The sequence below is a fragment of the Hyperoodon ampullatus genome (assembly GCF_949752795.1).
Source record: "Hyperoodon ampullatus genome assembly, chromosome: 2".
Taxonomy (NCBI): domain Eukaryota; kingdom Metazoa; phylum Chordata; class Mammalia; order Artiodactyla; family Ziphiidae; genus Hyperoodon; species Hyperoodon ampullatus.
This window is the reverse complement of record NC_136915.1, coordinates 151131867-151275542: the sequence shown is the minus strand read 5'-3', so window position 1 is coordinate 151275542 and position 143676 is coordinate 151131867. Positions and strand designations below refer to the sequence as shown.

The following is a 143676-nucleotide window of genomic DNA, read 5'->3' as shown; positions in this document are numbered from 1 at the left end:
GTGTCCAACCTAAGCATTTGCCCAGGCCCCAGTGGGAACACTTCAGTTCACTCTGTGTTTGGATGGGGCCATGAAGATGGGGCCTAAGGAGCTGCCTAAATAAGGGGAGAGACTGAAGGGCCCTAGATCCTGGAGTAAAAAACCTGAGCCTCCCCTGCAGAGCAAATTCCACCCTGGGTTTCTGTGAGGGTCCATCTCCTGTGGTCTTTCCCAGGTGAAAATATGAAGGAAGGAGGATTTCTGGAATCCAGGATCCAGTGTCAGCTTGAGAACAAACCAGAGGGGCTAGAATTCATTTCCTGGGATGGAGGCAGAACTACTGCTGCCCCCGCTTTGCTGCAGCCCTTCCCAGCCAGGGCTGCTCTCCCCAGGTCTCCCTGGTACCACCCAAGCCTAGAAAGCCTGAAGCCTGAAGAACTGGCCCGAGGTGTGCAGGGTGAGAAAGCCTGTCACCTCAAGGTAGGGGACAAGAGCCTAGGTCAGCAGGCAGAGGACCTCGTTACAGTCCTGCCACATGAATTGTGTGATCTCATGCAATCCTGTCTGAGCCTCGGTTCCCCAACTGGAAAATGGGAATAATAGCTCACACCCTATTCTCCCTACCATATAGGACTACTGCAAAGATCCAATTATTCTATGCAGAAAAAGCGCTTTGTAAACTGCAAGTACTGTGCAAACACGGAAGAGCTATTAAAGGCTCTGGAACAGAGGACATGTGAGATGGGACAGATTGTAAATTCTTCCTGTCTGGCAGGGGGGCCAGAAAGAATCCTTCCAATTGGTTTTTCTTTGATCTTCATTTGAAATTTAATGAGCACTTAAGGCATTGCTGACACTCTAAGTTTAAAAATTAGGGACTTCCCTGGTGGCGCAGTGGTTAAGAATCCACCTGCCAATGAAGGGGACACGGGTTCGAGCCCTGGTCGGGGAAGATCCCACATGCCGCAGAGCAACTAAGCCCATGCGTCACAACTACTGAGCCCGCGTGTCACAACTACTGAAGCCCGCGTGCCTAGAGCCCGTGCTCCACAACAAGAGAAGCCACCGCAATGAGAAGCTTACGCACCGCAACGAAGAGTAGCCCCCACTCACTGCAACTAGAGAAAGCCCGCGCGCAGCAACAAAGACCCAACGCAGCCATAAATAAACAAACAAATTTATTTTAAAAAAATTAAATTTAAAAGTCATCACTTGTTCCCTTCTTTCCACGCTCACTTCCTCAGCTTTATTGAGCACAACCATTAACCCAAAACTATTTTTAACTGTCACTAATTTGATGTAGACTGAAACAAATGAAAGACAAATATTTTCTTAGAAAAACAGATTATGAACCAAACTTGAGCTTAAAAAAAAACAAAACAACCTAGCTAATGAGTTCAAAATGAAATTAAAACCAAGCCACTGCAGCTTCCAAAACAACTGAACCAGAATGAAATTGGAACAGCAAAATATGCTCCCAAGTAAATCAAACTGATTCTACATATCATCAAAGGCCCTGGATCCAAAAAGCGCTTCTGGCCCTCACCTCTGCTGGTCCACGCTTTCCCACATCAGATTCTGCACTCCTTCATTTAAGGGGATGCCCCAGACGTCCCAGATGTGCTAAGTCACCAAGGATGCGAAGATAAGGAAGAGACAATCCCTTCCCTCCAGGAGCCTATGGCCCAACACACAGGTTTTTCCTATTCAAACATGCTCCCACTGCCCATCTCAACTGCCTCCCCACTCTAAACCCTCTTCTGCCTGAGATCACAGAGCAAGATGGAACTCTCGGCACCTCCACAAAGCCTCATTATTGCCAGAATCAGAGCACGAAACCAGCCATAAAACAAAACACCAAAACCCCAACAAATAAAAGTTGAGCCCCAAAGGCCTCTGTGGTGAGGTGATCCTGAGACCAGCCCTTCCCAGCCAGCAGAGAAAGCATCCTTTGATTTAATTCTGCATCGTACCCTTGCAGCTCAGACATGCTTTCGAATGATCTCAGTAGAGATTGTCCCATCCAGTCCTCTCCACAGGAATCCCAGAAAGTGGAAAAAAAATGAAATTGTTGCTTGTCTAGGGTAGACGACCACCCACACTCAGCAAGGGGGTGAGCTGGAAGCCAGGCCTCCTGTGGAGGGCCCAGCAAGATTTCTGTGGTGGAAAAATAGCTCTGGCTTGCTGCTGCTACTGCTGCTGAGACAGCTGCTGTGATTTGCTTCTCTCTCATACTAACAGCCAGAGCTATCCATCCTTTTATCGTCCTTGGACCCTCCCAGCTGAAATCACTATTGCCTTCCAGGATAGAGTCCTCCCTATCTGGTTCCTGGAACAAACCTCACGACAGACTTGAGAGTTAGCTGTCTGAGTGCAGATGAGCTTGTCTTGGCTATCTGTGTTCTTATCTAGTTGCAGCCTTCTTTTATCTCCTGTCATCTTGGCCCAGGCTAATTCTGTGGACTTCTGTCTTGATATCTCTGCTTAGCACTCTGACCCCCAGGTGCTAGCAGGTACTCTTGTCCCCCAACCGTTGAGACCAGCCTGCGGCCAAATTAATTTCCTAAGTTCTGTCTTCCAGTTTCCTCCCCATCAGTAGCCTTGTCCTGGGTTATGTATAAGGACAAACAAAGGGCATGGAGGCAGATGTTGCTTGGATAAATGCCTCTGTCTATCCTGCCTTCAGCCATCACCAGAATTGTTCTGCAGGGTAGTGGGAGGAGAGGCACTGGGAAGAATTTCAAAGTCCAGCTGGTGTCCCACCAACTCTAAAAAGCCTTCCCCAAAGGCTCCAGCCCATCTTTAGCTTTCCCTTCACTAGACCTTCACTGGATTTTTCACCTGGATCCAAGTTTTACACTTAATCACACACTTTGTTTTGTGATCTGTTTTATGTCTCCACAACTGATCAGAAACTTCTAGAAAATATGGACTATGTTAAATATAACTACATTATATAAAATTGCCCAGCATTGCACTGGGCGGGGATTATCCCTGCCTGCCACCTAGGTTTCCAAGCTACCAGACACACTGCTGCCACAGCCAGCTTGCTAAACATAGACCTGAAGTGGCCACTCAGGGCTCTGGACAGTCCATTCCCAGCCCATCTCCCAGCCTCCACTCTCTACATTTTCTGCCTCTGGACCTTTGCTCACAGCTCCACCCCAACCCGCCCACCCCCGCCCCCCACCACGCCAAAAACAGGCTAAAGCTTACTCTTCAAGATTTTCCAGGTACCTCCAAATACCATCTCTTTTCTAGAGCCTTCTAATGTTTTTGTCAGAAGTAATCACTCCCTGGAATTTCCAGAGAAGTATTTTCGTACTCCATATTTCAACATATACTGTCTAGCACATAGTAAGCACTCAATAACTATGTTTAAGAGACTAACTAAACACCTATTGTGGTTATTTATGCTATGAATACCTCTTTTTCCTCCACTACACTATAAGCTTTATTATCTCTGTATGCCTCATCTGGGTCCAATAAATGTTGAAACAGTAGACATTCAATATATGTGTACTGAATTGAATAGTAGATATTCAGTAATGAATAAAATGAATGAATAAAATTCACTGAAATGAGTGTATCTAAGTAGTAGGTACCAGCATAAAAGGTTTCTATGTTATATTTCTATATTACTTAGTACAGCTGACTAAAAAACCCAGTTTAGTCTAGATTATACATTCATAATGAGTCATGTAACTAACTCATTTGTAGGAACAGCAAGGGTACAGTAGGATATGAGGTAGAGTTGATTCAAATGCTTCCAGAACTTGCTCTTTAGCTTTCTTCTCTGTCTCTCTCTGCAGGTAAGCTTATTCTTTCCTATGGCAGGCTTCTTTCATGTGGCAGGGAATATAGTCCCTCATACTTCCAGAGCTTCACTCCTCAGAGTGTCCACTGCTGGAGAGAATCAAGCCTCATTTTCTTTTTGGCCTTAAACTCAAAACTCTCAGGAAAGAATATAATTGGCTCACTTTGGGTCAGGTAGAGATGGGGCCTCTAATAAAATGACAGTTCCCATATTAACAATGAAGAGAAAGACCACCTTAAAGAAGACCTGGGTCTGGGCGTGGGGAGGATATTTGCTGTTCTAGACAGATAAAACAGTAGATATTCACAATAAGGAGAGGTATAGTCTGCATTCAAGAAAGCTGGGGAGAAATGACACAGGTAATTTGAGGAACTCAAAGTGGGACTCTCCAGAGGCCAGAGGAACATACTCTGTTAAACAGCTAAGGGAGAGACAAGGCTGACTGCATTTTCTTCAAGTAAGAGTCAGCTTGAGGACAGGGTCCACAGTGATGGAAGCCCACTAGACTGACCTGCTCTGGGGAGGCCATGACACCTGGATGAGGAGAGCGGGGCTAGAGCTCAGGAAGTAGAGAACATGCAAAGTCAAGGGCATGGCAGGGATAAGAAGGAAACGGGTCTAGTCAGAGCCTAGTCAGCCAGCCATACACAACAGCCCAACTAGGAACTTTCGATACTAGAGACAGTAACCCCCCTCTTGCCATGGTGGGAGAAGGGGCACAACTCTACTCCCCCACACTTGGAGGTTACTTTTATGTGTAGATTTATCTTTATTTATCTTTATCCATTCTAGATTTCAAGCCCGCTGCTAAAAGAAACAAGGCACCAAGGCTTCTGGGTTTCCAGAAAACACAGGCTTCAGGGGCTAGCTCTGCTGTAGAGATCAGGTAGGTGGCAGCCACCCCACTCCCACATTCTCCCTCCTGTCTACATGGGGGCTGGAGTTGGGATGGGATGGCGGGGTTCTTCCCTCATCCCACAAGCCCCCACCGGTGAAGGGGACACTGGGCAGATCTACCTGACACTGGCCCAGGGACTCCAGCCAGCCAGAGGTAGGACAGACTTCAGAGCCCCTTTTGGCAGCACCTGCCCTGCACAGCCTGCCTCCCTGGAACCCAAGGAGTTTGAGGAGAGGATCTAGCCTTTCAAATACTAACCAGGCATCATTTCCCGGGCCCCACATGCCAGGCAGCCAAAGCAGACTCTTCCTTTAATGGGCCCACACATCTGGCTTAAATTGTTACTCCCCCAAGACAAGTTTACCGAACAGTTAGGCAAGGCCTCCCCGCACAGCCACTGCAGACAAGCTTAAAATACACTTTAACACATTTAAAGCACCATTTCAGAGACTGTCTTTCTCATGATAAAGATGCAACTGACACTCACTGGGGACTAAAATGTCAAGTTGTTGCAATCCGGCAGGAAGCCTGACAAGCCATTAAATCTGAAGCTCTGTTCTGCTGATTCCTTTCCTTTCATTCCCCTGTCTTCCCCAACAATTGATCTGGGCTCCTGAAACTGACATTTTGGTAGGACCTTCCAAACTCTAACAAGGTACCATCTCTATCCCTGCCATCAGTTCTTCCACTGAAATGCCCTGGGGAGTGGAGTGGGATGGACCAGAGGAGTTGGGAGAGAGGTGGGGAGTGAATGAGAGCACACCTCACCTTTGGTGTCCTCTAACTGCCAAAGAGGAGGAGACTTTCAATCCCTAGGAAAAAAGGACTGCTTGGAAAACAATCCATGATGACTTCCGAAGAGGGTGACCCTAAACTCCCCTCCACACCCCTGGAACCTTCCATCTGCTGGGCTGGGCTGGAAAGGAGAAGTACAAGGATAGGCAGGGGCTTATTTTGGATTCAGCTCCCAAAATAGATGGCAGTAGGCAATCTCTAGCACCACATTAGGAAACTCTGAGTTCCGAGCCCAGCCCAACCACTCTAAAAAGTTTCTTTACTTTTGTCTCTTTAACTTTCCCTGGCTCAGAAATAGGACATAGACGAGTTATTGAGAAATATTAGGATAGAAAAATAAAGAGAGGAAAGAAAGGACCCCAATGTTAGGACACTGGGAAGGGTGTTAATAGGCAGAGGGAAACCAGTTGTGTCTAATCCACAACTCTGTTTCTCCATGTACACATGGTTCTTCATCCCAGGATAGGGAGGTCGGATGGCAAAGGAGGACAGGTGTGGTGTGAGGTATTGAGTTAGGATGGGAGGATCAAAGAGGTCTCTTCCCAAACCCTGAAGTTGTGGCCAGTCACCTTCTCTCAGCATAGTTTACAACTCTAACCTCTGAGATGTGTGTTAACCTGCCTTCCATTAGCATATGAATGTGTGTGTGTGTGTGTGTGTGTGTGTGTGTGTAAGGGCCTGCTGAGGTAGGTGTGGGAATATACCAGTCAATGAAGATATGCATCAAGAACCAGTTGATGGTGCATGTTTGCACCTGAAAGCCGGAATTTTTCAGGCAAAATCTAGGAGTGGCACTGTTGCACAATGCTGGTGGGTGTGTGGCTGCTGGGTGTGATTAACAGTTTATAGTTATGTATAAGTGTGCATGGATGTCTGAGTGTGTGCAAACTAAAATGGAAATGTGTGCGGGAACATGATACAAGTGCAGGAGAGTACACAGGCTTTGGAGTCAGTCTGACTTGGCCTTGCATCCTTGCTCTGTTATTTACCAGGTGTGTAATCTTGGGCGAGTCACTGATCCTCAATCTCAACTCTGAAATGAAGATAATAAGACCCTTCAAGATTGCCATGAGCATTAGAAACCATATATACAAAGCTTTTGGTGCCATAGCCCACACATAGTTGAACTCAAAAGTAGGCAGCTATCGGGACTTCCCTGGAGGTCCAGTGGTTAAGAATCCGCCTTCCAATGCAGGGTATGCGGGTTTGATCCCTGGTGGGGGAACTGTGGGGAACTATGATTCCACATGCCGCAGAGCAACTAAGCCCGTGCACCACAACTCCTGAGCCCACGCGCTCTGGGGCCTGCGCGCGGCAACTAGAGAGGCCCATCTGCCCCAACGAAGATCCCACGTGCCGCAACTAAGACCTGAAGCAGCCAAATAAATAAATATTAAATAAAAAAATAAAAGTAGGCAGCTATTTTCATGCACTGTGGATGTGGGTGCAGAGGCAAGAGAGAGCGAAATGTGACCTGGGAGTGTGTGTATGAAATCTGGGTGAGGAATGTGTACTAATGTGTGTGTATAAGCAAAGCGGTGTACGGGTGTGTGCACCCAAAGCAATACCTTCGCCTTCTCCAGTGGGCCCCCTACTCAGACAGGGGCAGGAGGGTGGCAGGGGGCGGGTCCAAGTTTTCGCAGACACCTTGGGTTCCTGGGTCCTGGGTCTAAGTGAGTAAGAGGTTGAGAGGAGCTGCAGGAAGCCAACCGCCTGCAGAAGCTTCCTTTTTTCCCTCCACCCAGCAACAGTTGAATACCGCCACCCACACCCACTCCCGCTCCACCCACACCCTACTTTGCTTTCAACAAGGGTGAGAAAGGGCGGGGAGGAAACCCCACAGGAAAGAGGATTCCTCCCCTTCTTTCCCCATTCCGCCTTAAAACAAACCAGGAAGCAGCCGCAGCTCGCAATGGAGCCACCTTAACAGCGGAGTAATGGTCTGGCTTCTCGCCAAGTCCCACCCCCGTTCCGTTTCTCGCTCCTCCCCTTTCTCCTCCCGCTCCGGCCGGGCTGGTGAGCCAGAGTCTGCCGGAGTTGGCTGGAGCTGTTGCCATGACAAGCATTTTCTCAAGAAAGCTCTGCTGTTGAAACCGTCTAAAGCTGGGGGTTGAAAGGGGGCACGAACTTCCTGGGGAACCATCCCTCCGAGGAGAGTAAGACCGGAGACACCCGCCCAGCTCCCCTGCACCCTTTCCTTCCAGAAACCTGAGAGGTCCTTCCCTTTGGGAGGGCCGGGGGAGGAGACCCAGCCCACTCCCTGGTCGTGGCTGGAAAGGCAGAAGAGACCAGCCAGCATCTCCCGGCGTGGTTGCCACATTGGACCGGTGGGTGGTCACCCCCACCCTACCCCTGTGCATGGACAGCCAGAGGGAGATTCCCGCGTGGAGAAGCCTGGATCTTTGCTAGAAAGAGAGGTAGGCTTGCAGAAAATGAATTGAATCTTGATTTGTAAACTTAGTTTCTTTCTTTCCTCTCAATGGCTTCTAAAACTCCCTGAATTTCCTCTGACTAGCATATTTCTTGCGACTGGGTTTAGGGTGTGTGTACGTGTGTGTGTGTGCACAGATTTGTCAAATACTGTATTTCCTTCCTAGATTCAGCTCTTAGAAACCATATAATCAAACAAGTGATTTCTCCTTCATTCCCCCCTAGTTTTTGTCATTCCTGGCCTGTGGGTGTAGGGAAGTGGAGGGCCTGTATTCTTCATACCCAAATTGAGCTTTTGGAAAAAGCATTTGTTTTCCCCCATTCGTTCCTGCCCTCCCCCTCCCCCTTGGCTTGGGAATGAGACGCAGAATGGAAAACTGTTGCAAAAATATTTTCCGGGTCTGTTCCCTTTCTTGAAAGCACCAAAGAAAAACGGAAAAAAAAATGAGTATGAAATCTTCAACAGGAAGGAGGGACACCAGTGGGGACTGAGGGAGGGGTTCACTGGGGGGATGGCTGTAGGAGCTAGGAGAAGCTGGGGGTAGGGAAGGGGAATGTACAAGTTAAATTTCCTTGGCTTTGTAGAGAAACCTCAACAATTTCTCTCTACCGCTTGCAAAACATCCTCAGACTTTCACGTCTATAATTAGTCGTGGAAAAAGCTGGGAGTTCCCTCGTACTGTTGTTGTTTGGTTGTTGTCTGAGTGTGTGCGGAGAGTCAAGAACCAACTGTATGAGTGTCTCTGAGGGCACTGCCCCATATATAGCTGTTCCCAAAGGGGAGAAGAGGTGAAGTTGGAAAGTTTGCAATTTCAAGGCTGGTGACTGTGGGGCTGGTGAGTGTTTGGTGGTTGGGGGTTGGCCACAGGCATCCTTGGGAGGGTCCCTGAGCATCCTGGGCCACTGCGCTGTCTTGCTGAAGAGCTATAAATTAAGGCTGGGATTGTCCCTCCTGCTTTCATCCACAAACATACTCACTCAAACACTTGGCTTGCTCTTGGTGTGGCAGAGGCAGGCTGGCATCCTTTCCAGACGAGTCCAGCCTCACACACTCTTCCATCTCACTGAAGGATCCACCACTCTTCTCTTGCTGGGTGTGGGGGATGCGAGAGTGGCTAACCACATCCTGGGAGAGAGTGGGCACTCTGCTGGCCAGAGACAGTACCCTCGTGGGCATTCCTGCCTTACTTACAATAACTTGCAGTCGGTGCCAGCCAGCCTGGTAGGGGGGAATCTCAGCTGAAGAAATAGGCGGGCACTCAACTGGCACCACTGGGGAGGGGAAGTAAAATCCCACTCTCCAAGGCTACCTCCACCTCTGGGTGGGGTGTCTGGCAGGCAGTCTTAAGATCCTCTTCCCCCTCCTTGAGACTCCCCCCAGAGCTGCCCCTTCTGGTCCTTCCTATTTCGAGCCCCTCCCCTTTCTGCTCCCTCAGCTCCAGGCCCTCTTTACGAGGAAGGAAGGGAAGGGAAGAGACCTGGGTCACCCTAGGCTGTGACAGGCCACCGAGACGGACCTAAGGGGTTAGGAGGAGCTGGGTGGGGGAAGGTTTAAGAGAAGGAGGAGGCCAGGAAGAGTTGTAGAGCTGGGTTTCCTCGCTGGTTGGCTGGGGGTGGTGGCCTGGGAAGCTGACTCTGGGAGGGGTTAAAGGGTGCTCTATGAGGTGGGTCCTGTACCGAAGCTGGGGGGGGGGGGGCGGTGTGCGTGGAAAAGAGGCACCTGCCCCCTGTCCCAGCTAGTTTGGCTGGAAGAGTGGTAAAAGCAAGAGGTTAGAAACTGGAAAGAAGGAAGCAAAAGAATTGGAGGATAGCAGAAATGGGGGCCGGGAAGCAACAGGAACCAGTTTTCATCCTGAGGTTTTGGATGACCGATCCGCCTCCACCCAAGGACAGACAGCTCCTCTCTCCCTAGATTCTGCTGGAGATGGGAATGAGGCCTTACCCAGTGGGCAGGGGACCCATGACAGGATCCATGCCTTGGTTCTGTAGAAAGTCAGGGAGGAGAACCCATTTCTTTGCTTCTGCCCAGGAGCCCCATCCTCCCTGCCACCATCTTGCAGAGGTACAAACCCCGAAATCACACCGCGCGCCTCCCCCCCTGCCTGCGCCCTCCCATTCTGGGAGCCCATAATCCCACCGTTCCTGCAGCCGACCTTCCCGTTTTCAGTGCTCTGACTAGGGGTAGATTCTGGTGGGCTCGGGAGGACTTCTTGAGAAGCAGGGCGCGCACCGAGGCGCCTGTCCCGTGGCCTTGAGTCGTGGGTGGGTGGGGCGGCGGGGGGGAACTCCCCGCAGCCCCCTCCCTTCCCGCCGGGGCCGCGGGGCGGGGTCGGTGCTACCTCACACCCTCGGCCCCCTCCCGTCGGCGCCTCTGCGGCCACGCCCGGTCGCAGCCACTCCTGCAGCGCCGCTCCACCCTCGGGCTCTGCGGGAATCTGAGTACTCCTTGCACCGGGCGCTCGGAGCTGGAGCGGAGGTTTCCTGCCTCTGGGGCCGTGCTGAGCCTCGGTTCCTTCCACTCCCAGTTACCATCTCCGTGTCCCTGGCTGGATTCAAGGTCAACTCGAAGGAACACAGCTCGTTTTTACCTCTGGGATTCCTAGCACCTAGGCGCTTGGTCAATGTTGGAAGAAGGAGGTGGCATTTTGGGGGAGTCTGGGAATCAGCAGATCTGGGGATCAACCTCATCCGGGCTGACTCCTAGCTTGCCCTGTGGTCTTCGGTTTCCCCCCTGCAAGGTGGAAAGCCTGCTCCCGCAGTAATGGTGGGAGGGAGTGCTGAGTCAGATTTGTGGGATTTCTACGGCTTTTGGTGTCAGAAGAAAGTCAAAATGGGAGGGCGCAGTTAGGGGCAGAACTGGCGCAGTTTGCCTGAGGTGTGAGCGCCAGAAGAAGTCAGGTGGTGTGGGGGAGGGGCGGAGGTCCCTGAGCAAGGGTAAGGGGGAGCCTTACTCTTTCCCACTCTGACCGCAGCCTCTTGAAAAGAAGAGGGGTCCTGGGCCACTCAGCCCAGCACTGACCCAGCAATTCAAATATTACACAGCAAACTGCCTCTTATTCAAGAATTTAGCTTCTCTCAGCAACCCCCATGAGCCCTTTTCTCTTTTTTTCTATTCTCCTGGCCTTGGACCCAGCACCCAGAGAGAGGGATAAGGCCTGCCCATCTAGGGCATTCCAGATCCATCAAAGCCTTGGAGGGAGGAAAGGAGGTTGTTCATTCTTGGTCCCAGGACCTTAAGAATCATGTTTGGCTTAGGTTGACACAGGTATGTGGTTTGACTTTGAAGAGGAATGCCCTACCCTAGGCCTCGCTGCCTTCCCAGAGTAATTCTTCCTGCCCTCTGACCTCTTCCCCCAGCCTACCCTGAGACAGGGCTCTCTTCCCAGCCAGTTCCTTGCTCCTCAGACATGCATGCATTGACTTCTGTCATCTCTGATTGGTATTTGGTGGGTAGAGGTGAGAAGGAGGGAGGGATGAGAGAGGCAAGGTCTCTGGGTCACAAGGAAGGAGAACATCTGGGCAGAGTCAACTGGGATGACATCCTTTCCCCACTCATTTCCCCCTTCTGTAGAATGGGTCAGAGGAATAAAGCTGGCTGGAGTCCAAAAGGCTTGTGTGGAATGTTTTGTACTCTGCTTCCTCTCCCAGCATCTCTCTTTGTCTCCTCTTTCCTCTTTCCCTTGTATGAGCCATTCTTGTTCCACTGACTTATTTCCTCTGCACGTGTTAAAACAGAAATGACAGGGACTTCTGCCTCCACCTTAAGCCAGTCCTCTGTGTTCAGCCCACATAAATGCGGGCTGAAGAGGGAAACCAGGCAGGACCTAGTTAGAACCAGAGCCAAGGACTCCCAGTCAGGGGAGGAGCTTTTGGAGGCAATTTGTGTTGGGAGAGGAGGTAGCAGAGAGGCCAAAGAAGAGAAGAGGGAGGTGAGAACATAGGTGTCAAGGGGTGAGGGTCCCTCCCTCTATTTGGACTCTCCTCACTCTAGTTCTTCTCTGGCTACAGCCTTCTGCCTCATCATTTCTCTCTGCTCTGTTTTCCCAAGTTAAGTAGAGACATCTTTGGGATAACTCAGGGAGATGGACTGCAATGAAATCAGTGAGATTCCTTTGCTTTTGCCTTCTTGCCGGATCGCTAGGGCAGAGGGAGCTGGGGGTAGTGTGTTTATTGGTGGCGAGGTTAAGGACTCTCAGGTAAGCTCAGGGTAACTCTCAGCTCAGAACACTTCCTAGCATCTTGCTATGATCTTCCACCTAGGTTGCAAAATCAATGTCAGGGGTACAAATTAGTACGGCCCCTATGGAGAGCAAGTTAGCAACACCTAACAAAACAACATATGCATTTACCCAGCAATCCTATTTCTAGAAATTTATCCAGAAAATGCACATTCACAAATACAAAAAGATGTGTGCACGAGGTGATTCTTTAAGACATATTTGTAAGAGCCTTACAATATTTTTCTTTAAATAACCTTCTAACAAATTTATTCACTTTTTAACCATTCCTGTGTGGTAAAAGTCACACTTTTTGGTGTCCAGTTCTGTGAGTTTGGACAAAAGTGATCATCATATAATCACCACCGCCATGAGATACTGAACCACGGTGTTTGCCTTTCCCGAACGTCCCATCGATGGAATTGCACAGGATGTGGTCTTTTGTGTCTGACTTGCACTCAGCATGACACAGTTCAGATCTTCCCACGTTCCTGTGTGTCTCAGGAGTGTGTTCCTTTTTATTACTGAGTAGTGGTCCATTGTTTCAGTTTGTTTATCCATTCACTAGTTGAAGGACATTTGGGTTGTGTCCAAATTTTTGGAGATAGTGAATAAATTCGCTATAAACATTGGATTCAGGTTTTTGGGAGCATCGTTCACTTCTTTAGGGTTATAATTTATAAGAAACTGCCAAACTGTTTTCCAAAGTGGCTGTACCATTTTGAACCAACACTGTATGAGAATTCCATTTGCTCCACATCCTTAAAAGCACTTAGTATGGTCACTTTTTTTTTTTTCTTTTTTTGGGTAGTGTTTTAGCTAATCTCATAGGTGTTCAGAGGTACAAAATTAGTTGGTAATTAGACTTATTTGATGTCATCAGCCTGAAACGCAATCACCTAGTAAGAAATAAAGCAGGCATCTCTGGATGTTATCAACCAAAAAGAAAAAAAAAGCAAAAAAAGCATCTGCTGGGGTAGAATGAGAGCCACCCTACATGACAACTGAGACTTCAAAAAAGTGAATTGATTAAAAAACACACATTAAAATTATGTGTTTGGGGAAAAGGGTGGGGACGCGGAAACCAGTCTAGATTTAAAGAAACTAAAGAGATATTATAGCCAAATGCAATGCAGAAACCTTAATTGGATCTTGGGTCAAAAAAAAAAAAAAAAGACCATAAAAGACATTCTGGGACAATTGGGGAATTTTTAATATAGATATTAGATGACATGTAATTTTTGTTAATCTTTAAAGGTGTGCTATTGGTCATGACAATGGTTTTATAGGAGAATATCTTTATGAAAAAGTATTCAAGGGCACAGTGTCTGCACGTGGTTTTCAAATGGTTCAGCAAAAAATGTGTATATATACCTCAAGAGAGGGCATACAAGATGCTAACAATTGGTGAATCTAAGTGAAGGGTCTGGAGTTGTTTATTGTACTAGTTTTTTCAATGTTTCAAATCTGAAATGTTTCCTAGTACCAAGGTGTGGAGAGAAGTACATGCTAGGAAGGACCCCAGATTCCTAGACCGCCCTCACTCATCGCCCTGACTCCAGACCAACCAACCAAACGGGACATCTTTTCTCAGCTCTCTAGCCCCCACTCGCCACCCTCTCCGGGGAGTCTTTGTTTTCACTCTCACTTCTGTCAACATCAGGCTTTTCTTTCTGGGTGGGAGCAGCTGGGGCACAATGGGCTGGGCAGCTGGGCGGGCCAGGAGCAACGGGTGGAAGCAGGCACTTCCCCACAGTGCCATGGGCCAGCTGAGGAAACCTGTGGATTGAGGGCTTCCAGAATCACCCACCTGCCTTTTGAGGAGGGTCCCCAATTGTAAGAGGAGGAATCCACCAACAGTCCAGAAGTGGTTTCTGACCAACCTTTCACATCCCTTCTGAATTCTATAATGAGGTGCTTCTGAGAGAAGCCAGCTGTGCCTGCCCTGAGCCTTCATGTGTGGGCTAAGCAAGGGCTCCTAGATCCTCCCTTGCTGGAGCCTGCATAGCGGCTGCACTGTCACTGACCCAAATTACTGTGCTGTCCACCACTGCCTTTTCAGCCTGGTCCTAGCTCTGGAGAGATATCAGGTTTCCAGGAGGCGTATCTCTCTCTCCCCCTCTCTTTTCTCCCTGAAAACCGTGGGACTAAGGCTCTGTGTGACTCAGGGTTTTTTTTCATGTAGGAGAGGGCTCTTGATCCTTTAGTCAATTCACCTTCTGTCTTGCTTAGGGAGGCTGAAAGAGCAGAAGCCAGGAAGTTGAAAGGGGGCAGACAGGGAGGAGTTTGTTCTCATGCGCTGCCAGGCCTGCCAGAAGAACATGGGACTGGGAGTCAGAAAACTAGTGATCGTGGGACTTCCTTGGTGGCTCAGTGGTTAAGAATCTGCCTGCCAATGCAGGGAACACAGGTTCGAGCCCTGGTCCGGGAAGATCCCACATGTCATGGAGCAACTAAGCCCTTGAGCCACAACTACTGAGCCTGCGCTCTAGAGCCTGCGAGCTACAACTACTGAGCCCACGTGCAATAACTACTGAAGCCCACGCGCCTAGAGCCTGTACTCCACAATAAGAGAAGCCACTGCAATGAGAAGCCCGCGTGCCACAACGAAGTGTAGCCCCCACTACTAGAGAAAGCCCGCGCGCAGCAATGAAGACCCAATGCAGCCAATAAATAAAATAAAATAAATAAATAAATAAATAAATTTGTTTTAAAAAAAAAAGAAAACTGGTGATCTGGGCTTTTGACTACTGTGTGACCTTGACAGAGGCAGGTGATGTCTCTGGGCCTTCGTCTCCCCGACTATAAATTGAAACCAAGCTTGGACAAATAGGCATTTCTTTTTTTTTTTTTTTTTTTTATTTCTTATTTTTTATGTTTTTGGCTGCGTTAAGTCTTTGTTGCTGCATGCATGCTTTCTCTCGTTGTGGTGAGCGGGGGCTACTCTTCGTTGTGGTGCGCGGGCTTCTCATCACCGTGGCTTCTCTTGTTGCGGAGCACGGGCTCTAGGCACGTGGGCTTCAGTAGTTGTGGCTCGAGGGCTCTAGAGCGCAGGCTCAGTAGTTGTGGCACACAGGCTTAGTTGCTCCGAGGCATGTGGGATCTTCCCGGACCAAGGGTCAAACCCGTGTCTCCTGCATTGGCAGGCGGATTCTTAACCACCGCACCACCAGGGAAGTCCCAAACAAACATTTCTGATTCAAGATTCTCTTTTTCTACAAAGAGGCAAAACTCTCAACACCCAAACCAAGCTCTTTATCGTAGTCTAGCACAATGTAACAGCCTGTAGCTAAGTTCCATCCTTCTTCCCAGGTTGACCAGACATAAGGAGACCTAAAAAGATCTGCCTTGTGGACAGCCACACCCTCACGTTTTGGGACTAGAACAGGTTCTTAGAGTCCCCATCTCCACCTGTCTGTAAGTTCAATTGAGTACCTACTCAACACCTTCTAAGGCCACCATTCTGCTATGTCCTAAGCTAGAGAAAGAAAGATTAGCTAGAGATACAGAAATCCAAGCCTTCAGATAGTTTACTATCTCCTAAGGAACATGGTCCCCCCAAAGAGTTATTAGGCCCAACCATATGAAATTGCCAGTTTGCAACTGCTTTTAACCTATAAAAGGCAATTTAATATGATTCAACATAATATTAATATTATTAGATATTGGAAATCAGGAACTACAGTCAGTACCGTGGGATGGAGAGATGAGATTTTCATCTGAACAATGGATTGGGTTTGGAGAAATTTGGGTAAAGCCACCAGTTGCTAGGCCAGCCTGTCCTACCTCTCAATCCAGACTTTTGGCCCTGAAGGTAGACACATTGGCCGAGCCCTTGTCCAGACTCTGGTTGAGATTTCAGCATTAGCATTTCTGGTAACTGGCCAGGGCAGCTGCCCATGGGTAGAGAGGAGAGTGCTGTCCATCTATAGTCCACTATTCCTGTGCCCTGAATGCCCTGCTTCATATCTTGGAAGCTGAGAATGGAGGAAACTAAGAAGGGAAGAAATAGGAAATATCCATCTAATTTTCCCCCCCTCTAGTGGCAGACAACAGCGGGGACACACACTTGAAGCCTCATCTGGCACAGTGATACGGGAGCTGAAGGGGTATTAGAGGGAATGTGGGGACCAGAATTTGGCAGGGCTCACCTGAAAATTATTCTTGGGGGAGGTGATTGCCAAACAGGATTTGAATGAGGAGAGAAAATAGCTTTGATGAAGGAGACGATGGGGGTGGGGGTAGATTGGGAGGAAGGATTGTGCTGCTGCATCTGGCTGAGGACACTCAGCATCGTGGAGAGTCAGATGCTCTGGCAGGTGAGGGAGGCTGTCTGCTGCCTCCTGCTGAAATGCCTCCAGCCCTCTGTCTGAGCCAGCACCTGGGTCTCAAGCAGGATGGCATCTGGCCTCAGCAGCAGCCTGCTGCCTGCCTGCTCTCCTGGTGCTCATGGACCATTAGGATGATTTTTTGATGTTTTCTCCCCACTGTCTGTACTACAACCTTCTTTGTGGGAAGCACTCATAGGACATCTATTAGGATGCTAGGATAGGCAGAGCCGGCATCCAAACTTCCAGGGGCTTTCTGACCTTGGTACAGGGGAAGTCAGTCACCAGGCTTTGGGCTGGGGGGTAGCTCATTTTATTGAGCCAGGCATTTGAGATGGATAGAGTTGGAGAAATGGTCCAATTTCCCTTTATCCCAAGTGAGAAAACTGAAAACTAGAGACTTGCCCAAGGACACCAGACTAGTTGGAGGCCAAGCCCAGTTCTCCCCACTCCAAGTCGGTGACTGGGCCCCTGAGCCCCTCAGTGCATCACTGCGTGAGCCAGATCAATACCAAACGTTGGTACCCGATTTCTCCACCCATGTAACTGGGAGAATTATTCCAGCCCCTCTTAGGACGATGTGTGACACGATGAGGTCATGTGCTAGAAGCTTTTTGGAAGAAAGATGCTAGAAACCATAAAAGTGCTGTGCTGTGATTGCTATTGTTGCTGCTATTATTAACAATTAAGGTCATCAGGACTAGAGAATATGCAAAGGAGAAGCACTTTTGGCACCACCCTTATCACTGTGTAGCTCCTGAGGGACCTGGTTTTCTTCCACAGCCCCTCCCAGGCAGCTGGGCCTTGAGCTGGGAGAGGCAGGATAATGGAGAGGGGAAGCAGAAGTCCTGGAAAAGGACCTCCTTCTGCCTGGGTGTCCCCAGCCCAGCCCTTTGCTCAGGATGTGGCCTCTCGGAAGGAGTGTGGAGGGGAAGTACTCTGACCTTCACTTCTTCCTTGGCAGCTGACTAACCCAGGTTGGCTGGGAGCTCTGATTTGGGGGCTAAGAATCAGCAGGGTTGAGACACTGTAATGGGACAGCACAGATCGATTTTACTGCCAGAGCCAATCTGTCATTCATTTGCTTGTTTATGTATTTATTTGTTCATTCAACAAACACAAAGTAAGCACGAACTGTGTGCCAGGCGCTGTGTTAGTATTTGGAGAGAAGTGGCGTCCAGAAGGCAGGGAAGGAGTAAAAATCACCTACTTTCAGCTCAAGGACAAGCATCCTGAGCCTGGGCGCCCACAGCAAACTCTGATTGTAGCAGTGTTCCAGAGAACTTGCATTTGTGTTTTTGGAGAATACCTTCAACCCCCGAACTCAGGAAGATAAGGCCTAGATTCCATGAAGGATTGAGCTGGGAGAGGCACCTCTGTGTTACCAATAAGACTGTGGCCTGATGATGAAGGACTTGCCCTTGTCCTTTGCCTTCTGGACCAGGGCCTGGTGCTGGAGCTGGGTGTTTGTCCAGCCTGGTATACCCAGTCCTTGGGCTGGCATCCCAGTGTCATCTGACTTTGTAACCCCCGGCTTATGTTCTCAGAATCTGATGGGGCAGAGACATTCTGTTGCCGGGATGTGCAGAGTTCCATCTGAATGGAACCTCGGAATGAAAAAATAAACTTCAAGAGAAACCCTCCAGTTTCTCCTCCAATCCTTACTTCTCATTTCAGCCCTTCCACCCTACTTGTGATATTGAAGGATAAAAGAGTGGATTTAGATTCAGTTGATACATGTTATACGCATCTTTATTGAACCTCAGTTTTCGCATCTATAACGTGTATATAATATCACCTTTCCTTATCTACCCTTTAGAGTGTTGTGATGGACAAATGAGATATGCTAGATGACAGCATTGGGTAAACGCTGAAGTGCTGGATGTATGTAAGGCTTACTATTCCAGTGGCCCCCTTCTCATTTTCCAGTTCGCATTTCGGTCCCCTCTACTGCCCAGTCGTTTGACGCCACTTGCCAGCACATCCTTCTCTGATCTCTCACTGTCCACTCCGGATTCTGCTCTTACCGTGTCTTCTCTCCTTGCCTAGATCAAGATCTAAAACAACACTTGTTGCATCTTAAATAATAACAACAGTAGAAGTAATAGTCTGAGCTAACATCCATTAATTATGTGCTAGATATTAAATTTGGGTTATCTCATTTAATATTCTTTTTTTAAATGAATTTATTTATTTATTTTGGCTGCATTGGGTCTTTGTTGCTGTGCACAGGCTTTCTCTAGTTGCGGCACGCAGGCTTCTCATTGTGGTGGCTACTCTTTGTTGCGGAGCACGGGCTCTAAGCACGTGGGCTTCAGTAGTTGTGGCACACGGGCTCAGTAGTTGTGGCTCACGGGCTCTAGAGTTCAGGCTCTGTAGTTGTGGCTCAGGCGCTTAGTTGCTCCGCGGCATGTGGGAGCTTCCTGACCCAGGGCTCGAACCCGTGTCCCCTGCATTGGCAGGCGGATTCTTAACCACTGCGCCACCAGGGAAGTCCCATCATTTAATATTCTTAGCAGACAATAAAGTAATACTAGTATTATCTTCATTCTACAGATTAGTAAAGATGTTCATAAAACACAGGCTGAGGTGCAACCCAAGTGTAGGCCATTTCTGAATTTCCTCTTTCCATCGCTGAACGACTGAGTGGTTGACAAGAACAGGGAGGGATTCGACAGCATTTATTGAATGTCGACTAAGTACGCTGATTTCAAATTATGTCACAATAACCATCTTCTGAGACAGCTACTGGATTTGTCTTAGACATCATCTGGTTGCAGAACAGAACCAACCCAAAGAAGCACAAGTAAAAGGGGGCTTTAGGAGGTTACAGAGAAATATCACAGGATTAGCAGCAGGCAGTGCAGCACCCGCTGGACCGCGTCTTTTCTCTGGAGCTGCTAGCATTCTCTTCTCTGCCTCCTGGTCCACATGTGCAGCACCCATTGTGGTTCACCAAGCAACAGGTTCGATCTCCAAATTGATATGACCTTCCTGCTTAGCTCTCAAAAGTAAATTAACTCAGTTTCTCCAATATGACCTTCCTGCCTCACTCTCCAAAGTAAATTAACTTAGTTTCTCCATCCAAATGTCAAGAGATGCTGATTTCCAGCTCAGGTCCAATGTCCACCCCTGCTAATTATCTGTGGCCTGCTTGAGGAGAGTGTGGACTAATCAAACCATGACCACCCAGGTCTATCCCTTCAACAGGGGCTATGAGTGCGAGCAGATGTTTCTAGAGGGGAAATCCTTGACCTTAGGTAGATGCAAACCCAAGTATGCTCTTTACCACACCGGACTGTCACTAAGGACATCATGGAGATGATGCCCTGCATGCAGCCCCTAAAGAAGAGAGCATGTGAGTTGTCCCAGAATCTGCATGTTCAGGTGGGCCTGGAGAAATAAGAATACCATTTTTGAACTCTGCTATATGCCAGGCATTTTATGTACGTTATCTTTTATCCTTACAACATCCCTACGATGTGTCATTGTTTCATTTTATAGATAAGAAAGCTAACACTCAGCAAGCTAAGTTAGGGCTAGGCTGATATTTGACCCAGGCCTGTCTGACACTAAGACCCTTTCTATTAACCAAGACTCACCAAAAAAAAGATATTTTACGTTGATCCTGCTGTAATGTATGCTCCATGAGGGCAAAGATCTTAGTCTTTTTGTTCACTTATGTATCCCACCTAAAATAGTATGTGGCATATAGTAAGTGCTCAATTAAAAAAATCGTTGAGTGGATTTTGTTTTAGTATCTTCTGCACTCCTGGGCTTCCCATGGTCAGAGGGAAAAGGGTAATATTCTAACTGTTGGAGGGTGGGCCACTGAAATAACTGGGGTAACCCTCTGGGTGTGCCTCTGATCCCTATTCAACTCTACTTTGATGGGAGACATTAGGAACAGTCCCTCAACATGGAGGAGTCTAAAGGAAAGTATGGCCCTATATCCATTTGTGTCTCCTGTCCTGTACATCTGACCTGAGACACTTAGCCCTGTGAAGGGAGCAGGTGAAAGGAGATTTCCCAAACACTGGACAATTCACTTACTGGAACAGGAAATAGGATGCCAAGCTCCTCTATCCCTAGAGAAGATAATGCTAATTTCCATTGGGTTTTCAGCCCCAGGATCCAGAGTTTACCAAATCCTGAATCTCTTCCCATGCCCTTCTCTACAGCAATGCCCTCTGTCTTCAATCACCCAGACAACCTTCCCAATCCCAGATTTGGGAGAGTCAAACGGAACTGGGTTCAAGTCTGCCTTGCCATCCTTGTGACCATGGACAAATTTTCCCATGTGACTGGACTCAACTTTCTCTGAAAAAAGAGGATAACATATTAATAAAGAATGCTACATGTTCTGAGGGCCTGGCCCATAGTAGGTCCTCGTTGACTTTCAGTTTTTCCTCTTCCATCCCTCCAGTTCTCCCTTCCTTCTCCATGGATCCCACAAGCCTGCCCACCTGCTCCCTGCTAACTTTTGGGCTGAGTACCTTTATAAAAGGGTCATAGCCCATTGTCTCCAGGTAACTGAAAGGCCCAGAAAGCCCCAGCTTCCTGCAACTCTCCACCAAAGGGCTTTAGGGGCTGACTGGGGACTCCATCGTTTCCACATGGCAGGTTACCCTCTCAGTGCCAGTTCCAAGATTGTGCTTGATCCTTGCACAGCAAGAGTCCTGGCAAAATAAGGCAGAGTGGCAGGTGGAGAGCTACCTACAGTCACCTCACCTTATTTGTTCCTGCCTTGCATTCCTCCCCCGGGAGGTATACTGTAAGAGCCATGCCGGGAAATCTCTTGTTGATGCAGGGAGCCAGACTGAGTGACAGCGCTCTACTTGGTTCTATAAGCTGTGGCCCAAAGATGCCATTGCTGTCATGCAGATATCTGCCACTGGAATCAAGCAGGCTACTTAATAAACAGGCCGGGGGACTTCCCTGGTGGCGCAGTGGTTAAGAATCCACCAGCCAAGGCAGGGGACACGGGTTCGAGCCCTGGTCCGGGAAGATCCCACACGCCACAGAGCAACTAAGCCCGTGTGCCACGCTACTGAGCCTGTGCTTTAAAGCCCGTGAGCCACAACTACTGAAGCCCGTGAGCCTACATCCCGTGCTCCACAACAAGAGAAGCCACCGCCATGAGAAGCCCACGCACCGCAACAAAGAGTAGCCCCCACTCACTGCAACTAGAGAAAGCCCGCACACAGCAACAAAGACCCAACGCAGCAAAAAATAAATGAATAAATAAATAAATATTAAAAAATAAACAGGCCGGAGAGTCCTAGTCTGGGATCTCCTCCTCTCTGCCCACTACGCACCCACACAAACTTTAGCTGGTATGAAGTGGCAGCTTGGCCAAGGTAATGCATGAACCAGAACTTGCCCTCCCTGAGCTGGAAGGGGCTTGGCAGTGAGAGGCTGGGTTCTTGCTCCTGCTTCCTATGGATTACTTAAGTGCTCCAGGCTCTCTTGGAGTGGAGGAGATTCTCCAGCCCCCTCCCAGTCTCTCAGGGATGGCATCCAGAGACAGGAGATGCTTTCAGAAGAAGTGAGCATGTGAGTATTAACCCAGTTCGTGTGAGCAGGCCTATGGCAGTGTGGTTGCCGGGACGCGTCACCTTTTTTGGCTCTGGCTACAGCATCAGCCTAGCCCACACACAGCCTACGAGCTGCTTGAAGGGAGGAGTGGTGCCTTCATTAGCTCTGTTTAGCCAATATTTAGCACAGCTCTTGGTCCAAGGAATGATCATCTGTAAACGTTGGATGGATGAATGACTGAATAAACAAATAGAAATTTTTCTGTAAACTGGAGTCAAGATCACAGCAGAGTTTACCTTTTTTCTTCCCAGGGTCACCATCCCTGTTCAACACTTCATCATCTCAGGCTGAATAATTGCGAAGGACTCCTAATGACGAGCAGGGTGGTCTAGAGGAACGAGTTCTAGATTAGAAGTTGCGAGATGTGGAATTTGAACCCTTTAAGTTGCTCTGTCACTTTGGGGATAGATCGGGGCTGCTGTTTGTTCAGGTGCAAAATGAATAGTCTGGCCTAAGTATACTGCAGGGATGTTTTAACTCCCAATTCTCCTCATACCCAAACAACCCTGCAGATTACTTACAGTTGGTTAGCAAATTTTAAAAATAAGATTTTCCATAGAAATCCAAATTTCTTGCCTCTTCTCCAAAAGTGGAAGTCTGACAAAAATCCTGCCTTTTTTCCATGGCAACAGTTAGCAGGAAGTAAGTAACTGCCGCCCCATTCAGACACGCGTATGCTTTCTAGTTTGCCACAGACTCCTCCTCTCCCCGCTGCCTACTGCCTAATGCTCAGCCTGCTTCACTCATTTCTGTGCCTGCCTGGTCTGTGTAGGCATTTGAATTTGCAAACCTAGAATGGGGAAAGCAAAACTTCTAAGGGTGGAGGCAAGGGCACCTAGGAGGGGGTAACAGCTCAGCTGGGCTTGGTGGCAGAGACTGGGGGATCTTCCTGGGAAGTTGGTGACTGGGTTGTGAAAAGAAACAGTAGCCAGTGCCCCAGGAGACTTTGCTTAGGGACTTGGCCTCCAGGAATTGTTAAGCCTGTCTGAGGAAGCTGTCCCCACTTCACCTGTTTCCTTTTCCTCGGACCCCTGCTGGGAGATTGTGAGGCTCCCTGGGGCTGCCCCTGTATAACTTTACATGGCCACTACAAGGTGGGGAGGAGGGCTGGGGCTCCATCTTAGAACCCTGGCAATGGTGGTAATTCCCTTTTCATTTCTTTCTGTTGTCCAACCTCCACTAGTGTTTTGGGCACAAACAGGTCAGACCGTTGGAATAAATACAACATGAGGCGACCCAGGATCCCAGCTGTATTCAGATAGGTGAAGTGCATGTTCTCCTGTTAACTTACTCAGCTAATCTCATGCACCTGTTGCTGTAAACAGCTGTACTTCAGAGCTCCCCAAGGCTGGCCAATCCCAAAGTCCCTTGTCTAACTGGAAGCTAACTTGTGCCCCAGTGTAAGTCAGGGCTCTTTCTTACTCAGTTCCTTCGTTATCCTGTCTAAGCCCTAGGCAACTCTGCCTCTCTCTTACCCTAACAGGCAGAACATCCCCTGCACACCCACTCACAGAATCTGTTTTTTGTACTTTCTGGTTTGCATGCTTTTCTTTTTTTTCTTTTTTTTTTTTTTTAGGGCTTTCTCCAGTTGCGGCAAGTGGGGGCCACTCTTCATCACGGTGCGCGGGCCTCTCACTATCTTGGCCTCTCTTGTTGCGGAGCACAGGCTCCAGACGCACAGGCTCAGTAGTTGTGGCTCACGGGCTCAGTCGCTCCGAGGCATGTGGGATCTTCCCAGACCAGGGCCCGAACCCGTGTCCCCTGCATTGGCAGGCAGATCCTCAATCACTGCGCCACCAGGGAAGCCCTTGCATGCTTTTCTTAAGGGATAAGTAAGACTTCCATAAGTCCAGAGATAATTGTTAACATTTTGGTGTATTCTCTTTTATTCTTTTATATATGTAGGTGAGGTGACTCTAAACATTTTTAAAACAAAATTGGGACTACATTGAATATCAAGTTTCTGATTCAAATTTTTTCTTACCCAGTACTAAGGCATGAGCATTTTCCTACATCCTAAGAAACTGGCCACAAGTCAGTTAAAAATATGGTCCATGGAATCAAATAATAGCAGGCAACCTGAGGCGAAAGGTTGATGTGATTTTGGAAGGAAAATAAAGATACTGTTACCTGCACCCTTTGCCTTGAAAGTTGACAGTCTGGAGCCACCCTGGGTGGGGCACAGGGGTCTGAACCTGGGATGAAGAGATGAGAGAGGGGAGAAAGCTTGGAATTCTTGAAGTGCCTTTGAAAATTCTTTTCCTTTGTGTGTCTGGATCCCACATGAGGGTCCAGGCCAACTTGTGTTTGAAGTGAGAGTTAAAAATGTAAAGTGGCTTTTACACAGGCTCCGTTAAGGGCCGGGCTCTCTGGAAGAAGATGTGGAACACCCTAAATCAAGCCCCGTATACACCTGTGAGTGGAATTACTCATTAATGGCAGAGAGGCTGGCTCCTCCTGCTCTCACACTAGCCCCTGGTTGGAAAGAACCACATGGCTTTCCTGCCTTCTTTCCCTTAAATGGGTATGTGTGAAAGGCTGAGTATATTTTATCTTGGGCTGTATATTTTTTAAATTATTTTTTCATTTATTTTTAAAAATTTTATTTATTTTTGGCTGTGTTGGGTCTTCATTGCTGTGCATGGGCTTTCTCTAGTTGCGGTGGGTGGGCTTCTCATTGTGGTAGCTTCTCTTGTTGCAGAGCATGGGCTCTAGGCACGCGGGCTTAGTAGTTGTGGCACGTGGGCTCCAGGGTGTGCAGGCTTCAGTAGTTGTGGCATGAGGGCTCAGTGGTTGTGGCTCACGGGCTCTAGAGCACAGACCCAGTAGTTGTGGCACAAGGGCTTAGTTGCTCCACGGCATGTGGGAGCTTCCTGGACCAGGGATCCAACCTGTGTCCCCTGCATTGGCAGGCAGATTCTTAACCACTGTGCCACCGGGGAGGTCCCATCTTGGGCTATATTTTTAAAGAAAAGAAATGGGGTTTTTTTGTTTTTGTTTTTGTCTTTTAAATAATCATCGAGGACTAGATCAAGGAGGGGCAGAGAGAAAGGAGTTAGGAAGAGCAAGAGGCTGCCACCACCACCAAAATTAGCAAACGTAGGGCTGGGGACAAAGACAAGGTCAAGTGCATATGATGGAGACAGAAAGTCCCTGTGCTTTTGGTAGGCAGCTCAACACCCCTCAACAGTTAGGATGCTTTGGAATGAAAGCCTAAGATGTCAGCCTCTTAGAGGTTGCACGAACCAGCAATTATACATCTGAGAGTGACAAATAGTCTTGGTGACCACCATGAGGGATACAGGCTTATCCGACGAATGTTGGCACTTGTTCAGTGCAGGCTCAAGGGCTGGGACATGAAGTCTTGGGTTCATCCACGAGCTGGTGCCACCTCCCTATGTGACTCTGGGGAAGCCTTCCACCACTTTGTCCCCTGGCCCACAGGGAGGTTTCACCTTTGCACTTTCCTCCTTCCTAGGGAGGTTTCATCCCTGTACCTTCCTCCTTCCTAGGCCATCTTAGGGACATAGATGAGGAAGATGGAGGGAGATGCTTTGGTTTCCATTATGAAATAGAGGAATCTTTGTTATTATACTAGTTACTGCAGAACCTCCTGCCATAACACAGGAAGATAACAGACTGGGTGTTATCATTGCAGGTGTCACCCAACTGCTAAACTTCAGCCTTTTCATTCTCCTTAAAATATCAGATAATATAATTCTGAATACCTTACAGGATCATTACAAGAATCATATGAGACAATGGATGTAAAAGTACTTTGTACAACAAAGATTCTTGAGTGGGGAAGCATCTCCTCACTCATGTGACTCCTCTGAGGTTTGGAAGGCCTTTTCTCCAGCTCATCTAAAATTTGAGCCCTCTTTCTTAGGTAGGCTGGGTTCTCTCCATGCTGTAGATGGAGGGTGAGACCCAGCAAGTGTGAATGGTTTGCTCAAAGTAGGTAAAAAAGCTGGAACTCTAGAGGCCCCTTAATGGAATTCCACTCTTGACCATGCCACTAGCTAACAGCGCGACCTTGAGCAAACCCCTTAACCTCTGAACTGGGGTTTCCTCATTTGTCATTTGTTTCTAACCATGAGAATTGTTCATAGATAATCTGGGGGAGAGTGTAGAATCTAAATAGAAGTGTTCCGAGAAGTTAAAAGCACTATACATGTGTGAAAGTACGCTGTTAGAGCTCAGAGGTGTTCCCTGAGGATGTCAAGATGAACCAGCGTTTAAGACTACAAATCCTAGAATCCTATTAGATCAGAATGGGAAGGGGCTATCGCTCACCTCCCTCAATTTTACAGATGAGAAAAATTGAGTGCAGGGAATCCACACAGTCCCCACTTGTACCCTGACCAGGTCACACTCTACTCTAGGGCTCGGGTTCCCCACATGTGTGGGGTGCCCTCCAGTTTCACCTCTCCCTCATCCCAGTGCGGAGGAGTCAGGACTGAAGAGATCATGCACTCTGCATACACACCATAGTGTCCTGTGTCAAAGGCTCTCAGATTTGCCACAGCCTTCCCTTCCACTGGGATGCTAACATCTAGAAGCACCCCAGTATTTGTCCCTGTGCTCTGACATCATGCAGCCGCTGATAATCAACATTCGTGAAGCGGGCGTGCTGGGCAGAGTGGGGAGCTCGGCCCTGCGCCCAGCGGTCACAGCAGCGCCGGGACAGGGCTCTCTGGAGGAAACTGTGCTGAGCAGCCGGCTGAGCCATTGAAACCGCGGGGTTGAGCTCTCGAGTGTTTAGGGAGGCTAGGTGAAGGGCGGGGTGAGACCTGGAAGGGTTCCCGAGGCTGAAAAGTGGAGATTCCTCCCCGGGGTGCGGCACGGGGAGGACAAGAGTCCTGGGGGAGGATCGGGGTCTGCCCGGCCTGACGGCGCGGTGAGTCACTGCCTCCTCTGAGCAATTCGCGGGCGGAGGGGTGGAGGCGCCCGCCTTCTCCCGGGCTTTGGTGCAGAGCCAGACTTGGAAAGGGCCGAGGCATTTGCTGCCCCAGCTGCTGCTGTGACCCGGCCCGGGCGCGTTGGGAGCCGAGCTGCGGCACGTCGGAACCCGGCCGCCCCGGGCCAGGGCGAGGGCGAGGGCGAGGGCGAGGGCGAGGGCAAGGGCGAGGGCTAGACCGGCCCAGCGAGCGGAAGGGGAGGCCCGGGGAGCTACGGCGGCCCAGCTGCTACCCTGGGACTCCGCCCGCCTACCGTACAGAGGCGGCGCGGCAGCGTGTGGAGGCTGGGCCGGGGATTTCGTGCTGGCGGGAGGCTCGGGAGCTCATCGCTGGCCTCCCGCGCCCAGAGACTGCATGGAGCTCCCTGTCTGGGTGGAGTTGGTGGCAGCAAGAGGACCCAGGAAGTCTCGGCGGGAAGGGGTGGGGGTTCTCCCCGAGCTATTTTACTTTGGATCCAAGAGGAGACTGGCGCTTAGGCCTCTGCCCCCAGTTGCTGTCTCCCTCCATTGTGAAATGAAATGCCTCTCTTCCACCTCTCCCCACCCAAAGTGGGGGACCAGGTCACTGCGGACTTCTCCCTCCCACCTTCCTTCTGTGCCCCTCCCGCCTTCTGGCTCTTTGGTCTCTAGAGGAATAATGCAAATCAGCCCTCTGCCCTGCTTCCCTTTACTCCCACCTCTACTCGACACCACGTCTGGCCCCCCACCCCACGCCCAAAATCAGAATTTCTAAATTGGTTGATATGTTACTAACACGGTCAAATGCAGTATATTGACTGTGTTGTTAAATGGCAACTTTAGACCGTGAAATCGACAACAGAAAGTCTTATCTAAAAGAGTCTTGCTGGGCCTCCCTGGTGGCGCAGTGGTTGAGAGTCCGCCTGCCGATGCAGGGGATACGGGTTCGTGCCCCGGTCTGGGAGGATCCCATATGCCGCGGAGCGGCTGGGCCCGTGAGCCATGGCTGCTGAGCCTGCGCATCCGGAGCCTGTGCTCCGCAACGGGAGAGGCCACAACAGTGAGAGGCCCGCGTACCACAAAAAAAAAAAAAAAAAAAAAAAAAATGTTGCTGGCGGAAATACTGGAAATATATTTTTCTTTCTTCTCTCTCTGATCTCTAGCTCTATCTTTTTCTTTTATTTCTCTGGTGCACAAAAATGGATGGTTCATGATACATATTCTTCACGGGTTTATGCATGTCTCTCTTTTGCTACTTATTTATATAGGTTATTAATGTATTTTAATAACCTGTTAAAGACACCTAAACTCACCACCCAATCCAAAAATTAGATCACTCCCATATTTTGCATCCACCTGTAAGCCCTTTCTATGCTATCCCCCTACCTCATCACCCATCCCAACCACTATCCAGAATTTTGTGTTTACCATTCTTTGGATAAACATATGTATGCCTAAACAAATATATTATTTAATCTTCATATTCTTTATTAAAAATATATACTGTGTACAGTCTTCTGGGGCTTTCTTATTTTCATTCAATATTATAATACTAAGATTCGTCCCTGTTGAGTGTAGCTGCAGTTCATTCATTTTCACTGTTATGTAATATTCCATTAGCGAAGCTATCACCTTTTTCACCATAATGAACAGTACTACCACAAACTTTCCTGTTCATATTTTTCTCTGCAAGTGACTCCTAGGTATCAGTCTCAGAAGGGAATTGCTAGATCTTAGTATGTGAAGATTCAGCTTTATAAGATAATGACAGATTGTTCCCAATATGTTTGTAGTGCTTCTGCCTCTACCAGTAAAGTGTAAGAGATGCTGTTGGTCCATGTCCTCTCAAGTGCCTGGTATCATTAGACTTTCAAATTTTTGCCAACTGAATGTTGTAAATAGTGTCTCTTAGTGGTCTTGATTGGCATTTCTCTGATTACCAATGAAGTTGAACAGCAGAAATAACACTTCACAAATCAGACCCACAAAAATTGCAGACATTGGAGTTATTGGATATAGAAAAAAATTAAATATATTTAATATGTTAAAAGAAATAGGAGGGTATTGAAAGAATGACGCAGGGACAGGAAACTCAATTGACCAGGCAGATATCCAGAGAGAACTTCTAAAAATGAAAAAAATACAATAAAAGAAATTAAAATTTCAATGAATAGCTTAAAGTAGTATTTTGCAGCTAAAGATAAAATTAACGAGTTATAAGATATTTCTGAGTAATTATAGGCAATGGAAGATGGGAGAGATGAAAATGGAAAATGTGGAAGAGGTATAGAGGCATAGAAAATAGATCAGAGATTGGCCACATAGTAAATATTTTAGGCTTTGTGGCCCATATGGTCTCTGTCATAACTACTCAACTCTGCTGATGTAACATGAAATCAGTCACAGACAATGTATAAATGAATGAATGTGGCTGTGTGCCAATAAAGCTTTATTTACAAAAACAGGCAGCAAGCCAGATTTGGCCCAGGTTGTATAGTTTCCCCACCCCAGGAATAGAGTAAAAAGATCCCAATATACACTTAATTAATGCTCCATACTGAGATAATAGAGAAAATAGGAGTATGACAATGTTTAAAGCAGCAGTGGTCAAGAATTGATGAAGTAAAAAAAAAAAAAAAGAATTGATGAAGTATAATCATTGTATTTGTGAGGCCTAATGAATCCCAAGAGGGATAAATAAAATTCACCATTAGACACACAATAATGAAACTACAAAACACCAGAGATAATTTTAAAGTAACCCAAAAGATAAATTATCTTCAAGGGAATGACAGTCAGACTGACAACAGATTTTTCAACCTCAACAGTAAAAGCGAGAAGATAGTGGAATAATATCTTCAAAGTTCTGAAGCAAAAAACTGCTAACACAATATTCTGTCATCAGTGAAAATCTTCCAAGAATGAGGGCAAAATAAGGCCCTTTGTAGACAAACAAAACCAGGTTTCTACCAATAGGCCTTCCACAAAAGCAACTTCTAAGGGAAATAGTTCAAGAAGAAGAAAAATTACCCACAAGGAAGGTACAAGGAAGAATGATAAGCAAAGAAAATTGTAAACCTGGTGCTAAATCTAAATATTACTCACAAAGAAAATAAAGATAACAATGTCTAATTTATAGCAATAAAGTGAAGCTGTAATTAAAATTGCCAGTAACAATAGCATATAAATTGGAAAATAAGTAGAGTTTAAGTGTTCTAAGGTCCGAGTATTGTTTGGGAAGAGGTTAAAAATATAGATTATCAGAAGTTTTTAAGTTAAATATACATTCTAGGATTCTTAAGATTTCTAGGCTAACACTAAAAAACTAGGAATAATATAACTTCCAAACTAGTGGAGGGAAAGAAAATGGAAAGAAAGAAAAGAATGAAGACAATAGGAAATGTGACAGTTTAAAAAGGTTAAGGCTATGATATAGAAGAAAATAATAACTTACCATTTATTGAGTAGATGTCATGTTAGTCACTTTGCATCATTTATCTTCATAATTTCATGTAATACACAAAAGAGTACCAGGCACAAAGTAGGCATTAAAATGTACAGTTTCGGGCTTCCCTGGTGGTGCAGTGGTTGAGAGTCCGCCTGCCGATACAGGGGACACGGGTTCGTGCCCTGGTCCGGGAAGATCCCACATGCCCACGGAGCAGCTGGGCCCGTGAGCCACGGCCGCTGAACCTGCGTGTCCGGGGCCTGTGCTCCGCAACGGGAGAGGCTACAACAGTGAGAGGCCTGTGTACCGCAAAAAAAAAATAAAATAAAATAAAATGTACAGTTTCTATTATTACTATATGTCTGTGCTTAAAACAAGATCTGGAGCTTAGTAAGCACTCATTTATTGACAAATGAATTAAATGGGAGTGAATATTGATTCCTATCTAAAGATGAACTGACTGAGGCTCTGAGAAACACGATAAAAAGAAAAGCATCAGGCAGCATGAGAATGAAACTCAGCGGCTCTTCTACTTAGGAGCTTTGTGGTTTTGAGCATAAATGCCCCTCAATTTTCTTATCTGTGAAAATAAGTCAAACAGTGATTGACACATGACAATGCTCATTAAATGCTTAGTGCTCACTAAATGATAGATGCTATTGGTAGGGAACTTGTGCAGAGTCACAGAGCTTGGATTCCAATCCAGGTATTTGGAATTCAACCACACCTACTTTCCGCTCTACCATGTAGTAGACTTTCCCTCTCTTCTCTGATGCAGAAGTAGCCATATAATAGCTGAGAGCAGGAGCTTTGGATTCAGGCAGACCTGGGTTCATGGCCGGGCTTGACCACTATAGGACTTTAGTTAACTATAGGACTTTGGGCCTCAACTTCTTCAACTGTTGAAAGGGGATTTTTAAAAAAGCTATTAAACAAGGTGGTTGTGGGCTTTCTTGGTGGCGCAGTGGTTGAGAGTCCGCCTGCCGATGCAGGGGACACGGGTTCGTGCCCCGGTCCGGGAAAATCCCACATGCTGCGGAGTGGTTGGGCCCGTGAGCCATGGCCGCTGAGCCTGTGCGTCCGGAGCTGTGCTCCGCAACGGGAGAGGCCACAACAGTGAGAGTCCTGCGTACCGCAAAAAAAAAAAAAGAAAGAAAGAAAGCCCCAGTCTGCTTCCCCTCCCCCTGGCCTTGCCACTCAGCCTTGCCAGGTCCCCTGTTGAGTTGTTTGATGTTGTGCTAGGCCCTCCATGGGCTGTCAGCTCTGGGCAAGTCTGCGATAACTGACCTCTGCGCCACTGGGCCTCCACCTCCACTACCAAGACGGGGCTGAGCTCCTGGTGACAGCAGCAGCTGGATTCCACAGTCCTGGACTAGACTCTGTTCTTCCCTTCTCACCTGTTTGTACCAGCACTATTTCACTTGCTTTCCTGTCTTCTTTTTTTTTTTTTTTTTTTGTGGTAAAATACACAGAACATAAAATGTATCCTTTTAAACCATTTTTAAGTATACAATTCAGTGGCATTAATTACATTCACATTGTTGTGCTACCATCACTGCTATCCATTTCAAGAACTTGTTCATCACCCCAAATAAAAACTGTACCCATTAAACAGTAACCCCCGTACAGTTTTCCCCTCAAGCCTGGGCAACCTCTGTGCTACTTCCTGTCTCTATGTGTCCAGAGTAGGCACTTCACATAAGTGGAACTGTACAATACTTGTCCTTTTGTTTCTGGCTTCTTTTACTTAGCATAATTTTTTTCAAGCTTCATCCATGTTGTAGTATGTATCAGAATTTCATTCCTTTTAAAGGCTGAATAATATTTCATTGTATGGATATACAACATTTTTTTAATCCATTCATCTGTTGATGAATGCTCTCTTTTTTTAAAAAATTAATTAATTAACTTATTTCTTTTTGGCTGCGTTGGGTCTTCGTTGCTGCACGGGGGCTTTCTCTAGTTGTGGTGAGCAGGGGCTACTCTTCGTTTCAGTGTGCAGGCTTCTCATTGCAGTGGCTTCTCTTGTTGCGGAGCACTGGCTCTAGGTACGTGGGCTTCAGTAGTTGTGGCACGCGGGCTTAGTTGCTCCACGCCATGTGGGATCTTCCCGGAGCAGGGCTCGAACCCGTGTCCCAGGCGGATTGAATTGGCAGGCCTGGCACTGCGCCACCAGGGAAGTCCCTGCTCTCTTTTCTTTAATCGAACTTCTTTGGGCATATCATAATTTGCAATAATATGGAGAGAACAGCCTCTTGCAGCAGAACATGGAGGGGTGTCACTGTCCCAGATGGTGGGAGAGGGTGCAGCCAAGTGTGCTGTCTGTAAACTCTGCTCTGAAGCCTCTTCTGGGGTTTCACCCTTCCAGAGGTCTCTTCCCAACAGGTACATAATGTGCTGACGTCACCTGAACCCAGAAGTGCTAGTGGCAAAGGAGAGAAGGGATTATCTGGGGCTACAAACTTGCCTTTGCCTGCCTTCCTGGGGACAGAGCCTACTGCTGCCCCAGGGATGCTCTGTTTTCAGTGCTGTAGGCAAAGGGTCTAGAGACTCTAGAGCAACTTTGGTTTTCCTGTTTATATTTTTAAGTTTTTGTTTGTATGTTTTTGTTTTGTATATTTCTTCTCATCAATCTCTGTCATTTCTGGTCTCCTGCTTGGCACGTCAGTATTTCTGTGTGTACTATACTATAATTGTAGGGTTTATTAATAGAGACGTGTCCTGTCTTCTTTATTTAGACTTCTGTATCTGGGAGTTCCCTTAAGGGAAGGGCTCTCTTCCTTTCTCTGAATCTTCCTCCACCCTTTTTTGTTCTCCCTTCTCTGCTTCTCTCCCTTTCACACCCCATCAATGCACCAGAACTGCATAGCCTTTATGTCGACCACAATCTGTACCCTCAAGGTGTCCGAGGCTAAGATGATGACACACACCGTCATCACACATACCCTCAGCGTGTCTCACAGTTACTTCTCAGGGGAAGTGGGAGAACCTATACTAATCCTCTGAGCTCATCAGGACAGGAATCTCCCAGCTTCAACATCCTGGGTTGGGCCTAAAATCATCTGACTGTTTTATATAGGCTGCTGACTTATCTCTTATTCCTGTTTCTCTCCACTTTCTTTATAGGAACTTGTATCATGTGGTATGTCTTAGCTTCTAGGCTCTTCCTGTGGTTGCGTGCCCTTAACTGAGTCATGTCACCTTTAAGACCATGTGTTATAAAATCTGTAGAAGGAATAATATCACCAGTCCTGTTTATCTTAAAAGGCTGCTTTCAGATCACACATCAAAGTGCTTTGAAACTGCGAGGCAGTATCCGGATGTGAGTTCTTACCTCAATCTTCTTTGACTCTCATGAACTTTTCTGCCTTTCTCCTCAGTTTTCCTGACACCACTTAACAGAAAACCTCAGGCAGACAGATTCCCAAGATAAAGCTGCAAAAGTTGGAGATTATGGAGAGATCCGTGAATGGGGAGTATCAATGTCTTCCTGGCACATAGAGCCAGGATCCAGACCAGTACTGGGAGGTATAGGAACAAGGTGGCCAGAGGCACTGTGAGCCTCTGACAAAGGGGCAGCCTTGGTTGCCTCCATTCTGCAAAAGCTTCTTAATGCAAATGATCTTCATCATTCTTCATCATTGCCTCTTCAAGGCAGTGGAGCTTTGGATACAAAAGAAGTAATAGGGCTTCCCTGGTGGCGCAGTGGTTGAGAGTCCGCCTGCCGATGCAGGGGACACGGGTTTGTGCCCCGGTCCGGGAGGATCCCACATGCTGCGGAGCGGCTGGGCCCGTGAGCCGTGGCCGCTGAGCCTGCGCGTCCGGAGCCTGTGCTCCGCAACAAGAGAGGCCACGACAGTGAGAGGCCCACGTACCACAAAAAAAAAAAAAGAAGTAATAACCCTCTCAACTTCATATGAAGCCAGTTACTCTCATTATCTCCTTTTTTCAGATGAGGAAATTAAGACCTAGGCAGAATGGATTTGGAGGAAAATGTGCTGAGGGGAAGGCAAGCCTAGTGCTACTTGGGAAGAACTGTTAAGGGAAAGCCTGTGAGCTGTGAGGGGCAGGAGCCTGGCCAACAGTGGGCAGATCTGGCCCCCAGAGCTCCATCAGGGCCTGGGCCCATGGGGCTGGCTGCTTCTGGTGTATCCTCTGGTCACATTGGATTCACTTCTGGTTTTCTTCCTTAGATATTTCTTAGGGTCTACTGACCCAAGGCAGTGTGCCAGGTTGATGGTTAAGTGCAACTGCCAGCCCGTAAGACACCTTTATAAAGATGTTAGCAAGATGTTCCCTTCAGATGAACGCAGCACATGGGTGCATAGCCTACCTGGCAAAACTTAGCATGTCTCATCTCCCAACCCCCTCCTTACCATGGCTCATCGTATTCAGGGCACACTCTGCACACCTGTATGTAGCAGCTCTGGAAAGCTGTAAGAAACCTCTGCTTTGCTCAGGGTGTGGGCTGAGCCCAGAGTTGGGGGGTGGGGGTGCTGTGAGTGAGTGCTCCCTGGCAGTCACGTGATGGCTGCAAGCTGGCCAAGCAGAGCAGACCCTGGAGGTGTTGGATACACACAGGTGAATGGGTAAGTGAGGTATTTCTGCCCTTCATTTGACACCTAAGACAGATTTCTTTGCATCATCTGCCCCCTGCTTTCCCATCTAGATTTTTTAAATTAATTAATTAATTATTTTAAAATTTTGTTTTATTTTTGGCTGCCTTGGGTCTTTTTTTTTTTTTTTTTTTTTTTTTTTTGTGGTACGCGGGCCTCTCACTGTTGTGGCCTCTCCCGTTGCGGAGCACAGGCTCCGGATGCGCAGGCTCAGCAGCCATGGCTCACGGGCCCAGCCGCTCCGCGGCATATGGGATCCTCCCAGACCGGGGCATGAACCCGTATCCCCTGCATCGGCAGGCGGACTCTCAACCACTGCGCCACCAGGGAGGCCCTGCCTTGGGTCTTTGTTGCTGCGCGCGGGCTTTCTCTAGTTGCAGCGAGCGGGGGCCACTCTTCGTTGCAGTGAACGGGCTTCTCATTGCAGTGGCTTCTCTTGTTGCGGAACACAGGCTCTAGGAGCGTGGGCTCAGTAGTCGTGGTTCGTGGGCTCTAGAGCACAGGCTCAGTAGTTGTTGTGCACGGGCTTTGTTGCTCCGAGGCATGTGGGATCTTCCTTGACCAGGGCTCAAACCTGTGTCCCCGGCATTAGCAGGCGGATTCTTAACTACTGCGCCACCAGGGAAGCCCCTAGATTTTTTTGTTTGTTTAATATTTATTTATTTGGCTGCGGCAGGGTCTTAGTTGTGGCACGTGGGATCTTCGTTGCAGCATACGGGATCTTTTAGTTGTGGCATGTGGGCTCTTAGTTGCAGCATGCAGGATCTAGTTCCCTGAACCCAGGCCCCCTGCATTGGGAGCACAGAGTCTTAACCACTGGACCACTAGGGAAGTCCCCCATCTAGATTGTATAGTCTTTTTGTCCTAGTGCCCAGCACAGTGTTTGACTCATAGAGGCTTCAGTGTAAAATGAGGGGGTTTGTATTAGGCTTTCCCCAAAGTTCCCTACCAGGCTGTGATTCTGGGACTCTGTGAGGTGTTCGCTGTAGCTGGTAGGAAGAGCAGACGATCTGCTCCCTGAAAAGCTGAGGAACTTACTCTTGAGCGCAGTTACTAGTAATGAAATTGTGATTAGGTCTGGCCTGCCTCCTAGCTTGTGGCCAGTCAACCCCTGGCCCCACTCTGCTTTGAGAAGGTAGCGGGGCATACATGGTACTTAACCTACAAAGGTGCTGCAATCACTGCTTCTGGGTGTAGTGGAGTCCTGAGCAGTTCTGTCTCCTTTCCATCTCTCCAGTATGAGTCAAGCTGGCAGCAGCTCTAGAGGAGGCATCCAGGGGGTTCTTGTACAATGCAGAGAGCTGCCCACGAGCGTGAAAGGGAATTTCTAGGCCAGGTGGCCCCATTCACCTGCCAGCTCCTGCTGGAAAGACATGGTAGCATTTTAGCACTTGACACTTTTGCCCCATCTGGCTCCTTTTGGAACAAGAGTGAAGAGTCCTGACCAGGGGGCCTGGGAGGCAGTACGCTGATGCTGGTGTAGGGAGCAGCCAGTGGGGTGGGCCTCAGTTCTGGGGAACAGCACCTCTACACATCACTTTTGGGGATAGTTGTCTCACCTGTCTCTTGCAGGCAAAACTCAGAGGCTTTGGAGGTCCTTGCCTTTCCCGAAGCAACTCAGTTTCAGCCTCTGTTCCCCTTGCCTCCTGGGTTAGGTTGGCTGGGCATTTGAAGAGAAGTTGCTCATCTTCCTATGTAATTCCTAGGTTTATTTCACCCCCTACATAGTGCCTTATCATCCTAAAAATGGGGCCTTCACCCTAGCCTCCCCAGGAAGAATGGGGACTATCAAGTCCATTTTCTGTCCCCTGTAACCTTCTGTAAACTTCTCTTCATTTTACGATATCCCCCTCCTGTCTTGGCTCTTGAAACTACTCCCGTTGGAAAAAAAAGGCAGTTCTCCCTCCTACCCCTCTTTAGGGCCATGTTCTGTTTGTTTTCTTGGAAACCATGGCAACTTGGCCTAAGAGGCCACTTCTACCACCTTGGAAGTTAATGCTCCAAAGCCTTGTACTCACAGCTGCGAGGTCTCTAACACGTTTTTCCAAAGTGGGACAGGAGCCTCTGAATTTTCAGTTCTGCTAAAAGAAGAAAGTTTCAAACAAACCAACCCCAATATAATCCTTTTACAAGTTGGTTAGGAATGGGAGCAACATTCCCTGTAAGATCCAGAGTATGAATATAAGCAGCATTAGCTAGGAATCCTGAAGCGTATTCTGGAGTGTCTGGTCCACACTTTTTCTTACGCTCTTTTCTCCTTTCCCTTCTCACAATTACTCGGTTGCTTAGAAAATTCTGTTGGAGGTGCTTATCTTTTAGCTTACACCAACTTTTTTTTCTTTTTCTTCTTGACATGTTTGTACTTCTTGTTCTGGTGCTACCTTTCAAAGCCCCAAGTAGGGAATCCAGGGAGCTGTGATGATTAAATAAATGCAGGAGCCCGGTAGAAGAATTCCACAGCCTTAGACGGCAAAGTTTCCATAGCCTCAGTGCCGAGGGACTTCCCCCACGGAGTCCTCTTTCTTGAATTGGCCGCTGGAGGTGGGAGGGGAGAGAGTGGGCTGGCCTGTCCTTGGCTTCTCTTTGGACTTGGAGGCTTGCAATGGGAGGGTTTAGCGGCTGAAGCCTTGAAGGGAGGGCACTGACCCCTCCCCCCACACTGAAAAGGATTTTCTCTGGAGATAGAGGTCTTAACTGATTTGGAACAGCTGGCCAGGGCATGTGAGACTGGAGCTCCCACAAACCTTTGCAGAAGCAAATGTTAGGTAAATAGTGTGAGTTGCCTACAGAGTTCTGGCTCTGCTGGATTAGGATGCCTTCTGCTGCTCCTCCTCTGGTCCCCTCTGCAAATCCTTGAATCCTTGCACGGTGTTGGGGAGAGCTAGGAGAAGGTGGCCGTGTCACCAGGGAGCTGAACGTTTGCCTCCATCTGTCTATTCCCAGCCCCAGTTTTATAGGCTCAGAGTGGAATTCAGGTGGAATAGTGGAGCCACCTTGCAGCTTGTGGTTGGCTAGGACTAGTTTATCTTGTTCAGTTCTGAATTTTCACCTTCTGTGGGAGTACTGAAAGGAGCCAGAGTCCAGTTGTAGCACAAGGTGTATTTTACATCTGTCTGATCTCCCAGCCTTTTCCTCCATCAGGCCACTTCCTATTTACACTGGATTGGGAATGGCTGAGCATACTAAATCCTGACTTTACTTTTTAATCCATAGGAGTAGTCTCATATCCTTCCTCTCCCCCCATCTCTGTTAGGGCTTCTCACTTCTGAGTCCTCAGTGGTTGCCTCTGCTTCAAGCATAGTTAGATACTACATATTCGACTTATCCAGGCAAGCTCCAGGTAGATTTGGGAGAATGCAGATTGGTTCATAGAGTTCATCCTGTGTGCCTTTGGGCCCATCATCCATGACCCGTGACACGGATCAGCCCTGTGTTGGCTCTAGCTGTGGCAGCCCCATGAGTTCCCGGCTTGCCTCTCAGCACTTCCATACTCTCGCTATTTGAGCCAATATGGACTTGACAGGGCTGATTGGTTTCAGAAATTACCCAGGTAAGGAGAATGGAATTCTGTCCATTTAGGCTGTCCTTGGAGATGTGGAAAAGAGAGAATGAGAGAGATTTTGAGATTGAGATAGATAGATAGATAGATAGATAGATAGAGGAGGTGAGAGGAAGAGAGAGAGAGAAGGAAGGAGGCAAGAAGAGAGGGAGAGATGGGGAAAGGGATATACAGAGATGTGAAAAAACAAAGTGAGAGGCTTGGAAATGAGGTATAGAGAGAAAAATGAGGAGGTGGAAAGAGATTGGTACTGAGTATTTTTCCCATGATTTTTGGTAGCTCAGTGCTTCAAAAATAATCCAGAAAACATCCTTTTTTGCCACTTCCTACAGACCTCCCCCCAAGCACCATCATCATAGTTCTCCCAGGTTTTTCCTTGGAGGTATGGCAGTGATGTTCAAAATGCTGTGTGTGGGAGTTTAGAATCAAATGGGTGTTAGGAGAACTTGAATCCTTTATAGTTTACCTTTGCTTCTGCCTAGAGAGCGGATGATTCCTACAGTGATGGCTGGTTTCCCTTCTGTCTACACCAGAAAAGCCCTGTGACTGTGTCTTGGAGAACAAAGGTGATGTGCCTCCAATACACCAACACTATATAGCCCCAGAGGGAAGAGGGGGAGATGGGGCCTGTGCTGAGGCTGTGGTTCTTGGGACTTACAGACAACTGATTCTCTGTGCAGATTGGGTCCCCTTCTGGGCCTTCCATCTTTCTCCTTCCCTTAGAAACAAAAGCATACTGGAGCAGAGAAGGGTGGTTCATTCATGAACTCCACATGTTAGGTTGGGCACTGGGACAGACACTGGGAGAGAGAGGTGATACAACCTTTCTGCTCACTCAGGAGAATAAACAGTACCTTCCTCTTTCTCTCCCGTGAGATTTCCATAAACAGCCACCAGCTGGGTCTGAGTCACCTCTCTGCCTGCTCGTTGTTTCTTTCAACAATGGGCCCTGTGTCCATCACTGTGGATCTGAGCCCTTTTGAATAGATGCTCTTTCTAACCATGATTTTTGGAAGCTTGCTCTACCTTGGGGGTTCTGAGACATGTCTGTTTCTTTGTCTTTTATGTATTCCCACGTAACGGCCACTCAGCCTGAGTAAATACCCTGAGACTTAGGAACAGAAACACTGGTGTCTATGATGCTATCAGTCTACTCCCGACAATCCAGGACGGTGCCCCATATTGGGCCCTTTCCTCACCTCCTCCCTTCTCCCTTCCTTCCCTACAGGAACAACGGGATGCTGATGACAGTTGGTTTGACAAGCCTAGAAACCATGCATGGTCTGCTCTTTTGACCTCAAGGTGCTGCCAAGACTGATTTGTGTCCCAAGTTCTGATTTTCCCAGCAAGATTTTATCAGCTCACCCGGCTGTCAGTTAGGACTTTGACCTCTCCTGGGGCAGCAGAGGGTGCTTCCCTTGTGGAATCAGCAGCAGCTTCCCCCTTCTTCCTCTCTCTTCCCTTTGGGGGCTGTTCTCATTGATAGCCTTTCTGAGCCATAGTGGTATCTGCAAGACATTCAGTTATAATCTGAGATGGACAGAATTGAACAGTCTGTGAGATTTGCTCTTCTTAACACTGCCCTAACTTTATTTTTTAATCTGATTAATATGCCCATCGGCAGTGGGGTTTTTTCTCCTACTAAGTGTATAACAATCCAGAAGGAACTGGAATAATGTGGAGAAAGAAGAATGGTAAAAATCCTGCAGCATCTTTTGTATTCCAAGCAGCTGTTTCTGGAAGGTGTCTCTCTCTTCCTTAGATACCATTTAGTGACTGGCATATTTATCAGTCAGCACACACTTTCAGCTCAGTTGTGTATGTGTGTGGGTGTGTATATGTGTGTGTGTGAGATTACCACATGGTAATCTTCCACGCTCTTGCCCCTCTTGAGCTGCCTATGCCTGATGGCCCATTTCTTTGTTCTCATTTGTTACTCTGAGTTTGACTGGGCGAGTGGAGAAGGTAGGAGGCTATAGTGCCCCATCCAGTAGCCAGAGGTAGGAGGTACTTGCTATTTCTACCAAAATCTTTTCCCAAGTGCCTAGTGCCCTGGAGACATATGTGTTCAAGGATAAATCAACCTCGCTTTCGGTCATCCTTCAGCATCTGACTCCTTGGTGCTGGTGAGAGGTCCTCACCACCCTGACTAGAACCTTGAATCTTGTTGTGCAGGAGTATCCCTTCACCCCAGAGCTCCCTGAGGAGTAAGAATTGGATGAAAGTTCTCTGTACAAGTGGCGGAAACATGTGTCTCTTCAGAGGTACCTCAGAAGTCATTTCCTGCAGCCCTCCAACCAGGAGTGACCAGGCTCCATGCTGGGTGGCACTGTACCCAGGTTGTAGGGGGTGGGGCTTGCTTTGAGGCTCTCTTCCCACGACCCCTGGTGGAAGTCTCCGTATCTTCATCCTGATGATACAGGCAGCCAGTGGGGCCTGGTGGGGAGTAAAGGGATGCGAGGAACGCTGCTGGCTGGAGCCAGCCTTTGACAGGAAGGAAGAGGACAAAGCGCTTTTGTCTCTTCTCAGTGTGAGTGGTGCAGAGGTGAGAAAACCCTGAGTTTGGGCCTTTCTCCTTGATGAGCTGAGGACACCTCAGCTCGAATACCTCACTTCAGTGTTCCCCTTGCTGGCTCAAACCGTATGCTCTATAGTCTGGCCATACTCTTTTTGTTCCTAAGAAAGTTGTGCTGACATTTTTTTTTAAGCTGTTTTAGGGGGTTGGGAAAGGAAAACTTTAAAAGTAAAATAATAAAAAACAGACCACTCTGCCATTACAGGCACATAAATAGCTACACCATAGCCAGGCTGCAGACTCACTTTGCCATAGCAACCTTGTCGAGTGTTTATAGCAGCCTGTCGCCCCAACTGGAAAACAGCAGCTGCTGTTGCTCATCAACTGCACCCGTGCCGCTGCCTTGGCCTCAGCACAGCAGGCAGGCACCCCCCGAGAGGTGTTGCAGGGGCCACAGACCAGCCCTTCTGTGGGGGCTGTGGGAAATGACAGAGCAAAAGCAGCATGGGGTTCAGATGTGCTGGGAGGGCAGTAATATTTGGGGAGCCTGAAGTGAGTGGTGGGTGTCTTTTGTGTCCGTTTTCCCCCGCCCCTGGGTACCACACCATCTCTCATCTCCTGCCGAGTAGGAAACAGGAGTGCAGAGGGTGCTTAGCTGCACCAGAACCCGAAAGGGGTCTGGGTTTTCCTCTGAACCTCACCAGGTATCTTGTTTTAACTTTCTGAATAAATCTTGGCTTCAGTTGCAGCCTGTTCAGGGAGGTCCTCTCAAGCCTATTTTCTCAAGAACTCACAGGAGAGGAGCTTTCCTTGGGAGGATCATGGGTCTCTCTGGGAAAGGGCGCTGCCCCAAGATGAATGGAAGCAGAGATCAACATTCTGGAAGGACTAAAGGAGAGCGAGATGTGACAAGAGCCTCCTGTGCCTCCCCTGTCAGGCTGGATCTGAGGACAGTGTCGGGACTGGGCCCCCAATCGAGGCTCTCAAAGTGCTTTAGCCTGGTGTTGCTGGAGGTTCTCACGATGTTGTAAACTCTGCGTCGTTCTCCAGTGTGGTACCCAGACCAGCATCAGCATCCTCTTGTTAGGGAGTTTGTTACAAATGCACATCCCCAGGCCCCACCCCAGACTTCCTGAACCAGCAACTCTGGGAGCCCTCCTGGGAGTCCTGATGCTCACTCAAGTTTCAGGATCACTGCTCCAAGGCACAACAGAAGTGCCAGAGAGTATGGTCTGCCCACTTTCTAAAGACCAGAACTGACTTAGCGCCTCCTGTGTGAAGAAGGAAGAGTGAAACTGGGGGGTGAGGCGACAGCTATTCAGGAATGCTCCCGGCTCTCTTTCCTGGTGAACTCCATCTTCTCAGCATGGAGCCGTTGTCCATTCGCCTGGGAATTCCGGGAAGTAGCTGGGCTGAGAGAGCCTGGAAGAGGCAGTGGCGGGGGCTGGCTCTCTGTGTAGGCTGTACCGGCAAGACTGCCGTGGAGTGAGGGAGGCGATGGGACGCCGGCAGGCACAGTGTCCAGGGTGTGGTACTCTGGCTAGTGTCTGGGTCCCACAGGAATGTTATTTTGCTTCCTCTGCTGCTGAGCCCCTGGGACAGCTGCCCCGGCGGTCTCTTTTGGTAGATGCCATGTGGCCTCCTCAGTCTGAGGCCAGGCAACTTCCCTCTCACCCCGAGGCCTCCCCAGAGCCTGAGGCCCGGGAGCAGTGAGATCCTGACTGACTCCAGTAGTCAAGGGAGATTGGCCCTCCTCCATGAGCATGGCATGATTCTGCTGAAATTTGTTTCTAAAAATAACACAGGATCCAATCCAGCTGCTAAAAAGCCCCTTGATTCCCTTGGGACCAAAATGTGGAAAAACCGCCGCAGCCTCAAGAAAGGCAATCTGTGTTGCCCAGGAGAGTGTGTGTACTGGATATTTGAATGCTGCTGCCCAAGGGTCTGCCTCTAACCGTCCCAGTTTCGAGCAGCTGCACCTTAGTGTTAGAGGCAGGTACCCTTCTAACCCATATCCTGAGCATTTCCCACAATCTGGCCAGCACTCCTTTCATTAGACAACAGACCTTCTGGATGGCACTGTTGCTACCACCTGAAGTCACCTCTTGTCCTCCTTAATCAGCTGAAGGCGGGGGAGGTTGCTGTTCCATCCTCTACATTTTTTTTAGCTCTAGCTTGCTGTGAACATTCCGTCAACACCCCTTGAGTCACAGGAGGCCACGGAGGTGACCTGGGCCAGCATGACTCATAATATTTGGAAAAAAAGGGTATATTCCCTATGGCTCTAGGCTCAAGGGACTGCCCGTTTTCATCTTGATCCATTGATGCTATTATTAGGATGAATGCAGGGGGGTGACAGTGCCCCACTAGGCACATGCCAGCTTCAGTTTCCCAACCCATACTGTGAAGCTTCCTGTCTTCATCTTGATGGTTCCTGGAGTCTCTGAGAGAGGCCGGATCAACAGGCGAGATGATCAGGAAGAGACTGTCATCAGCCTTGGGTCAATTCTTGGTATCACTGTTGAGAGAAGACTGTGCTATCTATGGGCCTGACCTTCTCCCTGCCCTCTGAAGGCATCTGGCCAGAACTGATAAGTGTTGTCCTCATTGTCATAGCATATCTTAGACAGTACAGCCCCTCCAGGCTTCAGCATCATAGTATGTTTTATTTTTTTTGGACCTCAGGTACAGACTATTGAGTCAATCCTACTATGGATTCATGGCCCAGTATTATCGTTGGTCCATGCAAGGCCCTTCCTGTGCTCACTGTTTCCCCATATCCCATGTCTTTTCCCTTCCTTGCCTCTGAGCAGCATTCTCATGTGTTAATATGTATCTTTTTGTTTAAATACATCCCTTAAAATGTATAGTTTTGCTTTAGATGCATGTGTTTTTAACTTTTGTTAAAGCACCTTTTTTACCCCCACTAAGCACTATTTTTAAGATAGCAATATTGTTGTGTGTATATCTGATCTGTCTTTCTAACTGTTGCATAATATCCCCTCTTATCTAGCTCATATTTCACCTGTCCATCACTGGGAGAGCGGATCCCAGGTCGCCTTCAACTCTCTGTCACCACAAATAATGCCCCAGTGAATATCCTTACACATACCCCTTTCTGAACCTGTGTGAGAATTTCTTTGGGAGATGTACCCACTTGATGACTGGATCCAGGGTATGCATAGACTTAGTTCCGTCAAGTACGAGGTGGCTCCAAGGAGGAGGGGAAATTCTGGATCCCTGAGACCCAGGAGTTGAGGGCAAGACATTTTCTCCGGATAGATGCTTTGATTCTAGCACTGCATTTCTGCTGCTGAGTTGAAGAAGACACTCTCAGGGTAGCAGACTTGGGGAGGGGGAGGGTAAGGGAGGGAGCCTCATGTATACCACCTCCTAACCAGCAAGTGATGTTTTCTCTTTAGGAAGGGAGTACCCACCAGAACCCAGATCCTAGGGGCTGGCTGAGAATTAGCATCGAGTTCCAAGACCAGGACCAGAACCACAGGCTACCATGTGTCATGCTGTAGTCAGTACAGAGGCATGGTTTTGGTGCCTCAGCCCTCACTTGGCTTCCTGGCACCAGCATGGCTATTGCTGATGATGACAGGTGGTGCCGCCCACTACCTGAACTTTAGCCAACATCCTCTGCCTCTGACCTTCTTCCCATATGCCTCCAAAGGGCCTCAGTAGACTGAAGGAGGGTATGTGCACAGGTCTGCTCTGCAAGTCAGCAGGCATTAGGGGAGCAAGTAGGGCAGGGCGGGCATGGGGAGGGAAAGAGAACCTGGAACCACGATGAGGATGGCTGATACACCCAAGTGGTGGGAACCAGCGCGGGTGGGCTAGACTCTGGGTTATGGGAATAAGGGGTCTGTAATGAGGAGGAAGCAGAGCAGCCTTCGTGTAGAATTTAGACTTTCAGAGAGAAGGGCCAACCAGGGGTGTTTCGTGCTGGGCAGCCTGCCATGTTCAGGTGCTTGCCAGCTTTCTTGAAAGCCCCTCTAAGAGGTATGACAGTGGCGAGAAAAGGAGTGAAGCTTAAGACACTGTGGGTAATGGCCGAGGAACTGCCCCCGCTGGAGAAAGGAGGGAGAGAATCTAGAGCCGGGGCTCTCTGTGCCTCTCCCCAGTCCCTACCGGCTGCAAGGCCCTGGGTGTGAGATGAGGAGGGGAGGGAGCCCTCAGCCCCACTCCTTCAGTCTCTAGGTGGGAACTGGATATACTTGGAATCATGCCAATCCAGAGCTAAGGGCATTCTGGCTGGGGGGATACGTATGTGTGGGGGTGGGGATGGAGTGGGGAGTGTCTGCCCCTCACAAGCTGTAGCTTTACCCCTATGCCTGCCCTGATGTGTTGTAGAGGCTTCAGGGGTTGTGGGCCAGGGACAGATAGATAGGTTTATATGGGCCTTCTGATCAAGCTGTAGGAAGTAAATCTGTAGCTTTTTTTCCATTTTTCTTACAGGATTGTCCTTGTACTTGAGGCAGGGTGGCTTTGGATTCAGACTAGGACACAAATCCTGGTTCTCTGAATCTCTATTTCCCTGCTCTAAAATGGGGTGCCCTCCTTATAGGGCTGTTAGTGAAGATTCAGTGAAACAATATGTGGAATAAATAAATAAATAAATAACTACTATGTATGGACCAACCACTACGTATCAGCTGCTATGCTCGGCTGCTGTCTATACAGTACACACGTGTGTGCGCATGTGTGTGTGTTTACATATATGATTTCTCTCGGGGAAGTGTGGGCTTGAAGCAGGCTTCATATTTCAGTTTGGTGCATTCTAAGGGGGGCCCAGCCTACTCCTGTGCCACCCCCCTCCCCACCCGCACAAGGTCTTCCCTTCTTGGCACTGGCGCTCCAAACACAGCATCTCCAAGTGCTACCAACTCACTTCTGAGCAGAGGCTCCCAGCCCAGCGAAGAGGCCAGGGCATGAGAGTCCGCTCCACTGAACAGCCCCTGCCTGCAACCCGGAAGCCAGAGTTGAGCATAGCTACTTATTATTCCAGGCAGGTCTGGCTGCAGTGCTGCACCAGCCTGAAGCCCTAGGCCCCTGGTCCCTCCTGTTTCCTTTCTCCTCTTTCCATTCATACTTCATTTCCCATGCATCACGCCAGATTCAATAGGAGCCTTTGGCAGGGGAGGTTCAGGGGGGTGGGTTCCTTTCAGATTCTCAGAATACCCTACTCTCTACATAGGGAGTTACCCTTTTTCCTCATAGCCTGGGGACGCACCCCAGGAAAGTTAAGAGTAAGGGATTTCTTGACAAAATTGGAGGAAACAGTGTCTGACTATTGTTTGTGGTTTGGTGACTTAAGGCATGAGGTTTTTGTCTCTGGCAGCTCCTCAGTTTAGAACTTGCTAGGGAGCTTAGCTGCATATTGAGTCATCAGGAAATATAGGGTGGTCTGCTTCTCAGATATGTGTAGGTACAGGAGGGGGTCTCTTTCACCCTCATTGCCTGTGATGTGATGTAGTCGATTCTGAAAGAGAAAGAGCAAGTGTAAGAGTCAGCATTTCCTCTAAGTGGTTATGTGTGTTCTCTGTATCCCAAAGCTGCCTACTTTTTAAAGGACTTATATTTGTCAGAAAATGGGGAGGTCCAGACTTGAGGGAAGGAGTAAGGTATAACAAAAAGAGGACCAGCCAGTCAAGGCCACTGACTTGCCAAAGAACAAATCACTTTTTATGTCTTTGGACCTCAGTGTCTTCACCTGTAAGGTGGGAGTCACAGCTGTCCTACCTAAAATTGATATGACAATCCTTTTACATGTCACTGCAAGTTGTAGAACAGATGTTACAGAACTTTAAGAGGAAAAAAATTAAAATGATTTAATGATCATATAAATAGTATGCTTTCTTGCCCCCGCAGGAAGGGATGAGAGTTTGCTCTTCCATCCCATCATCATTAAGCTGGCAAAATACTAGAAACGGGGAGTGAGAACATACCTAACCCAGGAGGCCCTGAGCCGAATGACTAATGCTGACCTGACAAGAGGTGGTACCTCCTTGGCATCTGAGCATTGCATCTGAGGCTGAGCCTGTGTGAGCATTTACATACTCTTCTTTGCCAGTTGCCTAATAAGGTTAGGGGCTAGGCAAGCTCAGCAGTGCAGAGAGCTCTTATTCTAAGAGCTCAGAGAGAAGTATTGGCACCAGCTATGCCTCTGAATTCTGGAAGAACTTTCACGGAGAGCCCAACTTAAGAAAGGGTCCCAAATGGGCACTGTCCCTGTGACTTTGCACCAGCAGCTTAGTGCTTGACCTACATATGTGTCTCTAGAGCAACCTGAAGCAGACAAACCTCATTCTTCTCTACTTGTCCAATGTGTTCTAATCTTAAGTGACCTTTTCTCATTGGTTGTCTGTGTGAGTGGAAGAATCTCTCCTCTTTGATCTCTTCAGACTGCCCCTACTTCTCTAGAGATCCAAGGCCGCATTGCCTAGTGGTTATAGCTAATGGTTATAACCTAGCTAATGGTTACTGCTAATGAAGCTGCCTTGGAATTTTCCATTCTTTTGGGGGTGTGGGAGTTCCCCCTGGCAAGGAAAGATGGAGGGGCATATGGAAATTATTGCTCTTCTGCTTAAAGGGCTAGATTTTAAAAGTTCATTAAGGGGCTTCCCTGGTGGCACAGTGGTTGAGAGTCCGCCTGCCAATGCAGGAGACACGGGTTCGTGCCCCGGTCTGGGAAGATCCCACATGCCGCGGAGCGGCTAGGCCCGTGAGCCATGTCTGCTGAGCCTGTGCGTCTGGAGCCTGCGCTCCACAACGGGAGAGGCCACAACAGTGTGAGGCCCACGTACCACCAAAAAAAAAAAAAAAAAAAGTTCATTAAGATCAAATTAAGCTTTTTCTCGTCACTTGAGTGTCCTATACTGGACACTGGTCATCTTTCATCTAAGATTTCAAAGCACTATTTCTGTTTATAATCCCTTTCCTTTATCACTTTCTTAGGATGGTGTGAAAAGGTAGGGCTGATTCTTCCCCCAGATAAAGATGGGAGGAGCTGAGCCCTAAGAAAACTGAGCACTAAGAAGGCCAAGTGACCTGCCGGAGGGGTACCTGGGAAGATGGTGAATCTGGTTCTGAATCTACTACTGGTTATTCCACCAAAAGAATTAGCTAAATGCCCACTCCGTGCAGGTGCTCATCTAGGCATTGGGGAGAAAGCAGTGAACAAGACACATGAAAAATCTCTGCCTTCATAGAACAAACATGGCAGTGGGTAGAGAGTAAAAAAAAAGTAAAATCTTCTGATTTCCAGTTAAGCTCTCAATCAGCACTGTCCTCAACATCCTCTTGAAAGTTTAAGGAGTTCAGCTTAAGGGTCAGCTGGGCTTTTTGCTGCTATAGCCCTTCCCACTGCTTCCAGACTTGGAGAAGAAGGTGAACTGGAGAGAAAGGTCTGTGGTACTGCCTATCCCTATGCCAGTATGATTGAAGGGAGTTCGACACTCTGCCTCAGGTTCTCTCCAGACCTCCTTGTTCCCCAGGATTCTCTGATGACATCTAAAAAGAAAGGGAATATGATGTTTAAAAAACAATAGCAACAACAACAAAACAAAACCCTGCTTGCGTAACCCTTTGTAAGTCAGAGTAGCTCTAAAAATTTATAGTAGAAGGAGGAGGCGGAGGGCAGACTGGGAGAGGGAGGGGTTTAGCCACCTCCATCCCAGTGGAACCTGCCAAGAACAGGATTGATTACAATTAGCAGGAACTTTGGCCACATGTGATTTTTGGGAAATTAATTGATAAAAGAGTCAAGTCCTTATCTGATGGTCCTTGTGCTCCTTTGTTCACCTTCTAGAAGCAAGGATGTCATCCATGTATTAGAGAGGGGCTGGGCCCCCAGTGTTTGGGTGCTGTGTTCAGGAAGAGCCCCTTCACATTTAAAGAGCCGATGTGTGGCAGTCCTCCTGCGTGCCACACAGCAGCCCCTTTCTGACGCTGAGAACGGGGCTCAGGATAAGCCTTTTCACGTTCATCCTCCCTGTTCTCACCTGTACATACTCCTGACCCTCTCTCCCTAGTGAGCACGTGTAAGAGGTAACACATGCCTTCCTGAGGGGAGAAGTGCTGGTTTGAGACCCTCCGGTGTCACTCACACGCAGACTAACTTTGCCCCCCTACTCACCTTGTTGTGGCCCTGGGCTCTATCTGAATGAGTAGCTGTCGTATTCCTGCCACCCCAGAGGAACTTGAACACTCACAGGCTTCAAACTCACTATCTTTCCTCCTCAGAGGTCCTTCTGTCCCCTTTATGTAAAAAGGTTCCACCCTGTATCGCCTACTCACAGAGCATTTTACTCATCCTTTCCCCCCAAAAGCTTTTTGGAGCAGTGGGGGGGCTTAGCTCCTGATCTATTGACAACTGCGGCATCCTGAAGAATTTCTAGACAGCATCAGGCTGAGTATTCTGAGGGGCTGCAGAGGATTGGGCATCTTCTACCAGGTTGTCCTCCTGGTTTGTAAATATGTGTATTAGGTATAAGGGAGGGTGCAGGGTATGGGGGAGGGTGGCAGACTGGCAGGCCACCCTCCAGATCACTCTGGTCTGGACTCCTTTTCTGACCTCTTCTCACCTCTTAGAAGTAAGGTCAGACTAAAAGATTCTATAGCAGGTCCCTCAAATAGACAGGGAGTGCAATAGAACAATTAGAGGTCATAACCTTTTATTTCCAAGTTTCTGAAGTTGTAGGATTTGTGTTGCTTGGTTTGGAAGAGGTGAGGTATGAAGACTGGGGTGTATCTGAAATTATTGGAGTCTACAGGCTGCTGGGGCCTCCCAGGGAGGAAGGGGCCTCAGCTATCAGTTCAGCTCAGACATCAACTGTCACCTAAACCCTGTGCAAGAATGAGTACCTCTTGCCCTTGCAGATGCTGGATCTCCATGCTGCTCTAATTGTTTCTTTTTGTCTATCTTTGAATCTTTATTCCAGAGATCCCGTTGTCATCGGTATCCAGGGAACCCTCCTCTTCCTCCTCCTCCTGCCGCCTCTCTACCACTGCAGTCGCTGGTTGTTGCTAAGGTTGCCTCCGTGGTAACATGCACATCCTGTTTACACCTCCATCTGTGCAAGTTGGTCTAAGCTAGGAACCTACCTACCCTGGACAACCACTTCCATCACCACCTGGGGACACCAATCATCGTGACACGTGGTCCGGTTCCACTCAGTTCCCCCATCCTCTTCCTCCTCCCACTGCCAAGCTTCATACTCAGAAAAGGATCTGGGCTACGGGTTGCCACTCTGAAGCTTATTGCACAAGATATAGTCGATCTATTTCCCATCTGGGCTCCCAGTGAAGCAAAAAGTAAGAAGAAGTGAGGCAGAGAGGCAAGAGACCCTGATCAGTGGAAGGGAAATTTCACATTTTCTCTGGTTGAGGGGCTTGGTAACAGCAGGCAAAATGACGAACCCAACAGAACACGCCTTGCCAGCCAACTCGATAATTGAGAGCCATGAAGGGGAATTTGGCTGCACAGTAATGGACCTGAGGAAGCTCATGGAGCTGCGTTCAACTGATGCAATAAACCAGATCAATGTCCACTATGGAGGAGTAATGAATCTCTGCAGTAGACTGAAAACCAACCCTGTGGAAGGTAAAGCCCATACCAGGGGTGGGGAATTGGAGGAAGGTGGCTAGTGTTAAAATATATTATTTTCCCAACTTCTAGAGAAGGAACATTTCTGGAGACCTTGCTGGTATATCTGTGTCTGGTGGGTAAAGTATAGTATCTGAAGCGCTGAAAGGAGGTGCGGCTATGGAGAGAAATGTCATTTCTTTCCCAGAGATGATGTTGAGTGACTGTGGTATTCTCTGAAGATCATTCTTTCCTCCTTTTTCTGTATCAATGAACAGAAGGCAGAAGATCTCTATTTTATAAATGTTTATGTTAGAGATGCTTTTATCAGTAATCAAGTCCCTCATTCTGTATCAGTCTTTGATTGCAAAGGGTTGAAGATATAATTCTTCCCCACACTGATCTTACAGTGTAACATGAAGAAAAGTGGGTGAGTCCATCTACCTAATGTAGCACTTCTCTATGGTACACAGTTAAAAACAGGACGGTAAGTCATAACATAGAGAGTTGTACCCACCATATCTTTGGATTACTCACTCTGTTTTCTTTCAGAGAATTATTGATGACTTTTCAACCCTGTCCTATACACTTTTAGTATAGTTGTTCTTAATCCATTCTTAAAAGAAAATGAGGGCTTCCCTGGTGGCGCAGGGGTTGAGAGTCCGCCTGCCGATGCAGGGGACACGGGTTTGTGCCCTGGTCTGGGAGGATCCCACATGCCGCGGAGCGGCTGGGCCCGTGAGCCATGGCCGCTGAGCCTGCGCCTCCGGAGCCTGTGCTCCACAACGGGAGAGGCCACAGCAGTGAGAGGCCCGTGTACCGCAAAAAAAAAAAGAAAAAAAAAAGAAAATGAAAAATCCAGCTTCATGCTTACCTGGCTCAGCCCAGTTGCCCAGTGAGCCATGGTAATTTTGCCTCATTGAAATGGAGAGAGTACCAGAGGAATCTTATTTTCTCCTTTGCCTGGTTTCAGCATCTGTTACAGGTCCTTGCTTGGTCCTATCAGTCAGGCAGGCCATGATTGAGTAGCTTGAGATAGAGCAAAGATCTTGTCCTTTAGATGCCTTCAGCCTCTTGAGGTATACCATTTCTGACCCTTCCTTGGAGGCCACATCATACTTCTTGCCAATTCTAAGAAGTTTTGACCCCTAGCCAATGTTATGAGTTAGTGACTTGGAGTCCAGACTCTCTAGGATTAAAAAGAGGAAGAGATTTTTATCTAGATATCTGTACATTGCCCATGTCTTATTTTATTTTATTTTATTTTATGTTATTTTATTTTTTGCAATCAAAGAGAGCTGACCTACACGTTCTCTATACTTCTAGAATTCAGTTTCTTATCTCATAGGCTCTAAGTTCAAACATTAGCTCTACCATTTACTAGCTGAATAACATTGAACAGTTTGCTCAGCCTCCCTAAGTAAACATCATTTTCTTCTTTGAAAATGATGTTAGTACCTAGCCTGTAGAGTTACTGGAATTAAATAATGTAATGTTGGGCTTTCCTGGTGGCACAGTGGTTGAGAGTCCGCCTGCCGATGCAGGGTACACGGGTTCGTGCCCCGGTCTGGGAGGATCCCACATGCCGCGGAGCGGCTGGGTCCGTGAGCCATGGCTGCTGAGCCTGTGTGTCCGGAGCCTGGGCTCCGCAACGGGAGAGGCCATAACAGTGAGAGGCCCACATACCGCAAAAAAAATAATAATAATAATAATGTAATGTTATGTACAGTGCTTACACTTATAAGGGGTGTTCAATAAATTAGTGGTCTCACATTAAAATGGAGTCCATGTGTCTGAAGATATTTGCCAGAATATGAGTGCCTATGGAGTGCAATGTGTTTTTACATCTGGAGAGGCTGCTGCAGTCTACTTGCAACCACTGTCCATTTTCTCCATTCACCTGTTGATGTCAAAAAGCCCGGTTAAGATGGCAGTGCTTAGTTGCTTTCATGTGGCTTAGCAAAGGCCTTCTGTTTAGTATCTAATGACTGCCCTTTGGATAATGCCTACTTCTTGTCAGCTAGATTTCTTTATTCTGCCACTTTCACAGTAGCATTGACCTTAAAGAGAGGGTATTCCTGTTATATTTAACTGAGATACTGCAATACTTTCGAAACATCCATCAGAATTTAAGCAGGATCTTTCTTTTCCCCTTCCTCTTCTGTTCTTATCCCTTGGGTCAGTTGTTTCTCTCACAAAGTGAAACTCAGAAGTCCACATAAGCTGGAACCTAAGAAACCCCTAAGAGCAGGGTCCAGACTTTCCTCCCGATTTTCCAAACCCTTTCTCATAGCTGTTATTGTTAACTTCCTGATTCCCAGAAAGCTTCCATTCCCAAAGGCCAGCATATATCTTGTACTTTAATCTCAACATCAGATATCAAATGCTTAGATTCTTTCCCAGTCCTGGTTTCAGACCTGTAGTTGAAAGTCACCCTTCTGATGTCAGGTGCCTCTGTTGCTACAGACCCTGGCCATGCCTATATCCCAGTACCCCTACCATTGTCACAGTTGTCCACTGCCATTCTCCTGCTTCCTTAGATCACAAATATGTATCCTGATTTATTTCAATATTACGACTTACCCATAGGGCTGGTCCTGGAGCTGGGGAGGCAGGGTGTCAGAAAATAACTTTTCCGTGAGTAATTTTTAGCCCCCAGTGCCAACAATGACCCCCTCATATGTGAGAAGAGTAAAGGGATAGGAAAAGGAGACACAGAAGAGCTATGACACAGGAGTCTCTCCCCAGACAGGGATGGTGCTGAGCGGTTTGGTTGGACAGGCTAAGAAAAGAGCATCAATATCCAGGTGCCATAAAAAAACAGCCTGTTCACAGAAGACTGCACTGAGTTGCCTGACAGCCTAGCATAGCTGTGGGGGGCCCCTGCAGGCTAATAATAATAATAAGAAGAAGAATAAAGAAATTTTCCTGGTGTTAGAATTCTGCTGATTGGAAACCAAGGTGAAGTAAGATAGGGGAGATTGGTTCCTAGAATATGACTCTTCCCCTTTATTTTCTGTTGGATTGATAGTATCTTTAGTATAGATTGGTAGATTGTTTTAAACCATAGCTACTAAGGGGTCTTATGGAACTTGGAGTTTATAACATTTCAAACACTAACATGTTTTTTTTATTCTGTCTCTCTCTCTCGCTCTTGCTCATAACAGACCAAAAGGTTTAAATGACTTGCCTAAAGTCTTACCACAGGGTAGAACTCGATGGAATAATTCATGTTTTCTGATTCACAGTCCATTAATGTTCTGCTGCCCCTTTGGCTAGAGCAGCAACACGGAGAATCTCAGAATCACAGATAATTTTACAATTTGTTTTGTATTCCAACGCCTGATAAAATGTCTAACCGTGACCCAATGCTAATGTGAATTTAATGCTGGCTTGTGTTCCTTGAGTACAATGACTAGTTGGAACAAGAGGAGATGCCCCAGTGGCCAAGAGTTGGTTACGTTCGAGATGACATGGAGGTGCTCAGCCTCCATGGCATTCAGCAACGACCAGACACAAGGCTGAGTGTGAGCAAAAAAGGGAAGGAGAGTTGGGGAAACAAAAAGGGGTGGGGGAGACGTGAAAGATGACACATGCTTTCATCTAAGCCACTAAAGAGTTCAGCCTTCATGGCCATGTTAAAGAAGAGCAAAGAGGCAGAGGTGAGGCTCTAGTTCCTGGATAAGTGGTTGTTGTGTTACCTGAGGTTTATCAGTAGGGAAAACCTGAGCATTTTGCGCCAATGGAATCTTTTTTTTTTTTTTGCGGTATGCGGGCCTCTCACTGTTGTGGCCTCTCCCGCAGCGGAGCACAGGCTCCGGACGCACAGGCTCAGCGGCCATGGCTTATGGGCCCAGCCGCTCCGTGGCATGTGGGATCTTCCCGGACTGGGGCACGAACCCGTGTCCCCTGCATCGGCAGGCGGACTCCCAACCACTGCGCCACCAGTGAAGCCCAATGGAATCGTTTTAGTTTGCTTGCTTCTTTCCTCATTCCAATTTCTTTATCCCCCCTCTTTCTATTGCCTCTTCTTTCCCCATTACATCCCAACCCCAACCAATCTCTCCAATCTCCAAAGAGCTGAGCATTTTGGATGATACCCCCTAGAAGATAGCCTTTTATCTTCTGATCAGTTTTCCATGCTATCTCCTGGCTTCCAAGAGCAAGAGAACCTTTGTGAATCTGGAATGAGAATTACCCGTGGCTTAAGGGGAAGAAAGAAGAGGTATTTTTCCTTAGTCTCAGTCTCCCTTTGTGCGCAGGAAGCAGAGAGGATCCTAGTTGAGAGATTCTTTGGTCTAGATAGAAAGTTGTATGAATTCTTCTTCCCCGTAGAACTTTTCCACACTGGTCCTCAGCTGTGTGACCCTTTTTAGGAGGAAGAATGATGTTTTCTGAGGAGGAGCTAGGCCAACAGTTAGTGGGGAGGTCTGGGCCCAGATGAGAAAGGGCAGAGAAGGGGAGCCTTGACTAAACAATGAATCATTACCTGTGGGCTTCTTTCAGAAAGCTAAAGACTATTTATGTTGAATTTGGATCTAGAAGAATGTTGGTGGGAATTTCTGTTTCATGTTCCCTCTGTACCCTGCTATTCCTTTTCTCCTCTGCAGAGTTGAGGGTGTGACAGTGGGATACAGAGGGTTTCTAATTTCTTTTCAACCACATTAAACAAATATTTAACGTCCAGCAGGTGCTGGGGACACAATGGTGAACACGACAGGGACAGTTCTTCCTTCCATAAAGCTTACAGGCAATAACAGGATACACAAAACTTAAGGCAATTTCAGAAATATTGTCATAGTGCTATGATGGTATTATGGGGGCACACAGTACAGGGACCTAAGCTGAGGGGATTGTAGGGAAGGAAAAGGGGGCCTAGGAGTCAGAGATAGGACTCCTCCATCATGTGATTGCCTAGGGAAGCTCTGGCCTGGCCATGCGCTCTGTGGTAATTGCTACCACTTACTAAATCTTCCTGGCATAAGATGCAAGCATCTTTGCCTTGCCTAATAACTGAGCACCTACTAGGTTTAGGGAGCTGAGATTCTTTGGGGTTTAAACAGCAGGAGGGGGAAAGAATCTGTTTTAAGACAGCGCAGACTTTGATTTTGGTTCATTAACTGCAGGATTTAGGTTTATCTCTTCTGCACCTTAAGGTCTCTGGGGTTTAGCTGTGTTCCTGTTGCCATGCCTTTCGAGGTCAGTGGCATGTTCTACCAAGAAGTATCCATTTTCCCATAAGCTGGGACATACTGGGATTGGGCTCTTCCTCAGTGTAGGAGATTGAAATTTCTAGTAGCATTGTCAATCTGAAAGAAAATTGCACACGTAGCCCCATAAATGTTCACCTACAGTACTTCTAACACTAATATTATTTACAGAGTAGGATCTACAAGAAATAGAAATGGATGAAGTAATACAAAAAGTTCCAGTACCTTTCCCACGCTCTAACAGATGAATGCATGCCCCCTATTTAGAGACCACTGCTTTAGAGAATGTTGATGTTGCAGGGGATGTAAAGAAATGGGCAAGTGGATATGGGATGGAATGGATATGAGAAGAAGATGGGCAACTGGCTTCTCTGAGATTTTCTTCCCTATCTGTAGGGCTTATAGTCTGTTTTAGAAAATCCACTTTTAGGAGTCCATCAATTTCAACTTAGAAGCATAGCCAAGCTACCTCTCTTTCCTCATGCCCTCTGCCCCATAGCCATCACCTGGAAGATGCCAAATAAATTATTCTAAAAACAATTCATGTGGGCATGACTGCTGAGAATAACAATCTGTGGTCCTCTCTGCCCATCACACTTTGGGCAGACATATTAAGTTTAAGGTATGACAGAGACTCAGGCCAAAAGAATATCTTAGAGGGAGGAGAAGGGGTAGAGATGGGCAGACCAGCTCAAACAGCCAGAGAGCAGCTACACTGTACTGTGAGTAGCTGTGAAATATTTAGTACCTAGCAGAGGGGTGGGAAAGGTTTTCACAAAACCTGGGGGAAGCAGCATCAACAGTGGGATGGTAGATGATTGAGAAAGACAGGAGAGAAAAAGTGCCCTCCCTTAGTCCCTCCTCCCCCTGCAGGGAATTCCACGTTGCATCCTGGGAGTCCCCTGTCTGGTTTGAGTTATAGGCTGAATTAGGTCAACCGTGCGTGACAGCTATGGGCCTGCTGTTTCCCAGGCCAACCCCAGGCTCTGTGAATTCTTTTCTATCCAGCTCCTCCTTGCCCAGAGTTGGTCTTCTGGCTTAGCTGGCATAATGCTACCAAGCAGGGGGTAGAGAAGTCTGGAGGCAGGGAGAATAGTTACATCTCCTCAACCTGAGAGCCCTCCCTGCTTTCTCCCCTTCCACCAGGCCTAGAACCTTTTGTGCCACATTCCTTTGGCAGCTCAGCAGAAACTCTTGCGAGCTTTGTTTTGCTTTAAACCTTCTTGTCATTGCCTTGCACTGAACCGTCAGCTAGGGGAAGGAAGAAAGATAGCATTCCCTCCTTGGCTGAGGCAGATGTTGCATCCGCCCTTGGAAGTGGAGCTTTCGCTCTTTGTATTTAGCTCTGAGGTGTGAGTACTGGGGGGTGTGACACCGGAGGGGAGTGTGTGCATGCAGCGTGGGAGAGGGCGGCCGAGCAGTGGGTGAGGAGGGTGCTCTGGGGAGCTGTCTCTTCTCTGTGCCAGAGTTGGAGTGTTCACAAAAGGCATACAGCAGAGGGCCAGATAGGGGGAGACATTCCCCGAGGAAGCTGTCCACCTAGGGCAGGGCTTTAGGATTGCGAGTGAGAAAGGGGCATTCTTCTCTAAGTCCATCATCCTCTTGTGGTGACCTTAGGGAGACTGCCTTCTCTCTGGGGGCTGGAAGGCCAGCAGGTACAGAGCACATCTCCAAGCTGTGGGTGTGTTAAGCTAGAGATGCAGAAGCAGGGAAAGTGCTCTGAATCCTCGGAGGAGTGGCAGTGGGTTAGCAGTAGTAGCTGGCTGAAGCCTGTCAGTCCTTACGTTGACTTTAGGCTACTCTTCCCTCTTGCCCCCTAATCCAGGGTTTTTAAGGTAGGACTTGAAAGGTATTCTGATGTCTGTTCTTATATACCAAATAGATTGCCTTCAGATCAACCCAGAGAAACCTCTCCCTTATACTATTTTTGTAGGAGAAGGTTCTGCTCTCCCATTGGCAAGGTATCATAACTCAGACAGCTGGGAAGTCCCTCATGATGTCTAACCTAGCCCCACCCTTTCTGGGCCTGAGCTGGCTCCGATAAGGGGTGCCTCTGCCGACAGTCCTCGGCCTCTTAGGGAATCTGGCCCTGGTCCTTCCCTGCTGGAGCCAGGCCACTGAGGGCTGGGCTGCTGCTTCTCCTCCCAAGCCCTGGGTCCCCGCACAGGCCCATAGCAGACACAGATTTTCCACTGCTGCTTATTCCGTCTCCCGCCAGCCTGGGCAGGGCTGTGTAATTCCCCAGCGTGGGGTGGGGGCAATGACTTCACAGACTGACATTCTTGTCACCTCTCCTAGCTCACGTGTTAAATCTGGTTCTTCGGGCCAGATGTATTCCCGATTTGGGTAGGATTTTCTCTCTTATGTTCTTGGGGACAAGATTTCTTCTCATTTTCTTGATGTATTTTTAGGGGAAACCCTTTTCCAGTGTTTCCAGCATTTTCTCCCTGCCAAGTCTTCCTTCCCCTCTTCAGGAAGCAGTATATTTTAGAAACAACTGTGGAGATAAGGGACTAAAACCCCCTCCTGGGCTGGACGAGTATTTATGTGAAATCACAGCTGCTGAGATCAAGGCCTGAGAGCCTCTTGGGGGCAGGAAGAATGGGAATGGAAAGCCCCAAATTGGGGATTGGCCGAGATCCCAGTCCCACATGGCTTTCCTGGGCCATGCCACATGTCAGAGAGGATTCCCAAGGCTACTACGCTGACAGCCCCAAACTGCCCCTCCCTGCCACAGGGCATGCTGGGAACTTGGGCAGCCACTTGACTTCTTAAGGTAGCTATTTTAAGAGCGTAGGGTGACTTAAGGTGGAGCAGAGAGATGAGAGAAAATGGCAAAAGGGAAGTAAATGTGTGACTTTGAGGGCATCTAAGTAAGAGCAAGGCCTGACCTTTTTTGTTTTCCATAACCTGTCTTGTTTCATTTGCTTGGGTCCAAAAAAGGCCAATAATGAACCTTTTATTGAATACAAAATTCATAGGTTAGACTCTGACAGACCTGGTGTCACCATCCCTGAGGACGGGAAAAGATGGGACTAATTCACCCCGGTTGTAAATAAAGAGTGGGAACAGGACTGATTTGCCTAGAGGTGTAGAGAAAAGCAGCATGTGGGCCTGCCCTGAGGTAAATAAAGGACGGTGGGTAACCAACCATCCCTGTTTGCCTGGGGCTGAGGGGCCGGCCCAGGAGGCAGGAGCTCCAGTGCTAAAACCTGGAAAGCCCTGGACAAACCAGGACAAGTTAGTCACACCAGAATGAAGCCTCAGCTGAGTGCAGCTGCCTCCACACCCCAGCCCCACTGTGTGTAGGTTGGCATCCAGCTGCTTCCTGTAGAGCGGTATAGACTGCCGTGTACTTACTTGAGTAGTTACAAAACCTCTCCAGGCCATAGTTTGCTTATATGTGAGGTGGGGTTAATAGCAGCTACTACATAGGGCTTTGCAGTGTTTCAGTGAGAAGACACAAATGTGCCTGGTGAAGCATCTGGCACAATTGTAATCGCTTAAATGTTCACAATCTTATTTATTACTCATTCATGCAGTTCATTCAATAAACTCGTGTGCATACTATGTGTCAAGCACTGTTCTAGACCTAGGGAACAAAGACAAAAATCCTGCCCTTGTGGAGGGGGATAGACAAACGTAGGATAAATATATAATCTGTTCTGAGAGAAGACCTGTAGAGGGAAACAGTTAAGCAGGACAAGGGGATCAAACGTGCTAGGGGCAGAAAAGTCTGTGTTAAATACGGTGGTCAGGGTGGGCCTCGCGAGGAAGGTGGCATTTGTGCAAAGACCTGAAGGAGGTGAAAGGATGAGCCCTAGCTAGTGAAGAGGAATCTGAGAAAGGAAACGTGTGCAGGGGCCCTGAAATAGAAACGTGTCTAGTGCATGCAGAGAATGGCAGGAAGGCTAGCTTGATGGCATCTCAATGAACAAGGGGAAAATGGTAGGAGTTAAGGGGTGGGGGGCTGGGGGCTCATAAAGGGGGCTTATAGGCCATCGTAAGGTCTTCTGTACCCAGTTTCATTCCAAGTAAAAGGCACCAGAGGATTCTGGGTAGATGAGTGTCATGGGTTGGGCTGTAAGAGATCATTCTGGAAAGAGAAGAGACTGAGAACAGAAAGGCAAGGGTGGAAGCAGCAGGCCAGTTAGACAGTCGCAGTGGTCCAGGCGAGAGATGACCGTGGCTTAGACCAGGATGGGAGCTGTGGAAAATAAGAAGTGAGGGGACCTTGGATATATTTTGAAGATAGAGCTGACAGATTCCCTGACTAAACGGATATAGTGGATGAGAGAGAGAGATAGGAGTCAAGGGTGATTATGGGGCATTAATATGAGAGCAGGGAGAGGCAGGGCTACCTCAGATGGGGTGCTTTTAGCTAGACTGTTCTTGTTGTGTTGATGCCATTTTGGCCTTCATTAGACTTATTGGGATGTCCCTTGATGATAACCTCTAATATCTGACGTCTTGATTTGCCCTCATGGTCATCTACTCACCCTTGTTAAGGAGGGAATAACATCTCCTCCCTTTACATTGTGAATCCTGCTTTCTTGAGAAACATCCTAGGTAGATTAACAAATTAGCAGAACTCCTATTTCCCTCCAGCAAGCCTGGCCATCCAGCACAGCAGTTCCAAGTTGGCACAGACTTGCTATCTCAGGTCCCTGAGAGAAAGAACCAGCAAGGCCCTGTCCCCTGGCATCTCTGCCTCTGCCTGCCTGGGGATCAAGATGCCCTGCCCAGAAACACTCCTTTCCCAGGCCCTGGATTTTCTTTCCTGCTGAGAACTGACTTCTCAGAGTGGTGGAGGCAGGGATTCTCTGGCAAGCAGCCCAGCTTGCTTCTAGTGCTTTGGTCAAACCCGCTCCCCTGCAGAGCTCTGCTGTGCCTCTCAGCTTTCCAGCCAGGGTGGCGCTTTGGGGCCCAAGGAGGCAGGAGGCCCTGGATAAGAGCATCAGGCGCCACTCCCCCTGTTTCCCTCTCCTGAGCACTGGCAAGAGGAAGTGGTCTGCAGTCCCCACTTCACAATCGTGGGTGCCAGTTCACACCCCCACTTTACCTCCAGGCAGGGTCCCCAGGTAGATTTCAAGTACCTCTCCTGATGGTTTTTGTTTCTAGGGTGGAGAAGTGGACCCTGCAAACAATACTCCCTGAGCACCTATTTTCCCATTTTCAAAATCTTGCTCTGTCTTCCTTAGTTCTAACCCAAATCTCTCTCCTTGCCATTTAAAGTAACACTCTTGCATCCTATTCAGTGGAGATGGAGAATAGATGTCTGCCCTCCTGCTAAGCCCCCATTCCCCACCCGTGGAGTAGCCCTTCACGTTGACTAAAGTGTGGAGAAGTCCTCTGGCATCAGTATCCCCATTTTCTCCTTGCAGCTTCCGGTCATCTGCTTTGCTTGCACCTCTGTGTGAAGCTGTGTTAAGTGTCCCCATCCTTTGATTCTAACCCTCCTCAGCTGCTGATCTTTTTTCAAGACAAAGGTTGCCTCACCCTGCCTATGAGGAACCCACAGTATAGCCAACAATGTCCAGTGCCAAAACCAGGGCTAATTTGCTAATCAATTTGTGTAAACAATTTGATAAATGTCACCCGGCATTAATTAAAGTTAGAAGCTGTCTCCTCTTCCCTTAAAGTATAACACCCCTGGGGCCCACGAGAAGGCCCTAAATATAAGGAAGACACTGGGAATAGTTCTGCCTCACTCTTCTTCTCTCTGGCAACATGCCTGGACTATGTGTGCACACTCACACAGGTATGTAAGCACACGTGTGTTAGTGGGGAACATGCTGATGAAGGACTGAGTACTAACTCAGTGGCTTCACCTTCATTGTTCTCTTTTTATTCAACCTGAATAATAGTGCTTCTCCTAGTACTTTGTCTAAGTAGTACTTCTCTTAGCACCTAGTACATCTCTAAGTACATAGTACTTAGCAGAACAGTAGTACCTCTTAGTGATGTGTGTGTGTCTATGCACGTATGCCTCTGTGTGTGACAGAAAAGGATGGCTGTGTGCAAAAAGGGGATGCCCAAAGTTGGAGCCTCGAAGCCTCTACTCTGTTGATCTCCTGAAGCCACTGAAACTTGGACAGGACAACTGGTTAGGCTCTGTCTCCTAGCCTCCTAGCATGACCTTGGGCAGATAGCTTATTCTTTCTGGCTTTTGTGTGTGAGCCAGTGGGTGGAAGCCAGCTCTGTTTTTATTTTTATTTTTATTTTATTTTCATTTTATTTTTATTTTTTGCGGTACGCGGGCCTCTCACTGTTGTGGCCTCTCCTGTTGCGGAGCACAGGCTCCAGACGCAAGGCTCAGCGGCCATGGCTCACGGGCCCAGCCGCTCCGTGGCATGTGGGATCTTCCCAGACGGGGGCATGAACCCATGTCCCCTGCATCGGCAGGCAGACTCTCAACCACTGTGCCACCAGGGAAACCCTTTTTTTTTTTTAACATTTTATTTTATTTTATTTTATTTTTTAATTTTTGACTGTGTTGGGTCTTCATTGCTGCACACAGGCTTTCTCTAGTTGCGACAAGCAGGGGCTACTCTTCGTTGCAGTGCATGGGCTCCTCATTGAGGTGGCTTCTCTTGTTGCAGAGCATGGGCTCTAGGCACGCAGGCTTCAGTAGTTGTGGTGCGTGGGCTCAGTAGTTGCGGTGTGCAGGCTGTAGGGTGCGCGAGCTTCTGTAGTTGTGGCACGTGGGCTCAGTATTTGTGGCTCACGGGCTCTAGAGCACAGGCTCAGTAGTTGTGGCGCACAGGCTTAATTGCTCCACGACATGTGGGATCTTCCCGGACCGGGGATTGAATGCATGTCCCCTGCATTGGCAGGCGGATTCTTAACCACTGCGCCACCAGGGAAGTCCCAGCTCTATTTTTAAATCATGACCAGCATTTACATGTTAATGTGAGAGGAAAGTTCTGTGTGAGTCTCAGGAAACATTTTAATGTTTGTGCTCTTAGAGCTGGAGCCTGGAGCAAACTCCATGAGGAAGAGATGAAGTTTTAGGTCTAGGTTAGCTTACCCTGGAGACCAAGAGGAGTGAGTGGCCCCTGTGACCAACTTGTCTGGGTTTGCCCCCATTTTTAGACTGAAAATTTCACATCCCCTGAGTCTGAGCAAAAAGTCTGTCAGCCGCAGAGACCAGTCACCCTAACTGGATCTCATACGTGGGCAGATCGGGAAGCAAGGTATCTTTTTTAAAGGGATCTTTTAACTGCCTTCTTCTGTCATTCATCTCTACCCCTTTTTTCTCGCTCATTTGCTCCACTCTTATGTCTTTTTCAGGCCTATCTGGAAACCCTGCAGATCTGGAGAAACGTAAACAAGTATTTGGACAAAACTTGATTCCCCCCAAAAAGCCCAAGACCTTTTTAGAATTAGTGTGGGAAGCCCTTCAAGATGTCACACTCATCATCCTGGAGATCGCAGCCATCATCTCCCTGGTCCTGTCCTTCTATCGCCCCCCTGGGGAAGAAAATGAACGTGAGTATCTTGAACAGACCAGCGTGACTCTGATCTGGGTTGTTTCCAGCACCACCGAAAAACACTTAGTATTCACGTTGACAGATTATAGCTTAAAAATGCCCCCCCATTATCCAGAGTGGGTTCTCCAAAGGAAACTAACAAGTAGCTAGTAAGCTATTCTTCCAACCTACCCTGATTCCAGGGTCTTTTCCCCCCTTTCACATCAAATCCTTATTCAGAATGTCTTAAATCCTCTATGCTCACTCAACCAACAAAGCCCTGCATCTCAGAGTTCCCCCAGTTGTGTGAGCATCATAGGAAGTAGTAGTGGGAGCTACCATGTTGGTGGTCATAAGTTCTTTATATGTGACTAGCCTGTAATTTGTATTGACATGTTTCATGCTATTTAGTCATTTGCTTCTTTGGGGTAAACATAAATAGTTATATTGGTGGTGAGATGACGCCCAATCCTCCAGTATCCTCAGAGGAGAGCTATTCTACCCAAGAGAATAGCTGTTATTCTCTTTCCCTGACTTTCTATTCTGGGGGGTTGCAGAAGCACAACCCCCATTTTTTTTTTTTTTTTTTTTTTTTTTTTGGCGGTACGCGGGCCTCTCACTGCTGTGGCCTCTCCCATTGCGGAGCACAGGCTCCGGACGCGCAGGCCCAGTGGCCATGGCTCACGGGCCCAGCCGCTCCGCGGCATGTGGGATCCTCCCAGACCGGGGCACGAACCCGTGTCCCCAGCATCGGCAGGTGGACTCTCAACCACTGCGCCACCAGGGAAGCCCCACAACCCCCATTTTTAATGCCAACAAAAGCCCCTACGTGACCCTTCTTTTCTCTGCTTTCCCTGGGCTAGAGTGTGGTCTAGCCGTAACTAGCCCAGAAGATGAAGGGGAGGCAGAAGCCGGCTGGATTGAGGGGGCAGCCATCTTATTCTCAGTGATCATCGTGGTGCTAGTGACCGCCTTCAATGATTGGAGCAAAGAGAAGCAATTCCGGGGGCTGCAGAACCGCATTGAAAAGGAACAGAAATTCTCCGTTATCCGAAATGGTCACATCATTCAGCTCCCTGTGGCTGAGATCGTGGTGGGGGACATTGCCCAGATCAAATATGGTGAGAGCCCTGTGTTTCTTGTACCTGTGCCACCCTCCCTATTTGAAGGCTAGGTCCTTTGGCATAAGGGGGCTGCTTGGAATTGCTGAGGACCCAAAAAGATAAGACCCCAAATTGTGTTAGCTTCTAGGTTAGAGTTTAAGGAGGTTATGGAAGAGAAATTCACAGAAAGCAGTAACTGAAACTCCCAAAGACTGTTAGACTGTACCCTGTGTGTCTTAGATTAAAAGTATATAATATTCAGGCCATGGGAATGTGTTTGGGGATCAGTAACTGTTTGAATTTATAATACCCGGAATGGAGTCTTATCTCAGGTTGTCAGAGCTGAAGTTGTCTTTCAGATGCTCTCCAGATTCTCCCTGGGCCTTTGCCCTATAGGCGGGGCCCATGGGAGCAGCCCTGAGATGGGGTTGGATGGTCCTTACCTACCCTCTTTCCCTGTTGCCCCTTCACTTCTGTGTACTAGGTGACCTGCTGCCTGCAGATGGAATCCTGATCCAGGGCAATGATCTCAAGATTGACGAGAGCTCTCTGACTGGGGAATCGGACCATGTCAAAAAGTCCCTGGAAAGAGACCCCATGTTGCTCTCAGGTATGGCCTCTGGCTTCACCAGTTCCCATTCTGCCTCCCCCCAGACAGTCAGCCACAGAGACCATATCCAGACCTTGCTCTCCCTTCTGGCCCTGCCCCAAGGTTCAGCTGAGGCAGTAGCATATTAGTGGGTTGAATACAAGGATATCAAGCAACCTATAAGAGATTGCCTATGAAGCAGGTGCTATAAGGGCTCTGCTGGCTGGGGATGGGTGGTGGGAAAGGAGCCTTACCCTAAAGCAGTTAGACACATTGTTTCCCTTACCCCTCAGTTTGCTTGCTCTTGATCTTTTCCTACTATCTGCTGAGTATATCACTATCCACGGGAGAGGAAGAAAGAGGGATTGCTTTTTTCCAGGTTTATGTTTCACACCAAAGAATGGCCAGGTATAAAAAAACAACACTTCTCTCGTCTTCTTTCTCATTTAGGGACCCATGTCATGGAAGGTTCTGGCCGAATGGTAGTGACTGCTGTGGGTATCAACTCTCAGACTGGAATCATCTTTACCCTCTTGGGGGCCAGTGAGGGGGAAGAGGAAGAGAAGAAGAAGAAAGGTAAAGGGCTTTCGGGATGAGAGTCTTTTCCCTCCCACCCCCATGGACAAACTAGGAAAGGGAGCAGATCTGGATGCAGTACCTGGTTGGAAGAATCAGCAGGATGATGAGTGCAGATATCCAAACCCCTTGTTGAGCGAAGGGTATCATCCCCGGCTCCCCACAGTGCTCTAATGGAAACCAGATCCTGGCCCAGTCAGGTTGCATCGATTCCTGTGTCTGTTGGTGGATTGTAAAGGGATGAGGTAGAAAGCCTGCCCCAAATGAGCTGGCAAGGTGCGCAACTCCCCTCTGGGTAGTCCTCCGACCCTTGCCCCTTTTTTCCTCAGACATGGGGGATTATATGAATCATCAAGGCTAAGGGAAAACTGTCCAGGAGAAGAAACTGGATTCCTGCTGAAACTATGGGCTGTCAGTGGAAGAGAGACACGGCCAGGAGAGTAGGAACAGAGAGGGAATGTCTACCCCGAAGTTAGCCCTGTCTTTGCCATTCACTTGTTTCTGAAAGAAGGAAAAACAGAAGGCAAAAAAAGATACCAAACCATATCTACACCTTTCCCTTAAGAATTCCTTCTTCCCTTGGAGGAGAGAAGGATTTCTACCAGTTGGCTGGAGGACCATCTTGGGCTGTTTAGGGAAGGGGAGTTAATGAGAAGGAGACAAAACACATTCACTCAGGAACGAGACTATCCGTTTCTGCAGCTGCCTGCAAGTGAATAAGGAGGACGCTTGCTTGGCGCTGGTAAACTGACATGGAGGCACCTTGCAGGGCCTTTGCCACCAGGCAGAAACAGTTCAAACCTCTCGCTTCCTAACCCCCACCCCATTTCTCCAAGTGGTGTGACTCAGGCCGGGAGCACCCTCCCAACAGCAACTGTGCTCCAGGAGAAAGCAGCTCAGAAGTGGGTGTGCACTCACCTGCATGAGTGGCCTGGTCCATACCCCAAGGATTCATGAGAGCCCCTAATGAAAATGGAGGTAAACAGATGTGAGCTTCCTTTACATTCCCTTTCCTGTAACTCAGCCCCTTTGCTGTTGCCCTTTTGGGCTCTGAGCAGGACCCGAAACATTGGATATCTGATCTCTTAATAGTCACTTTGGGTCTCCACCCCATTTTTTTCTTTCTTGTTCAAACAGGTAAAAAACAAGGAGTCCCTGAAAATCGCAACAAAGGTAACCTTTCCACCCACTCATTTACCATCTCTACCTGCCCACACTCAAACCAGGCCTTCCCAGGCCATCTGCCTCCTCCCTTTTCCTCTCCATAAATTTGTTATCTGCTGCTGTGGCCCAGATGCCTTATCCTGAGGAAGGTGCAGAGATTCGGGGGTGGTCTCAAGCTCTCAAACCCAATCTAAGATGGGACAACAGCATCCTCTGCTGTTGGCTCAAGGAACCTCATGTCAGTCTTGGAGAGCCTGTGAGATTGACCTGCTCTTCCCAGGGTGCTGAACTCTTTGCTTCACTGCCCTAGGCCAGATTTAAACAACAACGGTCATCAGTTTCTGGGTTGGAAGACTTCAGGGTCCTTATGGTGGAAGGAGTTGGGATGGGCAGTCCCTGCACCCTCCTCTCGTTGGCTTCCTCATCGGTGTCCTCTTCTGATCTGGATTCCTTCTCAGCTAGTCTTCTCGGGGGTGGAGAGAGCCCTTTCTCCGTAACCTCGTTCCCCACCTCTTTCTTTGTTCTCTCCACAGTCTGTTTTCTTCCTCCTAATCTGATGTGTGTTGCTTTTTTGGTGGCTGTGTTTACATCCTGTCTCTGTCTTGTTTGTGAGTCTGACAGCAGAGACAGTATCTCAGGAAGGGCATCTAACCAAAGGGGTTGAGCTCTGCAGGGGTGAAATTGGAGGGGTGCCAGGAACCAGCAAGAACTGCTCTCTTGAGACAGCTCCTAGAGATTTTTTCCTTTTGTAACCCACATCATAGTAGTTTTTAGAAATAAAGGCATCATGTCGGAGAACCAGGGCTCCACAAAAATAATTCTTTAATTTTAGATTTCTTTAACTCTTCTTTTTAAAGCAAAGTGGATTTATATGTCTGTCTTTATCCTGGCTTTCTCTTATTCCAGGGAGTCCCTCACACCACCTTCTTCCCTTTTCCCCTAGGTCCCACTCTGTACCTCCCTACCTTCATCAGACAGGGGAGAAAAGAGATTTCCTTCCCCTATCGTTCAACTAATACGAGAGGGAACTGGAAAGTACCCTGTGTCTGGGGTCTGTGTTTCTTCCTTGACAGTCTGTATAGATATAGATATAGATATAGATATAGATAGACATAGTGAGAGAGAGATGAACCTTTCAAAGAGCTGACTAGGACCCTTATGCTCTAGGAATATCTACCAGCCTTCCCCTTCAGCCCCTTTCTGCAGTAAAGATTCACTATATTAAGCACTGAATTCCGGGAAAGATGGTTGTTGGTAACAGCACTTATGGCATGACTAATCCTCTTGCTGGAATAAACCTGGCTTGGGGCTCTGAGGTAGTGCCAGGAAGCTGCCACTGAAGTGGAAATCCACACCGTAAAAGCACCATATTTCACCGCCAGTTGTTAAGATATCATTCCAAAAGCCCTCATAGAGGCTCAAAGTCAAGTTCCCTGTCTGGCATGGGGTGAGGGTGGTCAGATCTGATGTCAGGGGTCCAAGGTATATTCCAGGAATAAGACAGAAGGATTTGTCCGTTTCCACTTGCCTGCTACTCAGTGCTACTACCTTGCCTGCTTACCTGTCCTATTTGTGTGTACACCCTAGCAAAGACTCAGGATGGAGTGGCCTTGGAAATCCAGCCCCTCAACAGCCAGGAGGGGATCGACAATGAGGAAAAGGAGAAAAAGGCAGCCAAGCTGCCCAAAAAGGAGAAGTCGGTGCTGCAAGGCAAGCTGACGCGCTTGGCTGTACAGATTGGGAAAGCTGGTGAGTAGGGTGGAGCCTTCTTGGTTTGTTTATCAGTGCTATTCTGGATCCTCGCTACTTTGATTGCCTTCTTTCTACACCAACCAGGTCTGGCAGAAAGAAGCTGAAAATTCCAAGTGGCTAATGCAGTCCAGGTAGCTGTGTCTCTCTCTGCGACTGTTTAGCTTTTGCAGAGAGAGATGTTTTCCTGTGTGTTAGGGTTAAAGGTGCAAACAAATGGGAGATTTACATTAGCAAGAAGGAAGACTTTAATAGCTACTCACCTGCTTGTGTATTGGCTTGTAAGTTCCTTAACGGTAGAGAAGGCTGTTGTTTGCTGAGGGTAATTCCCTAGCATAGCAATGGCCAGGCATAGAGCAATCAGTTCAGAATAAGGACTGGAGGGTAAAGGAAGACAGTGATTAAAGAGGCGCTTTGCAGAGCAGAGGTCAGTAAAGGCACTCCTGTGCATCGTGAGAGGAAGCAGCTTCTCCATCGCTTGCCTCTTCACTCTCCTCTCTCCTGCCTTCTTTCAGTGGTGGGGTGGGGCGGGAGATTTAGAGGAGGGAACAAAGGAAGATTGCTCCTTCAGTGCACATATCCCTTAAACTACAGTCTTTTTCCACTGTTTATTTGCTGACCTCACCTCTCTGTTTACTACAGTCAGAGTCTAGTCCAGAGTCTATTTCTGTGTGCGGCCTGAGATTCTGCGTTTCTAACCATCCCCCGGGTGATGCCAGTACTGCTGCTCTGCTAAGCACACATTGAATAACAAGAATCTATGCTGTCCACTACTGCAGCCACTAACCATGTGTGGCTGTTTCCATTTAAATTAATGAAAATTAATGAAATTAATGAGAATTAGATATAGTTAAATATTCATCTCCTCAGTCACATTAACCTATTTCAGTTGGTCAATAACCACATGTGGCTAGTGGCTGCCATATTGGGCAGTGCAAATAGAGAACATTTTAAGCACCACAGAGAGTTTTATAGAGTGTCAGTCTGGCCTATTCATCCAGTTCTAGTACCTAGCTAATTTTGACCACCATGAAGTCTCTTGCATATAAACAATACGCAGATGAGGGACTTCCCTGGTGGCACAGTGGTTAAGAATCCGCCTGCAAATGCAGGGGAAATGGGTTCAAGCCCTGGTCCGGGAAGATCCCACATGCCGCGGAGCAACTAAGCCCGTGCGTCACAACTACTGAGCCTGCGCTCTAGAGCCCTTGTGCTGCAACTACTGAAGCCCGCACGCCTAGAGCCCATGCTCCGCAACAAGAGAAGCCACCGCAATGAGAAGTCTGCGCACCGCCACGAAGAGTAGCCCCCACTCGCCACAACTAGAGAAAGCCTGCGCGCAGCAACGAAGACCCAACGCAGCCCAAAATTAATTAATTAATTAATTTTAAAAACAAAACAAAACAATACACAGATGAGATAAATTGCAAGTGTGGAATCAAATTGCTGAGCCTGGCACACGGGTTTGAAACATTAAACAGATCCTCCTGTTGGGCTCCTAATCCCTACCTTATTCTTTAGGGAGTACAAGCTACCTGAGGGCTACCCACTGGTCTCCTCTGTTTATTCATTTCACATATCATCTAGACCAAGGACCAGGGGGAAGCGAGTGAGGTGCCTTGCACCACCCTGAGAGTGAATGCCTCCTTAAATTTTGCAGCCTAGGTGCCTTGCTTGCCTCACCTCTTAGGCCTGACCCTGATGAAGCAAAGTTCAAAAGAATATGCTTTCAACGATACAATCACCTCTAGCCTTGTTCTGATTCCTCTGAATCACTGGGCCCTCAGGAAAAGCAAAGACACAAATCAAACTATGATTTGAAGTGGAACTTTTCCCAGACATTGTACCACAGGCAGATACAGATGCCCAAATACCGATCCCCTCAGCCCTCAGAGTAGCCAGGCAGCACCCAAAGCAGTTGGAACCCTTAGACCAGTTGTTTTCTGATCTTGAGCAGATTCTCCATTGTAGGATATGTAGGATGACCAACTATCCCAGTTTGCTTGAGACTTTCTCAGTTTTAGCACTGAAAGTCCCACAGCCCAGGAAACTGCTCAGTCTCAGGCAAACCAGGATGGTTGGTCCCCCTCCAGTGTACCATACCAAAACCTCTCTGTGCCTTAGAGAGACACATAAAAGGGGATGATAATAGTAACATCTCACAGGATTGTTGTGAGGATTAAATGAGTTAGTACCCATGAAGTGCTTGCCTGACTCCTAGTAAGCACTATATTAATAGTTGTTATTATTGTCATCTTCTGTCTATGCCACGTCAGGAGAAAGGTTGGGAAGCACCGCTCTAAGGGTTAGTTATGTAGGTGATGTGCTAATACCATAGGGCAACACTGTGAACAAGTTGTGAATTGCCTGACATTCTCAGGCTACTAGGGAAGAAGTTAAAATTGATAAACCACTAGGAAATAGGCACCTATAGTCACTACATTATGATTTGTAGGAAGAGAGTAGGTCTGAGATAGAATCATAGGATGCTATTTTAGAAAACTAAACCAATCCTCTTATTTATGAATGAGGAAATAGGCCCAGAGAGGGTCAAGACCAGTCCGAAGCCACGAGTCAAGTTGGTGCAGTGCTGAGAATAGCACCCATGTCTTTAGAATGCAAAGCCACCTCTGTCCCCTACACTGTAATGTACAAGCACCAGAGGATGGATAGGGGCTTTGGGTATGACTTAGATAGTCATTTTAAAAACGGACAGCAAAGGCTACAATTTATGCCAATCCATCTCTGGCTAGGGCCCTAGGAATACCCTGAAGCCTGGGTTCATTTGACTTGTTTCCTGGACAGGTCTGATCATGTCTGCAATCACAGTTCTCATCCTGATTCTGTACTTTGTGATCGACAACTTTGTGATACAGCGCAGACCATGGCTGGCTGAGTGTACTCCCATCTACGTCCAGTACTTTGTCAAGTTCTTCATCATTGGCATCACTGTGCTGGTGGTGGCTGTGCCAGAGGGGCTGCCACTGGCAGTCACCATTTCACTGGCTTACTCTGTGAAGGTGAGACTGGAATGAAACTGTGTCTTCTTTCAGAACAGAGACCGGAGGGGAGGGTACCGTGTAGCCTCTGGTGAAAGGATGGGCCACTCTGTCTTCATAAACTCTGGGTGATGCCTTCAGGAGCAGAAGCCACTGGCACTTTGGAAGGACCATCTGGATCAGTTGCATCAACATTTAAGTAACCCAGTAGAATCTTAAGAGTATTTACAAAAATGGTATCCTGCATTTTTGTGTGGGACCAGAGAATGAAATGTGGAGAGATGCTGGCTAGGAAGTGGCCTTTGACCTGTATTTGGGAAGTCTTTTCTCTTCTCCTTTGTAGAAAATGATGAAAGACAATAACCTGGTACGGCACTTGGATGCTTGTGAAACAATGGGCAATGCCACAGCCATCTGCTCTGATAAGACAGGCACATTGACCATGAACCGCATGACTGTGGTGCAGGCTCATATCGGAGAAACCCATTACCATCAAATCCCAAGCCCTGATGTCCTCGTGCCCAAGGTCCTGGACCTTATTGTCAATGGTATTTCTATCAACAGTGCCTACACCTCCAAGGTTCTGGTAAGCGTTTCCTTTGCCAGGACACTTAAAATGGGTAGGTGGAGGGAACCATTAATTTTCTCTTGTTTATTCTGCCTGAATGGCCATCCCACATCCCATTTCCCACTCCCCAGTGAACATGTTTGGGGTGAAACTAGGAAATAATCCATGGGAGTAGATTGGGAGATGGGAAGGAAAGGGGGAGGCAGGTAGGAATCTATGGCTATGAAATGACCTCCAATCACCAGGTAAAGGCAGTATCTCTAAAAAGACCTTGGGACTTCTCTGGCAGTCCACTGGTCAAGACTTTGCCTTCCAATGAAGGGGGTGTGTGTTCGATCCCTGGTCAGGGAGCTAAGATCCCTCCCACATGCCTTGGGGCCCAAAAACCAAAACCAAAAACAGAAGCAATATTGTAACAAATTCAATAAAGACTTTAAAAATGGTCCACATCAAAAAATCTTTAAAAAATAAACACAATAAAAATAAATAAATAAAAAGAGACCTCAGGCTTTCCTGGTGGCGCAGTGGTTGAGAGTCCGCCTGCCGATGCAGGGAATACGGGTTCGTGCCCCGGTCCGGGAGGATCCTGCGTGCCGTGGAGCGGCTGGGCCCGTGAGCCATGGCCGCTGAGCCTGCGCGTCCGGAGCCTGTGCTCCGCGACGGAGAGGCCACGGCAGTGAGAGGCTCGCGTACCGCCAAAAAAAAAAAAAAAAAAAAGAATATAAAAAGAAAAAAGAGACTTCATGCTGGTCAGGAGTAAATTACTCAGTTTCTAGAAACTAAGAGAGACTGTTAGAATAAGACCCACACAGGGTGAGACACCAGCACCACCCCCAGGGCAACTAAAAAATCCCCAAGCCCTAGGTGGCTCAGGGACCACAGTCAGCACCCCCACGGGCCCTGGGTACATGTGTGAAAGCCTCGAGCGGAGTCTTTCCCTTCCTAGGTTCTCTCCCCAGCTTCGGCACCTCATCCAACACTCCCACGTGTGTTTTTCCTCTCAGCCTCCGGAGAAGGAGGGCGGCCTGCCGCGGCAGGTGGGCAACAAGACTGAGTGCGCCCTGCTGGGCTTCGTCACAGACCTGAAGCAGGATTATCACGCCGTGCGCAGTGAGGTGCCCGAGGAGAAGCTCTACAAGGTGTACACCTTCAACTCGGTGCGCAAGTCCATGAGCACCGTCATCGAGAAGCCCCGCGGTGGCTACCGCATGTACAGCAAGGGCGCTTCTGAGATCATCTTGCGCAAGTGAGCGCCCCTCCCCCGCTTCTTCCTCCCTTCAGGATCCTCCCCTCAGGGAGGTCAGGGTGCCAGGCCTCACGTTGAATCCACCTGGATGATGAGCGAACCCTCCTTCCAGGCGGTGACATCATGACTAACATCTGAGCTTGGTTCAGGCCAAGCCTTGCTGTTAAGTACTTTGGATACTGTACTTACTCTTCACAGCTCAGCGAGGTAGATGCTGTCATTATCCCTGTTTTACGGATGAGAATTCAGAGGTGCTGGGAAGTTCAGTAACTTGCTGGAAGTGATACAACTCTTAGTGGCACAGCCACGGTTCAGACCTAGGCAATCCAAACTTCCATTTCCTATTCTGAAAAGAGATGATAATACCCACCCATCTCACAGGGTTACTCTGATTAAGTGATTCAATGTATGTAAAATGCCTTGCACATAGCAAGTATTGATACTAGAAATGTTAGTTCTGCGTTCCCTTTTCCTTTGTATTCTCAATTCTGATCACAGGAGGTTGCATAATCAAAGTGGCTAGATGATCCATAGGTCATTAAAAGGTGACCTACGTGCATCACCTATGTGGATATAGGGCCAGTAGCTAAAAACCAGTGCCCCAGCTTGGCTTTAGCCACCCCCTTTTGAGTGACACGTTCTTGTTGAGAACACCCTCTGCACTGAGCACTCTAGATACTGAGGATTGAGAAAGTGTCTCTACCTTTGTGAAGCTCAAAAGAGCAGGCAATCCACAAATGACCCTTGATGTTGTATTCACATATGAGTAGGAGCAGACAACATGGGAGAATCAAATGCTCTGCCCACCTAGACGTTACCCACCTACTGGCCACCCCACCTTGGAAAAAGGGGCTCAGCTTTGGGTTATGAGTGGAGATTTATGGCCACGGAACAGTATCTTTAGGAGTAATGCAGAGTGGCCAGAATGTCTGTAAATGACTATGCAAGCACATAGCGGGGGATGCTGCTTTCTGACTGTGTGCCCCACCAGGTGTAATCGAATCCTGGACAAGAAAGGGGAAGCAGTGCCATTCAAGAATAAGGACCGAGATGAGATGGTCCGCACCGTCATCGAGCCCATGGCCAGTGAGGGACTCCGGACTATCTGCATAGCTTACCGGGATTTCAGTGACGGAGAGCCCCCATGGGACAATGAGAGTGAAATCCTCACTGAACTGACCTGTATTGCAGTGGTGGGCATTGAGGACCCTGTGCGCCCAGAGGTGAGGCTTTGACTTGAAAAAAGGGCTAGGAAACATGAATGGAAGTCTTCCAGTGGCCCCGGCCCATGCGCCGGCCCAGTGTGACCTAATGCGAGGCCACCCAGGAGTTGCAGGAACTGGGGTACTAGCTCCATTTCTAGTTGTAACTTCGGAAACTTAGGCAAGTTACCTAACTGTTTCTCATTTGCTGGGATAGATGTTTCTGTGCTTCCTGCTTCACAGAACTGCTGTAGAGTACTGAACTAATAGAAAGTGGCATTCCTACAGTTCATGCTGTCTGAGGGGTAAGAAACATAGGTTTTACTGGGCTTATTGTTTGGTACTCAAGAATTGTCAGAAGATGGAATTAACTGGAACACCAACTTTGTCTCTAGCCACCTTCTTTCAAGCAACACATTCTTGTCGAGCACCCCTAGAATAGCTGAGCACTACTCTCAGTTCTAGGGCCTCTGCTTCTAAGAAGTTCAGGCCAATGGACTATCAACCATCAAGACCCAGAGGCATGACAGTGTGTCATGCATTTGGGAAACTTAAAAGAATTGATATTGTTGGAGTATGTGCCAGGGGGGTGGAAGGTGGTTAAAACTTCTGCTAGAAAGGAAGGCAGTGGCAAAATCTCAAAAGGCCAGGCGTGCCCCGCTAAGAAATCTAGATTGTAAGTGGGAGAGTAAGCTTTTACACCTGGCTCCTGAAGCAGATTTCCCCTTCAACTCATGGTACAATAAGGCAAATTCAAATGTGAGTATCATGGATAGGACAGAAGCGAGGTGGCACCAAGCAATATAAAAATGGCCAGACTTAGCCCATGCCCCATGGTTCTGCTTCCAGGGTGCCTCTCCGCTGTCCACAATGAAGGGACAACTGAACAGGAGCAGCTTACCAGGCCTCACCAACCCCACCTCCTCCATTCCTCTTACCTCACTCTCCACAGGTACCGGAAGCTATTGCCAAATGCAAACGAGCTGGCATTACTGTCAGAATGGTGACAGGTGACAACATCAACACAGCCCGGGCCATCGCCACCAAATGTGGCATTATGACACCTGGGGATGACTTTCTGTGCTTGGAGGGCAAAGAATTCAATCGACTCATCCGAAATGAGAAGGGCGAGGTGAGTCTTGGGTGGGAGGAATCAGGGCCTCCTTTATTAGGCGAGGGCTGGTTCACGTGTAAGGCGTCTGGGACAGGTGGGAGGAAGTGGGTGGTTTTTAAACTAAAATCTATTCATAGTGAGATGTCCCTTTTACTGTTCAGACAGTAAAATCGGATTTTTTTTCTTCTCACTATCTTCATTCACAAGCCACCTTTTGAGACAGTGTCACTAATCTTTCATGTCTTTCCATTTTTTTCAATTGTGGGATGATTTTGTACTGATTTCCTTCTACCTCACCCCTCCTATGTCACTGCCTTGTGACTCAGAGTGGCACAGGTTGGTAAGAGGACATGGTCTGGGTGTGGAGCAGGCCAGAGCTTCCTGGTCAATGTAGAAGTTGAACCTAAGACCTCAGAAGCACTACTTTAGCCACCTGAGCCAACAGCTAACCCTGGCCCACCTCTGTCAAGGGTCTAAGAAACACGGAATTGGCTCCCAGGTAGGGAATTGGCAGGAAAAAGAAGACAAGCAGGGCCTGAATGGTCATCATCCATGAATCTGCCCTGGAGCCTGAGTTGGCTGCTTCACCTCCACTGGAGGCCGGGATAACACTGCCCTGGGGGCCATGGAATACCAGCTCTCCCAGAAGCTCAGCGTGGGTAAGGAAGTAAGATTTTCCCGGATGGCTGTTCTGAGCTTGACTGACCCAGGTGTGGTCTGGTGTTGGCAGGTAGAGCAAGAAAAGCTGGACAAGATCTGGCCTAAGCTCCGGGTGCTGGCGCGATCTTCCCCCACTGACAAGCACACACTGGTGAAAGGTGAGGTTGGTTCCTGAGTAGGTGCCTAGGATAGAGGAAGGCAGGTGGGGATGAGCACAGATAAGAGTCATCAACCAAAGCAACTCCCCTGTCCTGAGTAGGGGGGTCCTAGGAGAGCTTCCCCGCTCATGGGAAGAACATACAGTTTAGCAAACATCTGAGGCCCTGGTGAGTATTAGATACATAATATAATAAAGTTGTTTTTAAACATTATCCTATCTTGTTTGTTGATAGTACTGTGAATTAGACAGTACAAGTTAAGCTAGTCCCATTTTGCAAATAAGAAAGTTTGAGGCTGAGACAACAAGTGACCTATCCAAACTGCCCAACTGGTAAGTGGAAATGTTACCATTCAATCCCTGGGTCTCTGCCTTCAAATTATCCAGTGCTTTTTCTACCACATAATAGCTGCCTTGGGGCACCGGACAGGATATTCGACAAGGTCAGACTTTCTTAGCTTAGAGTACTACCCGTGAAACAATTTACTGCCATCGGGTGACACTATAGAACCTCTAGCATAGGGAAAAAAAGGAGGAAAGAGTGTAGAAAGGTGGGTGGTGGCAGGGACAGGAGAGGAAGACCAAAAAACTGCCTCTCATGGGGAAGTGGCCTAAGATGGCACATGTGGAACTCACTGTAGTGTGTCTGTTTTTCCTAGGCATCATCGACAGCACCGTTGGGGAACAGCGGCAGGTGGTGGCTGTCACTGGGGATGGCACAAATGATGGGCCGGCTCTGAAGAAAGCAGATGTTGGTTTTGCCATGGTAAGCAGCTCAGCGTAGTGTCTCTCTCTGCTGCAAGCTGCCTCCTCCAGTGGGAAGCCAGGACAGGCTTCTGGTAACCTGCTGCTTCCTGTACCTTCACATCCCCCTTTGTGCTCTTTCTCTGACTCCATCTCTCCTACCTACCTGGCCAATAATAATATGTATAATGAGGGACCCATCAAGTATGAAGGCAGGGAAATCATGAGGTATCACTACCCAGCAAAGCAAGACCAACTGAAACTTGCTCATAAACATGATGATATTGTCTGCCTAGGCACACTATAGAAAATTCACATTCTATATGGAAAATGTGCACTCTATATAGTTAGCACTGTTCGTCACTCTGCTTTTCACCTGTGAGGCCCGGAGCATCAGAGTCACTTGGAAAGTTCATTTAAAATCATATATTCCAAGGTTCCACAGTCGGCTGTCTTGATTCAGTAGCATCTGAGCTGGGTCCCAGAAGTGTTTGGATTTTCTGAACAGGTACACTTATTGATTCTAATGCTCAGGGACATTTAGAAGTCCCCAGATTGCAAAGTACATTCTCACACTCAAGTAACTTATGATTGTAAGCTTCCCATACACATTGAACTGTTGGTGAGTTTTAAGCAGTGGAAGAAGATTCAAGAAGAAATCTGTCTTTAGGGTGCTCTCTTTAACCAAAAGATAAATTTTAAAAGTTTTTACTCTAGGAAATTTCAAGAGTATACAAAAATAGAATAGTTTATTGAATCCTCATGTATCTGTCACCCAGCATCAAATATCAACACTTGGCCAATCTTGGCCCACACATACACATTTCCCCATCTCCACCTGAATTACTCTGAAGCATATCCAAGATATTATATCATTTCATCCAGTATATGTCTCTGGAAAATATATATGTATCAATAAAATATCTAAAAGAATCATAGTACCATGGTCTCACAACAAAACTGATTCCTTACTATCATCAGATATCTAGTCAGTGTTCACATTTCCCCAAATGCTTCATAAATGTTGTTTTTGTAGATTATTTGTCTAAATCAGAATGCAGACAAGATCCATACATTGCAGTTGGTTGATGTATCTCTTGAATCTATTAATCTATAACAGTATTTCCTGAAGTGTGCTCTTCCTTCCAACTCTACCTGGAAACCTGTAGAAATGCAAGTTCTCAGGCCTCACCCTGGATCTACTGAATCAGAAAGCTTGGAGTTGGAGCCCAGCAGTCCATGTTTTAACAGTCCCTCTGGGTGATTCTGACACATCCTAAAGTTTGGCAACCACTGACCCTATAGGATCTATGTGTCAGGGGGACTCAGCATACAGTTGTACTCATGGTTAAGATTCAGTCCATTGGTATAGTAAGAATCTAGTAAGGCAGAAAGTCACAGGTAGAGTCTGGAATCCACACGCAGGGTCCCTTATGATCTCTTCCTCCCATGAGGGGTCACAAAGAGCACCTTCTTCCCCCAGCAATGAAAATGCAGCAATACATGTGATGTTTCTGCCCAGAGAAACCCACCAGAGACTTGGTGTCGTAGATTTTTATTGGGGTTGGTCGTATAGGCACCTTCTGCCTAGCACGTGCTAAGATTCCAGACTTCCAGAAGGAAGCAGGTTTTCAGTGGAAACCATATGTTTGGGCACAGTCTAGGCACAGTGAGTCACTAATTAATTTTCAGTTAATTGTTGACTGAGAGCCAAGTGTTCAGGTGCTAGTCGAGGGCCAACCTTGCAAACAGGACTTTCTCAAGAAAGCAGTCTCAGGCCTGCTATGTTAACTCTTTTCTGCACAATCCCTTTCCTTCTTTTTTTCTAGCTACTTAGTTTTGAAGGAATAAGGTGGTTTTTCTACATAGAATATCCCATGGCAGGGATTTTGTTGATTGTATCCCTATAGTGTCCTTTAACCTGTTCTTTTAGCCCTTGTATTTCCTATGAAGTAGTACTTAGTTCTGTGAGCAATCAGACTCTACATCCCATCTTTCATTAGGGGTTGCAAAATGACAATGTTCTGATTTTCTTTATTTATTAACTTGAATACTTCTGTAAAAAGAAATTTGCCCTCGTCGACTATTTGGTTACTGTGAGGTTCACTTCCTACGTGAAAGACAGGTTAAGTGCTTGATTTTTTTCCCCTTTATTTACCAGTTTTCAAAATAATGCGTTGACTTTTTAGGATCCTCCAAAGGTGACCAATGAATTGTTCACTTTTAAAAACTTACTAAACTACTCTACTAAAAGTTAATTGTCTGTTTTTTAAAAATATCATTATGAGCTCATGGTTTTAAGTATATGTGATATGTTTTGATCCATTGCCCTTATTATTATTATGATGTTTATACTGACCCATCATTAGCCTCTTCAACACTGCTAAGTCCTTTGGGTACAACCTCAGTTGTCTTTAATAGCTTTCTTGGTCTCTTGCATGATAAGATGTTCCAGATTCATCATGCATATTTCTTGTCCTAGATCTAGAATCATCCACTTCTCAAAGGAGTTCTGCTTCATTTCAGTGAGAAATGATATTCAGAGAACACAATCTGAATGTCAGGATGTTCCTTACTTCTGAGTAAATTATTGTTTCTAGAACTTTTCAGTGGACAAAGCTAGGAAATATGTCTTTTATGTCTCTTTTTGTTTTTGTGTTTCTTTGTTTTAAAGATAAATACTTCATGAATTCATATTGGCATTTCCAATTCAAATTTAGAATTCTAGAACTCTAACTTCCTATTTTACTTCCCTGATTTTATATTTATCACTTAAGCTGAAAAGTTTGATTCCTAATGGCATTAACATAATTATTATTTGCTTTATCCTAAAATATATGTAATAGTCTCAAAATAGCAATAATAATACAATTACTCTACTAAAAACAGTTAAAGATTTTTCTTGTGGTTCTTTTTATCCTGTAGGTATATCCTACTATATCCTAACATCAAGTTACTGTGTTTTTCAAAAAGTCATTTGGAACTTTTCCCTTGGTATGGTTGTGCTACCAACTGGTTATACCAGTTCATTTATATCATGGTTTTTTTTTTCTTCCATTTTTGAGATTGCTTATTTTAAGCTTAATTTTGTTTTATACTTGTATAAAGTAGTTACATAATTCTAAAGTAAAATATACCAACAAGGTCTATTCATAGAAGTCTAGCTTCTATCCCTAACACCTCCACCCTGTTGCCTCCTTTTTAATCCCACAGATAACTTACTTCTTTGATTTTTGGTTTATCTTTCTGTTTGCTCCTTTAAAATACAGTCAAATGCGTAGTATATTTATATCCCACTCTCTTAGATAAGTGATAATTATCTATATTTATCTATATACACACTATATACTCTTTTTTCCACTTTGCTTCTTTTCATTTAACAACCTAACTTAGAGATTATTCTGCAGTAGTACATATATAAAGATACTCTTTCTTTCTTTCTTTTTTTCTTTCTTTCCATCCTTTCTCTTTACAGTGCATGGTACAGCATTGTGTGGATGTGTTACAGAACTTTTTGATGGGGAAATTGAATTGTATAGTCTGTCTAACAGATATTCATTTGTTGCAATCTGGATAGGAAAATAATACTACCAGGTAAATGGTACAAATAATCTACTAGTGCAGGCCAGATTCACAAACAAGCCCCTCTGTAGGTTATAGGGATTGTAAGACATGGAATAGAAGAATAGGCTGGGGATGTTAGGGACAGCTTTGCCAAGCAAGCAGGGCTTAATTAATTGAATGGAACCTTAAGGACAGATAGGATTTAAATAGATGGGGAAAGAGGATGTTCCAGGCTTGAAGAAAAGGGTGTAAGTAGAAGACTGGACTCTAGAAGTGAATAAAGCAGTAGGTTTTGAGCAGAAAGATATAGCAGGTTGGAAAATGAACCAGAGTTCACTTGTTGAGGGCTTTGACTACCAGACTAGAAAGTTTACTGTTCCTAAAACACTGCTTTCAACCACTGATCTGTCTATTTAGAAACCTTTAGTGGTTCCCCAGTGACAGGATTTTGAATAAGGACAGAACATCTGAACTGTACTGCCAGACTACTCCTCCTGGGAAAAAATGTAGAGTAACTTCAAGGTGCGGGGGAGATAAGGATTTAAATGAGATATTGGCAGTGGCAAAAGAAATTTTAAAATTTAGAGGTAAAACAGATAGGACTTTTCCCCTATCTTCTAATTATTTTCTAAGATGGGGAAGTAGGAGGGACGGGAGAAGGGAATATCAGAGATAACTGTAATTTCCAGTCTGAGTTCAGGAGTAAGGTGGTGGCATCATGGCCCAGTCCCCTTTCGCACAGAGTGACAGTGACACATTTTCCCTTCATTTTCTTTGGGAGAGAAGACGGCTCAAAATATGGTGGTTTAGTCTGTAGGATTTGTGTGGCTAGTGTGCCCTCTAGTGTTTATGCTGAGTTCTGAAGCTTCTTGGAGGTCAAGATATGAGTTCAGAATGTACATGAATTTTGTCCAGTTCCTCACTGTTTTCCTTCCCCTTCTTACCTCAGGGTATTGCAGGCACGGATGTGGCAAAGGAGGCCTCTGACATCATCCTAACAGATGACAACTTCACCAGCATCGTGAAGGCAGTGATGTGGGGACGAAACGTCTACGATAGCATCTCCAAGTTCCTACAGTTCCAGCTCACTGTCAACGTGGTGGCTGTGATTGTGGCCTTCACTGGAGCCTGTATCACCCAGGTGAAGGGAATGTGGGGTGAGCTGAGATGGGAGGGATGAGGCTGGGGCTAAGGAACAGGGGGTGTGGGGTACAGTATGTCGACTGAGGAGTAAGGAACAGAGTTTCCGAAGGGGTGTTGGGGCAGGAATAGCTCTACTAGGTCTCCATCTGCTCATGTGGGATGATGATAATTTATCTACCATTAATGTGGTACTTACATGTTAGCCAGTGTGATGAGCACTTATATGTAGTTTCTCTGTTCTTCAAAAACAACCTTGCAAAGTAGGTATTATCCCCACTTTACAGGTGAAGAATCCAAGGCTCAAAGAGGTTAAATAAGTTTCTCAATGTCACTCAGCTAATAAATGGTGGATAGCAGGAGGTAGGCCATTTCAAGGGCAAAGATGAGGCTGATGAGTGAGGTGGGGAGTAGTCTCCAAGGAGAGCTAAAAGGAGTGGTTCTTCTTCCCACCAGGATTCCCCACTGAAAGCCGTGCAGATGTTGTGGGTTAATCTCATCATGGACACTTTTGCCTCATTGGCCCTGGCCACAGAGCCTCCTACAGACTCTCTGTTGAAGCGTCGCCCCTATGGCCGAAATAAGCCTCTGATCTCACGCACTATGATGAAGAACATCTTGGGTCACGCCGTCTATCAGCTCACTGTCATCTTTTTCCTTGTCTTTGCCGGTGAGCCGAGGCGGGGGTGGGCGGCGGCGTTTGGAGTGCTAGAGGGAGATGGGGGCAGAGAGGAGCCCAAGGAAAGAAAGTAGCAGGGAGCAAGCTGAGCACAAGACGGGAATGATAGCAGCTTCGCTTACTGAGTGCATCCTCTGTTCCTGCTACGTGGTGCATTGTGCCACTTTATTACTCCTTTTAAGAATCTCCGTAAAAAGAAATGCAACTGAGTTATTTGTAGTGAGGTGGATGGACCTAGAGTCTGTCATACAGAGTGAAGTAAGTCAGAAAGAGAAAGACAAATACCGTGTGCTAACACATATATATGGAATCTAAGAGGGAAAAAAAAAAAAAAGTCATGAAGCACCTAGGGGTAAGACAGGAATAAAGACCCAGACCTACTAGAGAATGGACTTGAGGATATGGGGAGGGGGAAGGGTAAGCTGTGACAAACTGAGCGAGTGGCATGGACATACATACACTAGCAAATGTAAAACAGATAGCTAGTGGGAAGCAGCCGCATAGCACAGGGAGATCAGCTCGGTGGTTTGTGACCAAACTAGAGGGGTGGGATAGGGAGGGTAGGAGGGAGGGAGACACAAGAGGGAAGAGATATGGGAACATATGTATATGTATAACTGATTCACTTTGTTATAAAGCAGAAACTAACACACCATTGTAAAGCAATTATACTCCAATAAAGATGATAAAAAAAGAAAAAAGAATCTCCAAAGGGTGGCTTTATGTTACCTTTTTTTTAGATCATAAAACTGAAGCTTAAGTCACATATTGAGTAAATAGTGGCACGAAGATTCAGACCTATGTCTGCCACACTCGTGCACATAGTTCTACCGCAATGCAGCACTACGAAAAGGCAAATAGTGATGGAGCAAACTGAGGGAGAAGGTCAGAAATGTTGAGGGACTTCCCTGGTGGTCCAGTGGGTAAGAATCCGCCTTCTAATACAGGGGACACGGGTTCGATCCCTGGTCGGGGAACTAGGATCCCACATGATACATGGCACAGCCAAAAAAATTTTTAAAAATGGGGGGAGCTTCCCTGGCAGCACAGTGGTTAAGAATCCTCCTGCCAATGCAGGGGACACGGGTTTGAGCCCTGATCCGGGAAGATCCCATATGCCGCAGAGCAACTAAGCCCATGTGCCACAACTACTGAGCCTGTGCTCTTAGGCCACGAGCCACAACTACTGAGCCCGTGCGCCACAACTACTGAAGCCCGCGTGCCTAGAGCCTGTGCTCTGCAACAAGAGAAGCCACCACAATGAGAAGCCCACGGACCACAACGAAGCGTAGCCCCCGCTCAACGCAACTAGAGAAGGCCCAGGCACAACAACAAAGACCCAACACAGCCAAAAATAAGTAAATAAATAAATAAAATTTATTAAAAAAAAAAAAAAAAAGACATGTTGAGACCAGGGCTAACACAGAAAATATTTGATGACTGTTGTGGTTCGGATACTGACCAGTTAGAATGGACACCAGTCATAAGCAACCAGTGAGGCCATACTCAAGTGTTCTGACTCAACCTGAACCCTCCCTGAGAGCATACTTATCCTCCAATGCATCCCTTCTCCCAACTAGGTGAGAAATTCTTTGACATTGATAGTGGGAGGAGAGCACCTCTGCATTCACCACCCAGCCAGCACTACACCATTATTTTCAACACCTTCGTGCTGATGCAGCTCTTCAATGAAATCAACTCCCGCAAGATCCATGGAGAGAGGAATGTCTTTTCGGGCATCTTCCGCAACCTCATCTTCTGCTCTGTGGTCTTCGGCACATTCGTCAGCCAGGTGGGATTCTAGCTGGAGTTGAGATAGGAGGTCTGGGAGGATAAAGGCCAGAAGCTGGGGGCCAGGATTCCCTGAGCGCCCGGGGAAAGGAGTGAGGGAGTGATGGGGACTCAGGCTGTGGGTTGAACACTCTGGGGTTCCCAAATGCCTTCGTTTGCTCATTGCTCTCGAATTGGATCCTGCTGTGTCAAGTGCTCCAGTGCAAGGCAGCATGTTGGTAGCGAATAAAATAAAATTTGTGGAATCCTTTCCTTATCTTTCTAAAACACAGCAATTTCACATAGTGACCAGGAGGAAGATCACTGTCTTCTAACCCCTTTCCATGCCTCCTGCCAGCATACTTGAAATGTGCATGCAAGTGCTATATGGGATCTCTCCCTGTCCCTCCTTGCCCCTTTGTTCTGAAAGGGCTCATGGTAGAAAATGGTACGCAATTCAGAGAAAAGTAGAAGACGTGGAATGTTGCCATATGTAGTTGACAGATAAGCCTGATGTGGGCTCCTTCTGTGGGAAGTGGGGTCAAGGGCATGGCTTCCCTGGTGGTGAAAGGATTGAGCCCCTTCCTTCTTGCCCCAGTCAGAGGTACACTAAGACACCTGCCAATACAAGAGGTTATGAGCCTGCCCTGTAACAAAAGAGCTCCTGCCTCACTCTTATTTGCCCCACTCCTAAATTCCTCTTCTCCATCACTGTGCCTTCTCTTTGTCACCTCCTGGCTTTAGTCACAAGAAGCCTCCAGCTCCCCTTGATCCCCCAGCCTTTGCATTAATAATGTTCATGGTAGCTGTATCTGTCTCCCCATCAGAGCGCTCTGTAAAGACTGTGTCTGTCTTCCCTTCTCCCCACCTGGATCTCTTCTTTCTCCTTCCCCAACAAGCAGATCAGGGTTTACACCACAGGGATCCTGGAGTAGGGGGCTGACGTGGCTTTGATGGCCTTGACTGGAGGGCTGGCTACCTGTTACCTCCCAATGATGGGCTCCCTCTTTCTCTGTTCTAGATTATCATTGTGGAATTTGGGGGGAAACCCTTCAGCTGTACGAACCTCACCCTGTCCCAGTGGTTCTGGTGTCTCTTCATTGGTTTTGGAGAATTGCTGTGGGGCCAGGTGAGTACGGGCACACCCTCCCCGTGCAGTCACATGGCCGGCAGACGCCCCCTTCCCTAGACGAGATGGAACGAGCAACTGTGGAGACACCCAGCTCCTCGCCTTCATATTCTTCTTCCCTCTTCTCTCTACCACCAGGTTTTCAAGTTCTTTCCATCTTGTAGGATCCCAAAGAATGATCAGTGCCCACCACTTCAGAGGCTTCTGATCTCTTCTCTAATCATGCCTGGAGACAGACAAATCCCTTAGCTTCTCTGAGATGGAAGTGGAAATTTTCAATGGAATTTTGCTAAAAAAAAAATTAAGTGTCTTAGAAGTAGAAGAGTTTGCAAAGCATATGTCTTCAGTGAAGCCGCAGTCTGGCCGTGAGCTTCTGCTGTGCATTCATAATGTAGGGCTCCCTTGCCTCTTCTGTTTCTCACCATCGCCTTAACCAGGATGGGTGCCTGACTGTCATCTAAGATAAATCCAGGCTCACAAGGTCTCTAGAGAAACAGTATAGCATATGGTTCAAAGCACAGACTTTGGAACCGACTCTCTAGGTTTGAATCCCGGTTCTTCTTTTTACAAGCTGCATCATAGTGAGCGAGTTTATTAGCAACTCTGCCTCAGTTTCCTCAACTCCGGATAACAGGATCATTGTGAATCATTGTTAATCAGCAAATCAGTTTCAATACAGAAATGACTTAGAACAATGTCTAGTACCCTGTAAGCACTCAATAAATGTTAGCTATTAATATTATAATAATATAATCAGGTTTGATAAGAGTTTCATTCCTTCCCTAATACCACTTTGCGAGTCCCTCTCATCCTCAGCTCTGGCCTGGCCTTTACCTCTGCTTGCAGACCCCAGGTCTCTACTGATTGGTGCCCAGCCACCTGGGTAATGGAGGCTTTGCTCTAACTGGCCCCAAAGATCCCTCCCTAGGGCTGCAGGCTTTCCCCCATAGACCTGCTAGTTGTTTCTTTCATAGCTCCTAGATGCCTCCCTGATTAATCCCTATCCCCGTTCCTAACACAAGTCCTTCCACCCTGCTCTGTTTGCTGAACTTGATTTACCAGTGGGTCCCTAAAGCACTTCTACACTTGGGTGGAGCTTGATTATTTCACGTACTGTTTGAAACTCTCACCTGGGTCTAGTCTCACCTGTGGCCATGTGGCCTTGATGCCAGGTAACAACAGCCTTCCTTCTGTATCACAACAGCTCCTTCTAACATCTAAAAGCAGAACGTGGACATTCTTTCTATTTCAAACACTTGACTCCATGTTGGACTGCCCACACAGCCCCCCCTTTCCCAGCTGAGCCCTTGCCTTATTTGTAAAGGAGAGCTGACTGACAGCTTGTAGAGTGATTTATTTTGAACTGCAAGCCCCAACCTACTGCTCCATGTCTTCTGATAATACTCATATGTCCCTTCTTCTATGGGCTATCCCACCCAGTTCCTCACCCCAAGCCCAAGAAAATTTTTAGTATCCTCTCACTATAGTTTTATAAAAGAGGAATTACTTAGCATATGGTAACTAAGAAGAGGGTCATTCCCCTCCAACACCCTTCTTTCCCCCTTGCCCATACACATACATTTTGACCATCCTGTCTCCAGACTTTTTTTCTCCCAGGTCCTTGTCTCTGTCTCTTCCTGCTGTGTATCACGCATTATGGTTCTACTTCCTTTAACAGACAGATGGCAAAATGCAAAAAGAAAGAACTGAGACAGGAGGAAGAGAATGAAGTATATAACAAGGCAGATGGCTGGTCAAATACTAGAATATATGTTCTCCTTTGTACGTCCACAAATACAGAAAATCTTCCTGAGGGCCTGACAGCTGGTAGGCACTTGGCAAATGCTTGCCTGAATGGGTTGGCACTTTTCCCACTGCTTTCCCAGTGGGAAGGTTGATAGGGCAAAGAGTGACCTACCCAAGGGCCTGACCCATAAAGTTGAGTGACAGCTCTTCTCGCCCTGATTCTAGTGTCTCCCCTTTTGCTGCACCTGTCCTCAGGTCATCTCCACAATACCTACCCAATCCCTGAAGTTCCTAAAGGAGGCTGGGCATGGCACCACCAAAGAGGAGATCACCAAGGATGCTGAGGGGCTGGACGAGATTGACCATGCAGAGATGGAGCTGCGCCGAGGCCAGATCCTCTGGTTCCGGGGCCTGAACCGTATCCAGACTCAGGTACTGTGATAGTGGCCTATCCTCACCCTGGGAGAAGGAATCTCCCCCATCTTTCTTGGGAGGTGTTGGGAGGGCAGCAGTTCTTGCTGGCCAACGTCTCTCCCCTTCCTAAGGCCCTCTCACTGGTGGGCAGCCCAAGCTCCCTTGCTTCAGGACAGACAGGCAGAGGCGGTGGTATGGGCTCCTCTGAGAGGAGAGTGATCATGGGGGTCCGAGAACACGGGACGCTAACTGCTAGCATCATCCTCTAGCTTTGGGTTCGTCTGAAGCCCACTTCCCTCTGTCGGGTGGGCCATCTTCCTGCATAAGGTCTCTTGTAAGCACTAGGCCTAACCTCAGGGTGGGAAATGTTCAGAGTCTTTCCTGACCCTGCAGAGGGAAGGATTTAGACAGCATCTCTATGCCAGCATCCCCAGCAGACATTTACTGTATATCCTCAAGCTGCTATTAGGGGAATGTAGATGTTATCTGGATTGATCTTTGTAAAAGAAACTCGCTCTCTTATGTCTTCCCCACTCAAAATTTAAGGCCATGGTGGGGAATCTGATGGCTAAGTGTATATAAACGACAATAGTCTCTCAGTGCCCGAGTATCTTTTACAGGATTCAGACTTGCTTCCCAGAAAGGAAGAAGCTATAATTTCTTCAAACCTTTTCCCTTCCTGCAATTTCTAAAATGGGATAGAAGCTGCTCCTGCTGCTATTAAGTCCCCTCCTATAGCCCTACAGTAACTTTTTTCCCCCACTTCCTGTGCAGCAACTGTAACTACCTTCTCCTGGGTAAATGCGCTGATCTAGACATTGATAATCCTATCACTTTCCCTGTTCTTACCCCACATACCTCTATTGTGTTAGCCCTGAGATTTCCCATCTCAAGGAATTGTAAATCCCCAAGTTCTCAAAGGTGTTCACCAGAGAACAGGCCTATCCCTCTTTGCTGATTGGCTAGAGATCCCAGAAGTAAATTTCACTCTCTGAAATTAACCTTGCAGATGGTTTCAAAAGTTCCCTAGTGGAGCCCACCACTTCCTAGGGAAAAGGTGAAATGAATAGTCTAAGCTAAATACAGTAGTCCCCCGCTTATCCGTGGCTTTGCTTTCCTTGGTTTTAGTTACCCGTGGTCAACCACAGTCTGAAAATATTAAATGAAAAATTCCAGAAATAAATAACTCATAAGTTTTAAATTGCATGCCGTTCTGAGTAGCTGATGAAATCTCACCCCCCCCCTCCAACTCTGTCCTGCCCTGGACATAAGTCATCCCATTGCCTATCACATCCTCGCTATGTAAGCTACCCACCCATTACTCTAGGAAAAAAACATAGTATATACAGTGTTCATCACCATCTGCAGTTTCAAGCATCCACTGAGGGTCTTGGAACATATCCCCCACGGATAAGGGAGGACTACTGTAGCAGCTGGGAATTTGTCTCCTACAGACAAGACAACAGATGGAAATGGGAAAGCAGGGCTAGGGAGGGGAGCACTGGGGCTCCTTTCCCCTCTCTTGAGTTCCCCCTCCCAGAGAGGGAAATCCACATGGGACCTGCAAACACTACCTCAGCATGTCCAGAGTTTCCACACGCACCCCTCCCTCCAGGCTGCCAAGTCCATCACGAGCAAGGGCCTCACGTGCCCAGAGAACTTGGCATCTTTGGCTCATGTCTCTAAGGGCTCGGTGCTTCCCTGTAGGTCTGCTCTTTTCAGAATAACCTGTCTGCTTTTCTTCCCTTCAGGATCATCTGCCTCCTCTTCTACTATGTAATTTTTTTCCTAGCCAGAATGCCCTCGTTCCGGTGTCTCCTGGCTCCTTCCCAGTCTTCTCTCCTGGGGCTGAGATTCATGGATCTTCCTTCCCCTCCACTACCAATTTCCATTCCCTCGACTATATACCTCTCTGGTTTCGCTGTCTACATAGCTTTAGGTATACTACCTTTCTGTTGGAGCAAAAGGCGGTTGGACCAGAATGACGTTAAAGTCTAAACTTAGGCAGCAAAGGCAACCTGTTAAAGATGCCATGATGAGCATATCTATGCCATCCCACCAGACTCCATAAGCAGATGACTGTGCTAACCTGCATCCTGGATCCTAAAGCTCTCTCCTGGCATCAACTCTTCACCTCAGCAGGGTTCTAACGAAATTCCCTGCCATCCGATTGTTGTTCCTTGTTGTCATTCTTGCAACACTTATGGGTGGGAAGTGTTGCCAGGCTATTGTCATCCTGGTCCCTTTAGCTTTGGGAGAGCTAAAAGCACTAGAAAGCGGAAGGCTGGGAAACTTGAGGTCTAGAATCTTGGGAAGGTAAATCTGGGGCCCAGTTTCATTGTGGAGGTTGGGACCTTGTGACTCTAATAAGCCCCGAGGAAGGTGACTCTCCAGCCCCTTCTTCCGTGTGGCTGAACCCTCCCCACATGCAGACCTTTTCCTCTTACAGCATCAGGCTCCTCGGTCCCCTGGAACTGAAATCGTATCATGTGATGAAGAGTGGTATTTTAGCTCAGACTTGGTCTGAGTCCAGAAACTAGCCCTAAACATGTCATGGCTTCTCAGGAAGCTTTATAAGTAAGAACAACTGTCTGACTCACAAGGTACCTGCTTTCCCACCTTCTCACCTGGGGAAGTAAAGTTAGATGAGTGAAATCAGCACCTTTCCTACATCCCTGGTCAACTGGCCCTTGGTCAGGCAGAGGTCAGGGATGAGGATGGTAGGTCTGACTGAGGCCCTAGATCAAGACCGCTGTCGGAAAACAAATGGCATTCATTGCCTTAGTCTCTGAGGCGTAGGACACTGAAAACCAGAGACAACTTGTATGGGGCTAGACTCACAGCTGCTGACCACTGCCACCACCGCCAGCCAACTCTTCCTCCCCCCACCCCGTCTAACTGCTGAGTTCTCGTCTGCACTTGTGCCAGCCTCTCAGGATCTCCAGTGCGCGAATGCTGCTAGTGGCATTCTCTCCACAGAGCCTGGCCACTGGGTTCCTGAGCTCCACTTTCAGGGGCCTTGTCCACTTCTGCCCAAGGACAGAGAGTCTCAGAGAAGAACCCAGAAGAGGGTGAGCCCAACAACTCATGATCCAGGAGCCTTTCCACCATGGCACCTGTGTATGGATTACTACATGCCTCTGTTTAAACACATGAGTTGTTTTCCTGGAAAATCTGCAAAAATAGGTAGTCACTTTAATTGGTTTAGAGGTTCCTGAGCTGCAAAATTCAATAATATATACACTTTGCCTACTATCTTAAATTGCATGCCTTATTTTTTTAAGAGTACAGGTCAAAAAAAGAAAAGAAAAGACAGGTCAAAGCATAAGACAGCTGTCACTCTCTGTCAGGAATCATGAGTGGGAAAGTCTGTTTAAATCTTTAGATACTTTTGGATACCAGCACACCTAAAATGTCCATCATAGGCTAAAAGGGAAGAGAAGACTGGATTCTGGCTGGGTATTTAGACTCCATGGCAAATTGTTCCTTAAATGAAGTGTGATGTGCAATTAATGGTTTTCCCCCTTCTCTTCACCATTGTTTTGTGTGTAAGGGACTCTCTCTCTTGCTTTCCGTCTCCTGTCCCCTTTTCCCAGCTCTTTCCATCCTCCTCCCTAACCCTCTTGGACCCTCCCTTCCTCTTTCTTCACTTCTTTCTGACTGTGGAGCAAAGCTGTCTCACTTTCTGATTCTTTGCAGATCGACGTAATTAACACATTCCAGACGGGAGCCTCTTTTAAGGGAGTCCTAAAGCGCCAGACCATGGGTCAACACCTTGATGTAAAACATGTTCCTAGCTCATCCTATGTAACAGTTGCACCAGTCAAATCTCCCCCCACCACTTCTGTTGCTGCTGCTGTTTCATCTCCTACTCTGGGCAGTGAGTGATAGTCTATTATGATGCATGATTTGCTAAAATGACCACAAGAGAGCACGTGGCATTCACTTTAACCAGCTGTGGTTATCTTTTCCTTTTGGTTTTTCCCTTTGATCTTTGACTTAAGGGAAGAAAAGCGGGGCAAAAATTCCACTCCAAAACCGGGCTGTGTGCCAGTTTATTTAATTTTATTATTATTTTTTTTTATGTTGAAAAGCTCTTAAACCGTAACCATTTTAAAGACAGTAATCCTGTTTTCTGATTGTTCCTCTGCATTGCCTGGTCCTTCCTTGAGTTTTGTTTGTTTGTTTTACTTTACTTTGTTTGTTTGTTGCTCTGTTTGAATATGTTGTTGTTCCTCTTCTCTCCTTCTGCTCCTTTGAGTCTCAACTCTGTCTCCTAAGGTTAGGTGTAAGGTTAAGCCAGATGAAGACTCAGGAAGTCTTTTGTTTTCTTTTAGGAATTTCTGAAGAGCAAACTTTTTTTTTTTTTCCTTCTCCTTTCCTCTAGTTTGTTTTACTTATAGCCAGCACTTCATATCTTATTTTGCATGTAAAGTTTTAGGAGCCCCTTTCTCAGCCAGCCTATCAACGGGAAAGCTGTGAAGGCTCAACCTAAGATCTGGTGGATTATTGGTAGATTATTGGATTCTTGCTAATGCTTATGCCTTCCTATTCCTGATCTTTTCACCTTCCCCAAGTGGGACACAGAGAGGAAATGGAAGGCTCTTTGCTGATAATGCTATTAAGGTATTTGGTGGGGAAGGAGTCTCTCTGTGTTAAGTATACTGTGGGCTTCCAACATCTGAGTGTTTAGCCTGTTTCTTCCTCCCCCACTCCCAATCACCACCACCGTAACCCTGGGATGGGGGATAAAGAAAGAACAATTGCACTATCTGTGGTTCACTTGACTGTGAGTGTGTAGGTTGATCAGACTTCGCATATCTGTTGTCCTTCTAGCCAACTCTAAGTGTTCTCATGTGAGATATGAGGGGCAGGGGGAGAGGAGGTTTATGTAGATGCATATTCTTTAGGCTCAAAGGCAGTCAAAGAACTAAGTAAGTCGTACCCTACAAATATGCAAGAGTCTCTCATTCTAGTCCTTCCATATTCCTCTCATTTCCTTTTTTCTTCTAGTTTCGTCATGTCCTTCTAACTAGTTACTGTTCTTTCTTAAATCATGCCTCTCTGTTAGGAGGGGTAGTGTCAGCTGCCCTGGTAATTTGAAGGTAGAAGGAGACTAAGGAAAAGACAGAGCCCACTGGGCTCATGTAGTAGAGTTGCTGGTGGAGGATATGGTGCAAACCCTCAAAGACTAGAAACTCAGGAGAGTCAGGCCGCACCTGCTCTTTCTCCAGCTGTGCCTTCCTATTGGAGGGCCTAGAAGTTATAGTCATGCATTTTAAAACCCATTTCCCATTCCAGAGTTCCAAATGAATTCATTTATTTATCTAACCTTCAAGTAGATAAATCTCTAAGATTTCTCTCTGTAAGAAGGTCCTAATCCCTTCTCTTCCCCTGGTTTCTGACAAAGGAGCAGAAACCTACAGAATACCAGCTGAGGAAATGGAGTCTTCATCTGTGCATTCATTGAGCTCCAGAGAGTGGCCCTTAGTGCTCATACCTAACCTAAGGTCCAGCCTGGTTTGGGCTTCTGAGCCATGAGAAAGGGTTGTCCTTCAGTCATCCACTTTCACCTGTAGGATAGGGGCCACAGAAGAGACATTTCCCGGAGACTTTGAGAGATGATGACTGGGGAAGGAAGGGTCGATTGACTGAGTGGAGAGGACCTGAAGCTTTCACAGCACCCACCTCACTATCTGTGTCTTATTCCCCATACACTGCTCATGCACCAGGCACTATGCATCAAGAAAGGAAGATGCCACCACTTGGGGTGGATTGGTGATGATGTAGCTGTGTGATTGTTCATCGGCACATACTATATCGTCTCTGAGGCCAGTGTTGGAATTGAGGAGCCTTCTGGCACAGCCCCACCCTTCTCTCCACCTTCCAGGCCACAAGATGGTGCTCCCTAGCTCTCTGACTCCTCTTGTCTTGAGCTTCCCTTACAGGTGGCTGCTTTCCCTTTAGATTCCAGAAGTCCTGTTATCTAGCTGGATGACTGTTCCTTGCTCCCCCAAAAAAGAAATTGTCCCTATCTTTTCCATCTACCCATCCCCAATTCACTCTGATCTCCCTTATTGTTTACCTGTAACAGTGATTGCTCACCCCAACAGGTGAGCGGAAAAGCCAGCAAACAGGGATCCAGACCCCCATTCCAACTCCTATTTTTAAAAATCTGTTTTCTAGATAGGACTTCACATATAATTATTTTAACAAAGTATTCAATTGCTTCAAAAAAAATAGAAGCAGGAAGTTTGAAAATCACTGATATTGAAGATGATCAACTCATGGTATAAAGGTACCTGTTCTCCTGTAGCACTTGTTAGAAATGTTGAGATCTGAAGAGAGAGTGAAAAGTATGGGCTATATTATCACTCCTACAGGGGGTGGTATGGCTTTGAGCCCATTTCTTGACTAGGGCCAGGGGAGAAGGCATTGGGTTTGGGCTCACTTAATCCAAGTTGCCTTGCTCTAAGATGTTTGACATAGATCCATTAAAACTTGGGATTTCCTGCAAGCCAGATGGAACCTATATTCCATCTGATCTCACCTAAAGATAGAAAAGTAGGTCCTAACTTTCTGCGCAGCATGGTGAATGTGTGCCCAGGTTCCTTGATTCTTCTTGGCTGAAGCGTTGAGCGGATTCCATTGAGTGACAGAGTCCTTTGCCTTCTGAGCTCTGAGCACCCTCCATCCTGGGTGAGTCTGCCAGTCTGTTGCGGAGTGAGGCAAGGTAAGGAAAGCCTTAGCCGGTGGAGACACAACTTTAATGAACCTTCTTTGTACATTACTTTTGTAGGTTCTGTACAGTGATAGGAAACACTGAGACAAGCAATCCAGCCAGTTTATTTGCCTGCCTCTTTGGGTGCTCTGATGTCTCCACATTCTTGCCTCTTTTCCAGGAACATATTCTTTGCTTAAAGAGCAGAGTAACGAAAGATGTGCCCTATCCCAACCCTCATCGTTTCTCCTTATCCCCCTCCCCACCTCAACAATTTCTCCTGCATTACTTTCATTTCTTTTCTGAGGAAAGAACTTTGGGACAAGACTAGGATCAGCCACCTCCCAACAGCTAAAACTGTCCTAGGACCACTTTCTTTTCCCCTGGCCTCTCTCTCCAAACTCTTAGGATCCAACCTTCTCCCCTCCTCCAATTCTACCAACCCAAGTTGCAAAGCATACCTCAGCGAGGCCCCCAGTTCAGAAAAGCTGCTGCCAAAGGAGCTGCTCCCTGTGGGTAAGGTGAAGGCTGGGCCCAGGGATCAATTATTGTCGATTTTTCCTCTTCTCTAAACCGAATCCCTTCCTTTGTTGTGCAGTGGAACAAAGACTTTGACACTTATAGGGCAGTGCATTTCCCTTGCCCAGTCAAACTGCAGATCATTTCCTTTCCCCCATCCTCGTGGTCCACCCCATCAGAAAAGCCTCTTGTTTGTAGCACTGCCTCCTGGATGGGGTGTTTTCTGTCCTGGTCCCATCCTTTCCCTTCTCCACATAAGATCACATTCCTCTTCATAATTTACAAACAGCTGGAGAAAGCTGCACGACTGGGCACAGCTGCTGTGTGTCAGAGACATGGCCATGCGTGTCCGGCCTCATCTGAGCTGAGAGAGCGGGCCTTCAGTCAGCATCAGGGGGAGGCATCTTTTGATGCCTGTATTCATTCACCTCTTCCAGGGGAGGGACTGAAGGAATGGAGTTCTACTTTCTTTGGGGGAAGAGGACATGGTGGAGGCTGTGGAATATAAATATATGCATGTTTCCTGACGGAAAGAGCAATTATTAAATTGGAGAGTATAAGAGTTTTCATTTCTTGCATGCTGCTGACACAAATGAAGATTGGTTTGTCTGCCTTGCTGAATGGTATTCATGGTCACTTATCACCCAAAGTGTATTGCGTGTGAATTGATATGTGTTTGGCTCTTTGAGGGTGTTAAACAGATAACTAAACTTCAGTGTGTAATTTTCCATTCCACATTCACAAAATGTTTGGCTTCAACACAAAAATCCACGTGTCTGAATTATCTTTTAAGTTCGGCTGTTAATTTGCACCTAGTTCCAACGTCCTTGCCCTCCATCCAAAAGAACTAATGAATCTTTTTGTTTCCTGTTTCATTTTAAGAGTGGATTGTTTGGGAATGCTAACTTTGCTTTGGGTTTTCTGCTTTTTTTTTAATGCAGCTTTTGAAATATTCCAGTTGTTTGCCATTACTCACTCTCCCCACCCCACCTCAGTGCTTGAAATTTGAGCCACGTGATGTTTCTAGTGTTTCATGATCTCCTCTCATACGTTTGGTTTTGGTTGTTGAGCAGTAGTGTTTTGTAGTTTGAGTTTTGTTTCTGTCCTCAAACCCCCCAGTTCCTTGTTCTACTAACCAATTCTCGCCTCCGTATTTTCTCATCCTCCTTTTCCTTCCCCTGGTGTAGATCAAAGTGGTCAAAGCATTCCATAGTTCCCTCCATGAAAGCATTCAGAAACCCAAGAACCAAAACTCCATCCACAACTTCATGACCCACCCTGAATTCGCCATAGATGAGGAGGGGCCACGAACACCACTCCTGGATGAGCAAGAAGAGGAAAATTTTGAAAAGGTCTCTAAGCCTGGGACTAGGATGCTCCCGTCGGATGGTGAGGTCACTCCACAAGCCAACAAAAACAACAATGCAGTGGATTGCTGCCAAGTGCAAATTGTTGCCTGCCACTCAGACAGCCCTCTACACAGCCTGGAGACATCAGTTTGAACTTCATTCTCTAACTCCCATTCCTGCTTTCCCTATTTCCCTTTTCATCTACCCCGTCACTAAGGGGATGATGGGACTTTTCACTGTCATGTCAGCTGCTCCCAAGTATGTGTGAACCCCCACCTGGCCGTGAAGAGGCAAGAGCACAGACCTACGAGGACTTCAGCTGAAACCTGAGTTGGGGTTTGTAGCAGGACCCAGTTAGACCCCAGGCAAGTAATGAATGGTAGATCTACTCCTTGCCTGTATCAGTTGTCATTTTTAAAGAAATGACAAGAATCCTTTTGGCATTTACTCCAACCCAAATTCTTACCAGTATTCATACCTGTGTCATCCATCTCCTCACTTCTAGATTTTTACCCTATGAGTCTGTGCTGTTTACCAGCTCAGTTAAAAGTTCAGAGTGACAAATATCCTCAAATGAAATGTGTGGAGGTAAGAATGGAAGGTACAGAATCAGCCTATAGAGTGATTGTTTTCAAACAATTTTTCCATTTTGAAAACTTATACCTAAAGCCCTTTACCTCTTTCTGCCCTTCCAGTCAAGCCTCCCCATGGTCTCTTGGTCTTTTGTGACCATTGTCTTCCTTAGCTTCACTAATTTTTTTTTTTTAAGTTGTGATGATTAGAAAATAGAAAGGACATGGATGAGTTAAGTCGACTTTGACCATTCTCCTTTCTGGCCCCAGTGGAGCCCTTGATTTAGTTCTAGAGGCAGATAGGTTTCTTTGTTAACAGCGTCCTTTGGAAGCAATTGAGAGCTGGTAAGAATATATTCCTGTTGTTGCCAGGTTATCTACTTCTAAACTGCCATCTTGTCAGGTGTGTGTGGTTTCTAAGTGCCAGGGAGATCAGCACTGACGTGAAGCTTGCATATATGCGGTTTGTAGTTTTTACCTGAAGCCTGAGCTTTCTCCTGTTCCTAAAGTGGTGGCAAAGGAATGAATTAAGAATGACCTTGCCTCCTAACTGGACTTGGAAAACAGACCATCAAAGTCAACTCTGTGGAGTCCTCCTCGGGGTGACCACTACTGCTTTCAAAGCCATCCACCAAGGCTCTTCCAGGGCAGGACCTGATTGTTGGGAGAGTGAGTATTGAGCAGCCTTGGGAGAGGCCAAAGTGCCATTCCAGCAGCATCTGAGCAAACCTTCCTCTCAGAAACCAGAAACCTTGAGCTTAGGTGGCTGGGGACCAGATTTGACATGCCCTTTAGTTTTCTAATTCTACTCTTTGCCATGTCCGCCAACATCAGTCTCTGATAAGGCCCCAGCCTTTCTCAAATATTCTGATTTTTTTTTTTTTTTGCTGTACGCGGGCCTCTCACTGCTGTGGCCTCTCCCGCTGCAGAGCACAGGCTCCGGACGCGCAGGCCCAGCGGCCATGGCTCACGGGCCCAGCCGCTCCACGGCATGTGGGATCCTCCCGGACCGGGGCACGAACCCGTGTCCCCTGCATCAGCAGGCGGACTCCCAACCACTACGCCACCAGGGAAGCCCCCTCAAATATTCTGATTTTTAAAACATGTATCCAAAGTGGGAGGCTTCATTGACGCTCTGCCGACTTAAAGGAGCAAAAGACCCACCCTGAAAAGCTCCCCTCCTTCCACCCTCCCTCTTGCACACCCCACTCAAGCCCCCTCCAGAATGTGCTCAGTGCTGCACAGTTAAGCCCTGTGCCTTCTCTCCCTGAACACTGCCCAAAGCGTCCCCTTCCCACCTGTCTCTCAGGAGCCAGGGACTTGGCTAGGAGATTTGTTAAGTGTCCCTTAATGCAACAGGGTGGAGCCGCGTTTGCAGGATCTCCATTTCTATCCCTACCATGCTGCTGTAAGCTCTTCCGTGTAGGGGTCAACTCATGTCTGCCAATTCCCATCTCCCACTGGGTAAATGAAGCCTACCCCCTCTTTCTAGAGTGACGGGAGTAGGGAGAAGGGGCTTGAGGCTGTTAGGAACTGCCAAATTTCCATTTGGGAGTCAGGTGACCCGAACCTATCCTCTCTGGCCTTTTCTTCTGGATCCCTCCTCCCTCACCCTTTCACCTGAGCTGCCCTAGGAAGGAAGAATAAAGAAACAGTATCCCCTGCACATCCCTATTACTACATCAGCTACCAGATCTGATTTTGGTTTTGTAAAGGTTACATGTTTCAGTGATCTTTTCTCTGTCTTCAATACTAATGGGGGAAAAAATAGCTCACCCGAGGCGTTAGGTGTTCACATATATATTTATTAAGTACAGTGGAAGATTTAGTTCTGTCGAGTCTTTTTATTACCTCAGATCAGTTTTTAAAACAAACTTTGGAGGCTATTTTATCATTCCTGCTCCCAAAAGACTCTCATGGTGCCTGACAGGTTACTCATGAGGGCTGGTGTCTACTTGTTTAAAGTCAATGGGGATTTTGTGTGTATTCTAGTTTCCATAGTAGGAGAGAAAATATAGAAATATTATGCAAAAAAATATAGTTTTCTTTAGATGAGAAACTGTTATTTTTTGAGTCAGCCATATGTATTTTGTTTAAAGGATTTAAAATAAAGTGCTGTCATGTAACCCTGTGGAAGGGAGCACATAACCAGCTGTTAGACATGGCAGGTGACTTATAGTATATTTGCAATCGGTTTTGAAACCAATGCACCAAACTTCCTTTCTCCAAACAGCCATCTTTATACTTAGGGGAAAAAAATTTGTTGGGCTCTAGAATGTTTTTAATATAAATTTGTTGATATGGAATTAAGTTTAAGTGTTTATGTGCATATATTTTTTATATAATTTTTTTTCCTGTTCGGTTTCAGTGATCCAACTGACAGTGAATAAATATGGCATAAGTTAATAAAGCTTTCCCCAAAAATGGTGCTTTGGATTTGAAAAGGGTCTGATGGGGAAAAGGGGGAAATATTATCCTAGATTCCTCTCTTGATAAACCTAGGAGAGTGGGCAGTGGATTACGGATGGGAAGGAAGGCATCCAGGAAGAAGGGGCAGCCAGCAGGAAATGAGTGTGCACCCCCCATGGAAATGGGTACCAGGAGCTAGTGATCAGGATCAGGGACCTCAGATAGATTTATATTTCTTGAAGAACAGCTGGCAGAGTGGTACCCAAGACACTGGGCTGCAAGGATACCCTCTCTGATTTGGGGTTTGCATTTTTTATGGTTCTTTTCACCTCCTTTTACCCCTGGAGTTTTCCATTAGCGACTTTTTGTGCAAGGATTTGATTTGAGGCTTCCTCCCCTCCCCTAGAAAAGTTTCACGTAATATATTAGTTGGGAGGTAGAGCTCTAAGTGGAAAAATAAAGGCTGGTTCTAGCCTGGGTGACAGTCTTGACTAGATCCTTCCCACAGGTGCCCTCTGCCCTCTGAAATGACTCTCCATCTCTAAAGGTTGTAGAGAGACCACCGAGAAATCCCGCCAGCACTTGTGAGTTCTTTAGAGTTTGTGTTCCTTCTTCCCGTTGAGCTCCAGAGGGGGGAGTCTGCACACTTAAATCTGAGTGATGACCTTACTGCCCAAAACCAGAGGGGTGTGGCAAGCTCACATGTGCCCTGAAACCTCTGAACACGTCACTTCCTTTCTTTCCTCCTTTCCCTGCCTAGTGATTGAAGCAGCCCATGATGCCATCACGAAGTGTGTACTTCCTCACTCTTCCTCACTCTCCGTATCTGAGGACCACCCCACTACTGTGGTGGGGGTGGGGCACTTATAATTGTCTGCTCTTCTTAAGCCATTCCAGGCTCTTCCTCAGAAAAGACCAGACACCCTTCCATTTAGCTCAGTGCTGTCCTTTGCCTTCCCAGCCCTGCTGTTGGGCCTGCTGTCCCCTCTCCTCCTGATTAGGAGAGATGGAGGGAAGTGAGCTCCCCATGACTGAATTGGCCTTTCGTTCATGTTTCTCCCCATATGTATATATGCCATATGTGAATATGCCATATATATGTGCCAACAAATCTATCTGTGTTGTTCTTTTCAAATCAGCAGATAGGAATTTTGAGTTTCTTCTTTTTTTTTTTTTTTTTTTTTCAGTAACTAGTATAACAGGCACTGGTATTTTTGTATAAAAGGAAAAAAACAAAACAAAAGATTGACTATTGTGATCTGCATGACATAAACAAACAAATGGTGATATCAAAGCAATGTGTACCCCAGTGTGTGTTGCCGTAATCTGCAGTTCAGCTAAACCATGCACCCAATCTGTATTTGCATTTTGATATTATTTAAGCTCTCTGTACAATGTTTTGCATGTATTTATAGGGTTCTTAGGAAAAAAAAGCTATAAACTGGCAAATCTGAAATTCAAATATGTTGTTCCATTGAGAAAGGAAGAATAGAAGGGGAGTTTTAAAAGAAGGAAAAAAAAGGATAATTTTTTTGGAACCAATAAAGCTGTTGCTGATGAGCAGAAACCAAACTGTTGCACACTGAGAATAAAAACCCATGCCCACTTGAGACTGTGCTGTGCTCAATGTGTATCCACTTTTGGGTAATGTCAATGGTTGTCAGAGTTGAGAAGGGGTCTGCCACGGCTACATGGAGAGCTTACCTGTGCAAGCCCAGAACTTAGCCTGTCACTGGACCCTGACATGCTTCTCTGCCAATGCTTGCCTCTGGTGACTCGCAGCCCTGGTTGCCAGTTTCATTCCCTTGGAGTACGAGCTTTGCTCTGCCCACCTTGGTTAGAATCTGCAGTCAGAGAACTGTGAAGCTGAAGCTTTTTAAGAAAGGATGAGTTTGGAAGGATGAAAAAGAGTCAGGCTTGGCAGTCCTTTCTTTCTTTTCTTTGTTGTATTTTTTTGTTTTTAACAAAACGCCTATCGGGAAAATTAGTTTCCTGTATAGCAGCTATTCCCTATCTTTCTTCTGGGCTTCTCCAGTTCCCACCTTCCCAAAGGTTTTTGGGGAGGTTGGGAGTTTGTTTGTTGTTTGTTTTAGCTGCTCCATTCACTGGGTCCCTAGCATGCCTAATAGTAGGCCTTAGTTTCAGGTCAAAACAGCTTCCTGGCAGGTCCTTTAAGTTCTGAGCTCTCATATCTGAGAACACAGAACTCCTTCCAGCAACTCTCATCCAGGCACACAATCAAGTTCCCTTCTCTCTTTTAAGACAGCAAGGAGGATTTCCCAGGTGGTGCAGTGGTTAAGAATCCACCTGCCAGTGCAGGGGACACGGGTTCAATCCCTGGTCCGGGAAGGTCCCACATGCTGCAGAGCAACTAAGCCCATGCGCCACAACTTCTGAGCCTGTACTCTAGAGCCCGTGCTCCGCAACAAAGAGAACCTACCACAATAAGCCCACACGCCGCAACGAAGACCCAACACAGCCGAAAATAAATTTAAAAATAAATAAATTTTTTAAAAAATAAAATAAATAAATAGAACAGCAAGGAAGGAAAGGACTTTGTCAGCTCCCCAAGGTATTTTAGGAAAAGTATGATGTTGAAGAATAGCCCAACTCTCCTGGCTGTTTGAACAGGCTGGTTCCAAAGGAGGAACGAGCCCTTGAAAGAGCCTTCTGTAGTGAGAAGTCTTATCCCCACTTTTCCTGCCTGTCCCAGGTTGTTCTCCACAGGCACAGCCACACTGCCCTAGTTTCTTTGAAACATGTTGGGGAGAAAATAATTAATAACCAACCAACCAAACGGGCTGGGACTTATTTGATAACAAATCTTTCACAAAACAGAAATAAAGTCTCTTTCTTTCCACTGTAGCTTCCATCCCAAATACCCTTGCTTAAAAGGGGTGCAAAATACACAAAATACACACACCCGCACACACACACATACTACTAGAGTTCTTTCTAAAGCTTGGCCCTATATTTCCCCTCTTACTCTCACCTTGTCTTCGTTGGGCCCTAGAACTGTGCCTCTCTGCTACGCCAAACAGGATCTTTTTTTTTTTTTTTTTTTTTTAATTTTTTGGCTGCATTGGGTCTTCATTGCTGCACGCGGGCTTTCTCTAGTTGTGGCGAGCGAAGGCTACTCTTCATTGCGGCACATGGGCTTCTCATTGCGGTGGCTTCTCTTGTGTAGTACGGGCTCTAGGCACATGGGCTTCAGTAGTTGTGGCACGCAGGCTCAGTAGTTGTGGCTCACAGGCTCTAGAGCACAGGCTCAGTAGTTGTGGCTCATGGGCTTAGTTGCTCCACGGCATGTGGGATCTTCCCGAACCAGGGATCAAACCCATGTCCCCTGCATTGGCAGGCGGATTCTTAACCACTGCACCACCAGAGAAGTCCACCAAACAGGATCTTAAGGATCCATACCTCCTAACCCCAGTGTGTGGTGAGGCATGAAGAAGAGCTACAAAGTAGCTTTCTGGCAGAGACCAGAGTTTCCTAAGACATTGGTCTCACGGGGTGTAAAGCCAGCTCAGCTCCTTAGGCCTAAATTACCATATGGAAAAAAAGCATGCTCTTTCCTTCCATCTTTTCCCTACCCCCGCTTCTAAAAAGAGTAGTTTCTTTGCCCTCCGTCTTTAATAATGGCTTGTGAATCTCCTCTTTCTTAGCTACCATATCCTCTCCCTGTGGTCATCGGGTTTGTTTGAAACTCTCCATCAAGACTGACTGATTCCCCCACCCCCAAGTATATACACACAACTAGGAACTCCCTGGCTTAAACTCTGGGCAAATCCAAGGATTACTCACTGGATTTGAGTGAGTAAGCTGGTTACCAACCAGTTTGCTGGTTACCAACCCCTGACCTGGGTCTCTTAGGGCATGGCCTCCATGTCACTGCAAGCAGGATAAAAATGCTATGTCCTTTACCAGCAAACTTTGAAACCCTGTTGTAAATAAAACACACCTATTACTATCTCTGTGTTATGTTGTTAACATCCAGTTGTCCCCACCATGAACCTAAGCCCCGAGAAGTAATAACTAGCTAGATTCATAGACCAGAATACTTTTAGCCTTGACTCTTAGCCTTTTAGGCAGTGACTTCTGGGTTCTGGGCTTGCCCATATCTTGTTGGAACTAATCTTCTCTGAAATTTATTTCAAAGAACACCTCCCAATCCTCAGAAAATACACACATAGAAGGGAGCGGTCTCTTTGGAATGTCCTCCCAGTGTCACCTCCTGGGATGCTGGTGTCAAAACCAAAATGCCACTTCACACTTACTTACAATGAGAATTTAAATGACCCACGTATTTGGAAACCCAAATTATAATCAGAAGTTTAACTGATGCTCATGAAGTACTTGAGCTGTCTGAGTGGCTGGCGCCATCACACTCAGAGCCAGTTGCATCGTTCCCTAGTCGGACAGACCTGGCCCCTGAGTTCAGGCTCAGGCCCCACTTGGTTTCTCTGATGTCCCCTGTACTAATGGCCATGCAGACCATCCTCCAAACAGCACAGTTGATTAGGTTAAGTTTCTTGTTTTAATTCCAGATCTTCATATCCTGGCCTTATTTAAAGCAAATATAGGGAATTCCCTGGCAGTCCAGTGGTTAGGACTCCATGCTTTCACTGCCGATGGCGTGGGTTCAGTCCCTGGTCGGGGAACTAAGATCTCACAAGCCGCTTGGTGTGGTCAAAACAATTAAATTAAAAAAATAAAGTAAATATATATGAAAACTTTTGAAAGAGAACGTGAAGGTGAGGAGGGAAGGTCTGGAAACTAGTGATTGCCTTCAGCCATGGTTATCCAAACCCTTCATTTGAGTCAAGCATTCATGCACCTTTTGCATTAAACCTTTGAATTGAAACTCTGCTAATCAGGTAGGAGAGAAAAGGGGTTTGAATGTTTTTCTGCTCACCCTTTGGTGGAGGAGCTTAAACAGAAAAATTAGATAGAGTAAAATCCTGATGTGAAGTCTGCTTCTTTACTGGCTTGATTTTCCATCTCTACGGTGAGAAAGTGGAACTACATCAATCATTTTCCAGTTACACTTTGAAGACCTGAAAGGGATTCCTCAGCGATGATTCAGAGCCCACAATGTTCATTTTTTCTTTTTTTTAAGTGTTTGGCTTCCAGGTCAGCTGTAGCTTTAAAAAATGACTTAAAAGCACTATGAACTAGCCATCTCTAAGGCCCCCGGCTCTGGAATGCTAAGGTTCTAATTAACAAATCAAATAATCAGTGCTGAAATGATCCAAACTTAGGTGACAATGTCACAACAAGTTGTGTGATTAAACACACAAGCAAACGTAATTGGGTTCTTGTCTTCATTGTCTCCCATTATAATTATCAACGTAAGCATAAATAATATAGAGTAAAACTTAGTGATTATAGTCCATTCTGCTGAGATTGTTATCTGGCTGTTCTGCTTTGGAATTTGCTGTGACGAAGAACAGTAGTTCGGAAATCCAGAGATCTAACCCAATGGAATGTCATAAAATTAGAGGAGCAAAGTGGCTCATTTGAGCTTTGGTGGAAAGAGCTGGCCTGGGAATTAGAAGGCCTGTGTTATAGTCCCAACCCTGCTGCTAATTGGCTATGTGACCTAAGGGTCTCTCCAACTCTGATACTCTTTCTTGCTCTGGTGTCTAAAATTGCTATTAATAACCATAAGAGAATGTCTAGATGGTGTTTCTCCATTGCTTTATCTTCCCTGAAATGTGGCATTGTGTGTGCGTTGAGCACTACTGCATACTGGGACAGTACCTGCAGGCTTCACTTGGGGCTCAGCCACTCACACCTTCAACAAAGACAAATTGTTCCATAGCCCTTAAAGTACAAGAAATCTGTTTCTCTTCTTTTCTAAATCAAGTCAAATCTAGCACCAAACTAGCTAGCACTGGCCAAGATCTGTGAGAGGCCTCTGCTAGTCATTTTTTATGGTCTCATCTCCTCCACTTGAATATTGGTCCACTCATTCATTCGTCAAGTATTTATTATGCCAGGCACCAATGTATGCACTGGGGATACAACAGGGAACAAAACAAAGACCCTGACCTTTTTGAATTTAGTCTTGTGGAGAGAGACAAAACAAACAAGTAAATACAGAGCATATGGAATGGTAACAAGGACCAAGGAGAAAAGTAAAGTGGTGTAAGGAAAATAGGGAGCACAGGGCATGAGGGTTGCTCTTTTGTAGAGTGGTCAGGGAAGCCCTCTCTGACAAAGAAGACTGTGAAGAGAAGTGAAGGAAGTAAAAGGGTGAGCTAGGTAAATATGGAGAGGAAAGAGATTCAAAACAAAGGGCATAGCAAGTGCAAAGGCCCTGAGGCAGGTGCTCTTGCTTTGTTTGAGGGCATGCAGGGAAGCCAGGATTGGCACTGAGTGACCAAGTGGGAAAGTGAAGAGATAAGTTCGGAGATGGAGGGCTGGAAGTGGACGCAAGAACCTATAAGCCAGTATAAGGTTGGCTTTCATGAAACAGGAATTCATTGGAGGGTTTTTTGTTTTTTGTTTTTTGTTTTTTGCGGTATGCGGGCCTCTCACTGTTGTGGCTTCTCCCGTTGCGGAGCACAGGCTCCGGATGCGCAGGCTCAGCGGCCATGGCTCACGGGCCCAGCCGCTCCGCGGCATATGGGGTCCTCCCGGACCGGGGCACGAACCCATATGCCCTGCATCGGCAGGCGGACTCTCAACCACTGCGCCACCAGGGAGGCCCCATTGGAGGGTTTTAACTGAGGATTCCAATGATCTATCTTACAGTTTAAGGGGATCACTTTGGCTATTGTGTGGCTGCAATCAAGGGAAAATGGAAGGGCAGTAATGCAGCTTTAGCTAGCACACATGCCACACATGGGCCTAGGCTAATACTAAGGGATACAGGTAAATTCAAGCCTCACTGTCATGCTGTTGTCCTATGACACACAAAATAGTGAAAAGAAAATGCTTGTTCAGAAAAATTAAGATATATTGCTTGCCACCCCAGCTTGTTCAGGATGCCCTAGTTAATGAAATGATTGAAATATTTTATTCACTCACACAAGAAGGAAACAAAGAAAACCATCTTGACCTGTGCCTTCCCCATTCCAGCTTCCCAATCCTGTTGTCATGCTGCTGCCTGGTCCCCAGGCAGGCCCTCTGCTCTCAGCACCTCCTCTGACCTGCGCTGTGCTCTAATCTGATTCTTGATGTGACTACCCACCCTGCTCCCTCTGCTAAGGAGTCATCACCCTCCTGCCAGAGCCTCTCTGCCTGTATGGGCTCAGGGGATGGAAGCCAGGTCTCCCACAGCTCTGGGGCTCAGGGAAGACCGGGCTGTCAGCCTCACAGCTATCTATGCCCCGTGGCTCTCCAGCTGCCAGGACTCAGGGGGAGGCTGCCAAACGAAGAACTCCAGAAGGACCAAGCTGGCTGAGGTCGGCCTTCTCTCAGGACACCAAGCTTAAGGAAAGGGTTCGCTTTCCTGTCGGCAGTGCCAACCCGCCTCCTCCACTGGAGCTTAGCGGAGGGGACAGAAGCTATCCCCTAGTCTGGTCACACTCCTTGCTTCCAAATTCTCCTCACTCTTCCCAAGGACCTTTGGTTGAGTGGGGCAGGGAGCAGAGAGGTGGAAGAAATATTTCTGTACTTTCTAAATCGTTTTGTCCTAATCCTGCATTCTCACAACGTTAACTTAAAAGGAAGGTATTCGCTGCCTTTGTTCTGTTTCAGACATGCCTGGACTGGAGAAGGCCTCCAGGACACGAGCAAATGAGCGTAGAGGGGTGGGATTGCTGCCATTAAGGCTCCAGCTGTCATCGTGCTCCACTGTCCCAGCCCCCAGACCTTCAAAAACAAAGCCTGGCTGCAGTTGTCTTTCACACAGGGCAATTTTGGCATTTTGGGGGGCCCAGAAATACAAAAGCCACTGTTAACCCCTTCCTAGGACAAAGGAGACCCAACCCAGGACCTCAGGTTGCCCTTCCTGTGAGGTGCAGGGAGAGCAGTACAGAGCTGGCTTTGTCCTTTGGCCCATTAGTGCACAGCAGGAAAAAGACGAGGACACTCATTTCTTTCTCAATATCTCACGCTGTTACACACTGAAGCCATAAATTCACAGCAGCAATAAGCACCTGAGAGAACTTCTCCAGTCAGGCACCGTGCCAAATGCCAGAGATGTAATAAATTAAAACACAGTCTCTGCCCTGAGAGGGTTCAAAATCTACTTGGGGAGACACACATTTAAACAACTAATCCTAACAATTGAGAGGTGCTATTACACATGGTGCCATGGAGACACAGAAGAGCAAGAATCCAGTTCCAGGTGCAAAGGGCTTCACAGAAGTGGTGATGCTTAGGGCACATTTTTTTAAATTACAATTTTATTTTTTATAAAAAGGACACTTGATCTTTGCAAAAATTCAAACAATGGGTCCAAAAAAGAAAATAACAAAATACCTCAAGCCCCACAACCCAGAAATAACCAGTATAAACTCTTAAAATGTGATTTTATTGGAATTCTACAAGAGAAAAAGAATCTGCTGATAAAATGAAGGAACTAGTGCAAAGGCCTAGAGTCCGAAAGTAGCAATGAGCTGGGTCTGCTTGGAGTACAGAGTGCCTGCACGGGGGTGGCCATCCGAGACTGACCACGGCAGGAGCCGGGACCGCTTCTGTTTTATGTGCAAAGCCAGTGCCTGGTACTGTGCGGTGGGAGATGTCCCAGAGATATGTGCTTAAAGAATAAACGACCACGCAGAAGGTAGGCAGATTAAGCATCGAGAAAGGAAGAAAGGCCTGAGAGAGCAGTCCATTAAGTGTAAGGAAATGAGTCTCATGCGTCAGGAGATGACATGATAATAGCAGCCCCATTTAATGAGCTGTTGCATAAGCCAAGTCCTAAGCCAAGCATTTTTCACTGTTCGTCCAATTAATTCTCACAACGCCATTACCTAAACACTATTATTATCGTCACTTTGCATCCAAGGAAACAGCCAAAAAGATTAGAGGACCTGCCCGACATCACCCAGGTAGTACTTTAAGATCTGATACTCTTAACCCAGTGCTCTCTTTCCTGACAGGATTCTGAAAGATTTTTGGTATTAGCAACAACGTTTAGCATGTAGCCCCGCCCCCTCAAAGGGCTTTGCTTGCTTGGATGCTTAAGTTCTGTCTATTTAAAACCAATTTTGGTTTTTTTTGTTGTATTTTTGCTGTACGCGGGCCTCTCACCACTGCGGCCTCTCCCGTTGCGGAGCACAGGCTCCAGACGCACAGGCTCAGCGGCCATGGCTCACGGGCCCAGCCACTCCGCGGCAGGCGGGATCCTCCCGGACCGGGGCACGAACCCGTGTGCCCTGCATGGGCAGGCGGACTCTCAACCACTGTGCCACCAGGGAAGCCCTAAAACCAATCTTAATACTTTAGAATCATATGTCACATTCAACCCCTCAAGTCATTAAGAGTGGTTAAAAGCCAACACTAGAGCAATCAGGTTTAAAACACATACCCTGTCACCCAGGAGTGAGTAGTTTTCTCCCACTATCACGATGAATAACTTCAGGTATCTATTTTGTGTTTCGAGTGGTGGGTTTGATTGGTTTACGCACCATGGGGAGGGAAAGGAGAGCAGGGGAAAGTGATGCAGCCAGGGCCTGGAAACCCAGAGCTCACTCTGAAGCCTGGGAACTTTCTATGAGGAGGCTGTTTCACTCAAGCGTGGGGGCAGGAGAAAATCAGAAGACTGGAGAGATTAGTTTGACTCAAGCAGACTGGGTAGATAAGATAACATGATAAGACCTTGAGATGATCACAGGTAGGGGAAGTTCTTGAAAAAAAAAATTTTTTTTTAAGTAACTGTCAGTGTGCTGAGGTTTGGTTCTATCTGCACTTCCCATGTACCATCTTCCAAGTTCCCAGTTCACACACCATCCCCTATTGGCACCAATGGCTCCAGACAGGCCTGTAGAGCCCTCTCTCTTCCTTCGGTCCCAGCCACAAGTGTGATGCAGCAATGGATCTTCTTCCCCTGTGAGGAGTCCTAGTTCTTACTCAGACCCATCCAAAGGAGAGGCAGACAGAGACCCAGTTTCCAGCTCTAGAACCAGCTGCCTCTGAGTCATCTCTGCTTCCTCCCAGGTAAGGTTACTTGGAGGGAAGACAGCGAGGACCTGCACTGGCAGAGCCCAGGGGAGAGCTGGCCAGGGCCAACCTGCAGACCTTTCCCCTGGGGGCCCTCTAGGAGCCTGGACACAGGGCAGGCACCGACACCTCAGGGAAGCTGAGGCTTCAGTGTCCACTGGGATGACATAAGAGAGAAGCATGTGGGACTTCCCTGGTGGCACAGTGGTTAAGAATCCACCTGCCGATGCAGGGGACACGGGTTCAAGCCCTGGTCTGGGAAGATCCCACATGCCGCAGAGCAACTAAGCCCGTACACCACAACTACTGAGTCTGCGCTCTAGAGCCTGTGCTCCACAACAAGAGAAGCCACCGCAATGAGAAGCCTGCACACTGCAACAAAGAGTAGCCCCCGCTCACCGCAACTAGAGAAAGCCTACACGCAGCAATGAAGACCCAACGCAGCCAAAAATAAATAAATAAAACAAATAAATTTATTAAAAAAAAGAGAGAGAGAGAGAGAAACATGTGATGAGGCACTGGCTGGCTTCCCTGCCATCCAGCTGGGAATCCATTTCCTTGTGGAAAGTAACATCAGAGGCTCTTCTTCACTAATAGTCTTAGTGGCCCCTTCTCCTTGGACTCTCCCAAGATGAAAGAGTGTCAGGAAATGCGTAAAAGGAAGAGGGAGAGAAAGCTAGAAAAAAAACTTCGAACAATCTTTGAAGGGACTTCCCTTGTGGCACAGTGATTAAGAATCCGCCTGCCAATCTTAACAAGAAAAGAAATGGTTCTGAAGAACCTAGGGGCAGGATAAGAATAAAGATGCAGACGTAGAGAATGGACTTGAGGACATGGGGAGGGGGAAGGGTAAGCTGGGACGAAGTGAGAGAGTGGCATGGACATATATACACTAGCAGATGTAAAGTAGATAGCTAGTGGGAAGCAGCTGCACAGCACAGGGGGATCAGCTCGGTGCTTTGTGACCACCTAGAGGGGTGGGATAGGGAGGGTGGGAGGGAGACGCAAGAGGGAGGAGATATGGGGATATATGTATATGTATAGCTGATTCACTTTGTTATAAAGCAGAAACTAACACACCATTGTAAAGCAATTATACTCCAATAAAGATGTTAAAAAAAAAGAATCCTCCTGCCAGTGCAAGGGACACAGGTTCGATCCCTGGTGGGGGAAGATCCCACGTGTTGCGGAGCAACTAAGCCCGTGAGCCACAACTACTGAAGCCCACGCGCCTAGAGCCCGTGCTCAGCAACAAGAGAAGCCACCGCAATGGGAAGCCCGTGCACCACAACGAAGAGCAGCCCCCTCTCGCCACAACTAGAGAAAGCCCGCGTGCAGCAACGAAGACCCAATGCAGCCAAAAGTAAATAAATAATAAATTTATTTAAAAAAAAAAAACGTTGACGTTTGGGACACTTTGGGTAGACACGGAGTGTGAATCTTCCAGCTTCTGAGACAGGTGCACAACAGGCCAGACTGGGATGGATCTTCTCTTGAAGAGCCCTATGTAAGCAAGCCAGCCAGCAGCCGGGGGCCCCGAGGGCAGGCCCCTGGGGCCATGCCAATCCTGCTTCAGCTTCATTCTGGGGCTCGTACCCAGAGCAGAGGTCCTCAAAACGTGAAACACAGACCAGTTCTGTCAAAATCACCTGGGAAGTGTTTATGAAAACCACCGGTCCCCTTCCGCACCCTCCGCCCACGAATCAGCAGCGGGTGCCAGGGATCTGCATTTGTTTCTAAAAAGCACCTCCCAGTGCTCTTTAGGTCTGCTGAAACAAACATTGTAAATCTGGAGGCTTATAAAACTCTCAGTGTCTCAGAAACCCAGGGCGAACAATCACAAATCCCCCACCACCTTGCCCCATCTTGAATCACGCTCCCCCCAGAACACAGCGCGCCGGCCAGCCCAGGGAACGGGCTGCAGACATGATTGCTTCTACCTTATTAAGAGCTGAGCAGCCTTTCCTGGGCCCCATGCTTCATTAGCACGTTGGTGGTGTTGCTTCCTGTCGCTGACTCTCTGTTTCCATTCTGGCAAAGTGTTTGCTCTCTTCTCTCTGCTTTGGGGGTTGGGGGAAGATGAGCTTCTCACGGAGCCTGTCTCTGCCTTCTTGGCAGTTTCCCCATCAGTGCCCCTCACATCCCCCCCCACAAGGCAGAGACGCTGGCTTCCCCCTGAGCCTCGCTGCGGAGCACCACACCCAGACGAGCTCGTCCCTCCTGCAGTCGGCATCGCAGCTACATCAAGGTAGAACCAAACCTGTTGTTTCATATTTTGGGTCGTCAGCCTGACATTTAAGGGATACAGGCAAGGTAGGGAGTTGATTGGGGGGTAGAAAGTTCTAGAAAGATAGATGGGAAGCTTTAGAAAGAAAGAAATAAAAACCAATAGACTTTATTCGTGAGGGACTTTGGTAAATAAAGATTTAAGAAGATGAATTTTGAGAGTAAAAAGTTGTATGTTAGGGAATGTTCGGAAGACATGGAGACCAGGAGGAGTTCTGTCATTCTTATCTACTAAAAAAAAGTGACTATACCCCACAGGATTATCTGTAAAACACAAACCAATTCTGCCTTTTCTCCTAGGAGTCAGCAATTTAGGAAGAGTCAGGGAAAGTGGCAGACAGGCTGGCAAGCAGATGACGATTAAGAGAAGGCTTAGAAGGAGGAGCTGAAGCCAGAGACAGTCCTGGGATAATGGATGTCACCATACCGACCCGCTCAGAAATCAGAGGGAGGACCTCACAGCCCAGCACTCTGCAGGAAACCCTCGGCAGCCCAGACACGTAAGTGGCCCGGGTGGTGAGCTCTCCCCTCCCCTGATTTGGACAGAGGGCCCTGGTCTACCCTGGCAGGCTTCTACCCCAGCAGCATTGCCACCCCTCACCAGGGTGGTCCCCTGAGACCAATAAACTCCGGGCTCAGAGAAGTTTACTCAGAACTGCTTGGAGGAAAGAAATGGGTATTGAGGAGAAAAAGGAGTTGATGGGGGAGACGAAATATGATAACACAGCATTTCCTTAGAGCTGGCTGCCTGGCCTGGTTGGATTTCTCACGCTCAGAGGCCCTGATTGCTGTCCTCAATCATTCCTGTCTCAGGTCCCACCAATCACTCCTCAAAGAAACAAAAACTAGTTCCCACTCTGATGGAAACAGAAAGCCCACTTTTTTCATGTGTTTTGGGGCCCTAAAAACTTGCCATGAATAAAAATGGAATCATAGATATGATAAAGATATATCCTTAGAACATAAAACCCCACAGAACTAATCATAGATGTAAATTTTACATATAAAAGCTTCAATATTATATTAAATAAAAAATCCATCAGTCATTGAAACTTTGACAGTGGGAGGTATAAAGTTCAGTGCTATCATAACAGCACAGCTCAAAATAATAAATTTCAAATCACTGTAGTTTGGGGAGGTAAATATCATTACCATGACAAACAAATACATGCCACTTGCAGGTGGACAGAGGCATTGATGGGGAATGAATTCGTAAAATGTCAGAACCCTGCAACTCTTCTGGCAAAAATATCCTATTTCTATATTCATTCATTTGTTTGATAATTTACTCATTCACTAATTTAACAAATATTCATCCGGCCCCTACTGAACACCAGGCACTGTTCCAGGCACCAGGTGAACCAGACAGACAAGTTCATGACCTCCTGGAGCTTACAGTCAAGTGGGAGAGTCAGATAGAAACAGATGAACAAATGCATGGATAACATAATGTCAGTCAGTCATAAGTGCTCTGAGGAAAAACCAGGACAGAGTAAGGAGATTGAGAGTACGAGGGAGGGTGTGGCCAGGGAGGACCTGTCTGAGGAGGTGACATTTCAGAAGAGGCCTGAATGAAATGAGGGACTGAGCTATGGGAGAGGGAGCAGCAGGTCTGAGAGACCAGACTGCTTTACCAGGAACAGCACGGAGTCCTGGCGGTCAAGGTCAGAGGGAAAGTGGTAGGAAAGGAGGTCAGAGGCAGGCAGAGGCTAGAACAGAAGAGGCCATGAAGTCCTCACTGGGTAGGGACTACGGATGTTATCCCAAGTGTGATAGGAAGTCATGGGGGGTTGCAAGCAGAGGAGGGACGTGATCTGATGTACCGTTTAGAGGATCACTCTGGCCCGTGTGTGAAGGTAGTGTGTTGGGGCCAAGAGTGAAAGCAAGGAGACCCATTAGAGAGGTTCTTGCAAAGGTCCACGTGGAATGCACGGTGGTTCGGACCAGGGTGGTGGTAATGGAGGAGCAAGGGGTGACTGGTTTGGATAGATGCCCAGGGATGAGCAGACAGAATCTGCTGGTTAACTAGAAGTGGGGTGTGAAAGAAAGAAAACATTCAAGGATGGCTCCAAGGTTTTTGGCCGAGTCATTAGATGATGGGAAACACCAGAGGGGCAGGTTTGTGGGGGGAAAACAGGAGTTCTGTTTCAGACATTTTTGGTTTGAAATGTCTATTAGGCAACCTTGTGGAAATGTCCAATACAGAGTTGGGTAAACAAGCCTAGAACTCAGGAGGACAAAAATCTTCCCTGATAGATGACCTGGTTTCTAGTAATTGGGGGAGCAGGTCTGCTAGTGAGTCCTTCTGTAACGTCAATCGGCTGCTTCTTATAGGCAAAGCAGAGCAGTAACTCCATGCCTGCCTGGGAACTGCAAGTAACCCAGAACTTGCTCCGTGCATTTGCATTGGTTAAATTCTGCAGAACAACAGAGTGTTGCTTGGAGACCAGCTCCACAAGTTGGTGCTACAGGGGTTATTCAAGTGCAGGCAACCTGGACTCTTGTCCCAGAGCTGTTCCCTAATTGTAAGTTGGGTAATCTTCTCCTTCGAGCAAGACAGAAAGCCCAGGAGCAGGGAATGGGGGAAGCGGGAGCAGGTGGACTTGGCATTACAAGTTTGGAAGACAGTGTGAAGCCATAGAAAGAACAGTCTTTGGGCCCAAACAGACCTAGACTCACGTTCCATCATGCTCTTTCCTACCTATGTGATCTTTGACATGTTACTCTACCTTTCTGAGTCTAATTCTCAGATTCCTTGGTCACAAAGAGAAATGGGATTGTTGTACAGATTAAATAAGGTTCACATGCAAAACACTGGCATCCAGTAGGCATTCAAATGGGATAGGTCCCTTCTCCCATGTCCTATTTCCCTCTCTCCAAGGGAAGATGACCCTCTCTTCCACCACCCAGCCCACCCCACCTCAGCTTTCCTTCACCGGGCTCTCATTCCAAATCCTCGAGCCCTACCTCCTAAAGGAAGCATCTTCTCCAACTTCCCACCCTCCTATGGCTGGGTCATGGCATTTGGTTTTCCTCGCAGAGCTAAAGACCACAGCAGCAGCATCTTTTCTGGGTTTGCGGGACTCCTTGCCATCCTCCTGGTTGTCACAGTTTTCTGCATCCTGTGGAACTGGAGCAAATGGAAGAAGCGTGAGTCCCTTGTTTGTCCCAAGTTGAGACACACTAGGATCAATCAACTAGCCTGGTATTTAAAGTCCAGTTTACCCTCCAGAGATAAACTGTTGGCTTGGGTAGTCCTCTGTTCTTACCTGACACACGGGTCATTGTCTCCCTTGGGATCCTAAGCTGTGGCTCCATAAGGCTCAGTGCTGAGTGGAGCTCCATTTTGAAAGTCATTGCCCTGGTATCCCTGTGCCCTGCTTCTGTCCACTGAGTCCCCTATGCTTCTAGCTCAAAGGGAATTGGTCAAGTCTGAAAACGTATTTTTCATGATACATGGTGAGGGTGGGCAATATTTTCTGGGACCATCTCATCCCCAAGAGGCCCCGCATTCTGTGCAGCTGGGCCCAGCCATGACCTCCGTGTCTCTCATTGCCTTGCAGGGCGAGTTCCTTACTTCCAAGTTACCGTCATGCCCTTGCTGACTCTGCCTCGACCCAGACAAGGAGCCAAAAATATTTATGACCTCTTGCCCCGAAGACAAGAAGAGCTGGGTAGGTTTTTCTTTCTAATCCATGGAGTCCAGACCTACAGAACTTCTACCCCCGGAATGTACCTCTCACCTGGAAGCAACTTTCTCTAAAGTTGCAGACCTTTCTGCCCTTCAGGGAGCATGAGAGAGAATGGGATAGATAGACTGCAAGATGCAACTCCAGTGGGGGCTTGGAGAGCTCGAAGAAGGGAGTGGGAAGTCATCTGGGTTGGGGGTTTTGTTTGTTTCTTTTTCCAATTTCATTGATAAAAAATTGACATACATCACCATATAAGTTTATGGAGTACAGCATGATGGTTTGATTACATAGACAGTAGCTTTGATTTTTCTTGACGTAAGTTAGCAGGCGACAGCTGGGTATGTCTAGCATTGGGAAAGACATACAGAAGGAGAAAATAGCCTCCAGCCTCAAGGGAGGGAGGGTTCGCCCCAGGAGCCTCCTTCCCAGCCTCCTCAATTCCTGTGCTAGTATCCTTTTGTCCTCAGCTAGCTGAGGAGGGTTCTGGGTCTCCTAGCACATCATCCCTGTAGCTCTGACCCTCTCCCCACAGAACTCCAGGCCCCGAACCCCAGACATCACACAAACCCACTTCACCCAAGATGCAGGAATTGTACAGGCTGAAGCACTCGGAGGACTGGCTGACTATGTTCAGGGTTTGTTCTCTGTCCTTTCAGGAAGACATCCTTCAAGAAGTATTCGTATTTTCAGTACCGAGAGCCTCCTCTCCAGAAATTCTGACAGCCCTCCCTCTGAGCATGTGGTAAGAGTCAAGTGAAATGACAACCCGTTTGGGAGAAATGATATGTCTCTGGCAGAAGAGCTGAAGTGCAAGAGTTCTAGGTCTTGGCTCTTGTTTCACTGCAAACAGCATGTCCTTTGGAACACACACACCCCTGCCCCCCACCCCCGAGGCCCTATTAATAAATTGGGAAGACTAGCCTCAGGACTTCCCTACCACCCAAGGCAAAAAATTTAGAAAGAGAGGAGCAAGCACTTGGGATTTTAGGAAAGGCACCAGGGCACATGTATTCAAGGACATGATGTTAGAACTGAAATGTGTTTTCCAAATGAATGTTGTCCCCTTCAAAGTAATCACCTTGGGAGGGTACCTAAATATTCCAACAGTGCTGTTGGTGCTCAAAATACTCTTAAAGTCCTACTTTGCCAATTACTTCTGAGCCTATGTCAAATTGTTTCAATCCTCCTCCATAGCAGAAATACTCATAAGTTCACTCAGCACTGTAACTGGCGTAGAAAGCACTGAGCACGTCGGGGATACCTTTGAGGTTACCAGGGGACTATTACAATTAATAACAATAATCCCTTGTGTCTTGTAGTCTGGCTCTGAAGGCAGCTCCCCAGGAGGAGTCACACCAGGGACAGTAGAGGGACTATTTTGAAGATCAGGGTGCTTATTTCCATAGATAAGTTCTCATTAGCTTGTTAAAAGAATCAATTCCTTTGGTTTTGTGACCCTCCTTGGGTAAGTACAGCCATGCTGCAGCTGCTGCTAATTCGGTTGTTACCCAGCCTTTCTTCACTCGGGGGCTTAGGTTGATTACCATGCGGCCACTCCATGTTGCCACCTTTGCTTCCTCTTCCTCTTGCATGTCCCATCCTTGGGCTCTGCTCCTGCTTCTAAGACTTCTTGGGGCAGTAAGTCTAAGTGGCTGATAAAAGGAAGAGCAGAGGAAACTCCATTGCTAAAGCTACTTGTAGGACTCAGGTGGGCCCTGAGGGAATTTTGCATCTAGAGTTTAGATTTCAAACTGGCTTAAGCCCACAAACATGTTTGGATTGTACTCTGTAGTGTTTGAAGGAGATTTTGAACCAGTTGGCAACATTTAAAAACCTAAAAGCTTTCACATTAAAGTTCAGATGCCCAGCTTTTCTTGAAAATCAGAAGTTCTGGAAACAACAGACTAGCATCTCTAATTGGCCATAATCAGCTGATCTGCGTGTCAGCTGCCCCTATACTAATACAACAAAAAGCATTTTTTAGTGTTTTCTTTGTGCCAGGAGCTATTCTAAACGCTTTACGGTCAGTAATCCATTTACTCCTCACAAAACCCTCATGGTGTAGATATTATTATGATTATACCCATTTTATAAGTTAGGAAACTAAGGCACAGTGAGATTAGGTAACTTGCCCAAACTCAGCACAGAGTGGTGAGGCCTGGGACTTGCACCCTCAGTCTGAGCCTAAGCCTCTACCTTTAACCACTATGCCGCACCTCAGTGTGCTCTGGGGTGTGACAGGCTCTCTCCAATTCATAATACTTCCCCCACTCCCCATTGAAACCCCACAGTGTGGCCAAAAAACAGTTGCAATTTATTGTCAAATTTACACTGCTGCTTTCCTTAAACTCAGCCTACTTCACTTATTCCTACCTAGCATCTGAAGCCTTGAGGTTTGAGATCCCTGATTCAGACCTTTTCTCCAAAGTGAAGAACTGAGAGGAAGAACCATTAGATGTAGTAGTACTGGTCAGGGAAGAAGAAAGGTTTTGTCCATGTTTCTATTTCTATCTTGTCACTGGCTTTCTCTTCTTACTCATAGCCCTCCCAAGCAGGTGATGCCCTCCATGTGCACAGAGCCCATACTCATGCCATGGGGTATGCAGTGGGCATCTATGAAAATACCATGGGGCCCCAGATGTGTGGAAACCTCACTCCCTCAGCGCACTATGTCAACGTCAGAGCTTCAGGAGATTGCCCAAGCACTTCTTCAGAGGATTCAAGAGATTATGTCAATATCCCCACAGCAAAGGAGATTGCTGAGACTTTAGCTTCTACCAACAGCCCTCCTGGGAACCTCTTCATCCTCCCAAGTACCAAGGTGCTGGAGTTGACTGAAGAAATAGATGAGGGCTGTGGGAACGCCAGTGACTGCACCAGTTTGGGGTCTCCAGGAACTGAGAGCAGTTATCCACTCAACGATGGGGAAGGGTCTTCTCAGACCTCAAATGATTATGTCAACATGGCAGTGTTGGATCTTGAGACCATCCAAGGGAAGCAGCCCTGGGGAACTTTTCAGTGCTGCAGAGATTATGAAAATGTACCACCAGATCCCAGTGGAAACCAGCAGCAGGAGGAGAAGGAAGCGACATCCTCAAACACAGACCATGTAGAGGGCAGGACAGATGGTCCAGAGACCCACATCCAACCTGTCATGCAGTCAGGGAGTTTCCTGGCCTTAAAGGATTATGTGGCCTATCAGTCATCTGCACAGAGTGAGAACAGTCAGATGAAACATGGAGAAGAGATGTCAAATGAAGACTGTCATGACTACAAGAATGTGTGAGCTGCGGAGGTAGGAGGTAGGGACTTTGAGCAGGGGCCTGACACATGGCTCCTTCCTGATGAATTAAGACCCAGCCACCCAGCTGGAAAGCCACATGGAGTGGTCTATCCTGCCGGATCCATAGCCATTACAGGGTCTAGTGAAGACCCTTGACCACCCTTGTATTTCAGTGGATTCATTTGGTTACGCTAAAAAGAAGCTGAAATGAGTAGAGAGCTAAGAGGCTCACAAAAGCAGGGGTTTGAGAAAGTCAGAAAGAAATTCTTCTCAGGCAGGGTGCTGTTATCTCTCATACCAACTTAAGAATGCAGAAACTGCCTTATAAGTCTGTGAGGAGGTTAAAAATGGAAGAGTGCTTTAGTACACAGTGGGAACATGAAGTAGTCTAAAATCATTACCTTCACTAATACCAGCAGGCTGCAAAACAGGAATACAGATTATTTGGTAATCAAGGCAGAGGCCAAAAGGAACAAGGAAGTTGGGTTGGGGTGGGGGGACAGTTTCCGCTCTAAAATGAGTGCGCACAACCAAACGCTGGAGAAAACGCAGAACAATAGGAATTCTCGCTCATTGCTGAAGGGATTGCAAGGCATAACATTCACTCTGGAAAACTGTTTGGCAGTTTCTTATAAACATAAACCTATTATACAACCCAGTCATTCCACTATTAGGTATTTATCCAAGTGTGAAATTTGTATTCACAAAAAAACCCATACATGACTGTTTATAGCAGCTTTATTCATAATTGCCAAAACCTAGAAATAACCCAAATGTCTTTCAACAGGTGAATGGATAAACAAGTGTCCTATATCCACACAATGAGTTTATCCACACTCAACAGTAAAATGGAATGAAGTAGGTTCATGCAACAACATGGACAAATATTAAACGTATTTTGCTAAGTGATAGAAGCTAGACCTAAAAATCTACATATTGTATGGTTTCATTTATATGACATTCTGAAAAAGGCAAAACTATAGGGGTGGAAAACAGATCAGTGGTTGGCAGGTTTGGGGAGAGGGAAGCGGTTTACAACAAAGGAGCTGTACAAGGGAATTTTTAGGATAATTGTTCTGTATTGTACTATGGTGATGGACACATGACTGTATTCATTTGTCAAAACACACACACAAAAACCTGTATAGCACAAAAGGTGACTTTTATTATATGCAAAATTTTCAAAACTTCACCAGGCTGTCAGGGGAACCCACAACAAAATGCAGATTGTAAAAAATGAATCTAACTGCTTCACAAATGTATGACATAATCTCACTGAAGGGAGTGGGGGAAAAAGTGAGCTGGCCTAAGTAACTTTGGAAAACAGTGTTTTGCTTGAAACTGTAAGATAAAGACACAAAGAACTGAAAACAAACAGTGCAGTCTAGTTGGTAAATTTGTAGGGCATACTTGAATTGAACAAATAAGTAAATATATTGCAGGTAGGGAGAGGCAGGTTTCTTGCTGTCAGAGAAAGAAGTGACAAATAAGCAAGTAGAAAAGGAAATATAGGCGTGTATATACATAGGCTAGTATACATATATACTTCCTAACTCGGTCCACTGGAGGGTCTAGCAGCAATCATGGTCCAGTAGCAGTGAATTCACTTAGCTTTCAGACCTTGGTTTCTAAACTTGGTAGACACCACCTTAACCATGTGATCAAGGTCAACTCACCAGTAATAAGTTATACTGCTATATGATCAAGGAGAAGGGTACTTCACCACCGTGGTATTCTTCTCCAAAATCCACAACCCCAGTCTTATCATGAGAAACATCAGAAAACTCAAATTGAATGACGTTCTACAAATACCCGACTGTAACTCTTAAAAGTGTTAAAGTCATGAAAGACAAGAGAAGACTGGAGAAACTGTCGGACTGGCGGAGACTAAGAAGACATGATGACTAAAATATAACATGATGCCTTGGATTGGATCATAGTACAGGAAAAGGGCATTAGTGGAAAAAACGGTGAAATGAAAAACAAGAAAGTCCATATTTTAGTTAATAGTATTGTATCAATGTTAATTTCTTAGTTTTGATAAATGTACCATGGTTATATAATTAACATTAGGGGAAGCTGGGTGAAGGGTATACAGGAACTCTCTGTACTATCTTTGCAACTCTTCTGTAAGTTATGTGAAAACAAAAAATAATTTTAAAACATGGGCAAAGCTGGAAGTGAAGACATCTAGGCTCATTCCACTTAAATAAATGTGCCTTTGTTCCTTTTTTTGCAAAATGGACATAATATAAAGCATATGCTACTGTAATTGTTCTGGATATTTGTCTGTTTTCTGCATTGTTCTGTTAATATATGTACTCAGTCTCTCCTATCAAACTGAAATCACTTTGCCTTTAGGAAAATATAATTAAATCCTTTGTATTCACCCTAGTTCTTGGCATGAGGCCCAAGATAAAGTCAGGTTATCTATGTGACAGTTGATGATGTGGTTCCAGTGCATGTCTTTATAAAATGTTGAGTGAGGTTTTTCTGTGGTTCAGGAATGGAGACTAAGGCTTAAAGCTAAGTATCAAAGGTGTAAAAGCATCCCACATTCTGAGTTCAGAGCACCACCAGCTGTTAGGGATCTGCCAACACCACTCAAGGCTTACTGAGAGTAGGAAAATTAGTCCTACCATGTACTGCTCTCCACCACGTCGCATCCCTGCTCCACAGGAGAGGACTGAGATGTGATTGTGGTTTGCCTTTGAGGACATGCTGGTCAGGAAGAGAGTTTCTTTCCTCCTTCACTGGCCCCATCCCCAGGGATGCTAACCATCTCTTCTGCAGAGTACCTGATGCCCCAGTAAAAGGAGAAAGAGCAGTGTGTTGCCAGAACTGAGAGAAAGGGCTGTGGAGCAGATGGCCACCCACCGTTGGCCATGGCAACAATAAAAGTGTCACCAGAGGAAGGCAACTGGGCCTGGGTCATTTTGTTGGCACCACCTCAACAGGGTGCCAAGGCAAGAGGCCTCTAGGATAAATCTGTGAGGTATAGACCATCTGAGGTGGCTTCACAAACACTTGGGTGGGTGCTATAGACTGAACATTTATGTGCCCCAAAATTCATATGTTGAAACCTAATCCCCATTGTGAGAGTAGTAGAAGGTGGGGCCTTTGGAAGTGATTAGGTCATGACAGTTGATCTCTCGCGAATGGGATTAGTGCCCTTGTAAAAGAGGCCCAAGGGAGGTCCCTCACCCCTTCTGCCCTGTGAGGACACAGCAAGAAGATGGCTGCCTATGAAGCAGGTGTCAGGCTCTCACCAGACACCAAACCTGTGAGTACTTTGATCTTGGACTTCCCAGCCTCCAGAACTGTGAGAAATAAATGTTTGCTGTTTAAGTCACCCAGTCTATGGTATTGTTGTCATAGCAGCCCAAGCAGACCAAGATGGTGGGATAAAGACAGATTTTTACAGGAGCTAGCTCTCTCATACCTGGTGGCTATATTTTGGGTAGATTTCTTCATTGCTCTCAGATTCACTCTACATGTGACCAGCATTTAAATTCCTGCCACACAGAGGGCACCACATCAGTCTGATATTGATGGCCAGTAAAGGTTGGCCTGGGAAGCAACAATAAGCACAGAGGGAGGATGGCAACCTCACTCAGTCAAGTAAGGAGAGATTTGTATCAGATGTGAGATGAAGATTCAGACAGAACTGAAAAACACTGGCATGTAAGGATTCTCATAACCAAGAGACAGTTATGTAGTCGAACCCAAGTCCATGTGCCCGACATACAGTGAGGCCAAACAAACTGAAACGTTGGCATTGGAGCAGAAAAAGGTTTATCGCAAGGACTATGCACGGAGAATGGGTGGTTCATGCTCGGAAGACCTGAACTCCCCAATGGTTTTCAGGGAAGAGTGTTTTTTGTTTTGTTTTGTTTTGTTTTGGCTGCACCGCTTGCCTTACAGAATCTTAGTTCCCCAACCAGGGACTGAACCTAGGCCACAGCAGTGAAAGCACTGAGTCCTAACCACTGGACCGCCAGGGAATTCCCAAGGAAGAGTTTTTAAAGGCAATATTTAGGGTGAGGGCTGCAGGGTGTACAACTTTCTTTGGACTAGTTGGTGGTGAGGTAAACAGGGTGGTGTTCCAGGAATCTCAATCATCAACCTTCTGGTTCTCACCAGTCTGGCGTCTCAGCATGTATTTACCATCCTCCAACCAGATGGGGGGGTCTTAGTTCCTGCAGAACAACTCGAAAACATGTATCAGATTGTTATGTGTATTCCCTGAGGCAGAACTAGGACTCTCTGTTCTATCACTGAATTATTGTTTCTTGACTCCTTTTCCTGTGTTTCTGCATTCTTTAATTAGTAACTGCTTGAATTTGAATCTGCTCTTTGGAACTCAGGGAAGGCCTAGGAGACTAAAGCCTTCTTCTATAAACAAGAAGGGGGTGGGTATCTTTTGTACCTGGGGGGGCCCCACAGGAGCCTGCTCAGTGTCAATCCTTCCTTTTCTTTGATACCCCTCAATCTTGAGGGGAACAGGGGCGGGACAAGAAAAGGAATAAAGTTTTGGAGAGAGAGGTTAATCATAAACTCAGCAGAGGAACGCAGTTTTAGGGGGACTTAAACCCAGCCAAAACCTAGATGGGACTTGAACCCACGGTCTCTTTTTTTTTTTGTCTGGTTTTAAATAAATGAATTTATTTGTTTGTTTGTTTGTTTTTGGCTGTGTTGGGTCCTCGTACTGCTCACAGGCTTTCCCTAGTTGCAGGGAGCCTGATTCCTCCAGCTCTGTTTTTCTTTCTCAAGACTGCTTTGGCTATTCAGGGTCCTTTGTGTTTCCATACAAATTGCGAAATTTTTTGTTCTAGTTCTGTGAGAAATGCCATTGGTAGTTTGATAGGGATTGCATTGAATCTGTAGATTGCTTTGGGTAGTATAGTCATTTTCACAACGTTGATTCTTCCAATCCAAGAACATGGTATATCTCTCCATATGTTTGTATCATCTTTAATTTCTTTCATCAGTGTCTTATAGTTTTCTGTATACAGGTCTTTTGTCTCATTAGGTAGGTTTATTCCTAGGTATTTTATTCTTTTTGCTGCAGTGGTAAATGGGAGTGTTTCCTTAATTTCACCTTCAAGTTTTTCATCATTAGTGTATAGGAATGCCAGAGATTTCTGTGCATTAATTTTGTATCCTGCTACTCTACCAAATTCACTATTTAGCTCTAGTAGTTATCTGGTAGAATCTTTAGGATTCTCTAGGTATACTATCATGTCATCTGCAAACAGTGACAGTTTTACGTCTTCTTTTCCAATTTGGATTCCTTTTATTTCTTTTTCTTCTCTGATTGCTACGGCTAAAACTTCCAAAACTATATTGAATAATAGTGGTGAGAGTGGGCAACCTTGTCTTATTCCTGATCTTACAGGAAATGGTTTCAGTTTTTCACCATTGAGAAAAATGTTGGCTGTGGGTTTGTCATATATGGCCTTTATTATGTTGAGGTAGGTTCCCTCCATGCCTACTTTCTGGAAAGATTTTATCATAAATTAGTGTTGAATTCTGTCGAAAAATTTTTCTGTATCTATTGAGATTATCGTATGGTTTTTATCCTTCAGTTTGTTAATACGGTGTATCACATTGATTGAATTGCATATATTGAAGAATCCTTGCATTCCTGGGATAAACCCCACTTGATCATGGTGTATGATCCTTTTAATGTGCTGTTGGATTCTGTCTGCTAGTATTTTGTTGAAGATTTTTGCATCTATGTTCATCAGAGATATTGGCCTGTAGTTTTCTTTTTTTGTGACATCATTTTCGGGTTTTGGTATCAGGATGATGGTGGCCTCATAGAATGAGTTTGGGAGTGTTCCTCCCTCTGCTATATTTTGGAAGTGTTTGTGAAGGATAGGTGTTAGCTCTTCTCTAAATGTTTGATAGAATTCGCCATCCAAATTTATTTTTTGGATGAGTGGTGCTGTATTCCTGTCTCACTGGTTGTTTGGCCTGCAGCATCCAGCACTTGAGTTTGCAGGCTGTTGGATAGAGCTGGGTCTTGGTGCTGAGATGAGGACCTCTGGGAGTCCTCACTTCGATTGATATTCCCTGGGGTCTGAGGTTCTCTGTTAGTCCACCAGTTTGGACTCAGAGTTCCCACCACAGTAGCTTGGGCCTGACCTCTGGCCTGGGACAAAGATCCCACAAGTTTCGTGGTGTGGTTAAAAAAAAAAAAGAAAGAAAAAAAGAAGGAAGAAAAAAAGGAACAGTACAATATCAAAGACTAAAAAACAAAATAAAATTTGAAAGATAAAAAATATATTAAGAAAAATAAAACTATAATTGAAACAGCTGCAAAGGGTAAAATGAAACCACAATAGAAAAAGGAAAAGAAAAAGAGGTGGCGTGGGGGGAAACAAGCCAGAAGGAGAGAACAATAACAAAGTATAAAGAATAAGATAGGGCTTCCCTGGTGGCGCAGTGGTTGAGAGTCCACCTGCCGATGCAGGGGACACGGGTTTGTGCCCCGGTCCGGGAAGATCCCACATGCCGTGGAGCGGCTGGGCCCGTGAGCCATGGCCGCTGAGCCTGCGCGTCCGGAGCCTGTGCTCTGCAACGGGAGAGGCCACAACAGTGAGAGGCCCGCGTACTGCAAAAAAAAATAAATAAATAAAATAAAATAAAATTAGAAAAATAAAAGATTTGTTAGGGAGAATAAAAATATAAAGGAATCAATAACAGTGAATCAACAAGGTAAAACAGAACCCCAATCTGAAAGAGCAAAAAAGAAAAAAAAAAAAAGTCTTGTCTATGGGGGCGGAGTTTAGGCGGGGGTGGAACTTAGGCAGGGGTGGGGTTTAGGGTGGGGCGGGACATAGACGGGTGGGGGAGGGTGACGGTTGAGAATGGGGTGGGGCCTAGGCTCTGGACCCACGTAGCTGGAAAGGGCCCTGGAGGCGAGGCCTAGGCGGGGCGGCATTCAAGTGTGGAGCTGGGCCTCCGCTTAGGACCTGAGCGTAAGGAGACAGGCAGCAGGACGAAAGGAGGGCGTCTGGAGTGTGGAGTTCTGGAGTTTGGAGGTAGGACCCTGAGTGAGGGTGTGTGGGTGGGGTTTAGGCCCAGTGTGGTTAGAGGGGGTCTCCGAGTGTAGAGGTAGGGCCCTGGGTGGGGGTGTAGGGGTGGGGCTTGGGTTCTGCACTGCAGGAGGGAGGCTCCGAGGACAGAGGATTAGGCCTGGGAGCCCAGCAGGGTCCCCAGTGCCTAAGTGGACAGGGAACGCACTGGCCGTTGTCCCTTCCGTTCCTTTGCCCCCCTCCCCCACTGTCTCCCCTAGGGTCTCCCCTGTCACCGATGGACCCCTAACCATGGGGGGGTCCCGCTGGATGTAGGAACACCTCCCCTCCCCCAGCCACCCCTCGGGGTGCCATTCCTGGGAGTCCGGCCTTTACTTCTGCTCCCCCTTCTCCCCGCCACTCCCTCAGGACCAGCACGGCTGGAGGGGTCCTAGTTGGGCAGAGGATCAGGCCCGGGATCTCAGCAGGTTCCTGGGGGCCCAAGTGGGCAGAGGAGCCCTGGCCATGCTCCTTTTTGATCCTCTGCCCTGCCAATGGTTCCCCAATTTACCCCTTTGGGCGTGGGATCCCTTCCCCTCCCCCAGCTTCCCCTCAGGGGCGCCAGTCCCATCTCGCCTCCACTTCTCCTCCCCCTTCACTCCCCCCACGCTGCACGTCCTGTCCGGTTGCTGGGGGTTCCTCCTGTCCCCTTAGGTGTCCGTGGTCCCTCACCCGTGCCTGGTAGATACCCTAGTTGTGAAGAGATGCGAATTCCACATCCTCCTAGTACGCCATCTTGACTCTCCCCCCTTGCATTGGGTCTTCGTGCTGTGCGTGGGTTTTCTCTAGTTGCGGGGAGCAGGGGCTGCTCTTCGTTGTGGTGCGCGGGTTTCTCATTGCAGTAGCTTCTCTTGTTGTGGAGCATGGGTTCTAGGCGTGTGGGCTTCAGTAGTTGTGGCATGCAGGCTCAGTAGCTGTGGCTTGTGGGCTTTAGAGCACAGGCTCAGTAGTTGTGGCACGTGGGCTTAGTTTCTCTGCAACATGTGGGATCTTCCCGAACCAGGGATCGATTGCATGTCCCATGAATTGGCAGGTGGATTCTTAACCACTGCGCCACCAGGGAAATCCAGAGTTAACAATTCTAATCACCGATTACGGCATATGGGGAGTTTTTGTACACCAGGCAATTCTCCAACACAGCTTGTTATCCTACAGTTCAATTCAATTCTGACACTATCTACCCTGAGATAGCATCAGTTCCCACAGGTTAAGCGTTCAGTCCTGCAAGACCGCCTTCCATTTCCAGTGCCAACTGCAAATCCTGGTTGTTACCCGTGCTTCTGGTTATAAATCAGAGTTTCTCACAACTGCCTTCTTGGGTTCAATTAGTTTGCTAGAGCAGCTCACAGGACTCAAGAAACTAGTTAACTTGGACTTCCCTGGTGGCGCAGTGGTTGAGAGTCTGCCTGCCAATGCAGGGGACACGGGTTCGTGCCCCCGTCCGGGAAGATCCCACATGCTGCGGAGCGGCTGGGCCCTTGAGCCATGGTCGCTGAGCTGCGCGTCTGGAGCCTGTGCTCCGCAATGGGAGAGGCCTCAACAGTGAGAGGCCCGCATACCGCAAAAAAAAAAAAAGAAAGAAACTAGTTAACTCACTAGATTACCAGTTTCTTACAAAGGGTATTAAAGAGTATGACTCAATAACCAGATGAAGAGATATGCCAACTAAAGAAGGTTACTCACCATCTGGTTCTGAAACCGAGCAGGACCCTGTGGAGCTCCTGGGCACAGAAGCCTTTCTGTGTCCCCCATTTCTTGTTTGTAGGGAATACCCTTCAGCCTCCATAAACTTCCCTTAGTACCAAAAGGTGGGTTCAAACAGTTGCTAATCAGGGAAGGGAGGAGATGCAGAGACAAGGGAGGAGGAATCAAGAAAAAAGAGTGCAGCCTTGGGACAGAGTCCTGGTTCTGCCTCAAGGGATACACATAAAAATATCTTTGAGCTCTTCTGCAGAACTGAAACCCCCAATAGTTGGAAAATGTTAACTACTTGACAGAAGCATTCTTAATTCCAGAGAGAAGGGCATAGTTTGATAACCTTGAGAATCACAGAAGTTCACCAGGAGACCACCTGAGGCCAGATTAAAGGAATGCAGGTCCTGCACACACCCTGATCCTTATCAGCAACCCTGCCCTTGAACCACTGCTATAAAACTCCTCACCAAATCCCCCCTGGGTTGGGACACATAGTTTTGAGGGCATGAGCCTGCTGTGTCCCCCTTTGCCTGGCAAAACAATAAAGCTATTTTCTTCTACATCACCCAAAACTCTGTCTCCAGGATTCAGTTTGGCACCGGTGCACAGAGGCCCAGTTTTCAGCATCAGTTCTACAAGAATTAAGTCATTAGCCTCTCAGTCACTGACCTTCAACACCCCCTGTAAGGAATTCAGGGTGGAGATCAGGAACGAGGCACTCTGTGCTCTGGAAAAACTGGCAAAACAGGCCTTCAGATAGTTCGATATTTTCAGGAGAAATTTTTTATGAATCTGCATTCTTGAATCTTTCCATTCTTAGAAAGTCACTAAAACTGTTAGGGGAAACACTGACCAAAGCCGCCCACCCTGGCCAGACAAGATAGTAGCCGTTTGCACAAGTTATCTTACAACAAGAGGTCCTAGTAAGGAACACAGAACTAACAAGCCACCGCCAACTGGAAGAATTTAAGAAAGGTCAAAAGGAGAGAGGAGACGCAAGTCAATATGTCCTACCAACCTCCCAGAATCCTTCTCACTGGAATCCATCTTGGCTGAGCAATGCATGCACCACCAGGAAGGACCATAAATCAGAATGACTAGCCAGAGACAACCAGAAACTAACCCCATCACCATAAAACCCGAGACTGCGAGCGACATGGCAGAGCAGTCCTCCTGGGTTCCCTTACCCTCCTGCTCTCTGCCCAGGTGCCCCTCCCCAGTAAAGTCTCTTGCTTTGTCAGCACGTGTGTCTCCTTGGACAATTCGTTTCTGAGCGTTAGACAAGAGCCCACTCTGGGGCCCTGGAAGTGGTCCCCCTTCCTGCAACAAAACCGTTAACTAAGCTATCTAAGCTAACTAACTAAGTTCCTTATGACTAGCTGCAACCTTCTACTGAGATGTGTGCTTGATTGCACCTATACCCTTCGCCAAAATCACCTACACCCTTTGCCAAAATCACATGCATACTGACCTCCCCCCTTACCTTTTGAACTGTTTCTCAGAGCTATCTGAGATGCTGTCTTCCAGGCTATAGTTGTCAGTAAGACACTGAATAAACAGCTCACAGCTTTTACATTGTGAATTTTTTTTTCAGTTGACAGACATCAATACACAGGGTGCCATCCCAAACAAAGGAGCTTCTATCATCATGGTGGAAGCACTCTGGTTCACCAACCTGGAAGCTCTCCAAACTCTGTCCTTCTGGGGCTTTATGGAGGTTTTGTTTCACAAGCAGATTGATCAAATCATTGATGACTGGCGGTTGATTCAACCTCTAGCTCCTCTTTCCCTCCCTTCCCTTCCCTCCTTGTCCTTTCCTCCCCTCTAATCACATGGTTTGTTCTCCCGACAATCAGCCCCCTTCCTTAGGTGGGGTCCAGTAGTCACCTCATTAACATAACAAAAGATATCTTTGTCATTCTCATCACTTAGGAAATTCCAAGAGTTTTAAGATCTCTGTGCCAGAAATGGGGACAAAGACCAAATATATATTTCTTATTATAGCTCACTATATCACAGGAGTTAAAACAGTTGCGTTGGGCTTCCCTGGTGGGGCGCAGCAGTTGAGAGTCCGCCTGCCGATGCAGGGGACGCGGGTTTGTGCCCCAGTCCGGGAGGATCCCATGTGCCCCGGAGTGGCTGGGCCCGTGGGCCATGGCTGCTGGGCCTGCGTGTCCGGAGCCTGTGCTCTGCGGCGGGGGGGCCACGGCAGTGAGAGGCCCGCGTACTGCAAAAAAAAAAAAAAAACAGTTGCGTTAGTTTTGTACAGTGTTTCCACTGCTCTGGTAAGAACAAAATACAATTGATTCTTGTTATTCACGGTAGTTATGGTCTAGAAAGTTACCACAAACACTGAATTGGTGAATACTGAACCACAGTGCTCCCAAGGGAAATACAGAGTTAGGTTCCTGCAAGCTTCTGGTCACATTTTTATCAACTGATCATACATAACCTTATTTTATGTGTGTTTCTCTTTAAAGACACTTTATCTAACATACAGTATTGATTCATTAACATTTGAAGTCATAGTCAACTGCACTAACTCATGCCTAAAGGAGGCTTATCTAGCACACATATTTTCTCCATAAGGCACATCACAGCTTTCTTGCCCTTTGAACCTTCAGCACTACACTTGGGGGTCATTTGAAACAGTGAAATCATGAACGAAAACCACAAAAATGCAAAAAATGTGGCACTAAATAGACCACAAAAAAAAACACTTGTTTACAGTTTGAGACCTAAAACAAGAAAGCAGAACTTCACCTCTTTCAACCTGTAAGAAAATTAATAAACAGAAACCTCAGTTGAATAGAGTGGGGGACTAGAAGGGGAAGCTGTCACCCCTGGAATGATAGCAGAGCCCAAAAGGAAAAAGGAAGACCCCTCTTCTTAGCAAGGAGCCAATGAAAAGCCATGGACTCTTTGTTTGCTATAGCCCTCCCAATGTCCTTTTCCTCCTTGTCAAGTACCTTTCCATTGCCATGTGGGGACTTGCACATGGCACACCATGTTCACAGACCTCGAATTGCAATCCTCTGCTGTTTCCGAATAAACGCATCTTTGATGGAGAAATATCTGGCAGTCTATTTGTTTTAGGTCAACAAACTTTGGGAGGGAATATGCATGTTGTCCAATTGCAATTTTTCCCAAACTGTGCATGCACATGTCCATGAATGACCAAAAGTGCTGAGAGTATTGATTTTGAGGTTACAAAAAAATTTTAGCTAGTAGGCAAATTCACAAGCACAGAATCTAAAAATGGTGAGGATCAACTATGTGTATGCATGTACAAATTACAAAATAAAAATTGTGTAATTTTGGTGATTCCACTGATGAGTTAGTTAAATGCCGATATATTTACATTTAAAACTGGCATTTGCACAATATAAAGCTGAATGGTAAAATTATGTCAACAATTTAAAATTCAAGCTTGACTTAGAATGACACTAAGTAGTAAGTGAAAAAACACAAGTCAAGGGACTAGAAGAAAGGAAAACGTTTTCTATTTTAGCACCTCTGACAACACTTTTTTTTCCTGGTTTTTGAATAAGGGGTCCCACTTTTTCATTTTGCATTGGGCCCCATGAGTTATCTATCTGGCCCTGTTCCCAGGGGCCTTCTTTCCCTGTCCTCCAGTTTATGTGCTTGCCCCAGTGTTGTGTATTGGTTTGATATGATTTCAAATCCAGGTGTTTATGACCTAAGTGAAGTTGTTTTAATCTACTTGTTTATGAGTAAGACATAAAATGTTGTTTTTAGAAGTAAAGTTGTTTTGATATGAGAATGAAGTAAGCTGTGTCAGGATGTCATCATCTCATCTGTTGTTGATAAGCAGTCAGTAGCTTAGTGGCTAAGGGATCCGGAAGGGGGCTTTTCCATAGAAGATGTGGAGAAGGAACTATGGCCAGGGAACATTTAGACTATGAGTACCGAGATTTTTGTCTGGGCAGAGCTACTCTTTATTAACCTAGTTCTCCAAGGACCTTGGGGCATTGGCCCCTGCTTTGGTAAAGGCAACTTCTTTATTGGCAGTGGTGACCAACTGCTGGGAGATCAGCCAGCCTGCCAACACAACCACCATCGTTCCCTAGCAACGTGCTTTAGCAACCAGGGACTTTTATTTTTGCGCTGGCGTCGGATGTCAACTCTTCCAAGAAATCAAAACTCATAGAAAAGGTATTCCCTCAACTAAATTTGGACTTTATTCTTTTCATCTCCCCTTGCCTGGAGCAATCTATCATTGGTTTGGAGTATGTTGTTTCTTTACTGGCTTATTAAGAGACACTATCCTGTATGCTATTGGCTTGTGAAATCATTGTAATTCCCACAGTGAACCTGTGTTAAATAAAATATTTAACAAGAACAATCTCAGTCTCTGAGCATAATTTGTCACCGCCAAACAAAGTACTGAGTCTCTTTACGGGAATATGGGACATTCGTCTTCCCCACTCCAACCTCAAGAAACACATCCTTTCTCACAAGGAGAACTCTGGCTCCCTCAGTCCTTCACTCTCCCCAGCATTCTATGCCCCAAGCCTAGGATTTGCAGGCTTCAGTGTCAGCTAGACAGACAATAAATGACCATCCCTACCTATGCTAGCAGATTCCTATAGAGAAAGACAGGCCCAGTCCAAAGGTCAAACAGATAAAGACTCTTCCATCCATGTTTCCTTTTTCTATTATATCAGTACAAGATACAGACCTCTGGCTGCTTCCTTTAATTAGTCAATCTATTAAAGTAATAAAATCTAAAACCATGGAAGTTTCAAATGAGACATGGGGAAAAGGTTTATAATCTCAGAGTGGCAAAGGTCTTTCTAAACATGAACCCAAACTTAGAAAGCTATAAAGAGAAAGATTGATAAATTTGACTACTGTATTAGTTTTCTGAGGCCATAAACTTAGTGGCTTAAAACAACATAAATTTATTATTTTACAGTTCTGGAAGTCAGACGTCTGAAATGAGTCTCACAGGACTAAAACCAAGGTATCGGCAGAACTATATTCCTTCAGGAGGCCCCTTGCCTTTTTCAGCTTCTAGAGACTGACTGCATTCCATGGCTCATGGCCTTTTTCCTTCATCTTCAGAGCACACACTCCAACGCTGTTTCTGTTGTTGTATCTCCTTTTTTTTGGTGGTGTCACGCAGCTTGTGGGAACTTAGTTCCCCGACAAGAGATTGAATCCAGGTCCAGGCGGTGAAAGTGCCTAACCACTGGACCACTGGGAAATTGCCTACATCTCCTTTTCTGACTCTCACCTCTCTTGTCTCTTGTCTCCCTCTTACAGTGACCCTTGTGATTACATTGGGCCCACTCAGACAATCCAGGATAATTTCCCCATCTCAAAATTATTAACTTAGTCACATCACATAGTCCTTTTTACCACATGGGGTAACATATTCACAAACGCCAAGGATTGAGACATGACCATTTTTGGGAGGGACATTATTTTGTCTATCACAACTACATAACAGATTAACATATCTGATGATAGATGAAGCTGATAGCATCTGAAGCTCTGTTATAAGATTCAGAAAAGCAAAATGATATGTGCACACATAGGCATACACACACATCTGGGTTTTAAAAGAAAAAATGAGAGTAGGAAGATGGCTGCTAGGCTTGGCACATTTGCTAGTTTCTTGATAAACTGATTTAGATTATGTACCAGATAGGGTATTAATTTAGTGGAGGTGCTTCCTTTCCTGGAAATCATAGCAAACATCAAAGCAGAAAGCAACCATGTAGAGCCACCAATGCCCTGGGAGATACCAGGCAGACACATCAGGGGAGGTTTCCAGTTGGCTAAATTTATTAAAAAATCCCTGAGTAGCTTACACTTAGAATCTCTGACAAAAGCTTGGGTTTGTCACAGGTGTCCTGGCTAACCTTGATGCCCTGTAAGAGGTATGTGTTCTTGATAATCTCAGATCAAGGCATAAGTCTCTAAGTGTGTTCTAATTTTGCAGAATCTCTCACACAAAAAATACGTATTCATCTGCTGCTGAGTGGAATGCTCTGAAAATGCCAGTTATGTCAAATTGGTTGATAATGTTGTTTAGGTCATACATATCCTTATTAATTTTCCTTCTGCTGGTTCTATCGACTACTCAGAGAGGAGTGTTGAAATCTTCAAATGTAATTGTGGATTCCCTATCTATCCTTTCAGTTCTACCCATTTTGTCTTCATGTATTTTGAAGCTCTATTGTTAGTTGCATGCATGTTTAGGATTGTTATGTCTTCTTTTTTTTAAATTTATTTTTATTTATTTTTGGCTGCTGTGGGTCTTCATTACTGCGCACAGGCTTTCTCTAGTTGCGGCGAGTGGGGGCTACTCTTCGTTGTGGTGCACAGGCTTCTCATTGCAGTGGCTTCTCTTGTTGCAGAGCACAGGCTCTAGGTGTGAGGGCTTCAGTAGTTGTGGTGCGTGTGCTTAGTAGTTGTGGCTCGAGGGTTCTAGAGTGCAGGCTCAGTAGTTGTGGCGCACAGGCTTAGTTGCTCCGCGGCATGTGGGATCTTCCCGGAGCAGGGCTCGAACCCGTGTCCCCTGCATTGGCAGGCGGATTCTTAACCTCTATGCCACCAGGGAAGCCCCATGATGTGGTCTTTTTAAAATACAGTCTGACAATCTCTGCCTTTTAATTGGTATATTTAGACAATTTACATGTAATATAATTATTAATATGATTGGATTTAGGGTTACCATTTTATTATTTGTTTTCTGCTTTTCCTTTCTATTTCTTTTGCTGTTTTTGTCCCTCACTGCTCTGCTTTCTTTTTGATTCTTTGAATATTTTTTATTATTTTACTTTATCTATTGGCCTTTTGGCTATATTGTTTTGGATTTTTATTCTAGGGGTTGCTCTAGGAAATTCAGTATATATATCTAACTTTTCACAGTTTACTCAGAGTAAATATTTTGCTATCTCAAATAATATGTAGAAGCTTTTAACCATATAGGCCTCTTTACCCTTTCTCCTTTATATTGTAGCCGTCATATGTATTATAGGAACATTTGAAAATTCCAACAGACAATGATATTGTTTTTGCTTTCACTCAGTCATATATATTAAAGAAACATGATAGACGAAAAATAGACTTTTACATTTACCTAGCTATTTACCACTCCTGTTGGTCTTCCTTTCTTCTTAAATCTCCAGGTTTCCCTCTAGCATTGTTTCCCTTAAGCTTGAAGAACTTCCTTTCTTCCTGTTCTTTTAGAATATGTCCATTGATGACAAATTTTCTTAGTTTTCTTTCATTTGAAAATGTCTTTTTTTTTTTTTTTTTTTTTTTTTGGCCGTGCTGCACAGCTTGCAGGATCTTAGTTCCCTGATCAGGGATTGAACCTGGGCCATGGCAGTGAAACCACCAAGTCCTAACCACTGGACCATCAGGGAGTCCCCAAAAATGTCTTTATTTAGCCTTCATTACTGAAGAATATTTTTGTTGAATGTAAGACTCTGGGTTGACAGATATTTTCGTACTTTAAAGATTTTGTTCCACTGTTTTCTAGCCCCCACAGTTTCTGTAACAGAGATGAACAAACCTGACTCCATATTGTATCTATTCAATATGCTCTAACCTTTGTGCTCTGTTGCCTGTGCTTAGTCATGCTGGTTTGCACCTTTTGCAAAAGAATGTTGCCTATAGCCTGAAATATACAGGATAGTCCATTCTCAAGGCTCTGACCTTTAAAGGTATAACACTTTTCCTTTAAAAAGTTGCAGAACAGAGAATAACATTTGTCTTGTTGGAAGTTTATAGGAACATTTTGACCAGACCTAGGTGGATAGCTGCAAAAATAAGGGTTCCAGCACCAAGAAGTTTGCAGTAACCAACTTCACCCCCTCCCCTTTTAGTATAAAAGAAGCCTGAATTCTAACTCAGGTAAGATGGTTCTTTGGGACACTAGTCCACCATATTCTTTGTCTGCTGGCTTACTGAATTAAATTGTTATTCTTTGCCCCAACACATCATCTCTTGATTTATTGGCCTGTTGTGCAACAAGCAGTACAAGGTTGGACTCAGTAACATTTCTGATGAGAAATCTGCTGTAATTCAAATAATTGTTCATCTCTGTGTCCGCTATATTTCATTTTTCTCTAGCTGCTTTCAAGAATTTTCTTTATATTTTGTTTTTAGCAGTTTAATTATGATGTGTCTTCATGTGTGCGGTTGGGGGTTTTTGGGGTTTTTTTTGTTGTTGTTGTTTTAGTTTTTCCTGTTTGGGGTTCACCAAGCTTCTTGAATCTGCAAATTTACATCTTTCATTAAATTTGGGACGTTTTAACCTATTATTTCTTCTAACATATTTCTGCATCAATCTGTCTTTCCTCTTCTTTGGAACTCCAATGTCATAAATGTTACAATTAAAAAAATTTTTTTATTCCACAGAAACCTGAGATACTGTTCATTTTTCATCCTAACTGTTTTTCTCTTTGTTCTTCAGATTGAATACATTCTATTGATCTATTTTCAGGTTCATTGATTCTCTCTTTTACAATCTCCATTCTCTTAGCCCATCAAATGAATTTTTAAATTTCATGTGCTATATTTTTTCAGTTTATGTTTGAGTTATTTGATTAAAAAGAAAAATGTTCTGGCTTATTCAGCCTTATACAGAGTTCATTCTGGAGTCTCTTGTATCTTCTGTTAGATATAGTTTCTCCCAGGATTAAAGCAGTTTCGATAATATTTGTTGAAATGTGATGGTTGGGATGTTACATAGAAAAGTTGAGAACCACTGAGCTGACAAGCTATAGTTCATCTTCAGTTAGCTACAGCCACTCTGTTAGCCAAAGGTCAGCATAAACACATTCAGCTGGCCACCTCACTAGGGTTTGGGCCAGTGTTGATTTTTTTTAATGCTATTCTCAACAGGCCTAGCCTCTTAATTAATTAAAATTTTTTGTTTGGTTCTTTTTTATATATCTTAAGCCCTATTAGGTTGTACTGTCTGTGTGCCCAGGGATACCAAGCAGTTCTTAAAACAAACAAAAATAATTAATTAATTAACACTTAATCGACTCTCAGAAGCCCATGTAAGGAAGAGAGCCGGTTTTATGCCTTTGCACAGTTAGTCTGTGTTCAGGTCTGGATGATGGGGGAAAAGAAGACTCTTCATGTGTCAGTCAGTCCATCAAATTCAATCAGCAGACCCCATCAACACTGAATAAGTCATCTGATGCTCACTGTCCCACGTGACACTTTGGCAATACATGGATGGGTCTGAGGGCTTAGAAAACCAACTGCTGGTAGATCTGTCCTGCAGTCTTGGGGTATGTCTGAGCAGTCCCAAGCCCTCTTCACCATCACACTTCCTGAAGCACTGTAGTAGGCACTTTCACAAATATTATCTTGTTTCGTAGGCAAAGGCTTATCTGGATGCCAATTTGTGGGGCCTTGGATGGCCCTGGGCTACCTCACAGTGAAAAATCTGCTTGATCTAATATGAAAGTTGACAGCCAACACTTGGGGCAAAATTTTTACCATTCTTTTTACCAAAAGTCCTTGATATCTTAATTGTGGGAAAGGGCTCCACCTTCAATGCAAAGTTCCTCAGGAAACCTTTGCCTTTGGCAGAGTCTATATTCCCAACAGTTATACTAGTCTTAGAGGATATCAGGGATGACTCCTGGGTTTGGGGCCTAAGCAAATAGATGATGAGTAGATGGTATGTCATTTGCTGGGGTGGGGAAGACTGAGGAGAAACAAGTTTCGGAGTGGGGAATTAAGAGCTCTGCTTTGAATATATTATGTTTGATATATTTTAGAGAGCTGAGTAGAGATGTGAAGTAGGTAATTAGATGAAAGTTTGGAGTTTAGGGAGTCACAAGCCTGTAGACAGTATTTAAAGCCATGGAAGGGGAAATGGTCCCCTAGGGAGAGAAGCAGGATAGAGGAAAGAAGGAGATGCAAGTCCCAGTTTTGGAGCTCCATCATTTGAAAGTTGGAGAAAAGAGCCAGGAAAAGAGACTGATTGCCTGATGCTATAGGAGGAAGACTATGAGAGTATGTTGCCATAGAAGCCATGTGAAGAGAGTGTTCCCAAGAAGTAGTGGTCATCCATGGCCAACAATGCTGAGAGGTTGAGTGAGAAGGGGCATGGAGATGTTCTTTGGATTTGCCAGCATAGAGCTCATAGAGACTTCAGTTTCTCTGTCAGTAAAATGGGTTGTTCTGAGGATTATAGATTATAGAGAGTCTATATCTAAGATGTCATTAGCCTGAGTTCAAATGATTTTACTTTTTTTAAACTGAGGTATAGTTGATGTACAGTATTATGTAAGTTTCAGGTGTACAACATAGTGATTCACAATTTTTAAAGGTTATATTCCATTTATAGTTATTATAAAGTATTGGCTGTATTCCCTGTGTTGTACTGTTTATCCTTGTAGCTTATTTATTTTCTACGTAGTAGTTTGTACCTTTTGGTCCCCTTCCCCTATCTTGCTCCTCCCCCTTTCCCTCTCCCCACTGGTTTGTTCTCTACATCTGTGAGTCTGTTTCTTTTTTGTTATTATCACTAGTTTCTTTTATTTTTTTGATTCCACATATAAGTGATTTCACACACCGTGGACAAAGAATGTCGCCTGCCATTTCAGTAAACAAAGGATGTTGCAGCCATAAAACCATCAGCTACTGCAGCAGCCCCTGATGGTGCAACCTGAGGGGAATTCAGGATGGAGAAAAACAGGATACTGGCCCTAGATAGTTAAAATGCATATCAAAAGAATAATTTCAGTGAGCCCAGACTCTTGCATCTTCCCATACATAGAAAGGTACTAAAATCATTACTTGAGATGTCAGTAATCTTTTTTTTTTTTTGCGGTACGTGGGCCTCTCACTGTTGCGGCCTCTCCCGTTGCAGAGCACAGGCTCTGGACGCGCAGGCTCAGTGGCCATGGCTCACGGGCCCAGCCGCTCCACGGCATGTGGGATCCTCCCAGACCAGAGCATGAACCCGTGTCCCCTGCATCGGCAGGCAGACTCTCAACCACCGCGCCACCAGGGAAGCCCCGTCAGTAATCTTCTGATGTTTGGATACATAGGGGTTTTTTTCCCAGCAAAAACTCCTATATATACCGGTTCCTCTCTTTCCTCCTTGGAACAGTCCCTCAGAGCTATCTGAGAGGCTGTATCCCAGGTTTAAGTCCTCAGTAAGTCTGCCAAATAAAACATAATTCTCAACTTTTAGGTTGTGCAATTTTTTTTCAGTTAACACAGTGTTTGTCTTTCTTAGTCTAAATGATTTTACTTTTGCAATGATGTTCTATCAGTAATTCTCAAACTTTAATATTTATTTGAATCACTTGGAGGGCTTGTTAAAATACAGTTTTTCTGATTCAGTAGGTCTGAGAATTGTATTCCTAACAACACTCCAGGTGTTGCTGAGTCTCTACCTGTTTGACAAATAAGAAGCTACAGCCTTTTCCAGGGGTTACGTTCTGCTCCTGCTTTTGAGAATCCCCATGATGCCTATATGTCCATAAATAGGCCTGCTTACTGCTTGTTACTTCAGCCCATTGGTGAAAAGGAGACTAAAATACACTTTGAGCTGGGCCCAATTTCTGGTCCCTAACCAACCCTCAGAGACACCACTCTGACCAAGTCATTCATGCCCTCTGGCTTCTGCCCCAGCATGGGCAGCCAGGCACCTGCTGCCACTGCTAATAATGGAACCACAGATCCACCACTCAGTAGAGCTAGAAATCCATCAACGGCACTGGTATCAGTTTCTTGGCTTACACCCCAGAAATCCTGAAGGAATAAAACCCTAGTCTACTGACTCCTAAAGACCTTAGTTTAGACCTCTCTAAGTTTCCACAGACAGCACAACTTTAGTGAAATGGGAGGGAACATACTCCTTTTCAACTAAACCCAAGGCAAAACTGCCTGGCTCTGCAAGTGGTAAGCTCATTTAATTCACATGCATACACTCCTCCAGTGTCATCACCACTCAGTACACTGTCAAAGGGACTCCCCTTTAGACCTTTGAATTGAATTTAGGTCACTGGCCCAAGTCCATTTTACCCTGTAGGGGTAAAATTTTACCCTGTAGGGGTATTTTACCCTGTAAGGAATCTGATTGTCCTTTCCTGAAAACTTGCTTTGCCTGGGCCTTCCCCATTCATCAGTCATGCTGTTTTTGTTTGTTTGTTTAAGTTTATTTATTTATTTTAATTTTATTTATTTATTTTTTGGCTGCCTTGGGTCTTCGTTGCTGCGCGCAGGCTTTCTCTAGTTGCGGCGAGTGGGGGCTACTCTTCGTTGCAGTGCGCGGGCTTCTCACTGCAGTGGCTTCACTTGTTGTGGAGCACGTGCATGCTTCAGTAGCTGCAGCACACGGGCTCAGTAGTTGTGGCCCGTGGGCTCTAGAGCACAGGCTCAGTAGTTGTGGTGCATGGGCATAGTTTCTCCATGGCATGTGGGATCTTCCCAAAGCAGGGATCGAACCTGTGTCACCTGCATTGGCAGGCAGGTTCTTAACCACTGTACCACAAGGGAAGTCCCATCAGTCATGTTTTTGTAACCTTAAATCTCAGTGGGGTCAGAGTTCCTGTTCCCTCTGTTTTGTGGGATGGATTAGTTTCTAAATAAATTCATGGCTGCAGAAAGATACAAGGGATTCCACCAGAATCCACCAACCACAGCAATCAAACCCCAAAAGCAAATAGATGCACTGGGGGAGGGGCATTGTTAAACTCTCAGCAAAAGCTCAAGGTCCACCCAGGCCTATAAAACACTTAGCATGTACATGGTACAGATGCTCAACAAATGGTAGCTATTATTATTATTGCCTGTTTCTGCCTATAAACTCTCCTTCTCCCCAAACCAGCTTTCCCTACCCATCCCAGGGCCACAGCCCTAATATTAGTCCTCATTTCTTTATACCCAAATTGCTCCCAACATCTGACTATCTAATCTCTCCCCCTCCAGCCTCTCTCTCTCCCAGTCCCATTTTGTCACGTCATTCCCTTGCACAAGGAACAGTGGTTCCTTATTTGTAATTATCCAAATTCCTCTCCCTGGCTGTTAAACCCTATTCCCCTATGTATGCAATCTTAGCATTTACTCCCCCAAATTCATTCAAATACATATTGAATGCCTTGAGGCACTGGGGCTATGAAGATGAGCAAGATGTTGCTGTTCTCAATGAGTTTACAGTGTGTGGAAAGAAACAAATGAGCAATAAGCCAATTCCTAAACCATGTGACAAAGCACAGGCTGCTGGAACTCAGGGGTAACCAGTCAGTAGGTTGACTGAGGGTGGAAAAAAGGAATTTGGGGGCAGAATAAACTGCATGTGTAAAGGTACGGGGGCTTGAGAAGTAGGACACATTCAGGTTACTGCAGGTTATTCAACAAGACAAAGCAAAGAACTGGAGGAGAGTGGACTAGCAAGTTTTCGGGAGGAATAGGTAGACAGGAGTAAGATTTTTAATAATAATAGATATTAATAGAAGCTTAGAATTTACCCTAAAGGCAATGAACAGGATTGGAAGGATTTTCAATAGGGGAGCAATGTTTAATTTTAACATACAGGTTTGGAATTGTTCTGATTCATAAATAAGTCCAAATTAAGGGGCATGTTATGTGTTTTGAAGAGCTTATCAGTACAATACAGAGAGATCACGTGTTTCTGAACATGGAAGAGAGGGTAAGAGGAGTGACCAGTATATCTTCAGTAACACCATGTATACCAAAAAACCATATTTAGCCAGCCTATCAGGAAATACAAAACTAAAACCATTACTAGTATAACCTTCCTTCATTTTGCATAAAACTGTGTATCTGCAAAGAATGAGTGATAAAGAAGCTTGGAGAAGCAAGATAGCTTCCAGTCGGTATAGGACAATCCAAGTGAATTGTGCCTCTTTTCATGAAATGGATTATATTACCTATTAAAATTATATGCATTTAAAAAATTTTGTGCAGATTAATACATAAACATGGTATAAAATTCAAACACTATAAGCCAGTGAAAGTAAGCTTCCTCCCATGCTACATAGGAGATATCCCCTGTCCCCTTGTCCCTCCCTAGAAGCAACTACTGTTTAAGTCTATTAAAAAATCTTTCAGAGATGTTCTGTGATATACAAGTGGTATATCATAGAATATCCTCTTTTGCATGTTCATGCACATTAATACACAGGGGTACATAGTACAAAGCACATCATTCTTCTTCATGACAGGATAGAAATTCATTGTATGTCTGTACTATTTTTGTACTTAGCCATTATAGTATTTATAGGCATTTAGGTTATATCATATCCATGTACATATGTCACTTTTGCTCACGTGAATGTACAAGGATAGGATAAACTTTTAGATGTAGAATTTCTGGGTCAAAGTATAGAGAAGTCATTTTTAAAAACTAGTTTTTAAATAATAAAAGTAACACATATATAGTAAAATAATATTTGAATCAGTACAAAAAAATATAATAAAAGTCTCCGTTCCACCTCAGACATCCAGCTCCTCTCTCTTCAATTAACCACCATTAATAGATTCTTCCAGAAACTTTTCTGTGCATAAGTAAGTGTGTGTGTGTGTGTGTGTGTGTGTGTGTGTGTGTGTTGTTTACATTATACTTGCATTTTATTTATTTATTTATTTTTTTTTTTTCGGTATGCGGGCCTCCCACTGCTGTGGCCTCTCCCGTTGCGGAGCACAGGCTCCGGACGCACAGGCTCAGCAGCCATGGCTCACGGGCCCAGCCGCTCCGCGGCACGTGGGTTCTTCCTGGACCGGGGCACGAACCCGTGTCCCCTGCATCGGCAGGCGGACTCTCAACCACTGCGCCACCAGGGGAGCCCTATACTTGCATTTTAGAAAGAGAAATTCTGTGGTAGGGAGAAATTCTGTTTGGAAGGGAGACTAAGGAGAGGGCAAGATGGACAGGCAGCAAAAGCAATGAGGAGGCTGGCTGTGGCAGCAATCTGGAAAATGAGCAACAAGTGATAAAGGCCTAAACTAAGCAGAAGAAATGGGAATGGAAAAGAGAAAGGAATATTCGAGAGATATTTAGGAGGTAAAGTCAATAGGATTTCCTAAGTAGTTGGATATGGAAGGTGAGAAAAGAGAAGTCCTCACTGATTCCCAGATTTCCTTTCTTTTCTTTTCTTTTTTTAATATTTATTTATCTGGCTGCACTGGGTCTTAGTTGTGGCACGTGGGATCTTCGTTGCCACATGCGGGATCTTTTTTTTTTTTAATTGTGGAATGTGAACACTTACTTGAGGCATGTGGGATCTAGTCCCCTGACCAGGGATCGAACCTGGCTCCCCTGCATTGGGAGCACAGAGCCTTAGCCACTGGACCACCAGGGAAGTCCCCATTCCCAGATTTCTGACCTCAGTAACTGGGTGGATGGTGAGTGGCACCATCCACTAAGACAAAGACTTCAGGAGGAAGTATAGATGTTGGGGACAAGATGATGATTTCAGTTTTTGTTTGGAATTTAAAGTGCCTCTGAAACATCCGATCAAAGATTCCTAAAGCCAGCTGGAGAGAGATCTGGGTTGGAGATACAGATCTGAGAGTCACCACATATAATTAATGCATAGTCAAAACCAAGGAAATGGATGAAATAACCCACGGAGAGAATGCAGAGTGAGAAAAGATGAGGGCTGAGGACTGAATCACAACTAAGTGAGAGATGATGGAGAAGGGGAAACCTACAAAGGAACTAGAGAATAGGCAGCCAGAGAATTTGGAAGGGAACCGAGATAGAATTTTGTCCTTTAAACCATGGGAGGAGGAGTTTAAAGAAAGAAAATGGTAAGTGAGGCCAAATGATTGCATAATGATTTGCAGTTGGACAGACCTGGGTGTAAATCCTAGTTTTGCCACTTACCGACAATGACACCTTGGACACATCACCAGAACTTTATAAGCATTTGCAAAAAGAGATTAATAATATTACTTATCTAATAGAGTTATTGTCAGGATTAAATTAGATAATGTATATAAAGCTGTTAGCACAATATCTGGCACATAATAAACTATCAATAAATGCTGATTAATAAGAAAAATAAGCACAGAAAAGAATCCATTCAATTTAAAACTAATGACCCTACTACAGTAATTTCAGAGAAGCCACACAGATATAAATCCAAATGAAATATATAGAAGAGTGTATGAGAGGTGAAGAAAGAGCCAAGGAATTTGGCAATGAAGATAAAATGAGAAAGTAGGTGTGCCAGAGGGAAACAAGGAATTGAGCATAATGTTCGCCT

General features: G+C 46.4%; 2 protein-coding genes across 3 annotated transcripts; both read left to right on the top strand.

Annotated features, from left to right (window-relative positions):
• Positions 1-50535: 50535 nt before the first annotated feature.
• ATP2B4 (ATPase plasma membrane Ca2+ transporting 4) lies at positions 50536-96447 on the top strand (the record flags this gene model as incomplete). 2 transcript variants are annotated; one of them, XM_079697961.1, is made up of 20 exons in its annotated part: positions 50536-50728; positions 63214-63411; positions 64256-64513; positions 64980-65105; positions 65535-65660; positions 66798-66833; positions 68412-68573; positions 71379-71593; positions 71916-72158; positions 73145-73386; positions 74378-74609; positions 75541-75720; positions 76433-76520; positions 77179-77285; positions 81777-81968; positions 82424-82637; positions 84227-84438; positions 85438-85545; positions 87547-87723; positions 96133-96447. In XM_079697961.1, the coding sequence occupies 20 exons, from the start codon at positions 50536-50538 to the stop codon at positions 96445-96447; spliced, it is 3624 nt and encodes a 1207-aa protein (XP_079554087.1). The 2 variants fall into 2 exon arrangements, with proteins under 2 accessions (XP_079554087.1, XP_079554088.1); XM_079697962.1 differs by lacking the exon at positions 96133-96447 and adding an exon at positions 91405-91593.
• Positions 96448-112088: 15641 nt separating this feature from the next.
• On the top strand, positions 112089-118655 carry LAX1 (lymphocyte transmembrane adaptor 1; the record flags this gene model as incomplete). Its single annotated transcript, XM_079696493.1, has 5 exons — positions 112089-112177; positions 114718-114827; positions 115241-115351; positions 116026-116111; positions 117912-118655. The coding sequence occupies 5 exons, from the start codon at positions 112089-112091 to the stop codon at positions 118653-118655; spliced, it is 1140 nt and encodes a 379-aa protein (XP_079552619.1).
• Between the last annotated feature and the right edge of the window lie 25021 nt (positions 118656-143676).